At 32.1% G+C, this 101859-nt stretch overlaps 3 protein-coding genes across 3 annotated transcripts; all 3 read left to right on the top strand.

The window, feature by feature from the left end:
- The first annotated feature begins 8157 nt into the window (after window positions 1-8157).
- Window positions 8158-28121, top strand: LOC132757113 (plexin-A1-like). The gene is made up of 14 exons (XM_060748300.1): window positions 8158-9245; window positions 10529-10630; window positions 11699-11902; window positions 12940-13071; window positions 14943-15043; window positions 18244-18364; window positions 19090-19261; window positions 21210-21303; window positions 25501-25582; window positions 26238-26390; window positions 26700-26819; window positions 27121-27217; window positions 27525-27703; window positions 27959-28121. Exons 4-14 carry the CDS (start codon window positions 13021-13023, stop codon window positions 28112-28114), a joined length of 1326 nt encoding a protein of 441 aa, XP_060604283.1. The 5' UTR covers window positions 8158-9245; window positions 10529-10630; window positions 11699-11902; window positions 12940-13020; the 3' UTR covers window positions 28115-28121.
- Window positions 28122-33625: 5504 nt separating this feature from the next.
- LOC132757128 (plexin-A1-like) lies at window positions 33626-51405 on the top strand. The gene is made up of 16 exons (XM_060748325.1): window positions 33626-33712; window positions 33910-34174; window positions 35840-35929; window positions 36483-36621; window positions 38303-38362; window positions 38733-38807; window positions 39395-39617; window positions 44228-44393; window positions 44574-44756; window positions 45431-45516; window positions 47077-47151; window positions 47949-48109; window positions 48445-48592; window positions 48898-49041; window positions 50015-50089; window positions 50696-51405. The coding sequence occupies exons 1-16, from the start codon at window positions 33626-33628 to the stop codon at window positions 50792-50794; spliced, it is 2076 nt and encodes a 691-aa protein (XP_060604308.1). The 3' UTR covers window positions 50795-51405.
- Window positions 51406-64297: 12892 nt separating this feature from the next.
- On the top strand, window positions 64298-101269 carry LOC132757112 (plexin-B-like). The gene is made up of 24 exons (XM_060748299.1): window positions 64298-65682; window positions 67298-67400; window positions 67830-68033; window positions 69700-69831; window positions 70864-70964; window positions 74642-74762; window positions 75343-75514; window positions 75906-75999; window positions 76646-76727; window positions 78018-78170; window positions 78612-78731; window positions 79036-79132; window positions 79443-79612; window positions 79827-79978; window positions 80390-80495; window positions 81552-81712; window positions 83065-83244; window positions 84625-84721; window positions 91873-91988; window positions 98450-98591; window positions 98925-99089; window positions 99448-99691; window positions 100366-100517; window positions 101150-101269. The coding sequence occupies exons 1-24, from the start codon at window positions 64775-64777 to the stop codon at window positions 101267-101269; spliced, it is 4092 nt and encodes a 1363-aa protein (XP_060604282.1). The 5' UTR covers window positions 64298-64774.
- The last annotated feature ends 590 nt before the right edge of the window (window positions 101270-101859 follow it).

The following is a 101859-nucleotide window of genomic DNA, read 5'->3' as shown; positions in this document are numbered from 1 at the left end:
TGAACTGAACATGACAGAGACGAGTATTTCAGAACAGTCTGCTATGGACATTAAAGGAGGAGAGACTAAGTTTGCCTCAATCAAACTGACTTGCATAGGTGAATGTAGCAAATAGCACCTATTGCCTTTTGTCAGATACATTTGATATTGAAAAAAGAAATGAAAGAAAAAGTTCAAAAGATTTAGTGCGACATTTGTATGCTTTAGTAGAGATGTCCGATCAGTGAGAATAGCGTAACGCTCAACGAGGTTGCTGTCTTTGAACTTCTATCTAAACTTGAAAAATGGAAAAGAAGTAGTATGACAGCCTCATTATGGTTAATGTATATGGATATGCTGTCTATCCTGTACAGGTTCTTACAAACTGAACGCAAAGGCGATTGGTGTGAGCATTTAGATGCTGTCAAGAGCTTGCTGTATTACTTTACGGCATGGGGCCATAGTTTATATTTGAGATCTGCGTATATTTACCTTCGAAATATGGTACAGTTTGACAAAATTCATCCAGATTTTTACCAGGCTTTTAGTGGAAATCACGTGGTGAGGAGACGCGACCGGTTTTGGTCAGGATTATCAACTGATCAAGTTTTAATGCGCAGTGTGAAAGCAACAGGGGACTTACGAGAGGACGAGAGGACGTGGTATATCAGATATTCAACGGGCGCAATGGCTTCTTTCTATGCCGGCATATGCAGATACATACAGCTGCGAACAATAACCAAGACCGTCTCTCAAGCCAGCGAACAGCACAAAGAAATCGGCAAACACGACAACGTCGTGACACAAAAGACACACAAACATTCCTTTCATTTCTCATGGAGCGCACACTTTTTGATAAAGAGGAGGAGTCGCTCAGAAATATAGATACAGGGTTAACAGGTAAAGTGACTGTTAATGTAGATAATGCTGTTTCTATGGAAATGAACGCATTGAAAGAAATGGTAGGGAAACCCGTTGCTAGTTATTATTTTAAGAAATCAGAGGAAGTATCACAATGGACACAAAATCATGCATTAAAGTGAATGACCAAGTTATTCATGTTGACGCTCAACTTTTATTTCAGAGGCTAACAGCTGCTGCAAACAGACATACCCTGAACTAAGTGAAATATTCAGATATGAGTTATGCAGTACGTCGTCTTCCCTTTTTGATATAACTGGACTCCCAAGACAAGCGGCGAAATCTGGACAAGCACATGTAATTTTGCATTAAGCTTTGACCAAATTCCGAGCACAGTTAAATACGTATTAGATGGAGAGTCACTCTTGCAGCAAAAGAACAGTACATTCGCTGATATATTCAATCAATATTATGAGCACATTCAACAATGTTATAGAGCTACTGTTGTTTTCGGTGATTATTCTTCTGGCCAAAGTGTCAAAGATGCAACGCACATCAGACGGAGAAAGGGAAATACTATAGATTCCCACGATATATTTTTCAAATCAGATATAAGATGCAGTGTATCTCATATACCCAAGCTATGGTATATTCAGAAGACAAAACAAGTGTTGGGACATGAAGTATGTCATTCTCCCCTATTTATCCATGCTATCACAGGTTGCGATTCGACATCATACATGTATGGCATCAGTAAATCTACCTGTATCCGTTTTTTTTTTCAAAAGGATTCCAAATTTTAAGACTTTCTTTAAAGATTCTGTATATCTCTATTTCCAGGTATATTCAACATATATTCGTCGCGAGAAGAAGTTGTGACAAGTGGAGAAAATGCTATTGTTTTATTATATGGAGGCGTTGAATATAAAGGACTGGATGTGTTGAGGTTAAGAAAATTGTCTAATAAGGTTTTAAATACTTCCAACCACGGTTAAGTACATACCTTACCTCCAACTTCCGCTGCTGCGATGTATCATAGTTAACGAATGTACGTACAAACACAAATTTGGCTTAGAAACAAACACAAATTTGGCTTAGAAACAAACCAGTTTTGCCACTGGAGTGGGGATGAAAACTTAACAATGGAAGCTTTGAACCAATCAAAACTGATTTACCACCAGCATCGGAAACGTTGCTTAAGATTATTTAGTGCAACTGCAAACAAAATTGCGATTCAAAGCGGTGTACACGCTGTAAACACGGATTAGAATGCTGTTCAGGATGCGATGCATGCCAAATGAACAGTTGTTCAAATTTGCCATCTATTGATGATAACGATATTGATGAAGAGCAAGATGACGTGCTCGTTTTTCAAATTACTTACAGTCAACCTAGTAGCTATTATGTACAAACGCAATTTTATTTCGTAATATACCAACATTGTAATTAGTTTTGTTCATTGGATGTTCATTCAGAAAAGTCTTACTCTGAACCAAAGTGGGTGGGGGTAATGCCACCCCTAATCTTACTATTAATGTTTTGTTATCTAACATTATTTATATTTTTAACCTAGAATTGTTGGTAAAATGCAATTTAAACTCTTTATTTATCAATTTCACTTCAAATGTGGAAGGTGGAAATAAAGTATTTGTTTCGTTTTGTTTTTGGGTTTTACGTCACATCGACACAGTATAGGTCATATCGCGACGTTCTAGCTTTACTGGTGGAGGAAGACCTCAGGTGCCCTTCCGTGCATTATTTCAGTCACGAATGAGCACCTGAGTAGAACCACCGACGTTCCGTAAGCTAGCTGGATAGCCTCCTCAAATGAAAGAATCCAAAGTCTCTGTCGGGATTTGAGACCACAGCGGGAAATAAAGTATGATATTTCCAGCTGGTAAAAGTCGTGTTGAATTGACAGAAGAAAAACTGTATGTCTTATTGTGTGTATAAATCTAGTTTATTTACAGCTTATCTTTAAATGAATGAAGATATCTAGTCCCAATATTCAAGGGAGATTACTCTTTTGGTCTTGTTGCATTTGACGTGTGCTGTATATGACATCATAAACACCTACATGTAAAAGTTATTTTGTGCTTTTAATGTTAGCCCTATTCGCGATGGGTACATTTCTGCCAATGTTTGTATCTCCGAAAAAGTTACGTGAATATTTGCAGCTTCACCCACTTTGATTTATCATTATTATATACTATGATGTAGTATGTAACTTTTACCTATGCTGAAGTGATACATATTTCAAGGTAAAATTTTCATTTGTAAAACGGTCAAACGGTCGGGATAGTAACTTTTATGCATGGGAGTTGTTATTTATGTGAAAGACCTAAACCGACTGAGAAATGCGAAATCTTGAATAAGTTACCCATGGAAAAATCCTTGGTGTGAAGTAAAGACTTTTAAAAGAGAGAATTAATTGATGGTGGAATTTTTGGAAGTCCAAATAGTGACATTGAAGATACTGTTAGACTTATTTACAGTAACTCGTGATTCGATAAAGTCACATTAAAACTTCGTCATTGTTGTAGATATTAACTTCCCGGAAATACATAAAGAGTCAAAGGCAACAATATGTTATGAAAATCATATTTTGTATAAATTATTTTCCGTGTGCAGAAGTACTCGTTACAAAATTTGTTTGTTTGATTCGATTATGACTAATTCGGAGGGCATAGTAAGTAGCGTGAGATACGGTGGCAAATTAGGACCAAGTGACCATATTAACATAACATTTGACATTATATTTAACATTGATATCGAAGTTTCAACAAAACCTCGAATAATGAAACCGTCCTTTACAAACAGGCATTTATACCAGAATATCGCTTCCCTTGAAGTAAAACGAATTGTTGGTTTTTGATAGAAAAAGAATTGTTTGAAGTAATTTTAAACAAATAAACTCGGAATAATGGACTTAGGTTTTAATGGGAGAGATTCTTTACCAGTTTACAAGCCGACTATATGGACAACACCATGTTTAATCTCGAAATCGTAAAAATTATGTACTCAGTATTAGTGTTCCAGTGGTAAGAATTAGAAACTGAATCGCTTGCATAATAGTGAAAGCTCTCCGATGATTGACTGTTTCAAGGGTAACGAGAAGATGACCTCCTATTGCTGTCAGTCAGATCCTTATGGGTAGCGTTAACAAGGAGTTAATTTTAATCAGATTCGTCTGTTGTGCATACTTGAAGGGATAATTTATTGCCTTTAACTGGCAAAGATTTTGGAGCAATGCGGTATTTAGGGGACATCATTCTACTGGAACTCGTCCTCATATTAATAGCCTTCTTCACATGGTGGTCTTAATGCAAAAAAAAAGAATAATCAATTATTATGACAAAAATCAGTCTTGAGCAAATTCTAAATAAAAGATCAACACATGTAAAAAGCATACCTAATATAGTTCACTCGTATATATCTAATAGTTTGTGGCCACGAACATAAAACTCCCGTTGAATCATTGCAAATAGACAACATTTGTCATTGACATTTTGTTAATTGTAATAAGAAATACATTTTTTGTCTTGCGATGGGGTGCTTTATTAAACAAAATTACCTCTGAATTTGAGTGATTAGGATCTTTAAATTTTACTTAAATTTTAGTTTACAGTAATATTGTCTATCTTAAAGGAATCAAATTGAGCCTCTATAATTACTATTGTGAAGTCATTTCTAGTTTAGGATTACCTGGGTCATTTTTATCCCATGTGGTCATTTTATATTTCAACGGGGTCAAATTTATTGCAACACCGGCCGATTATAGCTCCGACATTCGTATATATTGTATCAAAATCGAAATATAACACATTATCTGAGATCAAATTCCGTGTAGTTTGCGCTTTCTGCAGAGAAATGATTTGGTAAAAATGTATGAATGCCAAAGATATTAAATTTGTCTGATTAATCCGCCACTTTTCTATTGGTTGTATTAGACTTGATATATGTGTAGCCTTGAAGTTTCCTTCCTTGAAGTGACATTATGCTCATATTGTCATCGTCAAGTTGTACTTAATTGACAACATATTTCAAAATATTGCCTGTTATAATTGTGATTTTCCAACAGTCCATATTGGAAAAAGTTTTGGTAGAATATATATCATGTCTGAAATATAAAAAGACTGCCGCACTCTTTTTATAAATTGACATTTTCAGGTAAATTCTGATAGATATTTAGAGACATTTCTTTGGGCCACGTGTGTATTTATAGCTCATGCGAAGTAAATTATGAAATTGAAAGGAATTCTTACAAAATGTAAACTTGTTCTGACTTTTACCTGCTCATTTACAATATACGCTTGTAGGGCATAATGCCACTTTAAAAGGTGACCGAATAATATTATTTGTTCAATCTTCGTATGACCTTAGAATATGTAGAATTATTTGAACCAAAAGTACGTGCAACAATTTTGGTGTCGAATTTTCTGCCCTTTAAAATGAAAATATGTGCCTATTTCCAGTGCAGATAATTCACAATCAATTTATGCATGCTCTTACTTTATTCATGTAGATAATAATTGATTTGAAATTTCAAGAATTGGTTCAGAATTTCTTCTTTATGTTTCGTTTAAACTAAATAATCCGTTTTTGTTATAAAATTTTATGTTAACCTTCACAAAATAGGAACAAAAGGTGAAAATGTTTCATTGTGTCCCATCAAATTGTGGCCAAGGCTAAAAAACAACACTTAAGACACACTGTTCAAGTAAGATTGATAGAGCTATGTTTCAGTTATCTGTTCTTAAACTGTCCTTAAAATAGCACAAAACATACATCAATAAATGCAAATAACTCGAAAATGAATCGATGACTTTAAAATGTCTTCGTTACTAAATATCAACCTTGTTCCTGTTATCATAAATTAAAATCAAATTAAGTTAAAAAGATTAATTATACAGTTTTTATTTTCTGTTTTGCTATGCATATTAATATGACAATTATAGAATACATAACATATTTACTGAAATAAACATTCTTAAGGAACATACAAAAAAACTAAATGTCACTCAAACAGTCTCGTTTTTTTTGTGATTTCAAGCAGGTTTGTAACTTCTTTGTCTTGGTTTGCTTGGATTATCATATATCATACATCATATGATAGGTTTACTTCCTTATAATATTACATTTTGATTGTGAAATGTGTATGTATATGATAATAATCATTCAAATATGGCTCGAGTGCACATAGTCATTTCACGGGAAACAAATTATCTTGGTACAGTAACTTGCATTATATGTATATAAAGAATCAAAACAATATTCCATCTGTTAACTTATAGAGTATAGAAATAGCAAGAGATAGAAATAAAAAAATAAATCAGTTAATATGTATAATGAGTGTGTTTGAGAAATGTCATTTAAATACATCTTATTTATTATAAACATTGAATGATAAGTGAATCAAATGAACAAAAGGGCAGAATGATAATTAAATTATTGTTTGAGTTCTAACTTAGTGTTTCCCATTTTCATTTTCACATTTTCTGAAATAAATGTCAGTAGTATTATTCCACATATGCCCCATCACTCCCGTTGTTTTTATTTGGCGGGAAAACCCTAGGGCATTTTAAAAATTTAAAATGAAAAAGTGTAGGCCCATGAGGGCTTTGACGTGAGGTTGATCTTGGTCTGCCGGCCGCACGTGTAAATTGTGTAGACGCTAGCGGGCTAAGAGCACATACCTGATAACTTTGTATTAACCTCTACTTGCGATTGTTCAATGCTTATGATTTTCTAAATATCTTACTTATCATATCAATTAAGAACGACCAGTGACGATTCCCAGATTAGTTTTCTTCGGTACAGAGCTACAGTTGACATACAAATAAAACTGTAGTTTGTTTCCGATTTACTAGATTGAAATATATTTTTTTCTGGTCCTCGGGATCATAAATTCCAGCATATTATAGTTGGAGATTCACAGAATACCGCTTAAGGCGGTGTTGGAGGCATGATATTTTGCACTTTTACATTATCTCTAATAAAAAGACACTAAACCGGGTCTGCAATATTTTCATATATTATTGTTGTTTCATTGTTTCCGAAGGATCATCCCTTAACCAGAATGATGATAACAAAAATTAATTTCACTGTTTACTGTTTTTATATCTGAATGTGAGAGAAGTGTTTATTTATCCTCTACAAGCGGAAACTTCAGCAGAAATTAAATAACATCGTATATAAATATATCTACATATTACACACGGTGATTGCGTTTATACAAAGTTCATTAACGTGAAACAGTGTACCTGTCTCCTTGGCGTCCGTGCATATATAAATATTACTATTGCATTGGCACTTATAGCATTGGCTGACATGAAATTATCTCATTTTTTCTAAACTTAGTGTAATATACATCTTGTTCGAACTCTGAAACAAACGGACATCTGTAAAATGTTTTCAATTTGTTGTAATAAGGAAAATAAATGAAGCTTAAAAGCTGTTAAAAAGTGCTCCCGGAAGAAAAGAATCAGGAAAAATTCACATCATAGAGTTGGCCGGACTGTTAAATCGATAAAACTTGTGATATATGTTTTGCATAAACCTTTCTGTCGGTTAGCAGTGGCACAATATTTATTTATTCATAATTATTATTTCACTGAAAATTATACCGAATTGCTATGCTTGTGGTGTGAACTTGAAATCGTGATTAAAATTGTATAACTTCTTCATCTGTTAACTTTCTTTATCATATTCAATATATACTTTTTAACATACATGTATATACATTATTCAAGTTGACTAAAGTTCAGATCTTGTTTTACATACATGTAGCATTGTAAAGAAGCTGATTTAAATCAACAAACAAACAAATGTTAATATGTTATTGCATTTTAAGTAATTTATAAAGAATGTAGTTTGATTGGCCAGATATGAGTACTTGACGTCAGCATACAATGGCGCCAGTCTGGAAAACCAACGGGATTAGAATAAATAAAATGCTGCAACTAACTCCAATACAAATAATTATATGTTTATGTTCTTCAATACATTCGTCTCTGTCCACCGTCATTAACGCATCATCAAAAGATATTCTAAATATTACTAACCTACGGTAAAGAAAACAGAAGAAACTTATACATCTATTGCTGTACAAGCGTGTGGTGTCATTTTTAGAACTACAACATATATTCACAAACTCATTAAATGAGTCGACTGAGAATTAAACATAGAAGGATTTAAGAGAAATATGACCGGTTTTGTGTAAAAGAAAATAAGCTGACAGTTGGACTAATATCCTAAATTCGGATTGGCTGATAGCAACTCGTATTAGATAAAAATGTGAAAACAATACACATGTAATACAAATTCTACGATCGACCAATAACTTATCCTTGAATAAAACATTCGATTACGTTGTTTAAGAAGCACATTTTTTGTTCTCAAAAATGAATTGCACATAAGTCAAATTAATTTTGTTTTTGCTAGAGTTGCTGAAGAGTGATTGTTTTAACTAAATAAAGTAATGATTGTTGCTCAAAATAAATGACAATGAAAATAAAAGAAGATTTAGTTCTCTGGATGTGTTGGTGTATATTTAACATTTGTTCAGCAGAATTATCGAATATGTCATGGCCTTCATCAGAGAAAAACATTAGTAGCATGACTTTGATAGGAAATGGACAGAAGTTGATAGCATGTGGATTAAACCATTTGTATAGTTTAAATACAACAAACTTGCAGCTTATAAATGATGTTGTAATTGGTCCAGTGGACGGCATTGATAACAATGTGAGACTTGTCATATACAACAAAACAGAACCTAACAATGACGCTTATATAACAACATGTGATACCTTGAATTTATATTGTGAAATCAGACGATTAAGTGACATTTCAGATGTCGTAGGGCGACTAGAGCCACCTATCGCGTCAGAGGGAGTACAAGCTTTAATGACATCGTATGAGAAGCCAAATTGGCGAAATCGATGGGACACTTTCCTATTTGTTGCCTGTCCGCATGCCAAAGTCCAAGAAAACAGATGTGTAAGTCCAGGAATTAATTGGTTCTTAAATAGCGGCTTCCCAAGGCCAAGGACATTATATCAATTCAAATCTATTACTGAAACGAACATTACAACCGAAAAATACGTTGATGCTTTCGTAGTTGATCAATATCGGTTATTTTTCAGTTTGCAAAAACATAAAACTTCACAAGAGAGAATAAGTAGAGTAGCCCATGTGTGTCAGTACTTTACCAAAGGATTCCATGAAAACCTGTATACTACACCAAGGACGTATGCTGATATGCCAATAGAATGTGGACATTTAAAGGAAATACGCGCAGTAAAGAAAATTGTGTTTGACACGGAGACAGTTTTTGTTGCTGTCTTTGATGGTTCAGTGAAATCGTCTGTTTGTGTTTACACGATGAGTGAAACAAAGCGAAAGTAATCATTTTCATTTACATTTTTGATAATATACTCGTTCGTAACTTATTATAAAGTAATAGTTTTCCCATATCACATGACTTTAACAGTCGTTTTGTATAGCGAAAACTGTTATTCCTAGCATACCAACTAAATTAGCCTATTCCATATTCAAATTTGTCTATCTAACTAAATGAAGTAATTTATATATCGTAAATATTTCAAAAAGATACAAGTAATATGAATGTTTTACAAAGACAACTCCGATACATATTACATAATATATAATACAACAGAACACGTAACATAAGATTATCATAACATAAGACAATGTTATAACGTTATGAAACTAATATACAGAATAATATATCACTTGTATTGACCGAGAGAAGAGAGAAAAGAAATACATAATTATACTTAGACTAGTCATTTGTATGGAATGTTACTTTTTAACACAAACAGTTTTTCTTCATTATAGGGAATGAGATGTCTTTGGTAGTTTTTAATAACGATTTTTTTAAATTCTCGATAAGCGGGCAAGACATTTTTGAAATCATCGCTTAACCTACCAAAAAAGTGGGAGCTGAATATCTTGTTTGGCAACGTTCATATTCTGTTTACTCTTATCATTTATATTACATAACGGGTACACATCTTCCTAAAACAATTTCTAAGTATGTCAAAAGGAATGTGAAAACATTATGGTTCGACAATAATTTTTAATTCATTTTATCAGTTTCTTCTCTACATTCCTAAATATTTTTTAAGAAACGGCAATAGATGAACCGAGTAAAGCGTAAAACGACATCGTCGAGTGATAAAGTGTCTTTATCCCATCGTGTTAGTGCAGAACACTTGAAAATATACTGTGTAAAATATATACTACATAACTTTATTTAACCGTATCCACTGACAATTTAAAATGATACTAATTCAAAGTACTTCAAACTTTATAATGTGAGTGACAGGAAACAGCTGCCCACCAAACAAAGAAACGCCATTTACTCATCTAGGCAAAGATATGATAAGATATTGTTTTTACATTTTATACTATCTGAAAATTATTAAGTTGTCAATAACTGGAAGTATTTCTCTGTCGTTTCTATTCCTTAGCTGTAGTGTAAGTGAATAAACACGTTTGTATCGTGTAAAAGAATTATTGGTCTTAATAATAAAACTCAGGTATCATTCTAGATGAGATATATAATGATAGAATAACTAAATCTTGAATAGTAGTTTCACTGAATTTCTGAGTGTTTCTATTTATTTATACATACCAAAGCTCATATTTATATCCATTGTAGGTTTGTTGAAAACATCAAAGACTGTTATAGTGGTAAACGTGTTCCTGAAGAAGAAGATTACATCAAATTTACAGAGGATTCCGTCCATGTGAAAATGCTGCCGTATGTTTTTGTGTTTAATTTTTTCTTGAATGTCCATTTAATAATTAAATTCTTACATTGATTCACTTCTTTTCGGATCTTGATAAATATTTCATACAGTAAATTCAAAAATTACAGTATTTATTTAATTTTACCTATGAAATATGGTGCTATATCAGTCAATATATTTCATATTTGTAAAAAATAAATATGAAATAAAAATATGAAAGTGGGCGGAGTCAAAACTCAAATTTATTTTAACGGACTTCTTTTGCCATTTTGTTTAAAAAATCTGATAAATAAAAAACAAATTTTGTTGAATTTTGTTTTGAAAACTATCTAGATTGATAGAAAATCGTAATCCAAACACTAATATCTTTAATTCAGTCAATAACGCTGTACAGACGTTTAAATAGTTATTTACGTCACGTCACAATGTAGCGCCAAGCCTCGCGTGCAAATCAAGACGCGTCTTTAAGATTTAATATATTACTGCGCGCTGTATAAGTGCAGTTGCGTAGCAAGCAAGGGGATTTGTAACCATTTTTCTTTGACAATGAAATTAAATAAAAAGGTTAAATAAAATCATGTTTCGTGAAAATATTCCATATTTCACTCAAACGAAAAAATATCCTCTTAATATTACCCTACGCCAAGAGTTTAAACATAACGTTATATTTTGTAAATAAACCAGCCTCTTATGTATTGTTTTGTAGAACTGTTAAAATGAAGAAAATCCTTCATCAAAATTAAAGAATGAGCCTATTAATAATAAACTTTATTTTAATTTTACATTTTCAATTTTGCTGATTTGGACGTTCTTTGCAGATCTTTATTTCTTTCTTTTTATTGCTGCTTATCATTGTGACTTTTGTTCAATTGCTTCTCTTCAGTTTCTGGGTTTTTCATTTGATTCTCTTACGTGTGGAGTTTCCTATAGCTTATTTTAGTGTAAAGTCTTTTTTGTTTTGTTTTTCTTTTTTTCTTTCACTTCAGGGTGAGTTTTTTTTATTGTTTTCCCTCAGCGTGAGGATATATTCTGTTGTTTGTTCTTCAGCATAAGTTTTTCTGATTTTTTTTTCTTTTCAGAGAGAAAATTTGAATTATAAAACGGATGAATACTTTTTGTGCAATACAGACACACTAGGAACTTATCACAGTGTGATTGGCACCCATGTTTTGTCTAAACAGCCGGCTGTGACGTATACTAAACAATTGACAGCTCTGACATTGTCTGTAGTGGATACAAAGATCATTGCATTCCTTGGTACTGAATCTGGTGACATTTTAAAGGTGATATTTAGTTAATTATGATGATTGTCAAGCTTGTACGTCTCAACAGATTTATACATGTCCGCGGTTGTTTTTTTAGCTATATATTTTTCAGCCGATCCGTTATTGTATAAAACGTAAATTATGGAAATCAATATCTATTATGATAAATACCTTTTGTATAACTAAAAATAAACTGATAAAAAACTAAGCAGCGCAGTCAAATTAGATATAAGATAAAAACGTGTAAACTGAGAACACTGTACAGAGATAAGTACCTTCAGAAGATGTTCCCATTGTGGACAAATCTAATTTTAACTCTTGCATAAGAAATGGTATAACTTATATTATACAGACGTTTGAAAATTACCGATTCATTTCTTGTTAATAACATAAAAACGTTAACTCATTAGGCGCAGAAATGAGAATGAATCCACTCATATTTGGACCACGCCCGTCCCGTGTGAACATGAAAACATTGTGAACTCTGAAAGGAAATATTCCTCATATCCTTATGTGTTATATAGTTTATTTTCCTGCATTTTGTTTAAAAAATGATATAACATGTACTGTGTCTATGAATGTCAACGATATTTCTGTGTAAGGTGTGATATTTCTGCCCTACGCAAATTGCGCAATATTTTTTCCAGTCTGCTTTGCGTAGTAATGGGCTGCGATTTTAAATGGTCTGGATATTGGAGAGTGTTGTTAAGTGTGAGATACATTACTGATATAACATACTTGTATATTCCAAATAATAAATTGTTCAAGGACAAAGTATTCAATTGTTCTTCATATAAGTTAAATGTTCATACAAAATCCTTTAGAACTTTTATCAATTGTACAAACATACAAACATTTGAAACACCTTTAAAGAATGTTTCCATTCTAGACAAATCCTGTTTTTGTATGCAGAGAATAGAATAGTTCATATATTTTCAGATTTCTTTATTGGTGCGAAATTATTTTGTTAATGTTGTTAACTTTGTATGTTCTGGGTTTTATTCTTCTTTTTTTGTCTTTGCCTATAGAAATGATGTGCATTTCCATTTATATAGGCTGTTGTTTACCCCAGCGATTCCGCTTATTATGTACAGCAATTTAGGACACCCAACATTGGAAGTAGGGTCAAAAAGGACATGTTCACATCATCCGATGAAAAACACATCTTCGCTCTGAGTAAAACAAAGGTAAAACTTATCATATTGAAAGTAGTAATATTTTAAGCATTATCATACAATACTTTTTTTCAAAAGTAAGATATGTTTTATGGTCAATATAAAAATGAGCGGCAAAGTATTGTTCACAACTTCCTATCAACATGTCCGTTAATTTATCAAGGAAAATAAAGGAAAATAAATGTGTGAATCTAAAAAGGGTATTAAGACTTCTGACTAATTGTAATGCACTGGGTGTTTTTTAACATAAAGTACAACATTCCCTGAAGCTTTCAGATTCATTTTTTTTAAGATCATCTATCAAGCGCATTTATGTCAAAGGTATAAGCAAATCAAGCTCGTTTAAGAGAGGTCGATGGTTCTTATTAGTAAATGTATATAGTTGTTCTTCTGCCTCAAAACCGACGTCAATAAGAATTTACACATACAATATACTTTAGATTATCATAATGTAACATTATTTCTAAACTGTCATTCTTCTTGTATATACGAGATCGTATGTATCTGTTTCTAAGTTAGTATCTATGTTAAATAAGGTGTGCAGTATGGTGTTGTAACAGTACGTGTCCTGATATACACGTGATATGCACGTGCCAGTTGTCGAGTAAATTTCTTCTTCTGTTATTCAATTTATCAGTCTATATTTATACCATATATAAATGCTTTGAACCTCTAAGAAAATTCATTTATTTTGGCTAATGTGACTCTTCCATGTCATGGAAATCATTTCATCAGTTAAATGTAAATGACTGCAACCGTACAAAAAGTAGACTTTCAAAGAAAATCCAAAATAAGAAATGGCGTCAATTTAAACATATTAATTCTATTGAAGGAAATTGTACATTGTTTAAAAAGACACGCTCAAATTAGTTGTTATCTAATAATAGAAAGATTACATTATTATGAGTTGCATGTTTTAACTCTTACATTGTCTTACACATCGATATATCATGAATAAAGTATCATGAATAAAGTATCGTGAATAAAGTATTGAATAAAGAATCATGAATAAAGTATCATGAATAAAGTATCGGGATTAAAGTATCATGAATTAAGAATCATGAATAAAGTATCATGAATATCCATCTCAATATCTTTCAAGTTATCAGGATCTGACTTTAATAATATTACAAATGTTCTCAAAGATGTTGAGGTCTGACAACTAACTTGTCAACTCCAAAACACTACATGCTTTTCATTCTACTATGTCACTTTTTTATTTCCTTCGGTTATATTTTACTGTTGATTCCTTGATATACTTATCTTCTTTTCGCATAACTTCTTCTTTATTAGTGTTACAGTCAGTTAATATACTTAACACATGTAATGAATATTCTTGACAAAGATTAACCCTTACACTGCCATAGGGACGGCATGTGCCGTCCTATGCCGTCCGTATTATTTTCGGCGTATTTGCCATTTGGACGGCTTTTGCCGTTTCTATAATAATAATAATAATAATAATAATAATAATTATAAAAATAATATTAATCATAATAGATATATAGATATTTATACTATCGACAGTAGTTATTATTATACTAGCAGATTTGGTAACATTTATATTATTATAATACTAATTACAAATAATAATAATAAAATTAATTAATAATATAGTAATTTCTTAGAAAACCTTCTGGCAAATAGATGATCAATAAATAAAAAAACCCTCTGGCAGCGAAAGGGTTTATACCGGTTCATTGTAAATTGACTGCAAAGCAATCTCCAAGAGGTAAAAACATTTTTTATTATTGGCACGTATCACTTTTGAATGATAACTTGTTTTTAATTGTGTTTATTTTTTGAAGTCGTTTTGATTGTTGTTTTTTTTTCTGCAGAATGAACATGACCTTATAAAACAATCAATCACATCAACATTTCAGGTTTTCAAGATTCCCGTGCAGTCATGTTCTGAGTTTGTGACCTGCGGTTGGTGTTTATTTACTAAAGATCCATATTGTGGCTGGTGTTTCTTAGAAGAAAGGTAAAACTGATTCATTTAAATGTTAAATGTCACTATTTCTAATTAATCTATAATATATGAAACAAAGCACCGATTGATGTGTTAACACAGTCTGTTTTTAGGACAACGAATATTATGTAAATGATTTTTTTTTGAAAATATTCTAAGTTAAAAAAGGACATAACTCCTAAAATAATTATTTCAGTATTATGCTCCTTATCATACAACTGAATCATGCAAATTAAGTACAACAAGTATCATGTTGATAGCGGTGATAGTTTTGAAGTCAGTTTCATAATAAAAATTCTTAGTAAAGATTGTCTTAACTTGTCACTTTTGTCAGTATAATGCTCCTCTCTTACAACTTTGTCTAATCGTGAAAATCACACAGTTCTATCTTGATACTTCTAATAGTTTTGAAATCACTCAAGTTAAATATTATTTTTAAACAACAATTATCTGAGTTTAAAAGGGCTTAATTCCAAAAAAAGAAGCTTTCAGAATCAACACGACGCCTTGTCATTCTGAATGTAGTTTAGATAGTTGTGACGTCATTTTTGTTGTATCTGTACATTAATGTGTTAAGTGTACAGACAAATGAAGAATTTGTGTATTGTTTGCTACATAAGTATCCATTATTTAAATATTATATATTTTCAATCTATTTATATCAAAATAATTGATGGCTATTTTTCCGACACACATGTGAATGTAATGTCTCAGTGCGGGACATTACAACAAATATGCACGGAGACTTTAAAATTACACACTGTCTACGAAAGTGTTAAACTTCTGTTATGCAATAGAAATATTTCTAAATCTTATTTGATATTAGGACTTTAATTTCTTAAATTCTTAGCAATACAGAATTATTCTTGATTTGCCAGCTGGAACGAAAGATCCGTAAGATTGAAAAAGAGAAAATGTCAACTTTAGTGTGTGTGATTTTACTCAGAATCATACTGGTTAAACTATCATGCCTTTCCTATCAACTTCAGTCTTTGGAAAAAAGAATATCATTCTCTATAATGTCAAATGCCTATGTATGCTTTTATCATTACATATGAAACATAAATATACATTACTGTTGATGTGTTAATCATCATTCTATTAAATAAGGAAGTTAAGTATTTGTCAGAATAATCGACAGTTTCACTGTAGATATTTTTTTTGCAACGAGTTAATTTTTCTCTACAGCTATACATTGATTGCGGTGTAGTATATCATCTTTAAACCAGTTGCTTAGCGTATACAATTTATCTACATTTTATGTCAAATCGTGAGGCTAGCAAAATATGTTAGTTTTGATCAGTTAGAGAAGCACACTTTTATTGTGTAGCGTTAATGTTTTTGAGAAGAGAATTTGTTGTTTTGAAGGGAATTTTGTTGAATTGTTGAAGTGGGTTGAATATAATTGCGGTGATCTTAATTTATCAGGAAGTTGTTTTGGTTGTTGCAGTTTATTTGGTTATTGAGTTATATCTCTTTGGTAAGATATACTTGGTTGATATTGGTTGAATGTTTGGAGTGATTTTGTTTTGTAAAGATTATATTGGTTGATGCTTTGTTTTTGAGGATATCTGTAAATATTGGGTGCTTTAGTTTGCTTTTCTGATGCTGATTAGATTTTGTGAAGTAAATATTGTTGGTTGAAGGTTTGTGGTTTATACTGCATCTTAGAGTTGTAAAAAATATTCATTTTCGTGTTCTTCATTTTGTGGTGATTTTATTGTTTTGTTCGATCATAAGTTGTTTTGAGCTTGGGCTCGCCAGGTGTCTAGTATTGTTTCGTATAAAAGACGTATACGTGAAAAGATATTTCGTATAACTGGTTGATGTGTGTTTGGTTTGGTCAGAGATTGTTGTTTAAATGAATATATCTTTTTTGAGATTTGAGAAAACATATAACAAACCCTGAAAAAATAGTGTTAACTAAACAATTACATGTTAGTTTTTTCCAACTGAGAATGTTTCAATTTTATGTCAGGCGGTGCTGTCCAGCCCCCAATATCTTTGAAATTGTTTCTTGTTTTTATTACTTAACCTTTCCTTAGATTAAATAACATTAAGGCAGTCATTCTCCCGACAGTATTATATAAACAATATCAAACATATTTTCTTCTAAATGTTTCCTATTAAAATGATCGTGTTTCACAATTGAGCACATACGTGTACATATTAATTCAGAAATTAATTCTTTGTTTCTGACACAATGTTATTCACAAAGACAAAGGACATAATAAAACAATGCAAATGACCATGTGCAACAATTGAAGATTTGTGGTAAATTGCTGTCATTTCATTTACGGTATTTACCTTGATTTAGTGTGAAATTGAGTTTTGGTTTCCTTGCTTATTTCCTCCGTCTTATTATTATTACTAAAAGAAAGGAAAACATCAATTTTGTTTAGTTAAATAATAAAAATTGTAAAACTGAAATCGTAATATTGATGAAAAGAACAACAAAATAATTATCACTGATAAAGAAAACATACATTATTTCACTTACATCATTTTAATAAGTATCAAAATCCCAAACGCATAACCAATACAGATGTTTTAATATTCCTGGACATGTAAAACAAATAAATCAGTAAACCTATATATATAAATATCATTTTCCCCCTAAACAATCAAGCTTTTTCAAGTGGTCAATAAGTAAACAATGGAGGCAATGTTTTTTCAATTTTTGTATGGAATGCTTGAATAGGTTTTAGTAATGGAAACTCATAGAACTGTCCATTTATATGATAGTATAGTGCCTCGGTCTAATCATTCTATCACATATTGGACATTTATTTGACTTTCTCCTTAACATTCTAATAACCATTCTACTTAATAGGTAATTTTACAAGTCTACGTTAAAACGGGCATGACTCCATAAATATAGTTTGTAGAATAATGTCCATTGTCTCACAACTTCCTGTTGTAATTCTAGTCACACTGTGTTAAAATAATTGAAATCGACGTCGCAGTCATAATTCAGTACCCTTTTCTTCGAACGTCGAGCTAAAAATAAATATTGTTTCACACTTTATAAAAATCAAGATGATTATGTTATTGGGAGTGTTGTATTTAAGTTTTATTCTCTGAATCTTAAAGTTCAAGATCAAAGAAAAACAATATTTTAGATATAAAAACATTTCGATGTGACTCATTTCTATATTTAGTATAAAATAATGAAAATGTCGTTGGTTATATCCATTTTCATATATCTCTAGATGTAGTACAAGAGATGCTTGCCCAGCAAATAAGGAGTGGATATCAGCTTCAAGTGGTGAACAATGTCCACATGTTGAAGATATTACTCCAACAGCAATGTCTGTTTGGGAAATAGAAACGGTATGATATGATGGCCTATCAATTATTATACACTGCGTTCTCACTTCCTTCATTATAATTGTATTTTCTGTTTATCGTTGCTAAAGTTACTTCCTTTTGTGATACTCCCTTTTTAGGAATTATTATATAATGCATTCATTCTGAAAATGTATATGACAAATTAAAAAAATACCTGGCCTTTTTCAATGTTTGTGATTCTTGCTTCAGAATTTTTTATTCTGAAGCATAAATACCGGTAATACTGATTTAGCCGGTGCAAGAAGGCATGAAAAATGTTTAACAATTCATTGTCTGTAACACAAAAATTCGTCAATGACCGAGATAAAATGTGTTCGCTTATTTAACTTAAGTATCTTTGCGTCCTTTACTATGATTTTGTACCTTTTCCAGGTTTTATATTGAAAGGTTGTGTTTGTTTAAAAACATTTATTATTTGATGCAGACACAATCATTGCGTCAAAAATGATTTTAGAACAATTTTAGATAATTAGTGATAAACAGACAAAGGACATACTTGTAAGTGTGGCCGAGCTGTTTATATAATGTACGTTGACCGATAGCAATGAACATAAGTATTGCAATTAAAATATTAACTATAATGTGACTTATATTTAACATATTTGATTGATTGAATTGTGTATAACGATGTATTTTGTACAAGTCTGAAATAAAGTTTCTGTTCTGTTCTATATAATTTGGAAACTTCATCATTGTTTTATTGGTAGCTCAATATAACAGTTTCAAACGTATTGCAAGGCGTCAAGGTGTCGTGTTTGTTCCATAGTAACGAGATCGAGGGTGACTTTAATCACACTGAAAAAGCTGAGGTATCCAGCGATGGCCTATCGGTAAAATGTAGGCCAACAAATATATCTGCTATAGAAAACAAAATTAAAGGTAAATACTTATTGTCATATGTACATTGATTAAGCGAAACAAATTTTGATTCTCAACCTTCTTGAGCCTTTGCCACCATCATAAGGTCAGGTCACCAGCCCGCTCATATGTGCAGTCTGACAAGGCTCTATACTGTTGGTAGCTCATCTTTTGTTGTTTTATATGTTTCTATATGTATAGATATATAGAATAGTATTTATTTTGATATTATCATAGCCAACAATCAAAATATTTTAATAATTAACATCAATTATTATGAAGAAATATTTATAGGTTTTACTTCCTGTTTGGTATAATTCTATGTTTAAAATAGGTGGTTCTACTGTTTGTTTCTCAAGATATGTAAATTGTGGTATTATATTGGTTAATGACTTCCTAAAAAAAGAGGTAATTTACTATCATCTTTTAACTTAAAATCTGGAAACAAAGTGATCCCTCGGAAGCATTAATCACAACAAAATTACAGGAGAATTGCAGACTCGGTTTGATTGAGTCTGTACATGAGGGATAATGAATACGTGCAACATCCCTCACGCTCCCTAGCACTGGCTTGAGCGGTACTCAATTCTCAACACTTAATAGTGCTGGTATCAATGATCCCGAAGGACCAGAAAATATAACAACACAGAAGTTTTATATAAATGCCAATTTTTTAGAGTATCAAAACATTACAAAGTCTATTAGGAGATTTTTAAATCAACTGTCTTTTAGACACCTACCTCGGAAGAGGAAATGCCTATTCAGCATTTAATGATCAAGATAATCAATAGTTAAAAAAGGGATGTAGACAAATCTATGATTATATTCTTAGAGCAAATATATTATCTATTGCTAAATGGGAAGATGAACTCAATTAAAATGATGATGTTAATTGGAATGGCATTTATGGGCTCCCTTTTAATAATACAAAGGATACAAATTTAAAATGGTTTCAGTATAAAGTTAATCGCAGGGTACTGGCAAGAAATTATCTTTTACATAAAATGAGAATTAAAGATATTAATACATGTTCTTTTTGCAACAACAATATTGAAACTATAAAACATTTATTTTGGGATTGCCAATTAATTCTTCTTTTTTGGAAGATATAAAATCATGGATAAATTCAAAATGTACAGATGTTAACACACAGTGGACCTTAACAGGTATTATTCTAAGCAATGAACACTTAGATAATGCAACATTGAATTTAATTCTGTTAGGAAAGTATTCTCTTTATCAATGCAAATTATAGACCACAGCTCCAAGCGTTCAACATTTTAAAAATTATGTCGCTATTTTTTTGAAAACACAATAATTATATAGTGCCAAAAAAATAGGGTTTCAAAGTTTGACAATTTATGGGGCAGACATCTTTCTTTGCTGCCTAATTGAGACTTATGTTTTAAGATCATTTATTTTACCTTGATCCACTCTGTTTTGCACCCAATGCCCGTTTTGTATCTTTCTTTCTTAAACACCTTGAATGACCTTTAAATCTTTCTTATGATATTAATGCATGAAGTATTCATGACAAGAGGTACAACTTTTAATAGGATATCACTTTTTGAATAGTAGGAGTTGTTTCCCTTGACTTAATGACATTTTTTCAATATAAGTTCTGTAAAATTGGAATTTTTCTTTTATGTTAAATAAGTGCTATAATATTGTAAAGTAATAAGTTCTGAAAAAAAATCTTTTTCCAATGTTATATTAAGATAAGTCTTGTATCTTTGGTAAGATACTTATGAATCATTATCTTTATTATATTTTTAAACTTTGAAGATTCTAAAAAGAAATCCTTTATTCCTCCTTATATGTATAACACATATAGTGTATGTATATGCATAAATGTTTTGTATTGTGTAAAAAATCTGAAAATTAAAAAAAAAATATTTATAAAAAAAGTTATTATTCTATACTGCATTTTTATTTTACTTTAGTATGAATTTTTTTCTTTTTATTTAAGGTTCTCTTGAAATGAAGATTGCAATATTGGCAAATAGTTCAACTACAACTATAGAAGGAAAATTTACGATATATAGATGTGAAACCTTTGTAAGGTATAACAAATGAATTTTATATTTAAAAAAAAAACCGATTACAATACTATACATTGTGCCACATTGTTGACAACTAGTCGGATTTTATTTCCGTTATTCGTACTCCTCAATTTCATCGGCCCATTTTCCATACAGTGATTTATTTTCAAGTTTTCATGTATGAACTGTAATCAATTATAAAAGATTTAAGTATTATTTCTTTTGATTATTCATATTTCAATGATGTTACAACTTACAAAGTTCATGCATTTATTTTGATTTAACGGTTTACGCTTGATCAACATCTGTTTGAACAATATTAACAATATTAACGGTATACAGACAAGAACTTCTCTGTATTATAATGCTTTTCTTTCTACAACTCTATGAGGCTGGAACGACCTCCCTGCTGAATTTCAAAATGTACATTCACTATCATCCTTTAAGCGTCTTCCGAATAGTGACCTAACAAAATGTCCAAAATATTTTTATACAGGTATCAGAAAATGGCAAATAAACCATGCACGTCTACGAAGTGAGTGTAGTCTTAACTATCACTTACTCAGAAAAAGATATAACAAACTCACCACTGTGTCAATGTGGTCTTCCAGAAACAAACTTCTATTTTTAGCCTAACTATACGAAGTATATGGACAGCTGTCCTACTCGCTCCGGCGTCGGCGTCCACATTTCAGATTAAAGTTTTGGTGCAGTAAAATGTTTTTTACTGTAACTTTATCATTTCTTAATGTATCAACTTCAAACTTCAAATTTATGTTCCTTATCATCAACCACATCTTATGGGACAAGGTTAATAAATGTAACACCAATATTTTTAGATTTATCTCCCCTTGAACTTAAAATTTTCCTTGAAAATATGTATGCCAGGGGGCGTGGACGGTAGTTTGCAATTGACAGTACCGTCCATGAACAGGCTCAATCAAACCGAGCCTGCAATATTTTCAATTTTGACGTGTTGGACTTTCTTTAGGGATTTTTACTTTCTCTATTTTACTATACCTTTTTTCATTTCAAAAGGTATCAACTTGAAACTTCAAACATATGTTCCTTATCATCAACCACATATTATGCGACAAGGTTTATAACTCTACCACCAATATTGTTAGATTTATTTTACCTTGAAGTTAAAATATTCCTTAAAAATATTATTTTTACTGTAACGTCTTTATTTCTTAAGCGATCAACTTCATACTTCAAATATATGTTGCTTATCATAAACACATCTTACGTGACAAGGTTTATATCACTAGCACCAATATTTTCAGATTTATCTCCCCTTGAACATTTTTAAGGACTTAAAATAATATCCTTATAAATATTACTTTTTACTGATACTACTTCAACTTAATACTTTAAATATATATTCCTTAACATAATCCACATCTTATGTGACACGGTTCATAACTCTAGCACCAATATTGCTAGAAAAAGCTCCCCGTTAACTTTTTTTACTTTTTTTACGATTTTTTTACTTGAAAAATGTTTTTTTTTACTATAACTTCTTTAGTTTTAAAGGTATGTACCTCAAACATCAAATACATATTCCTTATCATCAACCAGGTCTTACGTAACAACGTTCATATCTCTTGAAGCAATATTTTAAGATTTATCTCCCTTTGAACTTAGAATTTTCTTTAAGAAATATTTTAACTTCTTTACTTTTAAAGGTGTCTTCTTCAAACTTCAAATGTATATTTCTTATCATTAAACACATGTTGTGTGACATGGTCCATAACTCTAGTCATTTTCTAGTATGACTTTTTACAGAATTATTCCCACTTGAACTTTGAATTTAAGTTAACTATAAATTCTTATCATAAGAAGAAATATATTGATATTAAAACTCATTTTTCTTTCATAGTTTTCTCTTCAATTTAATTATTTGAGCTTCGCTGTCTCCTGTGACAGCTCTTGTTTCTTTAAATGTCAACAATACAATAATATCCGAAATAGCCTGTTTCACACTCTATCGGCTTTTTGTAAAGTTACCCTTCCCACACTACTAAGAAGTAACAGCATTTTAAATGACGACATTGACACCTGTATATATTACAGACAGTTCAAATATATATCCGAGATAGCAAGCGGTTTCCATACTCCTTTGCAAACTCTGCTTACTCCATTGACTTACTGAATAGATTCTATAATATCGTTTTTTTAATACAGTGTATTTGCACCATTTATACTCCAATATATTTGAATTTATAATAATATGAATCTATTTCGAAAAGGGACTAGAGGTCATGAAGCCTGCATATCACAGATAAGACGTCAAAAGACAAAGTTAAAAAAAGCAAGCTACATATCCTAAGGGTGATTCAACATTATTCAAGCAGGAATATTGGAACCACCCAAATGAAAAAACAAATAGATGAAATTAAAAATACCACAAACACAACAATAATGTCGTGTTGAACGATCTATAAGGATCGGAAATATAACATCGTTGATTGAAGGTATGAGACTTTTGTCATCAAGTCACTCCGGAAAGACAACTCTTGCATTTCACCACTTAAAGATAATGGACGACTTTTCAACCCTGCACGCGACAAGGCCAACATCTTAAACAAGCAATATTTGTCAGTACGTATTTACTCATGAAGCAGTCAATAACATCCCAACACCAGCAGGAACACCTTTCCTGGAAATCGACATCATGCAAAATAACGGCCGGTCTCCCTCACAAGCCTATGCTGCAAGCTGCACGAGCATGGCATTGCCATGAAACATCTGGAAAGACATAACATCCTACAAGGTTGCTTACAAAGTTTCAGAGCAATGAGGAGCTGTGAAACTCAACTCCACACCCTTGCGCATGAGCTGGCGGAATCATTTGACAAGAGGATCCAGACAGACATGATTATATTGGTCTTTAGCAAGGCGTTTAATCGGGCACCACATCAAAGACTCCTCAAGAAGGCTCATCACTGTGGTACCCGAGGCAGGACTCTCCAATGGATCTCTTCCTTCTTAAATTGCCGCACACAAAGAAGAAGAAGTCCCAGTCGTTAGTGGTGTCCCTCAAGGCTCAGTATTGGGGCCGCTTTTGTTCCTCATATTCATGAATGACCTTCCAGATGGACTACTTTCAAAAACTCGATTACTTGCAGACGACTGCATCCTGTATTGCCAGATCAAGTCCTTGACCAGCAGCTGCTTCAAGCTGACATGGATTCTCTAGCCAGGTGGCAACACTTGTTGGGCATGGACTTTCACCCTTAGAAATGCAACGTCCTGCGCGGAATCTCCTCTCCGAAACAACTATATCCTGAAAGGTATAACTCTGGCTGAAGAACAGGCATCAATATACTTAGGTGTGAACTTACAATCAGTCCTTGGCAAAATCACCAAAAAAGCTAACAACATGCTAGGCTTCCTTAAACCGTAAATTGAAAAACACACGCTGTAAAACTAAAACCAACGCGTACATATATTTTGTTATATCTAACTTACAATAATGCTGCACCGTTCGGAGACCCTATCACAAAATCCCTATATATAAAGTAGAAATGGTACAGCGAAGAGCAGCACGCTTCACTACAAACAGGAACAATAACACCAGCAGCGTTTCAGTTTAACAGATATAATATTTCGAACATGAAATTTACTGCCAATTTGGAGAAAAGACTTGGAAAAGACTTTTATAAGCATTGTATGGTTTCGGATCTGATCTTTTTTCAGCATTGTATATCATGTATCTAGTGATTGCATGTAAAATATATTTGTGTGAAAATGTTTGAAATGAAATATGTTTAAACTAACTAACCCTGTACAAAATGTTATTCCGGTCGATTAAATATCGATTATGTTGATGCTACGGGGGGAGGGTATGACAAACATTTCTTTTTCAAGACCGATTTATTCAAACTAAGTCTGCAAAAGTTATTTACTTTTGTTAGCGGTGCACAATAAGGACATTCCCTTTTGTTCATTTTCTATGCGCAATATAAGTGAGAAAATGTTTACAGATGTTTTTGTATAATTATAACGACTCTATATATCCATTTGAAAGTATTTAAACTGTAACAATGAATTTTAAATGGAGGTAAAAAAACCCACAGCAATCTTATAACAATTACATATATGACTGTAAGTTAAATATAGCCAATATTATCAATTTTAAATAAAAGTTTCTTTTTTTTTGTTATAAACTTCATTGTTTTATTTTTTATCTTTCTATAAACTTATATTTTGCAGATGCCTTGATTGCACAGCAAAGAATTGGAAATGTAAATGGTGCCCTTTTTCGAACCAATGTACAAATCGGACCTGTGATAATGTACAAACATTATTAGTTGATATCTTCTGCAAAAATCACTTGTACACCATAATCTTTAATGTTACACACTAATCATGAACCATCAAATTTAACTACTAAAAACTAATAACAATTATCATTTAATAACTTAATATACTAATATTACGTACACTTGGTTTATTTAAAGGTCAATGTAATAACTAATATTAGAGGATATGCGAAGTTTTATAAGGTTTCACTGAAGGTCTAGAAAGAATTTACGATCTTCCTAAAGGAAGTTTATAATTTTTTGCTGTATTACAATCAATATTATTCCAGCAGGAAGATTTGGACAAGGAAGCTTTCTGTTTCTATATGTTTAAATACATTATTGTCAAATGAAAAAAATATGTGATTTTTAAAAACTACAATTGCAAGACATCCAAAATTATATTCAAATGCACATTTGTTTCAAGTGCTTAGTATTTATAAGTAATGTTCTACTCTACTATATTCTAAAGGACTACTTAGTAATCGTTGTGTTTGTTAAAATGATGATATTTATTTAATGAGGGTTAGTTCTACCAAACACGTGATAACTATGTCAGAAAATTTCACTTGATATGCCTTGTGATTTTTATTGATATTTTATGTTTACAAATATTCATAGAATTTAAGTATTTAAAATATATTATAGAAAAGCATCAACACTACAGAAGACTGTCCACGCACCATTAATTACACTGTTGTTGCAAATGGTCAGGATGTCGTCCATGATTCGGATGGTTCCGTGTATTTCTCTAGTGGCAGAAGCTATACTATAAACATAACGGGAACCAATTTGTTAGAAGTATATATTATCATTATTTATGATAGTTTCAATACATTTAATCACATTTTCCCATTATATATTTGTGTGTATATGTACATGTTAGGACGTCCATTGTCAAGGATCTCTGCTGAGGTGTCTCCATATATATGTTTGTGATGAGCATATTACATCTTCATCAAAATGTTACAGTAACGCTGATACCTAAGCGTTGTATGACACAGTCTTTTGACATAAATGATTTGTATAAAACTATAATTGAAGGTAGGAACATTTAAGAACAATACAATTTTGGCAATATATTATCAGTATAGACTTTCATGATTTCAGCCTAAAACAACACTAAACTCATTGAAGTATAGTTGCAAGATAGTTGTATCAGGAACACATGACGTTTGGTTTAACAGGACTTACTTTAATCATGGAAGTCTGGTGTGTTTTTTAGGAAAGGTATGACTCGGTCTTTTTGTCTTCCTATTTTTTGTTAACGTATTAAATACTAATTTCGGAACAATAAGCACTCGCATTGATTTTGTTCAATTTAAATAAATTGAGACACATTATATTCAATGCAGCTAGCTACTGAGTGCAAGTAAATGTATCAATAATCAAACTGTCCGAAAGGAAAGTCATAATTATACTAGTATTAATACCATTTAACATTTTCGATTATTTTAGAATAATCAATCAGTACCTTAATGTAACTTATTGTAAACAAAACAACCTATTATCCTTTTTCTATATAACCCAGGAGGGCTTGTCTAAAATAACATCACAAAAAGATAAACTCGTTGCTACAGTCCAGCTTATGTGGGGAGGATCTCCAGTCTACGGGGTTGCAGAGCAAGGTAATTGACGATGATTTATTACATGAATTAGAAAAAAAACCACATCAGAGACCTGGAATAACTATAAATCCGAAATTTTACCATTCCGCGCATTCAGAATTCTTTAAGTTATATTAAATCATCTCTACATACAAAGATCGTTAAATACTGAAGCTTATATAATTTAAAGAAATTTAAAAGTGAGTTTTTTCTTTTTGGATTATTTTAGTATGTATAATATACTTGGTTTGATGATGATTCCATAATAATAACATAATATGTAAAGCAAATATCCTACATTTACTATGTTTTAACTGTTGATTCACAGGATTTTCAGTTATCATTTACACATGTGATGGACTTACGAAACCCGCTTATAACTGTGGACATTGCAAAAGTTTTGCATTGTATCAACCTCATTTTAACTGTCAATGGTGCGGCAAAGCGTGTGTTGACAGCAATGAAATATGTAACAACACAGCTTGTGACGATCCTATCATTACTAAGGTAAAATGAAAGCTTTGCGGAAGTGCAATAAATGAAAGCTTTGCGGAAGTGCAATTTTCGACTGATCTTTTCTAACAAAACATTGGTTTTGATGAATTGGTTGATTTGTCATATATTTTTTAAATAAACATACTATAAAGAAGGAATGCAATATTTCTTAACGTTCAGCACAAATATATCATTGTAACACACGCGTACTACTTGAATTACTGCAAATAGTTTTGAATATGATCACAGTGACTTTTGTGTGCATAGGTATATCCACTCAGCGCCCACATGAATGCAACGACATTGATAGAAATAACCGGTGTGAATCTTGGGTCTTCCTTCAATGATACTATCGATTCCGTGACAGTTGCTGGAAAAGCCTGTGACTCTATAGAAAGTGGCTACATTCCTGGCATAAAGTGAGATGATCTTCTTCTAGATTAACCTATAATGTTGATAATGACTTGCATATACCCATTAATAATGATTACTGTCACTGACCAGCAGAAAAAAAACCTTGCAATCTCACTAGCATTATAATACGTCTGTCTATAAGACTGGTGTTGAGTTATTCAAACTCGGCAAATAGTGATTTCAACAGGTTAAGGTGATTTAGTCGTGTCAGCCATGTTTGTTTTCACTAAATGGGTCCAAAGAAAAAGTAGGCCATATTTCATATTACAACAAAGTTTAAAGGTAAAAGGTGAACAATTTGCATTGACACTTCAAGTTCTATGTTTTAAGAACTATTAAAAATTAAAAAAAAACGATAACAATATGAAAATTTATCTTGAATATGCTAAATTTCTAAAAACCTGCAAAGTTTTATGCACATTTCATGAATTAAAGTCCGTTTTACTGCATAGGAATGCTATTTTTTGCAACAGACACAAAAACTTGCAAAACTAAATTCCAAATAAAGCAGTATCTCTTGTCATTCTAAGATCATGTCCTCCATTATTGTTTGTAAAAAAGGTAGTACAAGAAGGCAATTACCATTTATAGCTTTATGAACTACAATTAAAATAAAAACAGCATTCAAAATTTAAAATTTAACCTTTTTTGTGCAACAGTGAAGTGTGTCTGTTTGTCAGTCATGTATACAAGAAATAGTTAAACGATGTTTTTTTTTCTCTGGTGCTTCTTTTTTACACACAACATTGAGACCATGTTTTAAACAATGTCAGATCAACTACTTTCCTTACATTTTAGTTTTTGGAAGTTTTTTGTGTTTCTTGCAAAAATAGCAATTCCTTTGTACTACAACTGTCTTTACTTGGTCTTCAGACATTTAGCACATTCAAGGTAAATATTCTTATTGATATCGTTTATTTTCTGTTTATGATAGTCCTTAATACATAGACATAGAAATGTAATTGCAAACTGTTCATCATTTAACATTATGAGCTATGTTGTTATATGAATTTTGGCCTACTTTCACTTTGGACAAACGTAGTGAAAAAAACATGGCTGACAATGTGGAGTAACTTAAAATATGTAATTTCTTATTGTTGTATTTCATTTTGACAAATTATAGTGTAAATGATGAAAGACCCAAAATTGTAAATGAGACTCACAAACTATATTAATCTAGTAAATGTAGATCCACATTAGTGAATATCTTTTTTATTCATATCTGATAGTGTTAAAATAAAAGTTTAATATGCTGATTTTGACTGTAGTATCACTACAACAATTTTTGCTTTTTTTAAATGTAACAATAATTAAACGGTCTATTTCAATTAAAAGTAGGGTCGATGTAACTTTTGCCAAAAACAAAAGAAAACGGAATGGGGTTTTTAAAAAAAGAAACGCACTGGGAATTTTCGTCACCCTTTTAATTTTGGTAACATGTACTCTTTATTTAAATGAACTTTATTATACTTTTTGTAAAAAAATAAAAAAAACTTTGTTTGATAAATCTTCCAAAGAACTCTTCTTTTCCCGATTTTAATATTGTATTTTTCTTTAAATCGTTAAACCAGATAAACAAAAAAGGGGTTCAAAGGAAAACGGCAAACAGTTTCTTAAAAATAATTAATTTTCCCGTATTCATGCCTTAACAATACCAAATGGGGTACATATTTTTATAAGAAATGGGAAGGACTGTCATAATTATTTTGTCAAAAAGCTATTTTTAAGTTGAAGAATATGAATATGCAAACATAATTTTCAAACTAAATTTTTTTTAGGAATTGATAAATTTATTTTAAAAAATATTATTTTAGTTTATTTTTAAAGGTCTAACGCAGCACCTTAAAGGCATTTTTCCCCATTTTAAAAGGGGTTGCCCCGAAAAAATAACATGCTTTTTGGGGAAAAAATCTTTTTAGTATTTCTTTGAAAAAAGGACAAACAAAATCTTAAAAAATTTTAAAAACAATAATAATAAATTTAACAGGAACCCCCATTTTTTTTTTTTTTTTTTTTTTTTTTTTTTTTTTTTTTTTTTTTTTTTTTCAAAAAGGGTTATAATCTTAATTTCATAAAAAGTTTTACATTAATAAATTTTTTACAATTTTTTAAATTTTAGTACATAGGCTCCTTCGGGCAGTGATAAAGCCCCCTTTCCCCGGCCCAAAGTCAGTTACACATTAACTAAAGGAAACACTGGACCCGGGGAAAAAAAAGGTTTTTAAAAAGGGGAAAATCTGCAAATCTACAATTTTAAAAAATAAAAAATAACCGTATGTATATTCAGCATTATATGATTAAGCATCATTTCTGAATTTTAATGACGAAGCAAGAGAAATAGGAAGCTATCCAGCTAGCTTACGTAATACCAGTGGTTCTTACGTATGTCTTAAATGAACATTTGTAATGCTTTTACTATTTATAAATTCAATATACAGGAACTCGTCAAAAAAGCGTGTGTTTATAACAACAGTGGAAACATAATGATCAAAAAGGTTTTCCCACGTGAAAATGTACAATTTTTTTAAAAAAGTGAAAAACTGGTTAAATAAAGGGGAATATACATAAAAGTTCAGATCCCAAAAACACTATATCCCCAAGAAAGTTTCAAGGTAATCTGTTGACATAACAAGGGTTTATTAATTGAGTTTACCAAAGTAGCGTTAATGGCAATAATGTTAAAGCATGGCATAGGTATGCAATAAAGCCAGTCTGCAATGCTGTTCACTCGGAAAAACTTTACTCTATTTGTCATTCAATGTTAAATATCGTATGTTAATTGCCTCGATTAAACAATATCAGTGTAGAACATGCCCATTACACAAACAAATTTAAGTTAATCAATGCCCCCAAAAGGCAGCTTCTATATCCAGACGACCGAAAATAGCCATAAATAAATATAATGTTTGTATCAACAATACCTGCACTAAAATATAAACTTTATATAAGTTTCGGTAAACAATGTATATGCTAATTTAAGCATATACCTGATTTGTACCTTTACCTACAACAACTCAACCAGTTGGATTGTATAAAATTGTTTGGAGAAATTCAACACTAGTCTTGCATTTGAATTATAGGTGTATCATATTTTAACAAACTACTAATTCTTCTGAACTTTTCCATGATTTCGTCACCATAGGAAATACACAAAAAGGAAAGAAATAAATAGATTTGCGTCTGTTTATTAATAAAACAGTATTGATCTTGACACATGACTACATTATTGTACTGAATTAATTATCTCTATATAAATTATAAAATTGAACTAAATCAACAATATCAAAACAATATTTACAAATGTCATTTCTTCTTATTCAGTGGTGGCCGAACACTTACAATTGAAGGTAACAACTTACACGCAATACAACTACCAAAGATCTATGTAATGATTGGTGAAACAAAGCTATCGTCCGAGGTAATCCTTACATTATTATGATTATCTTTGTAAAATGAACTCAACCTGTTTAAATTTGTATCTGTCCATTTGATTTTGGAAAGATTTTATTAAAAAATACAAAAAAGAGTCTGGTTAAAGTGATCAAACGTGACTTATGACATTCGGTTAGGCGCTGTTTAATGTAAAACAACATCATGTCACCAATGGGTTTACGTATCATTAGTCCAGGTATAGCCAAAACAATGCATCGTTCTTAAATGTCTAAATATCGATCGATATAAGTTTTTTCCGTGTCACCTGCACGGGTTGGACTAATCGGCAGATAAAGGATTAAATGTGCTGTTTTAGTTCGTTAGTTCATGGTCATACAATATGTCATGTGTCTAATGGTCTTACTTAGCGTGATGCCTGGTATATTTTAAACGTTTCATTGCACTTTGATAACCAAATATTTATAGATATCAATTTATTTCGTGCCAATTGCCTCTAACATATTTGCAAAAAAAATTACAGATACCGTATCAGATCTTATTGTATTTGAAACTTTTAAAACAGAATTGCACAAACACTAAAGAAGATAATGATGGCGTTATTTATTGTCCTAGTCCTAGATACACTGGCGAGAAAAATAGAGGGCATGACAGATCGGATGGCAGCTCACTCAAAGCAAGGTATATTTCTTAGTTTTTTAAAAAAAAATTCTTTTATGTCATTAGGGTAAGCAGTTAAATGAATTTAAAGTTGATGTATCATATCGATCTAATTAAAGCAGAATATACACTTTTCATGTGATAAATGATAAAATAAAATTAAAGATCAACAACGCCGCAGATTCATACCGAATATATCGAAATTTTCATTCAAATATGCAATATATTAAATAGTCAACAGCAGTCACTAATAGAACTAATGACTTCATTCAAACGTTTATTACTTTTTGACATACGGAATAAGGGTGTTTCTTTATAACAGTTGTGTTAATCTTATGTTTTTCAGTTTCTTCATATTCCAGTAATGATTTAGTGTCAAACTGTCAATAACGTCATTATAGAACTATCTTAATTTTATTATAATTAAAAACGTTTTGTTCAATTCATTGTCGCTCTACGTTTATGAAATGTTCGCGAGTACCATAGCAACAGACCATGATATCACATAACCCAAATCTTGTTGATCGCGAATTGGTAAAACGTCTAGACATACTTTGGATGAATAACGACCATTGTGTGATCAACATCTAAGTCGGTTGGAATTCGCATAGAAATTTAATTTTTTCTACTTAAGAAATATAGCATATACATAGCATTTCATTGTACATTTTTGATTTGCATTGCATTCCTTTACATAAATTGTTTTGCTTTACGTTGCACGTACTGCCTTCATGAGCACTGCATTGAATTATATTGTATTTTATTTTACTCTATTATATTGTACCATACAGAATTCTTATTATTGTATCGTATCAAATATCATATCTTATTATTGTATCGTATCAAATATCATATCGTATCGTATTCTGTTATATTATATTGCAATATCATCAATTATTTTATTTTTATCTTTTAATTATTGTTATGAAGTATTGGTTTTGAAATGGATGACGTCTCATCGGTAAAAGCAGAAAATCTACCCAAAAGCATAGCTGTGCTTTCGTACTTCGAAGATCCGATCATAACAAACTTCACAGAGGATAAAAAATACACAGAATTTATCTCTATAAAGGTACAAACATTACATTGATTGACACCATACGCTCTTTTGTAATAAATATGATATTTATCAAGGCCGAAGGCACATAAATAAACCTTCAGACAAATGGCCATAGATTATATTGCTACCGTGGGAACACAAAAAAAATGTTTTTCATCATATACATGAATATCACATAGAGTTCTGGCAATGTCACTTTCTAATGACTGCTCATCGACCGCTACTCAACCATTCGCAGCATAGTATATTTTTATGTGATCAACTATAATTTGTTTAGCGAAAGAATTACAAACGCAATAACTAAATTTCGTATTTTTCTATCACAAATGTAGGGAGACCGTTTAAACGTTGCAGCAGAAGAGAGTGACGTTTTCATAAATATCGGCTGTGAGAGGTGCAACATAGTGAGTATGGCTCACGATTATATATTTTGTCGACCTCCAGTGGAAGAACCCACATGTATTCCGCGGGTGATAAACCAGAAATTCAATGTCAACGTAAGTAAACATCCATTTTCGCTGCTGTATGTGACAACATCTTTGAACATTGCATTTTAATTACATAGTACGACTTGCCATATAAATCATAGCAATGTTGGACAATATCATAGTAGCATTTGATTAATGGTTGATTGTTGATTTTCCCAATGGTTGCTCGAATGAAATGTTTAACGCAGCAATACTTTGCTTTTAAGGTGAGTATCGGATTTCTGACAAGAAATGTTGGTAATTTCACATACCATGATCCATCTGTTAAGTCGCTTGATGATCCAGGGAGGAAAACAGAAGATAACATCATAGCAGGAAGCGTTGTTGGGATTCTAATCTTTGGTCTGCTGGTATCTTTGGGCATTCTTTTTGTAATGATGAGAAAACGTAAGCTCATGAAGAAAGAGAAAGCCGGTCTGCTATATAAAATGGATAAAATAGAAGCAAAGTTTGAAACTCAATGCAGTGAAGGTGGGTATCTCCCCTTAATTACTCATAACAATGATTTCTTTAACATGGTTAATGTGTGTAATGGATTAATCAAACTTTTAAGTTGAAATAGTTCATTTATTGGGCACAGAAGTACCGGCTGATCTGCTTCTTTACTGGCGGCTAAAGCGCAATCACTTTCGGTTCACACACGATAAAAGTATAGGTTGTCAGTAAACTGACGAGTCTGTCAAATCTCAATACTGTTGGTTGCCTTTATTTTAGTGGTCTTGTATTGATATCCGTCCAAATTCAAAGCAATTTAAAATAAAAAATCTGCAAAAAGAAAAAAAATTAAAATTATCTCAGTTAAAAGTAGCTTATCTCAGACAATTTGAAATGTTTTGAAACATTTGTTAATTGAACCATTGCCTTCATTTTTTTAGAATATATATTTGTGACTCATGTATCTATATAGACTCATTGGGATATTCAGATTGGGATTAATTCTCGCTACGGGGCAAAACAACCGAATTTCAAAAAGAACATATAAATTTATAAGATTTTCTCTTATGCCAGGATAAAAAAGCTAGTAATTAAGTCAAATTTAATTATTTTATAAACACCCATACACACTGAAATTACTTAATATATATTTAAATGGTCATTTTCTAGTTTTCTCATTGAGAAAATTCCGACGTTTTTGTTGTTGTTTTTTGTATATGTTTTTTTTTTCTTTTTGATTCTTTTTTTTTTGTAATTGTTGTTTTTCTTTTCTTTCACTACATTAGTTTCACATCTGGTATACCCGTTCCTATGCATGAAAAAATATAATTGTAAAACCACTGTGGGATGTGCTGTGGGATGTGATTAGACCATGTAGACGCACAAATGGTTATATGACGAAGCGAAAAAATAGGGTTACCCCATGTGGGGCCTGAAAAAAAGTATCGAGTTGAAAATATAACACTTTACCAGCTTTAATATATTGGCGTGATGTACGATTTTTTGAGAGTGCTTTTTTGCCGACACAAATAGTATAAAGTCATGTACATTCATAAGATTTTTTTAAATTTTTTTATGCCAGAACTTATTTTTAAATTACATATATTTATATTATTTTTTGTCTTAGTAATGCTTAAATTAAAATAATTTTAATATATACGTAATAGTTAATATTACGCAGCCGTTTTTCGAAACTACAGAATACTTACATTTTTGAAACTCAAAATATCCTCTTAGGTATTGTATATTAGCAGAGACATATATATACTATCTACATCTCTGGTATTAGCAAGTAAGTACGATTTAACTGCCTGGTAAAACACGATGCGACAATTTTTTTATTATTTAGAATTAGACGAAAATGGTAACCATGATCAATTATCCAGTCAGTCTAGTATAAAAGCAAATCGTTAACCTTATCATAGTAAACATTTTCATTCATTTGACCATCCCTTTTATGTAATATTTCTTTCAATTACAATTTTGTTTGTTAATTTCAATCTGCCAATCTTACAAAAGAAAGGATTAAGATCTTTATATTCCTCTATTAATGTACTTAATCGTATCGGCAATGTCCACCGTATCCCCCAATGACGTCATCCAAGGGCGACAACCTGAACCCGGTCTTAAATGAAAGTGTCTATATCATGATCATGCAAAGATTAATCAGCTCTATAATAATCATGATATATTTTGTTTCAGAAATCTCTGCATTACAAACTGCCGTCTCTGATTTAACAAGCAATCTAAAAGGGGAGAACGCCTTGTTTCGAGAATATGATGTGTATGCTAGTAAAACACTTTTTTCATCACAAAAGTCAGACATATTGATGAACCAACAGTCAGTGTGTGTAAGTTTTCAAATATTGCAGGAGATATTCTTTTCTTCTCTCTTTTGGAGACAGGATCGTGTTTTATAATATACCTTTACTGTTAATGATTCGTTTACAGATTCACTAGTGAGTTTGACTTGATATGCCCTATCGTCCAGATTGAAATTATTATATTATTCACGAGTACGCTTTGTCAAATCAAAATCACAAACATTCCTGCAAAGACTTGGAGCAACAATGGAGCAACAGTGGCTATTGGACTGTAACCAAAACCTCATGACACCAGAGCACATCGGCACTATTTTAGTCATGTTCATGAATTCCGATTAAAATGCTTGAGCCAAAATGTTGACTAGTGCAGTAGGCAAATTAACAACTGTTCAAAGATGGAATAACACATTCCTATCTGCATCATAATCCCCTTTTTGATTACAAAGGTTTCCGTTGGCTTATATATTTAAAACCTGATACCGACTGTCTTAAAGTGTGCAGTAGTCTTGTGCGTTAATAAGTGTATAGCTACTTTTCATTTCAGGCTGAACAGGCTCAACAAGCTTTGGATTCCTTTAAAGGATTACTACGTAAAAGACAGTTCCTTCTCATATTGATTAAAACATTGGAAAAAGAGCAGTCTTTTACAAAAAATGACAAGTAAGATGTAATTATCATATTAATCATAAACAGTAACTTTGAATATGTAAGTTACCTAGTTACTATAATGTATAACATTACATGTATACCACTTGGCCCTCATCGCTGTGGGTTGGAATCCTGACAGGGACTTTAAATCCTTTCAAGTGAGGAAGATATACAGCTAGCTAAGGATTTGCCCTGCTTTGAATTTAAACGATCCATTCAGGATAAACGATGTCAATATAAAAATTTGAATAATGAGCTACCAACAGTATACAGGCTGATCAGACTGCATGAATATACTAGCTGTAATCACTTCCAGTCGTATCAGTAATATGGTTTATTTTGTAACGACCATGCTTCCTCGTATGGTATATTTACTGGTAGCTCAAGGAAGTGGACTAGAATGGTCAATATCAGTGACCAAGAACTTGTTTCACAATTGAGCTTAATGAAATATGTTGTTGTCAAACAAAAATGATTTTTAAATTTGTCTTTTGACGTCTTTTGACGTCTTATCTGTGATACGCAGGCTTCATAACCTCAGATCCCCTTTCAAAATTCCATTTTATTTAGTTCGGCCCATTGTTTTCTCGTTTAGGGCACACGCATTTTTTTACTTGGGGACCATATGCCGCTTTTCATGGAATGGCACTACCGTGTCACATTGAAGGTTCCATGATAACCGCCATATGAACACATCTGCGGATGTTTCAAAATTCTAAATTTTACCAGTTCATGTTAAATGTTGAATTCTGCTTAAGCCGGTGCTAGGGGGGCGTGGACGGTAACTTGCACTTTCCAGTACCGTCCATGAACAGGCTCAATCAAACCGAGCCTGCAACATTTTCAATTTTGCCGTGTTGGGCTTTCTTTAGGGATTCTGTATTTATCTATTTTATTAAATGCCTCAAATTTTGTTTTACATTTTGTATTAGCAATGACGGTTATATTTTGCTACATGTAACAATATTTAGTTTGTTCTTTCAACAGAATAAAGCTTTATCTACTGGGATATTTCAATAAATTTATTAACGGTTAAATAATTTTGTTTCCATATACGTATGGTCTGTTCTCAAGGGTGTAACATTGAATGTGTCTGTTATTTAACACACGTGGATATTTTACGTTAACTGAATGAAATGTTCCCGACGAATCATTTAAAGTGCTTTTTAAAGCAGGGATTTTACCCGTTTAGCAATGACTGGCTCTAAAACCGAGCGCAGATATTCCGTAAGTATAAAAAATGTGAGCAAATAAATTGTCAGTTTAATACATTTCAAAGACCAACTAGCATAACAGTCTTGTGCATTTCATGGTTTCGTTTATCAATGAATATGCTATGGTCAGGATCAAAGCTAAACACTGTGACAAAAAGAAAATGGAAAACAACATGCCAATATTTCATTTACATTTGTATTAACAAAATTTTTGAATTACATTTTGTGATAATAAATAGCTGATTCAATTAACGTTTCTATAATAAAAAAAACGTCAAAAATGAAAAGGAACAAAAGAAAATAAGTTTTTCGATGCTCTGTTTAAAGTAAACATTGAGAAAAATACTTACAGTAAAAATCTAGATATATGTCATGTAACGGGGCAAATGATACCGCTCTATTTTCTTTGTTCTTTTTGTTTAACGAAAAAACAAACACATTTTATTGATGTAAAAAATGAATATATACTTATATTACAGGTCAAGTGTTGCCACAATACTGATGATTCTGAATCACGACAACATGGAATATGTGACTAGGTAAGTCACGACAGTTTGCCGAAATCTTTTCCGCATCACAATGATTATCAACTTATATCTACTAAAATATGCATCACATGTATATATATGACACTAACATGTTATAATTCAATAATTTAAGACAGCTTATAAGTGAATTGTTAAAGAAATTTCAGAAGCAATGTTGAGCTTACAATATTAATAGACCCTTGTTTCAACTTCAACCTTTAACTTCCCGGGGTATTGTTCAATTATCACGTATTAATTCGCCGATGCTATCACACGACTCAATATTAAGCTTTGAAATAAAAAGTTGTCTTATTTTAGCAGTTGCTTAATATCGCTTATATATGCAACAAAATGGAAACCAAATTTTATTTAAATTCAACAGCATACTAACAACACTGCTAGATGACCTAATTGACCAGAACATTGCATCAGGTACCCCGAAACTTCTCCTCAGTAGGTAAATAATACTATTATATATATTTATCATTCTTATCTGTAGATACATATTTTCATTTTCATGGGAATCAGATTATTAAATTATTCAATTCAATGCAAATTTATTTATCAGAAACGTATTAAGCCAACCTTGATTAAGTACTAAACAAAGACAATGTTGGATGGTTAAAGGCGACTTAAGTCATTCATTGCTTAAATTCATTTTTGCTTTAAATATTATAAGGTCAGATACTATTATTGCGCAAAGGGTCAAAATCATAAGAATGCTAACAAAAGAATATGTAATAGCATATATCGTAAAAGTATGCTTAGCTGCAAAAGGCACCACACTGATCAAAGGTAGTTATCAAAATGAATGGTTTTTGGTAGTTTGTATTTGTACTTTCAAGCATGCAAAATGCCACTTGATAAAGAAAGCAAGCTATGAATGATTAGTAAGTGAACATTAGAAAGATACTTCAGCAGTTATATCTAGCTGTTTTTCTTTTATATTGTTGCATAAAATGTACACGCATTGTATAAAAGAATGATGTATGTTTTTCTTCAAATGTACATGAAGTAACAGTTATTTTTGGTTTCTATTTATAGATCAGAATGTGTAACCCAGAAACTATTCTCCCATTGGCTGTCAGTCTGCTTGTACCTTTTCCTTAAAGAGCGGTGTGGATCAGCATTGTATATGCTATACAAAGCAATCAAAATTCAGTCTGAGAAAGGACCGATAGACTACATAACAAACTGTGGAAAATATACGCTTTCGGAGGATAAACTGTTCACACCGGCCGATAACGAGATCAATCCAGTTACTCTGGTAACGTTTAAAACTTTAATCCAGTGGTCACTTCATTACTCCTTTAAGTTTAGTTATTCATATTCCAACATTAAAGCCCTTACCTAATCCTCAACATGTTGTAACTGAACAATGATTGCAACTAGTACAGAGTCAAAGTAGATAAATAGATATTTTTATTTCGATTTTAAAATTCATTTCATTTTGATTATTGATCAAAACTTAAGATTGACAAATCTATGACACAAATTCAGCTGTTGGATGTTGAGTATATAATGCTTAAACCCGTAATGTTGTAAGGAAATACTTTGATTTCATTCGATACGATGTGAATCAAACATTTGTAACCTTATACATGATGTAAATTTAGGAGCGCGATGCTATAATGTTTGCAGATCTATTACTGTGTTTGTTAAAGACAGTTTAAATAATAATATGTTGTCCTACTCAAAAATTGATAAGGGCCCCTTTTGTAGTCTGTAATTATTATTATTTGGGGTTAACAATTAAAACAGTTAATTATCCCTTTGAAATATTTTTGTGTTTTTTTAAATTAAATGTCTCCAAAAAGTTTGGGAGACTTTATTTTTTCCCTCCCGCCTGTCTGATTCCCCCTCTAACTGGCCCGTAACAATGGGGGCTGGGGGGGAAATAGGTAACTTTTTGAAAAATGTTTTAAATTTCGTAATGTTTTTCGGGGAAAAAAAAAAACCCCAATTAGAAAAAACCAATTTTAAGAAGAAAAAACCCGTTAGAATTTCTGTTCTTTTCCTCCGAAATTGACCCATTGGATTTAAACCCAAAAACCTTTTACAGGAGTGAACATTCCCATCCCAAAAGTTGTGACCATAAACCGGGGAACTTTCTCCCTTCATTGCAAAAAAGGGGCCGTCTTGGTAAAAATAGAAAATTTTTTTCCTTCATTGAAAGGAAAAAAATTTACGGGTTTGGGCCCTTAAACCCGGCCCTTTTACAAAATGATAAATACCATCCCTAGATGTGCACTTTTTTATCGGCACTTTCCCGCTTCACCCACAAAATGGCCGCCAGAGCAAAAATTAAAAAAATTGTCCCCCCAACAGATAAATTTACGGGGTGGGAAATTTAAACCCAAAAATTTTTAAAAGGAGTGGTTTAAAAAAAACCCATCCCTAGTTTCCCCTTTGGGGCCTGCAAAAAATTCCCCCAGACCTAAAAAAAAAATCTTTTTCCGGCCTTCACAGGTAAAACTAAATTGGGTTTGGGTTTTAACCCCCCAAATTTTAAGAAAATAAATCAATATAATCCCTGGGGGCAACCCCCCCAACGCTTCACAAAAAGGAAAAGTTTAAAAAAAAATAAGAAAGTTTTTTGCCCGGGCCCTTTAAACGGGAAAGTGTTTCAATACCATTCAGTTGTGCATATCGCCAGTACGTTCCATTTCGCTGCACAAAATGGCCACTAGAGCTAAAAAATAGAAAAGCATTGTTGGGCATTCAAACTATTGGTTGGATTTCAACAAAACTTAATCAACAAAACTAAATAGGAGTGATCAGTACCATCCGTAGTTGTGCACATCGCCGGCAAGTTTTGCTCCACTGCACAAAATGGCCACCAGAGCTTAAAATGGAAAATAAATCTTGTTCGGCTTTCAGAGGTCAAGCTACTGGTGGGATTTCAATGAAAATTCTCATGAGTGATCGTTACCATCCCTAGTTGTGCATATCACCGGCATGTTCCTCATACATTGTTTTTAAAGACATATGTTTTTGTGACAAAAACCCTTCTAGTTTGATAATAATTGCATTATTGAACTGAAACATGAGTATTATATTATTTAAGCGAAACGTGAATCACTGAAAATAGTAAAAGTGGTTATTTTTCTAAAGGCTGCATGGATCTTGTTAGGTGTCAACGGTCATTAATTACAGTCTGAAAGAGCCTGGAGATGCTGTAAATTGGGGAGCCGATTGATCTTCAATTGTGCAATTCTGTTCCACTCCTGTTGTTAAGAATGCAAGAATGACGACACAAATGGCTTTTTGGAGTATGTCCCACATATGTCCAATTGGATTAAGGTCCGGGGATCTGGCAGGCCGAGTTATGAGCTCAAAGCTCAATTTCACCACGTGAGAGGTAATAGGTTGTGTGGCGGGTAGTGTGTTGTGTATGGGCGAGCATTGACCTGCATTAGAAAAAAATCTAGACCCACTGCACCTGCATATGTTTGGGTCGTGTTTCAAGACGCCAGCAGGTGCAAATTGACATCTTCTCCAAACTCTCGCACGTCTATATGTGAAGTCTAGGAAGAATATAGAATATGCTATATGATAAACAAGATCAACAAGGAAAGGCGGCGTTCAATGAACGCAAGACTCACCAGTAAAAAAAAACAGTGGTCCAGTTTGGGGGATCCATTACATACAGTTATTGCCTAAACGTTGGGGTTCTCTGATGTTGTTATTCGTCAAAGATACGCAAATGAGAGGACGTCTGGTATTCATACCAGCATCATGCAACCCTTTTCTCATTGTGTGAGTAAATACCCGAACAGTTGTTCTATTCTGTAAACTGTTCCTTAACCACTTAGGTAGCAATCTGGAAAACGAATGCATCGGGTCTGAACAACAATATATCGTTTCCTGTATGTGTTGTACATTTAGAACTACCACCAATGTGTACATGTGCCACATTTACTTCAATTTGGAAAAGATTTTACGTTGAACAACAATGTGGGAAACATTCCAGGTGCAGGCAACCAGTCTCTAAAACATGCATGCGTGTCTGAAACATTCAAACCCCCTATTCATCTCGTCATGCGTTCGCCACCTTCTTGGAGTTTGATTCATTACATCGAATGCTTTCTCATACGATAAATTGCAAATATTATAAACAAGAGCTAAGAAATCAAGACACGTACGAGGAATATTGGGAAAATATGTAGACTTTTGATATAACTCTGTCGCTTTTGAAATTAAAAAAAGACTGTTTAATTTTTTAGTATTTTTTTATATCTAATTTATATCAAATATGTATGTTTTCGCATAAAAGCGGATAACAAAAATTACATGTAAATGAATAATTAAAATATACACCTATTATATGGCGGCGCACGTTGAACGTCACTTTAATGCGACGTCATAATAAAGTCAACGCTTTTCAAAATACTCGCCGTTGCACTCGATGCAGCGTTGATGGCGGTGGATAAAAACCTATACCAGTCCTCAGTGTACTGAGCGACAATGTTTTTGGTGCCAATTCAAAGTTTTGCAAGCGTCTGGAACCGATTTCTCTTCGGACGAATCTTTATTGTTTGGAACAGCGCGAAATCATCTGGAGCAAAGTAAGGCGAATGTGGAAGATGCGACAAGAGTCTAGGTACCCATCTAGCATTAACCTAAATAATTAACTAATTAACGTGAAGCTATCAGTTTGTCAATATTGATTTGACTCTGTAAAGTACATGTTAATCACGCTTTTCAACAATAAAGCTGTATATTATATGTTGAAATCGTATAACGGCATACCTAAAATAATCTGGATAATATTTATTATACAATTTTCGATACATATTTGACAAATTAATTATTAACTATGAGCAAATTAATTTTACGTACATTTTACGTAATGCATCTCTACCATTAATATCTTTAATGTGGATGTTATAATTCCGGGCACTGTGTCAACACCCAAGTTAAAGATCTTGCCAACTTCCGAACGGTCATCTTCCAAGACTTTCAGAAATGACGTTATTACAAACGTCGTGATTTTGACATTCCTCCTCCTCCACTGTCATCTTCTACTGTTTCTTTACCGATACCAAATCGTCTGTGCCATTTGAAAACCAGTGCATGACTAATGGTACTTGCATATTAAGACTTTTCCACCATTTTGGTTCTCTGAAAATATGTTCTCTCTGATGAGTTCGCCTTGACGTTGAATCTATAAATGACTTGTGACCGTCTGTGTGTTGTTTATATCATTTACCGACGTTGAAATGACGTAAAATATGACAATCACGTCATTAAAACGTCCATTCATAATTTGGTTGAATTTAATAAAAATCTATCGACGCAAACTATAATCAGTCGCATTTATTGTTGAATAGACATCTATAAATTTTGGGTTGCCCCAGGTAGCTGTTACCGTGGCAATTTAAACCATGTGACACGGCCATCTGCAATCCTATTAGTTTTTTTCATGTTACCTACCGATGAGGTATACACTATAATCACATCAGTGTATTTTTGGATTCTCCTATTTCGCGTTGTAATTTGATGAAGAAAGTCTCCGTATTTTCCATACATCCCTCGTAAACTTCGTATACATGTCGTCAAAATCTTGATTTGGTGGTTCAAGAATTCCTCATGCTTCATCTGTCGTCACACGTGAACAAATCAATCATTTCCTTGCATGGCTATATCACAAACGCTATGGACATTATTTGTGTTCAAATAAGTATCCCTGCTCATCCCATTGGCGAAGCTGGCATCGGAGGAAGAAATGGCCCAAATCACATTTTGAGTAGTATATTTTGAATATGGCAACCATCAATATAGTTTGCTATGAAACTAGTAATTTTTTAATTGATTGTAAAAAAATGAGTATTTATACGATTCAATTGCAAGTTACAACTTTTTATTTTTATTTAGACACTTGACGTTACCCATGTTGATGTTATTGACAACAAGGAAAAACAGATTTCTGTTCAAGTTCTTGACTGTGACACTGTCACTCAAGCAAAGGCTAAAATGCTGGAGATTTTTTATAAGAATGTGCCATACTCGCAGAGACCTTCAGTACATAGCACAGAACTAGGTATTTGTTTGTACTTTTGAAACGTGTATTAGAAATCTTGTGTAACAAATGTTTTCTTTGAAATGTCATATAAAGATATTATGCAAGCGCGACTTAGAAGAAAAGCAACATTTAATGATATATTATTACTGTACAATGTAAAGGCAAAGATAGGTTCAACTCTTTATGTATAAATTAAAGAGGTGAAAGAAGATGATAGGGATCCGAAAATATTGTTGAGTGATGATGATGACTCCAGTACAAAGGATGGTATATGGAAGAGAATAAATACACTTCAGCACTACAAGATTCACGATGGGGCTAAAGTTAACCTCTTCTTCAACATAGAATTAAAAGAATCCTTTACAGCAGTCGCACCGGAAGGTAGGATCATTTATGTGATGTTTAAAAAATGATATAACGAGACAAAACAAGTTAATTATCAGATTATGTAGGACAGTCAGTAAATGTTGCCTATTGAACTATTCAAATTGTAATTTGTAAATTAAGGTATTGTTATAACCTCACCTTGCATTCTTATAGTTATAATATGGGAAATAAATAATAATATTTTCAAATATTGAATGCTATGAAAGTATAAGTCTGTGAGCTAGTCTGGTGTATTTTTATGCCCTCACTATTTTAACCGTTGGTTAAATCCAAACTAACACTGGTTTGTGTATGAAAATACCACTTAAAGGTCAAAAAGAATGTCAGCTTGTGACAAAACGTATCTGGATATTTTGATGCCCCCTGGTTAAACAAATATCATATAAGGACATACCTGGCATGTAACTCCAAAGCCGCTAGAGCTACAGAACTTGCTATGAATATTTTCCATCATATGATGTTAGGCATAGTAGTAATTTGTTGCAAATTTGTTGAAGAGTTTGCAAAGTTATGGCCCCAGACTGAGCAAAAAAGCAATGAACTGCTTTGTTTATACACATTAATCATTGTTCAACATGTTTGTGACAATACAGGAGCATGTAGGGACATCCGTGTCCTATCGACACATGTCCAGTTTCCTCAATAACCTAATCTTCTCTGTTTTACAGAATCACCAGATTCATTCATTGTCGGTAATTTTAGAAGTTCGAAACCAATCGTGAGGTCCATCAGTGGGTCAAACTTTTGGCACCTGGTAATTCCGGAATGAAATATGCATTGCATGCACAATATATAATTTTTACAGATATTTGGTTTAGATCTCACTGTGCATTTGACATTGCATTAGTCCGCGGACTGTATTTAAACGATACATTTCATATGCAGAACTTCGTTAATCATTCTATGAATTTTAAACACATTTTACATTTCAAAAACCCGATATCTGGCTGTGGTTTGCTCTTATTTACCCTGCATGTACCACTCTTACTTCATCTTAAGATGCAAGACATAAAGTTTGCAAATTTTATTTTCAATTCGTTTCACTTGAAAAATATGAAAGAACATAATTAAAATATTTTATTCCTAATGTAGTTTAAAGCTTCCATGGTATATGTGTGCATTTACATAAATTTTCTCGAAATTTGCCATGATATTTTACTAATAAATAGCCACGCCATAGTAGTTTGCGTGCAATTTTAAAATAAGCATATTTTGAGCACACAGAGATGATAATATTATTATGTTACCTTTTTAAATTGTGTACACACTTTATAGGTATACATCACAAACACAATAAAGGTCAACACAGTATGAATACATAGTCCTTGAACAGCAGTTTTTTTGCAATTTATTTGTGAAAAAAGCAAGTTTTTGGGAATGCAGCTTCACAATTAGGCATTTTTTCAATTAGGCATATTCAGGAAGAATTTCAAAGATTTCAATAAATGTCTGCAATAAAAGTAATTACCCAAATTTAAGCAGTGTATTTTTAAATATAGTAACATTGAATAGTTCCGATTTCAAAGCAGAACTATTCCATTTTGTAGATGAAGGGGTATTTAATGGTTAAAAGTATGCATGCTATAACAGTGTTTTTATTATGATTATCTTATCTATCTTATCCTGCTTGCATTTGACTGATAGTCGCTTCATTCAGACATAATTTCCAGTTCGTAATGATATTATTTCGTACTAAATATGCATGTGATACCATTCTTACCTTGATTTTCCTTTTGGATCTGTACAAATAACAGTGTGTAACATTCTTCAATAAAATAAAATAAAAGAATGTTTGTTGGGATGCGACACATATTACAACAGCATAAAGAGGAATACGCTTTCTGGAAAAAAGTAATATAAATGCTACATTGTACATAATTGCCTATTTATGGGAGACACTATAAATCGTTCATATTAATTTTATAAACTTTGGCATAAACAGCAACTATTTTTACAACAAGTCTCGAAATCAATATCCCTGGAGGAAATAGTTTAACTCTTTGATTATTAAACTAAGTCTTCAATCATTTGGAATTAAATGTGGTTAGTGTTTGCCATGTCAGATTACATTTCCATATATTCTGACAAGGCTCTATACTCTTGACAATTGAATTTTCGTATTTTGTTATAGAAATCCCTTAACATTCAAAATGGACTAGTTAAGGGATAACTAGTTATTGTCAATATTAATATTTTTGAAAATACATGTATTCGTACTTTTTATCAAACTTATGTCATTTTAGCCTTACCGGTACATGTGTAAAAGAAATCAAAGTATGAAAAGAATAAGGCTTTTTCTGGATATGTATTTCAGACAAAACAGCATCAGACCGATGACGAAGTACAGTTAGCCAGTGACCTATTTCTTCCGGGATTGCTTAACACAAAGGTAGGAGGTGATCAATCTCATATTTATCATTGTTTTTTAAACCGAGTTTGCAGTTTTCGTTTTATCATTTTGTGTGTTCATTGCTGTATACAAAGGTATGTATTCCCAAGGACTAAATGAAGCACTTTCACCTTATATATTGATATTGTTTCACATATCATTTGTGTTTTTTTCTCAATACAATTGAATAATTAAAATAAGGAAGTTAAAGTCTGCTTGTATGAAAAGTAACTTAATTTCGCTAGTGCTTGCTAAGATTTAGTTCATGTATAATGTAAAGCAGTTTTTGATATCATAATTGTCCCTCTATTTGGTTGCGTTTAACGAATCAATTCTCAATAGTATTTTAAACGTAATTGCGACGTTTCATCAGAATGTAATTGTTCTGCAACAATGTTTACACCAAGTCATATATATATAAACCAAACTTAGTATAGCAACACACGCAGTAATTTATAAAAGCCGAAATCAGGAAAGCACTTTGAGCTTGACCACCCTGCACATAAGTGCAGTTCCAAAATTGAAAACTGGGAAAGTTAATTTAAATATGCAGCAGGTCAAAACATATGCAATTCGTAACAACTTATAATATTTCTAACAAACCTAAGCAATATATACATATTTATAAATTACTAGAATATTAAATGCTTCTAGAATAAATCTACAAATATCCTTATCTTCCCTAGTTGCGATGACATCATGTTTGTTCAAAAGAGACATGCGGCAAGACAAATTTGATTGAAATCAGAGCCTAAATAATGCCGCGTTCAATAAAAAACATACGACACATATTTCAGGGCACACTGCAGACGTACATAGATGACCTATTTCAGGCCGTCCTGAGTGTCGGAGAGAAGCCGCCAATTATTATTAAGTTTCTGTTTGACCACCTAGATAGTGCCGCTTCAAGGCGCGGTCTAAACGATCCGGATGTTCTACATGCCTGGAAGTGTAATAGGTACATCTGTTAATAAATGAAATTCTATTCGTTTTTACTGAATGTTTCAAAAAGGGAACTTTATAAACACGTAACTGATACTTGTAGAAATATTCCGTTGTATCTTTGATTTTTATGAAAAGGATTCTAATATCAAATACATTTAAACATTATCAACTAAAAGTATTTGTGCGATGATTTTACTGAACGAAAACATTAAAATTGCATAATGGCATGTATGAACATTATCTATCGAACAATGTTAACAAAATTGTTTTACAAAATTTGAAATAATTTCTTTCTCTTAATTAACACAGACTGACTAAAATCTTTGATACTTCATGTAAATGTTTCAGTTTGTTGCTATGCTTTTGGATGAACATCATCAAGAACCCAGAGTTTGTTTTCGATGTTCACAAACCTCCTATTGTCGACTCGTGTCTGTCTGTTGTTGCTCAAACCTTAATGAACAGTTGCTCTACTGTTGACCTTGTTTTTTGTCCGGTAAGAAAATAAATATTTTATGTAATTTAAAGTTGATATGATAACATTTTCTATTTTATGCAAATGACAGTCATTCAATGTACATAGTTCACTTTCTTTATAGTTTGCTTAAAGGTACGCCGAATATATAACAACGTTTGTATGTATAATATAAGCATATGTGTGTCTTACTTCAATATTATATATTAAATTGTTCACATTTTGTCATAGATCTTTAATGTTTCATTTGACTTTTTTGCGATTTTGAAGAAAATATTGTATGATAAATGTGAAGTTTTCGTTCAATCTCTGTCATTACATTATAGAGTTCACAAACAAAAAAGCTCCTGTTTGCCAAAGAAATACCCAGATACCAATCTTTGGTACGCCAGTATTTTGAGGACATAAAAATGTCGCCAGCAATCAGTGACCAAGAACTTAATTCGTACCTTAAACAAAAAGTATCACAGGTAAGAAACAGTCGTACATTGTGTCTTGTTCGGGAAAGTGCATACCCATTTCTATTTCATTTAAATAATGATAATGATATAATAGTTTATAACAATGTGCATCGCCGTATCGCCTGTCTAGCACATGCATTAAAGTGTATACGATTAATCATAAGATCATTTCTGTATGTTGTTAATTATGGATTTAACCCATTACTTCATATACACGCCTTTTAACGCCTTTTTCCCCCCCCCCCCCCTTTTTGTTGTCTCAAATGGTGAAAAAATGCATTATTTAGGCCCTTAACACTTGTTTTTGTTTGAGAAATGTTGTTAAAAAAAGTGACCACTTTTTCGGCGCGGCCCCCCAACCAAAAGATACATCAGGGGGTTGCCAGAAGGGGGATGTGCCCCCTTCTGTTTGGGGGTTTGAAATGGGCGGAGTCCCCCTTATCGCCAAGAAAATTTTGGACTTGTGAGAGGCTATAAATGACCTCAGATTGATCATAAGGTAACGTGTAACCAACGCTGAAAAGCATTTGACTCTATCTCAATCCATTGAGAAGTTGCAGCACTTTGAAATCAATTATAATGGAAAAAATCAACGCAAAATAGTGATTTTTGGCAATTTTGAGATGTCCCCTCGTTGCCATGGTAACAGAAAATTTAAGCCTGAGCATGTTGTTGCAAGGGCAATGGTCCAGTCAACATTTGTGCCAAGTTTGATTAGTGTTGAAGCAGTTTTTATAGTATTATAGCAATTTGAACTTGTAACGGGAGACTTTTCAATGAAAACAGCCATTTTTCACAAAATGCTCATGAAGTAATGGGTTAACGTAACGTAAATCTAAGCACAAAAGTACATTTTGCCATTAAGTAAATACCCTGACATGTCACAGTGCCCTTAAAAAGTTTATTAGAAAATAATTAAATCACAATGATTTTTTAACATATAATTTATTTTTTATTTTAACTTATCCTGATTCTTATTCAGAAATTTTATGGCAAATTCAACCAGTCGAGTGTTTTAACGCAAATGTATGAGTATGCAGCCAAATACAGGAATGAGGTACATCAACATTTCTTACTGTGTTTATATTAGACCTATACGTAACCGGCTGAAACAAAAAGTGATGAAACTTTTAAACAAATATACAGCATATCAATGCACATACATTCGATATGCAGTCTGACCAGGCTCAATATACTGTTGGCTGAATAGCCTGATATCTCTAAAGATTATAATGGATAGTTCCTATATAGGAAGCTTTGACTACATTCCATTAAACGTGTGCAATTATTTAGACAAAACTATATCAAATTAAACATCTGGAGATTAAGCAATTTGTGTCAGCTGCAGTTCAAAAGAGATCGCCATCCAAGAGTAAGAATTAATTTCATTAAAGATTATGTTATAAAAAGTCAATAGGACTATAATCCATCTGAAAAAAAGCAATAATGATCTTATTTAAGGTTATATAAAAAGAAAGAAATTAGAATCAATCCAAATACAGGCAATTGCCTATCTAAGTTTTTAAAAAGGATGGTTTTAATGTTATATGAAAAAGTGAGGTTTATAAATTGATCTAGCACTGACAAAAGCCATTTGTTTTCTTGTTGTTGTTGTTTTTTGTGCTTTTTTATTGTTTGTTTTGTTGTTTTTTGTCAAGTTCAGATCTACAAAGCAATGGACAATACAGAAACACCTACACCCGAAAGTATTTCATCTCTCTCATCAAAACTAGAGTCTGTTTTTAAAGCTATGGATTGCTAAATAAAACAAAAATGTGTAAATATATATTAAAAGAGCTGTAAGTGGTAATAAGGAACAGCAGTTTCTGATCAGGTTATTCATAATGGTTTTGAAAAAAAAAAATTTAAGAAATACACGGAATGAAATCGGATGCGTATTAAATTCAAACAAAATGACAAATTTAAGTAGGCCTACAAATAAGAAATCAATAAGCCAATCTGTTATAAACTTAATACCCATGTTTTATAAGCTTTATATTGATATTCATTCTCCTAACTGATAATATTTTGCCATCTAAATTTAATTTATAAAGTCTATATATGTGTGCATGAAATTTCATTTCTTGAAGATTTGTAGTGACTTTGTCGTATTTATTACTTTTTTTAATGTTGGCGCTTTCAGTATTAAATATCTTCGTATTTGTACCTCTTAATTCATTGAGCCAATATAAAACGCATTTGAATAGTAAGAGGCGGTTCAAAATTGTAACGAAACATCATAACATCAAATATAAACGAAAATATTTGTAAAGAAGTGAATGACAATAAAATTAAGTGTGTCGAAATTTCATGTTTGTGGATGTGTCAGGATTTTACTGTTGTTTTTTTTAATGCTTTATTGCATGTTTTTTGTGTCTTTTTTTTGTCTTTTTTTCACATTATTTTTCACGTATTTAGATGATGTTATTTAAAAATGCAAGTTTGGGATTGAAAAGAATCAATAGTAACTACCAAAGCTTAGAAATTTGGCAAGTAGTATCACCTTGAGGTCGTCTACAAAAGTTATATAACTCTTACACCTGGTGTCAAAATTTGCCCAATCCTGCTTGTCCCTTTTCCTATAATGTATGCTATAAATAAACGTTTTACTCTTCTTTGTTTCACTTTGTTTCTTTCACTTGTTTATTTACTTTATTATAATGTGTATGTGTGTGCGTGCGTGCACGCGCGTGCGTGCGTGCGTGCGTGCGTGTGTGCGTGTGTGTGTGTGTGTTGTTTTGTCACCGTAATACAACACATTTTGTTACGATACTGCAACACTTAACTGATAAATTTACGTCAGTTTAGAATTTTTAGCGTTTAATTGTTAGAAAAAAAGAGAGAAAATATTTTGTGTATAAACTGCTGGACAAAGCATAGTAAAAAAAAGTCCAAAGTTCACTTTTAACTTTTATTTGTTTATTTCATGTATTGCTTCGTTAAAAATTCTGAATTATGTCAAGATTATACATGTCATTTTAACATCGGATATGCTTTTAAAAGCATTATTTAAAATTTTATATTTTTATAGCAGTCGCAAGCATTTTATGTAAATCTTTGGTGTTGCGGAGAGTATAAACGTGATGACTGCATGCTAGAGTTTATGAGTATATTTCCTGAACAACGAATATAATATGCTGAGAGATTTGTATTATTTCATACATACGTTTCTCAAATAAAATATTCATCGGTTCCTATTAACCAATTCAAATAATCCGCAGATAGGAATTAACTAAATATAACATTGCTTTTTATAAACACATTCTATGTACATGTATTTGTTATATTTTGCCAAACATTTTAACTTAAATCGTATGCCTTGCTGTGCTGTGAAAAAAACTTGAAATTGTATCATTACAGGACTTTGAATGTACGATATATAGTATAATTGTGATACATTTGTACTATTTGATCAGGAGTTCAGTTTCTGCGATAAAAGTCACGTGGTCATTTGTCATTCACATTATTTCAATTCGCATCAGTACATGTATGGATGAAATACCACACAACTTTATAAAATATGCACCTGTAGAATTGATGCTGTCTTTGTTTTGTATAGTAATTGTATATTTATATGCACTTAGGTGTAAAGCAAACTCTCTCTTTAATTATAAAGACCTTAAATAAATCATTTCTCGTAGATTTATGAACATTTGGTCGTGTTTTGTAATACATGTAATAATAACAGGTGTGTTTTCTTTACTAAATCCCACGTGTGTTTTCTTAACTAAATCGTACTCTAACCTTTGAAATTATCAACGCTGGTTGGTAAAAATAATAGTCAGCCTTCTTTAGATGTAAGTTTAACGTTTTATTCAAATTCCACCAAACTTGTTTTGTACATTTGTATGATTGGTACATTATGTGTTATATGAACATGTACCAGAAGACACCATTACATTTTCCAGACCTCGTAACGCGCGAGTAACATCATTTTCGGTACTCATACTTAATCTTCATTCAAAGCCTTGCACTGCAAATTCAAAATTGTAATTTTCATGTTAAATGTGTAATACTGCTTAAGACCGTGTCGGTAACTTGCACTTTCAATTACCATCCATGAACAGGCTCAATAAAATCAAGCCTGTAAAATCTTTGTCGTTTTGTGCGTTTTTATGGATTCTTTCTTTCACTTTATTTCTTCTTATATACTTTGGCCTCATTATCACTTTTCATGGAATGAGTTTACAGTCAACTGATTCACTCTTGTAAATACGCCAAAGATTCTTCGAAATCAGTTATTAAATACCAGAGATGTAGCAGTGTCGTAAAGTTTGAAATAAAGCTAATGAATATTCCGCTCCATGATTCGAAACTTAAATAAAAGCTTTCGCTTATAAATTGTATTTATATACTTATATATTAAAAGTTAATAATTATTTTATTCAATAGAAATATGTTTCATCCTCATATCTTTGTCATTTAAGAAAAGATAATTAAAGACTTTTTCTGGAAAAACTCGATAATTTGCGATGTTTAAATGTTAATAAATAAATAAATTGATGATTAAACATTTTCATTGGCAAAACTTTATAATGCATTTATCAGAAAATTTCATGTTCATGAGAGATACTATAAAGGTGCAACATATCTGTCGCTCTCTAGCACCGGCTCAAGCGCTATGACATAGGATTTACGTTGAGTCTCCCTCTACATTCACAACAAGATGTTATGTTTCATTTCATGTTTTCAGCAACGGTTAATAGATACTTTTGTGCAAGACTGGAATAATAGTTGACTTACAATAGTGTTCTATTTATTTATCAGAGTGTTAAACAAGGTTTCGTGTATGAGTGTTAGATCAAAAAATGTAGACAAGGTTTAACAAAGTTTAGACTCTCTTCACAAAAACTTCGAAGTGAGTCCGGCAGATACGATGGAAAAGAATAGAGTTTGCGAAGTATGTGGATTAAATGACATTGAAGACGAATATCATTTTATTTTAACATGTGCAATGTATAAAAGTGAAAGGCAACCATATAGACAATTTTTATTAGGAACGTCCTAGTGTGTTTAAACTGACTCAGTTGTTTAAATCAAAGAATGTACAAAATTTGAAAAAGAATAATGTACTATAGTACATTGCTTTTGCCTCAATATCATATTGCTCTTAGTATCTCTTAATGATTACAAGTACATTTCTCTTGCTAGGATAACAATTGTTACAACCAACCTTTTGTTCGATATATGTAGAAAATAATGTATTGTAATCCGACTTTGTATAAATAGCCATTATGTCACTCTTATGATAAATAATTATGTACATATACTTATGTAAGAATGTTCATGTTTTGTAATGTTTATGTGATACCTTGATATACTGTATTTCTGTTAAGATGAGGAACGTATGCTTTAGGCTGAAAATAATAAAATAATAAATGATTTGATCTGTTCTGTTCTTTTATTGTATTATATAATAGCACTTTCTGATAGCTTGATGATCTTATTAATTTAAACGATTATTTTTTTCATCAAATGGTATTTTAAATCTATTCTTAAAAAGCTTTAACAGATTAAAACAAATTCCTGAAATTTACATCATTTTTGGATTTGCAGCCTTTTTTAAACAGGGCGACCTCTATCATAAAATACCGAAATATTTGTCTGAAATAATGCACAAAGGCGCACCTGAGGTCCTTGCCTTTAGTAAAACTAAAGTGTAGAATGCAAGTTTGAAATAAAACCACAAAACTATCAGTCATTACCTAGAACATGTGGACCTACAGTTTACCAAGAGCTTAGCTAGCAAAATTGAATTTTGTGACTAGAGTTCATAGACTTCTATTTTAATCCCAAAAAAATATAGCAATAACATTGAACATACAAGAAGATATAGGAAATTATTTCAGATATTATGATTAATGAACATGCTCATATTTATCTGATAAGTAGCTCACGCATTGTAAACTTTCAATTTAAGTGCTATATTGGAAATGAAACAACGTATTCTAAATATTTAAAAGCGACAGAACATTACCATAAACCATGAATGTTTTTTATCAAGCGCAAGTGATTATTCGGTAAAAATAGACTTATATTGGCAAATTTATCCCTGTTAAAAAGATTGCCAAAAAATACAACTACGTCGTATCATATTTTCCTTTAAACTACGTCGTATCATTTCGTAAAAATCTTTATCTTCTTTCAAAATAAACATCTCTTTTTTACAAAATTTAAGTACATGATGTAAATTTATATTTGGAAGTTTATGGTTAATTCTGAAACGACTATATAATTGATTTGAACGACAAAATATGGATAAAGCAATGTTAATTGCGTCGTATCAACATAACCACATATAAATTCTGGCCCGCTTCGAGTTGCAAGTACGCTATATCTTTTGTTTGACAAAATAGTTGTGCAAGCAACATAAACCGAAAGAAGCGGAAAATAGTGGAGCGTTTCTGGTTTTCGGTCATTTCCAACAAAAAGAGTAATAAACAAAAAAAAACCTTTTTCGTTCCGAGATGGCGGCGTTTGTTTACATTTTGTAGTTTTGATTCCCAGCCACGCCTGTACCAATGGCTTCATAATTAACAAAGATATATCCTTCCAACACGATACATTTACTTGGCATTAACTTTTGGTGAACATTTACTTTAAATATTGGCATAATTCACGATGTAGCCTGCCATCAATACCTCCACCTCCGCCTTTTCGTTTCTTCTTCTTTTAGACAGACGACTGTAAACATCCGGGAGTGCTATTCCACCTCCTATTGAAGAGTGACTTACGGTAATTTTCTTTGTCGTAAAATTACGCGTGAAACGCAACTAACGTAAAATTACATTTCGTGTACAATGCAGTAAGTCCGCCTGGGGAGCGTTTAACTAACATTCTGACGTTACTGTTACTCAAGTTTGAACGTAAGTTTTTGCGTAAGTTTTTGCGTTAGCAAAACTAACGTATTTATTTGCGGTTCAATAAACTTTCTTAACTACCCAGTTGAGTAAGTTTGAACGTTAAGTTACGCTCAGTTATTGCTGCCATAAATTCAACGCGCACTACGTAGATATGGTTGCCGTCTTATTGTTCACTTATTGGCAGTGAGAGACGCCGACCTCTGCCACGAATCTTTCGTAAGCGAATAGCCGTGCTAGACAATTTAAGGGACACAGAAGTCGTGGAACGTTATCTCCTCTCGCGGGAAGCATTTTTGATTAGCATAATCTAATAGAAGAAGACATAAGCCCATATTCAAATCGAAGTTTCCCTGTGCCGCCAAACAAAGATTCTGTATGGGAAACAACTAAAGGAAAACGCTGGAAAAATCAAGCTAGATTTGTCGCCCTATTGTATTTATTATGAATGAAATAGTTTGTTTACATTTTGTCAGATGACAACAACAACCCAAGTTCAAGGACGCTATAAATTCATTTAGATTTATTTACTAGCGGCTATTAAGCAAGCAAGACTTGAGGGATTATTAAGGAAAATTGATAAAATATGCTTTTATCGCCTATTTGATGATGATGCTGTCGGCGTTTATTCATTAATAATCCGGTAGAATTATCCGATCGAACTGAGTAACTAGTGACTGTATATCACTAAGTTCATTTCAAGCTGATTATAATTCCTTGTGATGTATGGGAAACTTTATTAGTCCCCTAACGGACTAACATTCCCCTCGAGTTTTCATTGTCGTCCGCTCCGGAATTGGTCTATTCAATAGATATTGTCTATTTTAAATCTTTTCCACTACCAGTGCTTATCTAATTTATATTTGAGCTCATTAACATTCTTTGGTAAAACTATTTCACCGGGAAGTAGGTTCCATTCGTTTACGACTCTATCAGTGAAGGAATTTTGTCTTATTGCCTTAAGTGGTCTTAACTTTTCTTATTTATAAATATGTCCTCGGATTTCATGATTTGTAACAGATAATTTGAATAACTTTTCATAGTCAAAATCGTCTATTTTGTGAATAAGTTTAAAAACTTGTATCATATCTCCACGTTGACGTCTGTGATCAAGAGTTGGTAAATTCAATGCCCTTAACCTTTGTTTATATGTGAGCCCTCTTAGTTCAGGGATGATTCTTGTGGCTCTTCTTTGGGTATTTCCCACTAATTGTTTATTTTTCTTTGTTACAGGGTAATAAATGATATTTCCATAATCGGTGATTGGTCATACAAGACCTTTATACAATAACAAAAACTGCTTCTTATCTATGTGCATAAAAATTCTTTTCAGCAATACTGTGCTTAATAAATTCTTACTCTACATTTCTGTCTAAACAAGTTATAACAAGTTGTCAATGGGGATGTAGTTTTCTTGCATATCAGACTGGCGTTTCCGTTACTTTAACCAATACCGGAATTTTCATCTGGCATGGGGGGTTCCAGATGAGTCGCGTGCTGTACAATGGCACGATAAAGATGACGTCATTTTACAGTTATGAATAATTTTGTAATTCATACGCTGCTGTAAGAAAGTAGTTACGGTTGTAATGATATAAATTTTCATTGAAAATAAAGATAAAGAATTTGAAATATAATGAAATATGGTTGAATATGCAAGAAAAAATATCTGACATATGTTTGCGGTTCGGATCGGAATATCCGTCCCTCGGTCACCCGCCCATGGGCGGGTCACCTTGGGACGGATATTCCGATCCGAACCGCAAAATATGACAGATATTATTATTCTCACTAACCAGATAGAATCAAAGCACTGAATGTACTGATGGAGAGGCTATGACATAATGTTTCAGACTTATAGTTTCTTTTCTTTTGCTTAAAATGTGCTGTTAAATAAGAAGATATGCACATTGCGCCATTTATCGTTCAGCCATTCATATAAATGGTTAATATGGTTGACTATTCATTTTGCTAATATTCCAGAACATTTCATTGAGGTCTACATTCGGATTGTTAATCATGCAAATTTTGAAAAACCTAAAAACCATTTATAAATGACATACCAGCAGGTATGACGACTGTTCATTATAAGATCATATCATACCATTTTACAACTGACAGTTCCTTATCAAAATATTCTAGGACTGTACATCATAAATACTTTATGTCATTTTAATATCATTGAATGATATATCTTTTTACTTCACAGGTTAGTGATACATTTTTGTTGTGCATTTCACTCTAGTAATAAGTATAAGTAATTTGTATTAAACTATGTTCTTAATAAGTATTTTAAAGCTCAACTTTGTAAAAGGAATCGTTCATGTTATCATTTCATATTTTGTATACATGTACTTTGTTATTATATTGATTCATTGCATTCACCATTAACAGTTTATTATATATAGACGTACATTGTAAACTTTTCAATAAATATTGTTATATATCTTTGATATATCTTTTTACTTCACAGTTTCCAACCCATTCCAAAGGACCCATGATTGTCCATCAAGTATTATAAATGTTGTTTTCGCGGACAGCTTATCAGCTGCGGCAGTAATATAAGCTCTACCGACTGAGTAACCCGTGACAATAACAACTGCAAGTTAAGCAACATTTTAATTGAACATAAAAATTATACATATTTACATGTACCATAATTGAGATCAATAAGACACTGTCTTGTGATGAGTATTAATATTCATGCTCTACGGACAGAAAGTTGTCTTCTCCCGAAGCAAATCTCGAATAAAATCACGTTTCAGAAAATTATTCCCATTTCATTACTCGTCGCTGACTTTGACGGCTTCGGATAATATTAAAGCTAAATATTTCTTGAAAAAATACATATCTGCAAAGCTTATTCAAAATTGAATCAACCTAAGTGAAAATTGATCAGGAAGTTATATCTTCTTTTTTTATCTTCTTTTTTTACCGCCAACACTCAACCAACTTATGGATTTGAAACCTCACTAGCTTGAAATATATACTGCGGAAAATCTGTTGTTAACAGAGTGTGCGGTTATTACGTTGGGTTTTCCTTGTCGACCATTTCCCGCAAATAGATGAGAACATCGAAGCGTCAGTGCTATGAATGGTGTTATAAATAGCGTGTTTTGGAGGTTTTTGTTGAAACTTCTCCAAATCCCTCCAGAGGTATGCACGTCGCGGAGAAGGCACACGGCAGGTCAAGGTCAAGTCATCTCAAGTACCAGAGGTGATTGGTTGACCTGTCGTAACTTACTCTGGAGGTTTGACGCTAATGAATGCCGTTTTTGTTGTCGTCAGTCAGGAAGTTGATGCCTTGACAGTACTGTCGTCTCCTTTACCACTAACGAACGAAGAATGGGCTACCAGGAAGATTCTGCTTGAAAAAGACGTCCCCGATGCTATAATCTCGGACATATGGTTATTCCGGTGCCGAGAATGAATGAACTTAAAACACACACTCTTGTTGAAAACAAAACAATAAAAACAACAACATATTTTCTGTAGTAATTTTTCAAGTGTTGTAAAATGAAAACGAAATTCGTCTTATGCCGCCTATTCCTTTTAGAACACAAACATATAAGTTCTTTTTATTTGATTTATTCAAATAAACATTAATCACTTCAGCGCGCGCAAATATCATTTTCAAATTAAAATTTCGTAAGGTATGTTGATCAATTTCCCATGCTCGACTGTAAGTCATTCGTATATATATGCGTTTTTATGTTTTGTTTTTTAAAGTTTCTTATTCTTTAATATGTATCTCATAATCTGTATTGAAAATTTTATCACACACGAACTATCAAATTATGATTCGTTGCCCTAGAATTGAATAAACTTTCTAATTACACAATACGGGGTCATTCATTTGATTGAAGACTGATCTTTGCGTCTTTCTCTGAAATAATTATTTCCTTGTTAAAACATATTTGACCACATGTTTCTGTCATTTAACTGTTCACTTTACTTCCGATTTTTGTTGTACCGAAACACATGTTTCTATTTGTGTTTTCTATTCGAATCTATAATCAGTTTAATGGGATCACCACCGGGTAAACGACTACTAGGTACTTTAGTAATGTTTTTACCCCAAATATTTGAATGTTTCTATTGGGATTAAAATGAGCGTAAATAACTAAACTGCTGGTTGTATAAATCCCTGACCTCTCTAATTCTAATTATGAGATTAGTGGATAACTACAAAAGAGCACATGTTTAAATTTATTCCTTTACAAATAAAAGGTCAGAGTAGGGATCTGTCAATTGCCAGACATATTTTTAAAAGATACTTTTATGTTAAAAGTTTGATTAATGAATTATGTAAGATGAAAATATAAGTATTGCTTTTTTTTTTTTTGCTAATATTAAATGTAATCTTGTGGTGAAATTTTGTCGGAGGGTCCTTACGGATTTTGTAGTTAAATAGTTTTTTTTTCGGCGATACATGGTTTAAGAATATAATGTTTTCAAACTATATGTTCATCACCATTAGTGAATTTTTAGTTAAATGTATGCAAAATATTTACTAACAGCTATATGATATAGCGGTTTATGAGCGTTTTCCGCGTACAGCCTCCTAAGGTGTACTAATAAGTTAGTTTTCCTTAGTTATCACGCAAGCATGATCCATGTCTCTGATGTAAGCGACAGTTTACCATTATTTGTCTTTTAAAAAATATTAAGGACTATTAATGGTTTATAACAACAAAAGAACATGCATGATATTGAGACTACGGTGTTGCAACGTTCTAGTTAATGACCCGTCATAAACAGTTGGTCGCTGCGTAGTAATTGGAAAATTGTTATCAAAAATAATAAAGAATGTTTGCCACCTAATTAAAGCATTTACCTATAAATTTTCATTTATGCTTTTTGTTTAAAAAATATTGATAAAGTTATTATATAGAAGGGTTTTCATACCAGAACTATTAATTACCAACGTACGTATGCCTAAACCTGATTACCGCGGCAGTATGACGTCACGGAGTAGTGATTTTGAAAAAATAACAAACAAAAATCAAGAATTTTTCAGAGAATTATTATCTTTACAAATTGCAGATATGAAATAAAAGAATGCAAATATTATCATATTGTAAATGTCTGTGATGAGTGATGAGTCAGCTTAGTACTATTTTTTGACCTGATTACCGCGGCAGTAAGATTTGACGGACGGTTATTAACATTGGGTCGGCATAGCCTCCCCAAAAATCCGTAAATGTTACTAAAAATAGCGGTGTAGGAAAATCTTATCTCACATGGGCTTATCTCACACTCAACGTGCAGCACTTCACTTCTACATACGCGTATCACTCCTATTTTGACAAAAATGAAACTTAAAAAGGTCAAAATGTATTAAAAATATGTGAGCTAATCTATTAAATTGTCCACGGAATCAAAATTGATTGATATTAATTTTCACAAAACTGCAATGAGTCCTACTTTCAATATCGATCTGTTACTAAAAATAGCACACTTTAAAATATCGTGAAATTCTTCGTAAAATCGGATATTATGACACGTTGCCTGAAGAACATCCATGTTTTCGGTTTTCGGTTATGATAACGATGCTTCTTGATGACGAATCTCATTATGATATATTTTAATAGATTATTCGGCCAAAATAACGGAATAAGTAGAAAAATCTTTGCAAACGGTAAACGCTTTTTGTCAACCATTTAAGTAACACTTATATTATGACACTTTCCGACTTAAATATTGATGTGTTTTATCATGATAACCTTGCTTTTGGATGAGGGATCTCATATGAATTTATTTTCATTGAATTTTTCACACATAAACTTGGTCAGTAGAATTGTTTGCGGACGAACGTCAGGCGCCTAAGCCCCGCTCCGCTTTTCAAAACTAGGTACGTTGTAATGCGCGTAGCAAGTAGTTTCACTGATATGTATTGTGTCCAGGTGAGTGAGAAAAATATTCAATCATCGGGTTAGATAGAGGATAGGGAAATCCCAACCCTCGGGCAATCGGTTCCATCGGTAACTCGCCAAGGCTCGTTCCCAATTGAACCGATCACCATCGGGTTGGGATTTCCCTATCCTCTATCTACCACAATGATAGACTTTTAATCCAACACCACATTGCATTTCCACGCTTGACTCCCCTATTCTTTACACAATTGACAAGTAGTCTAGTGAAAAATACCCTTTTGTTCTTCAAATGTCCTAAAATATAGCATAAAACATACAACAATAAAAGCAGATAACTTGAAAACGAACTCCATGACATAATGTTTTGCTTTAAACGTTTTTGTTATCATATATTAACCAATGTTTCTGTTATCATAAATTGAGATCAAGTTAAGGTTAAATAAAATCAATTAAAGTGAATACAGTTTTCGTACTGCCTATAAAGATTCTAAATTTCACTCAAACAGTCTCGCTTTTGGCGATTTCAAGCAGGCTTGCATTTAAATTATATAAATTACTTCTTTGTCTTGGTTTAATTGGATTAGATAAATAGTTCAAAAACCATTGGTTTGCTTATAATAAACCATATCTCATACATCATATGATTATGATTACTTCCTTATAATATTACATGTGATTATAAAATGTGTTTGTATATGATTGTAATCATTCAAAAATAGCACGAGTGGATATAATCATTTCAAATGAAACAAATTATCTGGGTTACAGTAACTTGCATTATATGTATAAATATGCTTATGAAATTTTAAATATTTTACATATCATATCAAAAAGACGATCAGAGGCGATTCATTAGATAAGTTTAGTTATTCTCAGCCTAACACTTTTGCTACAGTTGACATACAAATAAAAATAAAATCTGATTTACTAGATTGATGTATATTGTTTCTGGTACTTCGGATTCAATGACTCTAATATAATACACACAAGGCTTGCACTTTTACGTTAACTCTTATGAATAGATTCCATCAAACGGGTCTGAAATTTTCATATAATATTGTTGTTTTTTTGTTTTCGAAGGATCATCCCTTTTCCAGAATGATGACAACAAAAATTTATTTCACTGTTTCTATATTAGAATGTGGAAGAAGTGTTTATAATCCACAAATGGAAACTTCAGCAGAAATTTAATCACATCGTATTAAAAATATATCTACATATTGCACAGGATGATTGCATTAATACAAAAATCTGGAAACAAAGTGATCCCTCGGAAGCATTAATCACAACAAAATAACATGAAAATTGCAGGCTCGGTTTGATTGAGTCTGTACATGAGTGATAATATATAAGTGCAACAGCCCTCATGCCCCCTAGCACCGGCTTGAGCGGTACTCAATTCTCAACACTTAATAGTGTTGGCATCAATGATTCCGAAGGACCAGTAAAATATAACAACACTGAAGTAAAGTACCGGGCAACTTTTTACAGCTGCCACACAGAACTTGACACCTGCTGTTGTGAAGTATAAAAATCTGGTACTCGGAAGCATTTATCGCAACAAAATTACTTGAAAATTGCAGACTCGGTTTGATTGAGTCTGTACATGAGGGATAATGTATAAGTGCAACATCCCTCACGCCCCCTAGCACCGGCTTGAGCGGTACTCAATTCTCAACAATTAAAAGTGCTGGCATCAATGATCCCGATCCCGAAGGACCAGAAAAATATAACAACACTGAAGTTCATGAAAGTTAAATACTGTACCTGTCTCATAGCATATATAAATATTACTATTGCAACGGCATTCGTAGCATTGGCTGCATATTTAATAACCATAGTTCAATACATCTTGTTCACACGCTGAAACAAACGAATATCTTTTAATTGTTTTCAAATTGTTGTAATAAGGAAAATATATGAAGCTTAAAAACTGTTGAAAAGTGTTCCCGGAAGAAAAGAATCAGGAAAAAATCCCATCATATGGTTGACCGGACTGTTAAATCGATAAACTTTGTAATATATGTTTTACATAAACCTTTTTGTCGGTTAGCAGGGGCACAATATTTATTCATTATTATTATTTCACTGAAAATTATACCGCATTGCTATGCTTTTTGTGAATCGTTATGAACTGTAAATCGTGATTAAAATTGTATAACTTACTTCATCTATTAGTTTTATTAATCATATTGAATATATACTTTTTAACATACATGTATATAAATTATTCAATCTGACTAAAGTTCAGATTTTTTGTTTTACATAAGTGTAGCATTGTAAGAAGCTGATTTAAATCAAGCTGATATATTCTGATACTACAAAGGTTATGTAATTGCATTTTTAAGAAATTTATACAGACTTTGTCGTTTGATTCGTGATTTGACGTCAACATACAATGGCGACAGTCGGGGAGCCAGCGGGGTTAGAAAACAAAGGTGGTGCAACTTACTCCAATACAAATATATGTGTATATTCTTTAATACATTCGTCTCTTTCCACTGTCATTAACGCATCACTTTAAGGTATTCCAAATATTACTAACCTACGGTAAAGAAAACGAAGATTACAACTTCATAAGAATATAACACTTATACATGTACGTATGTACAAAATATATTCACAAACGTATTAAATGAGTTGAAGTTTAGCTCGACTGTATTAAACATAGAAGGATTGAAGTGAAATATGACTGGTGTTGTGTAAAAGACAATTAGCTGATAGTTGGACTAATAACCTAAATTCGGATTGGCTGATAGCAACTCGTATGAGTAGCAGATTTTGTGATAAAAAATATGAAAACGATACACATTTAATAAGATTTTTTACGATAGACCAATAATTTGTCCTGGAATAAAACATTTGATTATGTTGTTTAACAAGCGCAGTTTTTTACTCAAAAATGACTTGTCCATATGTTAAATAAATATTGCTTTTTAATAGACTTACTGAAGTTTGTTTGTTTCAACTAAGTAAAGTAACGATTGTTGATTAAAGTAAATAACAATGAAAATAAAAGAAGATTTAGTTATCTGGATGTGTTGGTGTATATTTAATATTTGTTCAGCGGAATTATCGAGTGTGTCATGGCCTTCAAGATCGTCATCAGAGAAAAACATCAGTAGCATGACTTTGATAAGCGATGGACAGAAGTTGATAGTAAGTGGATTAAACCATTTGTATAGTTTGAATACAACAAACTTGCAGCTTATAAATGATGTTGTAATTGGACCAGTGGATGACATTGATAACGATGTGAGACTTGTCATATACAACAAAACAGAACCTAACAATGACGCTTATATAACAACATGTGATACCTTGAATTCATATTGTGAAATCAGACGATTAAGTGACATTTCGGAGGTCGTAAATCGACTAGAGCCACCTATCAAGTCAGAGGGAGTACAAGCTTTAATGACATCGTTTGAGAAGCCAAATGGACAAAATCGATGGGACACTTTCCTATTTGTTGCCTGTCCGCATGCCGAAGTCCAGGAAAAGAGATGTTCAAGGCCAGGAATACATTGGTACATAAATAGCGGCCTCAAATGGCAAAGCCCATTTTATGGATTCAAATCTATTACTGAAACGGAAATTACAACTGAAAAATACGTTGATGCTTTCGTTGTAGATCAATATCGATTATTTTTCAGTTTGCAAAAACATAAATCTTCACAAGAGAGAATAGGCAGAATAGCCCAAGTGTGTCAGTACTTCACCAAAGGATTCCATGCAAACCAGTATACTACGCCATGGACGTATGCTGATATGCCAATAGAATGTGGACTGTTAAAGGAAATACAAGCAGTAAAGAAAATTGTGTTTGAAAAGGAGACAGTTTTTGTTGCTGTCTTTAATGATTCAGTGAAATCGTCTGTTTGTGTTTACACGATGACTGAAACAAAGCAAAAGTAAGCATTTCCATTTACATTGTTAAAAATATAACTTATTATAAAGTAACAATTTGTCCATATCACATGACTTTAACAGTCATTTTGTATTGGGGAAAACTGTCATTCCTGGCACATCAACTAAAGTAGCCTTTTCCGTATTCAAATAGTCCATCTAACTAAATAAAGTAATTTATATATCTTAAATTTTTTTTAAAAAGATACTAGTAATATGAATGTTTTACATAGACAACTCCGATATATATTACATATTATCACATAAACCGCGGCGCGGGAGTGTAATAAAGCCATTGAATAAAAACGATATTATACTAGTGTAATAACACTTTGACGTGACGTCATTTACGCTATGTAGAAACATAGCGTTAAAGCGCGCTAATGTAAGCGTCACACTATGGGTGCGTCATTGAAAAAATACTCATTTTAACAGTTCACCGTTCTAATTTTATAATTGTGATAAATAGAATATTATATTCGTGTAGATTCAATACTAAATTTATTGAACTCGCCAGAGGCTCGCATAATATGATTTTATTCAACTCGTTCAATAAATTTAGTATTAAACTACACTCATTCAATATCCTCTATATATTTATAATACAAATGAACACGTTACATAAGATTATCATAACATAACACAATGTTATAACGTTATGAAACTAATATACGGAATTATATATCACTTATATTGACCGAAGAAAAGAAATACATAATTATAATTATTCCAGTAATTTGTCTGGAATGTTTCTTTATAACACAAATGGTTTTCCTACATTATAGGGAATGTGATGTCTTTGAGAGTAATCAATTGGTGAAATATGTGCAAATATGAAAAGCGGACAAGACATTTTTGAAATCATCGCTTAACCTACCAAAAATAGAAGCTGAATATCTTGTTTGGCAACGTTCATATTCTGTTTTCTGTTATCATTTATATAATATAACGGTACACATCTTCCTAAACAATTTCTAAATATGTTAAAAAGGAATGTGAAAACAATATGGTTCGACAATAATTTTTAATTCATTTTGCCAGTTTCTTTTCTACATCTCCTAATATTCTAAAGTAACGTCAATAGATGAAAAAGAGTAAAGCGTAAAAGACATCGTCGAGTGATAAGATTTTTTATCGGATATTCTTTAATCCATCGTCTTAGTGCAAAACACTTGAAAATATACTGTTTAATATATACTACATAACTTTATTTAACCGTATCGTTAAACTAACAATTTCAGATGATATTAATTCAAAGTACTTCATACTTTATAATGAAAGTGAGAGCAAACAGCTGCCAACCAAACAAAGGAACGCCATTTACTCATCTAGGCAAAGATTTGATTAGATATTGTTTTTACATTTATAGTATCTGAAAATTATTAGGTTGTCAATAATTGGAAGTATTTCTCTGTCGTTTATATTCCTTATCTGTAATGTAAGTGAATAAACACATTTGTCTCGTGTAAAAGAATTATTTGTCTTAATTACAAAACTCAAGTATAATTCTAGATGAGATATTTAATGATAGAATAACTAAATCTTATAGTAGTTTCACTGAATTTCTGAGTGCTTCTATTTATTTATACATACCAAAGCCCATATTTATATCCATTGTAGGTTTGTGGAAAACATCAAAGACTGTTATAGTGGTAAACATGTTCCTGAAGAAGAAAATTACATCAAATTCAAAGGAAGTATCCGTCCATGTGAAAACGCTGCCGTATGTTTTTTGTGTTTTTTTTCTTGAGTGTCAATTTAATTCCTATCGAATCTTGATAAAATTACAGTACATATTGCATGCTAAGCCAAAAGTTTAAACATTAAATTATATTTTCTAAATAAACCAATTTATGTTTTTGCGTTATGTCTCATATGTACTGTTTTGTAGAAATGTAAATGAAGAAAACCTTCATCAAAATTAAAGAATAAGCCTATTAATACTTACCTTTAATTTTTTTACTTTGCTGATGTCGACGTTCTTTGCATATCTTTAATTCTCTCTTTTTATCAGGTTAAGGGGTTGTTTTTACTGTTTTCCGTTAATGTGAGGATATATTATGTTGTTCTTACGTTATTATGCGTAACGGATTATCTTCTTCTCTTTTCAGCTGTAGTGTATTTCTTTAGCTTTAGACTTTTTTCTTTTCAGAAAGAAAATTTGAATTCTCAAACGGATGAATATTTTTTATGCAATACAGACAACCTACAAAACTATCACAGTGTGATTGGCACCCATGTTTTGTCTAAACAGCCGGCTGTTACGTATGCTAAACCATTGACAGCCCTGACAGTGTCTGTAGTGGATTCAAAGATCATTGCATTCCTTGGTTCTGAATCTGGTGACATTTTAAAGGTGATATTTAGTTTATTATGAGGAGTGTCAAGCTTTTATGTGTCCAACATATTTACACATGTCCGATGTTGCTTTTACAGCTATATATCATTCAGCCGATCGGTTATTGTATAATAACGTAAATTATGAAAAAACTATATTTAAATACATACCTTGGAATAAAATGTGTGAAGTGATGAAAATAAGGCTGCATTATCTATATTTTTGTTGTTTTTTTTTTTGTTTTTTTTGGGGGGGGTTGTTAACTTAAAGATAAACTTGATTGAAGATGTGTTTTCGCAACCATCAAATATTCGTATCTTCTCAAGGTTTGTATCACTAAAAAATTGAACTGATAAAAAACTAAGCAGCACAGTCAAATCAGATAGGATAAAATCGGGTAAACTGAGGACTAAATAATGTGCATGCATCATCACACGAACTTTTCAGAATAATAATAATTAACTACTTGGCAAGTGTTTCCCCTTCATATTTTTGGCAAACTGTATACTTGTTCACGAAGCTAGATTTCAGATGTTAAATTAATCTCGATTTTTATTTATTATTATTTGAAGAAAACAAATTAAGTGAACCTTTTTCTTGATAATAAATAAATCCCGATCATTACAACGATTATCACAACGGTTTTCGCGTCCAATGTCACACGGTGCAGAGATGAATATCTACAGGAAATGTTCCCATTGAAAAAAAAAAAAATAATTCTTGCAAAAGTAATGGTATAAAACCGTATAACATATATTGTACTGACGTGTGAAGATTTTTTTTCTTGTTTGTAGAGGATATTGAATCAGTGTAAATTCAATACTGAATTTATTGAAAGAGTTGATAATATTATTTTTTTCAACGAGTTCAATAAATTCAGTATTGAAATTACACGAATATAATATTCTTTTAAAGAAAGAGTGTTTAAAGTGAAAAGAATCATGTTTTAATGACGCGCCTATAGTGTAACGCTAACATTTAGCGCGTCTTTACACTACGTTTGTATAACGCAAATGATGTCACGTCAAAATATATACACGGCCGTGTAATACCGTTTTTACAGAATCGCAAAATCGGCACGAGTATGTGATAAATAACGTTAATTAATCGTTTGCAGAAATGGGAATGAATCCACTCACGTTTTGACAACGTCTCTCCCGTGTGAACATGGACGCACTTGGGAACTCTGAAAGGAAATATTTCTCCTATCCATATATTTTCATATAACGGTTTATTTTTTTTTTTAATTATTTAAATTTTGAACTATTATTTGCCAACGTATTTTGGAAAAGTGATTTTCTGAACCCAAAGGGCGAATTTTTTGGTCGTTTGCAAAAAATCCGCGAAGAAAATGTCTGGATTTTGGATATAGTGTTGTTAAGTGTGAGATACGTGACCGATATAAAATATTTGTATATTAATTACAGACGATAAATTGTTCAACAACAAAGTATTAGTATTCTTCATATAATTCAAATGTTCATACAAAATCCTTTAGAACTTTATCAATTTTTTAAAGGCTTTTTTGGTAAAAACACCTTTAGAGATAGTTCCCATTCTAGACATATATTTTCAAATGTCTTTATTGGTGCGAATTGGTTTTGTTAATGTTGTTTGTTTGTTTTGTTTTTTCTGTTATGTTTCTTTGCCTATAGAAATGATGTGCATCATTCCATTTATATAGGCTGTTGTTCACCCCAGTGATTCCACTTATTATGTACAGCAATTGAGGATACCCAACATTGAAAGTAGGGTCAAAAAGGACATGTACACATCATCCGATGAAAAACACATCTTTGCTCTGACTCAAACAAAGGTAAAACGTATCATTTGAAAATAGTATTATTTAAAGCATTTTCATACAATTCTTTTTTCAAAAGTATGGCCTCTTTCATGGTCACTATAAAATGAGCGGGAAAATATTGTTCACACTTTCCTTATCATTATTAAAAATATACTGCTCTGTAAACCCTTCAACATGTCCGTTATTATATCAAGGAAAACCCCAGAAAATATATGTGAATCTAATTAGGACATTAAGACTTCTCACTAATTGAAATGCACTGGGTGTATTCTAACATTAAGTACAACATTTCCTGAAGCTTTCAGGTTCAATTGTTCTAAGATCATCCTTTAAGTGCATTTAGGTCAAAGAAATAACCAAATCAAGCTCGTTTATGAGAGGTTGATGATTTTTATTGGTTAATGCATACATCTATACTTCCTCCTGTCCCAAAACTCGACCTTAAGAAGAATATACGCATACGATCTACTTAAGATTATCATAAAGTACAATTTTTTTTTAACATCATTCATAAGTTGTAACTTTACTTTTATATATGAATAGTTTTCTAAGTTAGTAACTATATTGAATCAGATGTGTAGTATGTTATTGTGTCAGTGAGTGTCCTGAAATGTGATACACGTGATATGTACGTGCAAGTTTTTTGAGTAAACGTCTCCTTCTGCAATTTGATTGATCGGTCTTTATACATATGCCATACATAAATGCCTTGAACCTGTAAGAAAATTCATTTATTTGGGTTAACATGACCCTTCCGTGCTATAAAAAATCATTGCATTACTGAAGTTCAAATGACTGCAACCGTACAAAAAAGAAAACATTTAAAGAAAATCAAACATGAAAAAATATCAATTTATACATAGTCTATTCCAATTTAGGTAGTTGTACATAATTAAAAAATACGCACTTAGTAAAGATGTAATCTAATATTATATAAAGGTAACTTGTATTTAGTTGTGTTTATTCTTTAAAGTTGTTTTGCTTGCTATTTTTCTGCAGAATGAACATGATTTTCTAACACAATCAATAACATCAACTTTTCAGGTTTTCAAGATTCCTGTGCAGTCATGTTCTGAGTTTGTGACCTGTGATAGGTGTTTATTTAGTAAAGATCCATATTGTGGCTGGTGTTTCTTAGAAGAAAGGTAAAACTGGTTTATTCAAATGTTTAATGTCACTATGTCTTATTGATCTATGATATATGAAACAAAGCACCGATTGATGTGTTAACGCAGTCTGTTTTTAGGACAACGAATATTATATAAATGACCAATTTTTGTAAATGTTCTAAGTGAAAAATAGACATAACTCCTAATTCTTTCAGTATCATGCTTCTTATCTTTCAACTTAATCATGAAAATTCAGTACAACAAGTATCATGTTGATAGCGTTGATAGCTTTGAAGTCAGTTGCTTAATAAAAGTCTTAGTAAAAAGTTCTTAACTTGTCAGAATACTGCTCCTTCTCTTACAACTTTGTCTAATTATGAGAATCACACAGTTCTATCTTGATACCTCTCATAGTTTTGAAATCACTCAAGTTAAATATTATTTTAGACAGAAATTATCTGATTTTAAAAGGGTATTATTCCAAAAATATAGCTTTCAGAATCAACCCCTTGCCTTACAACGGTGACTTGGCATGATAAGCAAGTATTCTGATGTAATTTAATAGTTAAATTTTGTTGCGACGTCATTTTTTGTTGTATCTGTACATTAATGTGTTAAGTGTACGGACAAATGAAGAAACTGTCCAATGTTTGCTAAATAAGTATCCAGTATTTAGATATTAGATATTTTTCAATCCAACATTTATCAAAATAATTGAGAGTTAATTTTTCTGTTCTTACAGATGTGTGAATGTAATGTCTTAGTGCTGGACATTACAAAAATATGCACAGAGACATTAAATTTACACACTGGCTACAAAAGTGTGAACTTCGGCTTTAGCATATATAAACATTTTTTGATATTTTTTATACATGTACAATAGAAATATTTCTAAATCTTTTTTAATATTAAGACTTCAATTTCTTAAATTCTTAGCAAAACAAAATTATTCCTTATTTGCCAGCTGGAACGATTGTTTCATTACCGTAAGATTGAAAAAGAGAAAACGTCAACTTTAGTTCGTGTGTGATTTTACTCAGAATCATACTGACTAAACTATTGTGCTATTAAGCAAGCAAGCCTTTACTATCAACTTCAGTCTTTTACAAAAACGATATTATTTTCTATAATGCCAAATGCATATGCATGCTTTTATCATAATTTATGAAACGTACACATAGGTAAGTGTTGATGTGTTTATCAATTAAATAAGGAAGGTAAGTATTATTTAAACAATATCAAACATTGATAAATCAAATAAGGAAGCTAACTATGATGTAAATTATACCAAACATATTTTCTCTAATTTTTTTCCTATAGAAGTGATCGTGTTTCACAATTGAGTAAATAGTGTACATGTTATTCGGAAATTAATTCTTTGTTTCTGGCACAATTTTATTTTTAAGGACATACGACATGATAAAACAATGCAAAGGATTGTGTGCAACAATTAAAGATTTGTGGTAATTTGCTGTCATTTCATTTACAGTATACACCTTGTTAAACTGTGACCAGTGAAATTAAGTTTTGGTTTCATTGCTTATTTCTTCCTTATTATTATTATTATTATTATTATTATTATTATTATTATTATTATTATTATTAAAACAAAGGAAAACAGCAGTTTTGTTCAGTTAAATAATAAAAATTGTAAAGATGAAATTATAATATTGATGAAAAGAACAATAAAATAATTGTCACTGTTAACGGAAGCATGCATACCTTTACTTATATCATATCAATAAGTATTAAAATCCAATACTGACGTTTTAATTTTCTTGGACCTCTGAACAAATTAAATCAGTGAAGCATAGTAATCATGTTTTGAACCTATATATATTTCCTTTCCCCCTTAAACACCAAGCGTTTTCAAGTGACCAATAAATTAACAATGGAGGCAAGAAATTTTCAATTTTTGCTTGGAATTCATGAATAGATTAAACTGTTCACTATTGAGACAATAGAGAACATGTTTTAAGCAAGAGAAACTCTTGGGACTGTCCATTGATGTGAGAGAATAGTGCCTCGATCTGTACATTCTCTTATATATTGGACAGTTATTCGACTTTCTCCTTTACGTCGATATCTTTCATGTTTTCAAATCATTCTACTTAATACGCAATTTTATCAAGTCTACGTTAAAAGGGGACATCACTTCATCAACATTGTTTGAAGAGGAATGCCCATTGTCTTACAACTGCACTGTGTCATCATTTTGCTTCCTAGTACATCTATTCTGATTTGACTTGAATAATGTGTTACAAGGCAGTAATTCTAGTCAAACTGTGTTAAAATAATTGCAATCTAACTGCAATCACATATAATTGAAAGTATTTATTTGCACTGGATAAAGGCTTTCATGTCTTGCCAGCAAGTTAGGGGACAACAATGGAAATAAGAGCTTTTTTGTGTTATCCAGGTGTCGGTGTGCATGTCATTATTTATTTTAATGTTAATGTATGCTATGTATTTGTACCAAACATGCTGTTTTTTAAAAGGCCCATGTATATTATTTATTCCATACCGAAATAAATCTAAATCAAGTTAGTATTCAATGTTTTGTGTTAATACCGTATAAATTGTTCGAGAAATGGGCTACTATTACATACTGTAAAACACTTATTATTCGCAAGATTTATTTTCGCTAATATTCGCGAGTTTTCTAAGACGCGAATTCATATTTCTCGCGAATATTTCACTTTGTCTATACACTTGTCCGAAAATAAACACTATCCGAAAATGCGTACACATGGATATATATCTGCGGGAAAGTATCGAAACCAGTTCTAGTTACATCATGTAGCTATTCAAGTGTTGCAGCATATACATATCGTACAGATTACTAGTATGAACTATTTACCTGCTAACAATTTGGTATAATTGAGGAATTGGAAAAAAATTTTCTTCGCTGCATATTACCTGTGTCAAGGAAGGTAACTGTGACTTGCACTAAAAATTAAGTACAAACACATTAATGCGTCTCACAAAAAAATGTTAATGGTATTTTTACAGATTGTTCTAATTGGTACAAATACTTTAGCACCTGCGAAAGTTGTTTGTAACATTTCTATTTATTGTATCCTATTGTATTGTACTACAGTTTTAAGCCGGAGGTTAAACATAATCGTTTACTACAGGTTAGGCAATTACAGTAAACGTTTTAAAATTGATTTTTCGTCTGCTTGCCTTGAAATGGCTAATCAGTGAAACTTTAACACAGTGAACACATATCAAATAATTATCAAACTTTATTGTCATATTTTTAGACAGACGGTTTCACTTAACAAGAAGATTAGCAAGCTATCAGAAAAATCGATACAGATATAGATGCATTCGTCGCACAATAAACGACGCAAAGTTTAAATGAACGGACAGGACAGAAAATATTCGAATGACATCGGGTTTCCGATTTCACATTTTTCGGGAAGACGCGAATTCATGTTGACGCGAAATAATTATTTTGGACATTTTGCCTCAAAATCGCGAAATAAGGTTCTCGCGAAAAATAAGTGTTTTACAGTATTGCGACAGCCATCGCAGTCAAAATACCATTTTCTTTGAACGACGGACTAAATATGATTGTGTAATTTGGAGTGTTGTACATTAATTTTATTCTCTGACTCTACAAGTTACACAATAAAAGACTGATTTCTATATTTAGTATAAAATAATGAAAATGTCGTTCTTATATCCATTTTATTATATATCTCTAGATGTAGTACAAGAGATGCTTGCCCCGAAAATAAGGAGTGGATATCAGCTTCAAGTGGTGATATATGTCCACAGGTTGAAGATATTACTCCAACAGTAATGTCTGTTTGGGAAATAGAAACGGTATAATATGATGGCTTATCAGTTAATATATAATGCGTTCTTGTTTCATTATAGTTGTATTTCAGTTTATCATTTACTAAAGTGCCCTATGTGCTACACATTTTTTAGGAATTATAAGATACTGCAGTCATTCTGAAATTGTATTAGACAAATTCAAAATAAAATACCTGGCTTTTTTCAGTGTTTGTTATTCTGGCTTAAGAATGTAGAATAAATACTGATTTTGCCGGTGCAAGAGGACATGAATGATGTTAAACAAACCATTGTCTGTAGCATAAAAATTCATATATAACCGAGATAAAATTTGTTCGCTTACTTAACTTTAATGTCACTGATGAATCTCTACCTTTTAATGAAAGTTTGTGTTTATTTTAAAACATTTTTTTATTTGATGCGGACACAATCATTGCGTTCAAAATTATTTTTTAAACAATTTTAGTTGATTAGGTTTAAACAGACAAAGGACATACTTATATGTGGCCGAGTTGTTTATATAATGTAAATTAACAGATATCAATTTACATAAATGTTGCAATTAAAATGATAACTATAAATAGAAAACTTCATTTTTTATTGGTAGCTCAATATAACAGTTTCAAACGTATTGCAAGGCGTGAAAGTGTCGTGTTTGTTCCATAGTGACGAAATCGAGGCTGACTTTAATCATATTGATGAAGCAGAGGTATCCAGCGATGGTCTATCAGTAAAATGTAGGCCAACAAATATATCTGCTATACAAGACAAAATTAAAGGTAAATAATTATATCATATATATATTAAGAAAAACAATTTTAATGCTCAATCTTCTTGAATCGAGTACCACTAGCAAAAGGTCTCGAGCCTGCTCATCTGTGAAGTCTGACATGGCTGTATACTGTTGATAGCTCATTTTTGTTGTTTTATATGTATGTATGTATGTATGTATGTATGTATGTATGTATGTATGTATGTATGTATGTATGTATGTATGTATGTATGTATGTATGTAATTTTTTTTTTTAGAATTTCTCATAACCAGCAATCAAAATACTATAATAATAAATATCAATTAACATCAATTACTGTAAACAAATATTTATAGGATTTTAAATCAGGATTGTATGCTGCATATCTTTATTTTACTTTGGAATGGTTTTGTTTTAGGTTCTCTTGAAATGAAGGTTGCAATATTGGCAAATAGTTCAACTACAACTATAAATGGAACATTTACGATATATAGATGTGATACCTTTGAAAGGTATAACAAATCAATTTTAAGATTTTTTAAATAGCGATTACAATATTATACATTGTGCCACGTGGTATCGGATTTTAACTCCGTCGAACTCCCCAATGTCAACGGCCCAATTTACATACAGCGCATTAATTTAAGTACTCATATATAAACTGTACCAATTGTAAAAGATTAAAACATCATTTCTTTTGATTTCCATATTTCAATGATGTTACAACTTGCATTTATTTTGATTTAACGACTAATGCTTGATCAACAGCTGTTTGTACCCTGTACAAAATGTTCTTTTATGCTTGATCAAATAGCGATCATTTTGATGCTACTGGGAGAGGGGGTATGATAAACAGTGCACTCATTTTTCGTTGTTTTTTTTTTTTGTTTTTGTTTTTTTTAAACCAGATTTATTCAAACTGAGTCTGCAAACTTTATTTTATTTTGTTAGCGTTGCACAATAAGGATATTCCTTTTTGTTTATTTTCTATGCGTAAAATATCTATGAAAATGTTTACAAATGTTTACAGATGTTTTTGTATAATAAATTAATCAACTGTTAGTTAAATATAGCATTTATTCTCAATTTTAAACAAAAGTTTGCTTTTTTTGCTATAAACTTCATTTTTTTATCTTTCTATTAACTTATATTTTTCAGATGTTTTGATTGCTCAGCAAAGAATTGGTCATGCAAATGGTGCCCCTTCTTGAACCAATGTACAAATCACACCTGTGTTAATGTACAAACATTATTATTTTAATTATATAAAAACCATAAGTTGATATCTTCTGCAAAAATCACGTGCACTCCACAATTATTGATTTTACACACTAATCATGAACCAATCAAATTTAACTACTTAAAATTGATAACAATAATTATCATTTTCACTTAACAAACCACATGTAATATTATGTACGATTAGTTAATTTAAAGGTCAGTATAATAGCTAATAGGAGAAGATAACGGTAGTTCTATAAGATTTCACTTAAGGTCTTGAAAGAATTTATGATCTTCCTAAAGAAAGTTTATCAGTTTTGCTGTATTACAATTAATATTTTTCCTGCAGGAAGATTGGGATCAGAAAGCTTTCTTTTTCTATATGTTAAAAAAACATTATATAGAGGATATTTGTTTGTTTCAGTGTAAGATCGAAAAATATTTCACCGAGTGAACACCAGATGCAATATTTTCCACGAGTGGCGTAGCCACGAGTGAAAATATAATAGCTGGGGTTCACAAGTGAAATATTATTTGATCTCACATGTAAAACAAACAAATTTTTCTGTTTATTTCATGATTTTTTAACGATTTTTACACCATTTTACTAATTTTTGCCGCGTAACGTCATGCTCTTATCTTCATGACGTCATCAAATAATGACGTCACAATGTTGAAGCAAAATATAATTCCATGATTATTTTTAGATTTTAGATGTTTTTCAGCACAACGTTCGTAAATATTTACGAACTACAGTTATCACGTACATTTTTTATTATGATTGACTACATTTCCGCTGAAAAAACATTCATTAATGATAAATATTTTATTTTTACGCCAAATATAGTTCGGCTACTGTGAAATTATATTTGGTAATCATTACTGTGAAATTATCAGAATATAATTAACCGTTATAATTCAGTAATCTACTGCAAAACATGTAATAATGTACATTTCATTCCACTCTGTTTCAATGATATCTAAAGTTTCAATTGTTCAATGAAATAATTATGTGTTTTTTAAAACCTACAATCGTATGGCATCCAAATTATATTCAAATGCACAATTTGTTTTAAAGTACTTAACATTTATTACTAATGTTCTACTCTACTATATTAAAAAGACTACTAGTAATTATAGTGTTTTAAAGTGTCGATTAGCCAGCCTTTCGTTAAAATGATGATAATTATCAGGTTTAGTTCTACGAAACACGTGATGTCAGAAAATTTTACTTGATATGCCTTATGATTTTTAATTGACATTTTATGTCTACAAGTATTCACAGAATTTTAGTATTTATATATTATAGAAAAGCATCAACAATACAGAAGATTGTCCACGCACCATTAATTACACTGTTGTTACAAATGGTCAGGATATCGTACATGATTCGGATGGTTCCGTGTATTTCTCTAGAGGCAGAAACTATACTATAAACATAACGGGAACCAATTTGTTAGAAGTATATTTTATCATTCACATGATATTTATGATAGTTTCAATATATAATATTTAATCACATTTACCCATTATATATTGCGGTTAGTAATTATATAAATATTGTTAGGTTAGTAATAGCACGCCCATTTGCCAAGGATCTCTGCTGAGGCTTTGCCGTAGATGTGTTTTTGATGAGAAATTTTCACCTACATCAAACAATTACAGTAACGGTGATGAGTTGTATGACACAGTTATGGAACATTCTCATCATAAACCTACATCTTAAAATTAACCTTACTGCAAATCCTCTATTGCTATGGTCACATTTCTAGACATGTAACCTTTTCTTTACAAATGATGTGTATTAATCTTGAACTGAAGGTAGAAGTATTTTAGGACAATAAATTTCAGAACAACACATTTTAAGACAATATATTATCAGTATAAACTTTCGTGATTTCAGCCTAAAACAACACTAGACTCATTGAAGTATAGTTGCAAGATAGTTGTATCAGGATCACAAGAACTTTTGTTTAACAGGACAACCTTTAATCATGGAAGTCTGGTGTGTTATTTAGAAAAGGTATGACTCGGTCCTTTTTTTCATTTTTTTTTTCGTCAACGTATTAAATACTAATATCGGTATAAGTAACGCTAACATTAATTTTTTTCAATATTAATAAATTGACACACAAAATTAAAAGCACCTAGCTGCTGAGTGCAAGTAAAGGTATCACTTATCAAACTGTCCGAAAAGAAAAGTCATAATTATAATAGTATTAATACCATTTAACTTTTTCGATTATTACTTTTTAGAATAATCAGTCAGTACCTTAATTTAACTTATTATAAACAAATAACCTATTATCCTTTTCAATAACACCCAGGAGGGATTGTCTAAAATAACATCACAAGAAGGTAAACTCGATGCTACAGTCCAACTTATGTGGGGAGGATCTCCAGTCTACGGGAGTGCAGAGCAAGGTAATTGGTTATGATATATTAGAAAATAAGAAAAAATAACATCTATTTTCCGGCTTTAGAGGCCTAGAATAACTAAAATTCGGGAATTTTACCATTCTGCACATTCAGAATTCGTAAAGTTATATTAAAATCATCTTTTTATAATCAGATCGTATAATTCTGAGGTATATAATGTAAAAAGGAGTTCCGCTGTTTGGATTATTATAGGTACACTTGGTTTGACGATGACTCCAAATAAATCTTATATGAGAATTATAGCATTATAAGTAAAGCAAATATCCTACATACACTATGTTTTAACTGTTTTCAGTTATCATTTACACATGCGCAGGACTTACGAAACCCGCTAATAACTGTGGACATTGCAAAAGTTTTGAATTGTATCAACCTCATTTTAACTGTCAATGGTGCGGCAAAGCGTGTGTTGACAGCAGTGAAATATGTAACAACACAGCTTGTGACGATCCTATCATTACTAAGGTAAAAAGGAAGCTTTGTGAAATTAAAACCGATATTTCCTAACAAACATTGGTGTTAATAAATTGGTTTGTCATACAGTTTCTACACTAAACTACATAGAAGGAATGCAATATTTCTTAAAGTTCAGCACAAATATATCATTGTAACACACGTGTTATACTTGAATTACTGCAAATAGTTTAAAATATGATCACAATAACTTTTCTGTGCATAGGTATATCCACTCAGCGCTCATATGAATGCAACGACATTGATAGAAATTACAGGTGTGAATCTTGGGTCTTCCTTCAATGAAACAATCGATTCCGTGACAGTTGCCGGAACAGTCTGTGATTCAATTGAAAGTGGCTACATTCCTGGCATAAAGTGAGATGCAGTTTTTCTAGACTGACCTTTAATTGACCTTTTATGTTGATAATCACTTGTATATGTCCTATAACAATTATCACTGTCTCTGGCCACCTTGGAAAAAAATGCAATCTCAATAGCATTATAATATGTTTGTCCCTAAGATTTGTGTTGAGTTATTAAAACTCATTAAAAAGTGATTAAAAGAGATTTTGAATCTTAAATATGTAAATTCTGTTTGTTGTATTTTATTTTGACCAGATAGACAAGATAAGCATTTGTGAATTGATTCAATATATTTTTATTCATATATGATAGTGTTAAAACAAAAGTTTACTTTTCTCATTCTACTTATAGTATCATTAACAACAATTCATTCTTATATAATAAAATGTTAACATTTCATCGGTTGATATTCAATAAATTTAGGATCGAGTGTGAACTTCCACCGAGTAACAAAGTGATGAAGGGAATTGTGGTTGTGACAAGAAAAGATAACGCTAGTGGGGAGTACTCGTCACCGTTCCAATTTCGGGTATGATATGCACTTCTTTTATTGTATAATTCGACTTCATTTAATATTTCTTGTCAACATACTAGATTGATTATGTTGTGATTGATGCTTCCGAGGGATCATTCTTTTTTCCATACTTTTTGTGATTGTATTATCTTAAGTCGTAAAACAAAGACTAAGGGAGAAGTTTATTTCAAAGTAATTGCCCACAGATTCTTAAGTACGCCATATTGCATCACTTTAATAGATGCAAAGAAGTGGTGGTACATATACTTCAAACAATGGGAAGGGCTGTCATAATTATTGTCATTATGCTATTGTGTTTTAAAATGCAAACAAAAATTTCAAACTTACAATACTCTTCTCCGTAAGTGACTAAATGATTTTTTTAAAGGTGTTATTTTATATCATAGCATAATTAGGTCAAACGCAAGCATTCTAAAACCACTAATGCTTGCATGTCTATGAGGTTGTCAAAGTAAAGTGAACATGTTAAGAAATCTAGTTATAGTATTCCGTTGTATAACCAGTACATATATCATTGTGTCGTGTAATGGACGAAATTCACAAAATATCATTTATTAAAACAATAGCCATAATGTTAACAAGGATGACCGCTATTTCACAATATTTATTGCATACGTTTGTATATATTTATCATCTAAGAAAAATGTAAATTGGTTATTATAGTGACATTTATGAATATATGTATACCAAATAAATATACATGACAGGAGTGTATCCAACAACACTCGATCAATTTGGACTATAAGTCATCTTATAAATGTACATATATATAAACTGTGAACAATACATAGCAGTGCATACGGAACTCTTAAATGAGATCAAAGTTTCTGTTTATGTGTATACTACGTACGGTTCGGCGAGAAGTAATCAATTTGTTGTTTTTATGAGAATGACTTCCACGTTTTAAGCACTTAAGTATAAGCACTTAGAATAAAAAACAGGACAAAATGGACAAACATAAAGTGCATAAAATCTAACATTTAAATACATTAAACTGTTTTACTCATTGATATGCTTATACATACACTTATTTAATGCTTATGTAAATAGGTTCCTACAGTCAGTGATATAGAGCCCTCCCTCGGACCAATGTCAGGTGGCACACTTGTTACGCTATATGGACAGCTACTGGACACCGGTAGAGAAATGAGTGTTTCTATTGGCGGCAAAGCCTGCAAAGTCTATAATTTTAAAGATGGAACTATTAACAAGTATGTATATTCAGCATTATATGATTTAGCATCTTTTTTATTTTTAAGGACGGGGCAAAAATATAGACCTACAATTTATTAACCACATGTATGTTCTTAATGTTCTGTATGTGTTTAAATATATTAGTTAGAAATATGGAATATCATTACCAAAAAATAAGAAAGATGTCTATTAAACATTCAAATAAAACGGGAGATGGTCATGAAGATTTATTTGAAATTTTAAAATTTGTTGTTTAACGTTTTAAAACTGCGTAATCTTCCCCCATTTTTACATGTTGTGTACTTGATTGTTTCGTGTACCTTCATATATTTGTTAATAGCATAAAATATCATCATATATAAATTTGTATATATATATATATATATATATATATATATATATATATATATATATATTATATATATATATATATATATATATATATATATATATATATATATATATTCGCCATATAATCCCCTTATATTTTGTATTAATAACTATTTCCGTGGCCGTCAAATCCCGACAAGGATTTCGGATTCTTTCATGTGTGAAAGAGCACCTGAGCTCTTATGAATGGTAATCATGCTTCGATTATATGCATTTATACATTCTTTCATGCTTACATAAGATACGCATTTCTTGTTTGGCAGGCAAATAACTGACAGATGAGAAATGAAAAAGACTTAACCAATATTTGGGGAGTTTGTCTCGCCTTTCTCCCTGTCTGTAAGGCGTAAAGTAGATATACTGTTTGTTTTACTGCTATTACCATTGTGCTTCCTCTGGTCATAGTACATATTTAATTTCCATTAAACATCTTATTTCTCTTATAGCTCTATGTTTGGCGAAATTATTGGCGTAAATCCCCCATAAAGCATATAGCTATAGATCTGTATCCTCAATTTTTCTAGGCAACACAGTTTCTGTTAAAGCACAAATCATTGAGAAGCACAAATTACTTATCAGCACTCATTATTTATCTTTTTATCAGCACAAATTCTTTACCCATTGCGTTCAAATCAGCACAAATGTTATATAAAATATGTTCTGCAAAATTAAGTAGCAATAACTTGTTTAAAATAGCACAGAAAACAGCAAATCTTTCAAGCAGCAAATCCATACGTCCTACTCATACATATTCAGTAGCACTTAGTTGGCGCCGCAAAATTGTGATATGGCACCTTTTATAGCAAAACCGCAGCAAAAGCGGATATTTAAAAAGGAACATGGTGACACCTCTCTCATAAATTAAGCTTGGCCAGTTCTATTCTAAATAATAGCCCTCCTTATATGAACATTTGTAATGGATACGGGAGAAAACATCATGACTTTGTAATGCTTGACTATTTATAAATTCAATATACAGGAACTCGTCAAAAAAGCGTGTGTGCATAACAACAGCTGGAAACATTAATGATCAAGATAAGGTTCTCGACGTGAATGTACAATTTGACGGTGCGAATGCTGTGTTAAGCGAAGACGTGACATATACATATATTGCAGATCCAAGTATAACATCTATATCGCCGAAAAAAAGTTTTAACAGGTAATGTTTCGACTTTATGAATTATTGATTTTCTAACGAAAATAACGTTAATGGCATTAATGTTAAAGTGGGGCATACAATAAAGCCAGTCTGTCCTGCTGTTCACTTTACTCTATTTGTCATCCAATGTTACATTTTATAAATAAAATTGCCTTTATTAAATAATCTGAGTACACACCATGCCAATTGCAGAAACAAATTAAAATTAATCAATGTCCCCAAAAAGAAGCTCCGATATCCAGATGACCGAAAATAGCCATAATTAACCTTTTACTCCATGAGCATATTGTGAAAAAAGGCCGTTTTCATTGAAAAGCCTCCTGTTACAAGTTCAAACTTCTATGAAACTATGAAAAATGCTCTAATACTGATGAAACTTGGCACAAATGTTGACTAGACCATAGCCTCTGTAACAGCATGTAAATTTTCTGTTACCATGGCAACGGGGGGACGTCTTAAAATTGCCAAAAATCACTATTTTTGCATTGTTTTTTCCATCAAAACTGATTTCAAAGGGCTGAAACTTCTTAATGAATTGAGATAGAGTAAAAGGTTTTTCATTATCGGTTACTAGTTACCCTTAGATCGACCTGAGGCCATTTTTAGCCTGTCATATGTCCAAAATTTTCTTGGCGATGAGGGGAACTGCCGCCCCCCTTCAACCCCCCCAAAAAAACAGAAGGGGGGTATATCCACCTTCTGGGAACCCCCTAATGTACCATTTTGATGGGGGCGGCGCCGAAAAAGTGGTCACATTTTTAACAACATTTCTTAAACAAAAAAGAGTGTTTGTTGCCTAAATATGGCATTTTTTCACTGTTTGAGGCCTCAAGAAGGGAGGGGGCGAAAAGCTATATGAAGGAAAAGGTTAAACGACAAACGTGTTCTTTGAATAAATTGTAATTTTCGTATTTAAAATATCTGTTTCAAAGTAAAATGTATATACATATACCTGATTTGTACCTTATTTATTGTGATTGTTTGGAGCAATTAGTTTAAACAATTTTTTTTTCACAATTATACATAAATACATTAATGTAAATATACAAAAGTTTATCCTGTCCTCCACTGAAATTAGAGAAATTCAACACAAGTCTTGCATTTGAATGATGTTTGATGTATGGTGTAACATATATTGCCAAACTACTTATTCTTCTTAACTTTTCCATGATTTCGTCACCATAAGAAATACACAAGAAAGAAAGATTTCAATTAAATTTGAGTCTGTTTATTACTCAAAACAGTATTATCTGGACGCATGACTGCATTATTGTCTTGAATTTATTATCTGTATGTATTTTTTTGAAATTAAACTAAGCAAAATATTTAAGATGAAACATATCAAAACAATATTTACAAATGTCATTTCTTCTTATTAAGTGGTGGACGAACTCTTACAATTGAAGGTAACAACTTACACGCAATACAACTACCAAAGATCTATGCAATGATTGGTGAAACAAGACTTACGTCCGAGGTAATTTACCAAATTAACTCTGATATTTTTATGTTTATCTTTGTGTATAGGATATCGACCGAGTACGAGGTCTTTCTGATTAAGAAAGACCTGGTCACGAATTTCATGTGACGCGCTCTCGGTGTTTCATGAAATTCGTGACCAGGTCTTTCCTAATCAGAAAGATCGATGTACGAGGCCGATATCCAACTTACACACCGTTAAAACTATATTGGCTTGAAATTTGATGAAACGCACAATATTATTTTTAACACAACGCATAAACAGGTAAGCTTTTATTATCGTTCTGCTTAAATACAATATATACTTTGCTTTGCCCTTTAAAATCATAAAAATAAAAAAAAGCTAAATGTGCAATTTGTCAATAATAAAGTGAATAGATCTGTTATAAAAAGTATGTTAAAGAATGAATAATAATGTTGATAGTATTTCGTATCCGACAATTCAGATTCTAGGACATTTGCCCCCGGACATTTGCCTCCCCCCCCCCGGAAATATGCCCCCTTTTTGCCGTTGTGACTTGTGACTTGTCATCTCGTGTATAGATTTCATGTTTGCCAATGGAAAAAATTTAGTTTTATTTATTTATGGATGCTATTTTGACTTTCACAAATTTGCGCGAGAGTTTTTGTGTACTTAAGCACAATGAAACTTCGACAATAGGCGATGAATTATGGTAGCAAACAATTCAACAATAAAATATTTTTAAAACAGGGACGGGGGACAGATGTCCGCCCCTTCCAAAGATATGAGGGGCAGTTGACCGCCATTGCAGAAAGGGGGCAAACTAGCGAGGGGGCAACTGTTCGAAGGGCAATGTGTGGATACCCAGCAGACCACGAAAGACTTACATATGTATATTGTTGGCAAGTGTAAGATACATGAACCGAAACTATATTTTATAGATTATAAAGTGTTCTAGAATAAAACATGATCGTTCATCATAAAATATTTTAAGCTAAATCACTTATAACTTTATTAACATTTTAAAATGGTCATGAGTATGATGTGATTTCTGCTATATAGTTTCATGCATATGAACTTGAAGCGTTCATTTTATTATATTATGAACTTAATGACAGAATTACTTACTTAAAATATCACGCGATTAAATAAATGTTAAATGTGTCCTAACTCTGATATGCTATCCATTATTTTTATTGAAAAGATTTAATATAGGGGTGCTGGAATAATTGCTAAGTTAAAAGGGTTTTAATTTTTGATTGCATTTCATGTTTTCTTTGTCTGCGCATAGGCAGTTCTATTTTTTTTCACGTGTATTTCATGACCGGGTCTGTCTGTATAGAACTGACCTGTGCACGTGCAAAAGATAGACCTCATAACGGACTTTCTTTTGTTTAAACAGGTCTATCCGAAAAATATGGACCTGTCACAAACAATAGAGGAGGTGTGTAAGTATAGGATATCGACCGAGTACGAGGTCTTTCTGTTTAGGAAAGACCTGGTCACGAATTTCATGTGACACCGAGAGCGCGTAGCGCACGAGGTATTTCATGAAATTCGTGACCAGGTCTTTCCTAAACAGAAAGATCGATGTACGAGGCCGATATCCAACTTACACACCGTTAAAACTATATTGGCTTGAGCAATGCCTGATCCGAAGCATTTGATGAAATGCACAAATATTATTTTTAACACAACGCATATACAGGTAAGCTTTTATCAACGTTCTGCTTAAATACAATATAGTTTTTGCATTTAAATAAATTTTGCTTTCCCCTTTAAAATCAAAAAAGCTAAATGTGCAATTTGTAAATAATAAAGTGAACAGACTGTAATAGAAGGTATGTTAAAGAATGAATGTTGATAGTATTTCGTATCAGACAATGCAGATTCTAGGACATTTGCCCCGGACAGTTGCCCTCCGGATGTTTGCCCCCTCTTTTCCGTTGTGATTTGTCACTTGTCATCTCGTGTATAGATTTTTTAGTTTTATTATGCCCCCGCCATGTAATGGCCGGGGCATATAGTGTTACCCTGTTCCGTCATTCCGTCCTTCCGTCCTTCCGTCCTTCCATCCTTCCGTCCTTCCGTCCTTCTGTCCTTCCGTCATTCTGTCATTCCGTCATCATCAGTTTCCGTTCATTATCTTAAGAACGGTTGCACACATTCAACTCAAATTTGACATATGGATATGTCATGACAAAATACAGGTCAAGTTTGAATTTGGTCATGGTTCGATGATTTTTGACAGAGTTATGCCCCTTTTACTTTGAAAATAATATGAAATTTCAGTTTCCGTTCATTACCTCCCCAACGGTACAACACATTCAACTCAAACTTGACATATGGATATTTCATGAGAAAATACAGGTCAAGTTCGAATTTGGTCATGGTTCGATGATTTTTGGCAGAGTTATGCCCCTTTTACTTTGAAAATAATATGAAATTTTCAGTTTCCGTTCATTATCTCCCCAACGGTACAACACATTCAACTCAAACTTGACATATGGATATGTCATGAGAAAATACAGGTCAAGTTTGAATTTGGTCATGGTTTGATGATTTTTGATAGAGTTATGCCCCTTTTACTTTGAAAATAATATGAAATTTTCAGTTTCCGTTCATTATCTCCCCAACAGTACAACACATTCAACTCAAACTTGACATATGGATATGGATATGTCATTAAAAAATACAGGTCAAGTTCGAATTTGGTTTGATGATTTTTGATAGAGTTATGCCCCTTTTACTTTGAAAATAATATGAAATTTTCAATTTCCGTTCATTATCTCCCCAACGGTACAACACATTCAACTCAAACTTGACATATGGATGCGTCAAAAGAATGCGCAGGTCAAGTTCAAATTTGGTCATGGTTCAATGATTTTTGGCAGAGTTATGCCCCTTTCACTTTGAAAGTAATATGAAATTTTCAGTTTCCGTTTATTATCTCCCCAACAGTACAACACATTCAACTCAAATTTGACATATGGATATGTTTTTGGAATGCCCAGGCCAAGTTCGAATTTGGTCATGGTTCAATGATTTTTGGCAGAGTTATGCCCCTTTCACTTTGAAAATAATATGAAATTTACAGTTTCTGTTCATTATCTACCCAACAGTGTTACATATTCAATATAAATTTGACATTTGGATATGTCAAAGGAATGGGCAGGTCAAGTTGGAATTTGGTCATGGTTTGATGATTTTTTTGCAGAGTTATGTCCCTTTCACTTTGAAAATAATATAGATACATCTTAGGAATAAGCAGTTTAAGTTTGAATTTGGTTGTGGTTCAATGATTTTAGACAAACATATCTTTCCTGAATGTTGGAAAAAATTTGAACTTTCAGTTTCAGCACTCATACTTTTAGCCATTATTTTGGCTACAAATATGCAATATGCTATTTTCAAAAGGTTAAGACTGAATAATTTCAGTGTCTTGAACATTGTATGAAAGTGGTTTGTGTTAACATTGAAAAGTTTTAAGGGCTTTGAACTTAAAATGAAAAAAATAATTAATGCACCATCTGAAATTTTGGCTGCATGCGGGGGCATCCGTGGCATGATGACACATTTCTAGTTTGTTTTTGGATGCTATTTTGACTTTCACAAATTTGCGCGAGTTTTTGTGTATTTAAGCACCATGAAATTTCCACAATAGGCGATGAATTATGGTAGCAAACAATTCAACAATAAAATATTTTTTTAAACAGGGAGGGGGGCAAATGTCCGCCCCTTCCAAAGATAAGAGGGGGCAATGACCGCCACTGCAAAAAGGGGGCAAACTTTCGAGGGGGCAACTGTCCGAAGGACAATGTGTGGATACCCAGCAGACCACGAAAGACTTACATATGTATATTGTTGGCAAGTGTAAGATACATGAACCGAAACTATATTTTATGTAGCAGATTATAAAGTGTTCTGGAATAAAATATGATCGTTTATCATAAAATGTTTTAAACAAAATCAATTATAACTTTATTAACATTTTAAAATCGTAATGAGTATGCTGTGATTTCTGCTATATAGTTGTATAGGATATCGACCGAGTACGAGGTCTTTCTTTTTAGGAAAGACCTGGTCACGAATTTCATGTGACACCGAATATCGTTTCGGATCATGTATAACAATATATACATGTACATGTATATGTAAGTCTTTTGTGGTCTGCTTGACATTTGCCCCTGAAACAGTTGCCCCCTCGAAAGTCCCCCCCCCTTTTTGCAGTGGCGGACATTTGCCTCCTCCTGTTTAAAAATGTTAAAATATTTAATAGTTAAATTGTTTGTTACCGAAATTCATCGCCTACTGTCAAATAGTCGAACTTTCATTGTGCTTAAATACACAAAAACTCACACGCAAATTTGTGAAAACAAAAAAGCATCCATAAATAAATATATCGTTTGCATTGTTAAATAACATATATAAAATTTATACACGAGATGACCTCTGACAAGTCAAAAACAAGGGGACAAACGTCCGAGGAGGGCAACTGTCCGGGAGGCAACTTTCCTACAATGTGCTATGTCTGATACGAAATACTATCAACATAATTATTCATTATTTAACATACATTACACACCAATTCACTTTATTTTTGACAAATTGCACATTAAGCTTTTTATATTATTATTTTAAAGAGAAAAGCAGAGTTAAATGCAAAATATATATTATATTTTAGCAGAACGTTGATAAAAGCTTACCTATATATGCGCTGTGTGAAATATAATTTTCGTGCATTAGCCATTGGTCAAGCCAACAGTTTTACGGTGTGTAAGTTGGATATCGGCCTCGTACATCGATCTTTCTGTTTAGAAAAGACCTGGTCACGAATTTCATGAAACACCTCGAGCGCTACGCGCTCTCGGTGTCACATGAAATTCGTGACCAGGTCTTTCCTAAACAGAAAGACCTCGTACTCGGTCGATATCCTATACAACTATATAACAGAAATCACAGCATACTCATTACGATTTTAAAATGTTAATAAAGTTATAATTAATTTAGTTTAAAACATTTTATGATGAACGATCATGTTTTATTCCAGAACACTTTATAATCTGCTACATAAAATGTAGTTTCGGTTCATGTATCTTACAATTGCCAACTATATACATATGTAAGTCTTTCGTGGTCTGCTGGGTATCCACACATTGTCCTTCGGACAGTTGCCCCCTCGAAAGTTTGCCCCCTTTTTGCAGTGGCGGTCATTTTCCCCCTCTTATCTTTGGAAGGGGCGGACATTTGCCCCCCCCCTCCCTGTTTAAAAAAATATTTTATTGTTGAATTGTTTGCTACCATAATTCATCGCCTACTGTGGAAATTTCATGGTGCTTAAATACACAAAAACTCGCGCAAATTTGTGAAAGTCAAAATAGCATCCAAAAACAAATAAAACTAAAAAATCTATACACGAGATGACAAGTGACAAATAACAACGGAAAAGAGGGGGCAAACATCCGGAGGGCAACTGTCCGGGGCAAATGTCCTAGAATCTGCATTGTCTGATACGAAATACTATCAACATTCATTCTTTAACATACCTTCTTTTACAGTCTGCTCACTTTATTATTTACAAATTGCACATTTAGCTTTTTTGATTTTAAAGGGGAAAGCAAAATTTATTTAAATGCAAAAACTATATTGTATTTAAGTAGAACGTTGATAAAAGCTTACCTGTATATGCGTTGTGTTAAAAATAATATTTGTGCATTTCATCAAATGCTTCGGATCAGGCATTGCTCAAGCCAATATAGTTTTAACGGTGTGTAAGTTGGATATCGGCCTCGTACATCGATCTTTCTGTTTAGGAAAGACCTGGTCACGAATTTCATGAAATACCTTGTGCGCTACGCGCTCTCGGTGTCACATGAAATTCGTGACCAGGTCTTTCCTAAACAGAAAGACCTCGTACTCGGTCGATATCCTATACTTACACACCTCCTCTATTGTTTGTGACAGGTCTATATTTTTCGGATAGACCTGTTTAAACAAAAGAAAGTCCGTTATGAGGTCTATCTTTTGCACGTGCACAAGTCTGTTCTAGTCAGACAGACCCGGTCATGAAATACACGTGAAAAAATAGACCTGCCTATGCGCAGACAAAGAAAACATGAAATGCAATCAAATATTAAAACCCTTTTAACTAAGAAATTATTCCAGCATCCCTATATTCAATCTTTGAATAAGAATAATGGGTAGCATAATAATAATAATGATTTTATTGAACAAAAGGCAAATGCCTGTGAGTACATATATACATACATATAATACAAGTTTTTTTGTTTTTTTTACAAAATAATCAGTGGCGGTCCAATTCTATATAAATCAGCATAAATGTATATGATCGTAAAAAATATCAATCATCACTGCATGCAATCATTATCAGTTTGCAAACTATAAGAGGCGATTGGTGAAACAACAGTATCATAAATGCTTTTATGTAAATCTTCTCAAATTTTCAAACAGTTATACACCTATTATAGTCAACGTCAATAAGATTTTGAAAAATACAATGAATATTAAACATGAGAATTAAAAAACTTCGCACACGCACGCACCCATACATACATACACACACACACACACGCACGCACACACACACACATGCACACGTATACAAAAATATTATTAATACATCAAAATAGAGTCTTCCACAAGAGAAAAATGTAAAAATATATTTTGTGGAGAAAAGTGACTCACATTTAATATAAAACTATGCTACGGCGTTCCATGGCTTTAAATAAGTATATGGCAAGATTTGTATTTATTTGTTTTTGGTCGCTGGAAAGAAGTTCAACAAACTTTGGAATATTCGGTCTTTTTCGAAAATATTGTTTTATATATCTAATTCTTAAAGTTAGGACAAATTTAACATTTATTTAATCGCGTCATTTTTAGAGAAATAGTTATTCTGTCATTAAGTTCATAATATAACAAAATGGACGCTTCAAGTTCATATCTATGAATATCAGTTTGTTTTGTGTGTCTCACCTGCATGGTTGGGACTGACTAATCGGCAGATTAAGAATTAACAGTGCTGTTTCAGTTCATGGTCATACAAAATGTCATGTGTCTAATGGTCTTACGTAGCGTAATCCCAGATATAGTTGAAACGTTTCATTGCACTTTGATGACCCAATATCTAACAATATAAAATTATTTCGTGTCAACTTTTAAAACAGAATTGCACAAACACCAAAGAAGATAATGATGGCGTTATTTATTGTCCTAGTCCTAGATATACTAGCGAAAGAAATAGAGGGTATGACAGATCGGATGGCAGTTCATTCAAAGCAAGGTATATTTCTTAGGTTGTTTTTTTAGCTCACCTGAGCATATGCTCAGGGTGAGCTATTAGGATCACTCTCCGTCCGTCGTCTGTCGTCCGTCGTACGTCGTCCGTCGTACGTCGTCCGTTGTCCGTTCACGCTTTTAAAACGACATCTCCTCTGAAACCATAAGGCAGATCATAATGAAACTTCACAGGGATGTTCCTTGTGTGAAGCCTTAACAAAGTTGTTCAAAGAATTCCATTCATTGCAGAACTCTGGTTGCCATGGCAACCAAAAGAAAAAACTTTAAATATCTTCTTCTAAAAAACCCAAAGAGCTAGAGCTTAGATATTTGGCATGAAAAATCTTCTAGTGAGTGTCTACCAAGTTTGTTCAAATAAAAGCCCTGGGGTCAAAATTGGCTCCGCCCTAGGGGGTCATTGATTTTCCCAAAATGCATATAGTAAAACCTTAAAAAATCTTCTTTTAAAGAACCCAAAGAGCTAGAGCTAAGATATTTAGCATGAAACATCTTCTAATGAGTGTCTACCAAGTTTGTTCTTCAAATAAAAGCCCTGGGGTCAAAATTGGCCCCGCCCCAGGGGGTCATTGATTTTCCCTATATGCATATAGTAAAAACTTTAAAAAAAAATCTTTTAAAGAATGCAAAGAGCTAGAGCTAAGATATTTAGCATGAAACATGTTCTAATGGATGTCTACCAAGTTCGTTCAAATAAGAACCCTGGGGTCAAAATTGGCCCCGCCCCGGGGGTCATTCATTTTCCTTATATGTTTATAACAACAACTTAAAAGATCTTTTTTGAGAAAAAAAAAACAAATAGCTAGAGTTTAGATACTAAGCATGAAACATTTTCTAGTGAGTGTCTACCAAGTTAAATCAAATAAAAGCCCTGGGGTCAAAATTGGCCCCGCCCTGGGTGTCATTCATTTTCCTTATATGTTTATGACAAAAACTTACAAAATCTTATTTGAAAAAACTCAAATAGCTAGAGTTAGGATATTAAGCACGAAGCATCTTCTAGTGAGTGTCTACAAAGTTTGTTCAAATAAAGGCCCTGGGGTCAAAATTGACCCCGTCCCAGGGGACATCGATTTTCCTTATATGTGTATAGCAAAAGCTTAAAAATCTTCTTTGAAAAAAAAACCTGATTAGCTAGAGTTCAGATATTAAGCATGAAACATTGTCTAGTAAGTGTCTACAAAGATTGTTCAAATAAAAGCCCTTGGGTCAAAACTGGCCCTGTCCCAGGTGTATCATTGTTTTTAACTATATGTGTTAAGAAAAATACTTCTTTTAAAAAACCCAACAAGCTAGACCTTAGATGTTTAGCATGAAACATCTTCTAATGGGTGTCTACCAAGTTTGTTCAAATAAAAGCCCTGGGGTTTAAACTGGCCCCGCTCCGGGGGCCTATATACAGGTGAGCGACTTTAGGGCCATCATGGCCCTCTTGTTTCTTTTATGTCTGCCATTGGGTGAGCAGTTAATATTGTATTGCTTTGAAGAAAATATGTATAAAGACAATGTAAAATTGATGATCCAGTGTGTTTTGATTAATTTAATGAACCAAAAAAAAGAAATGTGTAATTGAAATTACTTAGAATCATAAATGCATTTACAACTTTCAATAGTCAGATTTATACATTTCTTATAGTTTGCCATACTTTTTTTATTAAATGAAAAGTTTTGGATTAGTTTAAACAATGGCATCTGTCACATTAAAATATTTTGACTTATGATTTTTTTCTAAACTTGGAAAAGAAAAAAAGCATATTTGGCATTATTTGCCACTGGGAATGGGTCTGTTAATCTGACCCGTGGTGACACTGGTAAAAATGCATGTTTTCATTAATTTTTTTTGGAAAACAGTTTGGTTTGTGAAATATACATTAAATATTATATAAGTACCTGTTGTTTGTAATAATCTTCTAGTCTTTCTTTAATCTTATACTGTACTTTTTTCTAGCTACATGTACCAGCCTTTCCAAGTGAATATTAAAGTAAATAATCTTTTATTTCCCTGAAAATATCAATTTAGAGATTTCATTTCAAAATCATCCAATACTACTCTCTTAGTGTGTGTATATACAGAGACATATAAATACATTTTATTTATTTTATGCTTTTCAGTGGATTACTGATTTATCCGTGAAAATTATATTTGATAATTTCACAGTGAAAATTATCAAAATATAATTTCACTTTTTTCAATGACGAAACTACTTTTTTAAGATTTTCCCCATGTGGTACCTCAATTTTATTTTTACGGACAATTCTGACAATGTCAGGCTGTAAAAAGAAATAGCAAAGCTGAAATAGATAAATAACTTAAATGTCAAAAGTAACACAGAGAGAAAACTTACTTCTATTCCTCAAATTCCAATCACCAAATTTCGTCTCTAAATTTTTTTTTGTTTCGTTTTTACAGTCTGAAAAATACATTCCTTCCCCATTCAAAACTGCTCTTGATGACATTTGGGCATATTAAAGTATCCTACGAGCAATAACTGCCGTATGCTTTATGAAAAATTGAAAAGCATTGACAGCCATCACTCGTAAAATAAGTAAATTAACCCAGCGTTCCTTCAGCAAGCTTCCAAGTTTTCCATTTTCCTAGCTCCTTTCTGAATGTTTTCACTACTGTCAACCCTTATTTTTTGTCTGTTACAATCCTCAAATAAGTTTTCTTTCTTTTAAAAAGGTGTATGACTAACAAATCCAAATTATATCCTTCTGAATCTTACACAATTATTTTCCTCCCATGAAATACACAACTTTAAAAAATGGCTGCCGTTTTACATTAAGAAAGCCAGGTCTAATATAAATTCGCAGTAAGTAACAGAAATATGGATGGATGGTTGGAATTTTCTCCTGCAAGAATTGTTTGTTTTTATTATTAAAACAAGCGATCATTCATATTTTTTTAATAAAATGAATAAATATCACCGTCATTTAACCTTGATTGGCGGACTTATTTTTTAGCTCAAGACTTCTTGTTTTAAATGAGAAATTCCGTCTAAATGGGCTCTCAATGGGGGAAACAGATTTTAATATTAACGTAAAAATTATGGAAATTTCGTTTTAACTTGTTTTTAAGCATAAAATAAAAAGAAAATTTGTCTGTTTGTTGTGTAAGATGTAATTTTATTTCATCTCGTGAACTTTAAAAACAGTATTCTCACTCGTGGCTACGCCACTCGTGAGAATACTGTTTTTAAAGCTCACTCGATGAAATAAAATTTCATCTTACACACAAACAAACAAATATCCTCTATGTATTTTAACGTCTCTGGTATATACAATGTATATATGTGTCTACACAATGTATATATATGTTTACACTATAATATGATTGTGTACAGCATGTAATGACATAATTAAAATTTGAAAAATTTATGATAATAAAATATTAATAATATTACTCCACAGTATTACCACTAAAATAGAAAATGTTCTATCATTTTATTATGATATCTATTTTTTACATGTAGATTTGTGAAAAAAATGTGAATATCAGTAGTGTCAAAAATTGTTAAATCATAATTATAAAATGTCTAATTAACACTGATAAATTACTTCAACCATGTATTGAGAACAGGTATAGATCATTTCCAACAGTCTTGCTGTTGTGTTGACATTTTCGCGACATGGTTGTGTGTCTGCCTTGTAATCAAGAGGTCTGGGGTTCAAATCCCTTTAAGTGCCTGAAGATTTTTCAGGTTAACAATTATCAAGGTGGCAGTGATTTTTTTTCAACTTTCAAAACAACCTGTGGCTTTATAAATGGGAAACTATAGCTTGATTAATCAGAAAAGAGGAAAAATTTCAACCACTGAAAATGGAATTTACCCATACATTTAAAAAAAGTGTAATTCAATTTAAAGGGGTTCCATTGAGGTATTTTGTCATGATGGGACTGAAATATTTTTTCCAGATAAATGTACCATTTGATGAATGTTTAGAACACTAATCTTTGTACAAACCTTTAGATCATTTGCGCACTTCGTTTTTCCAGAATAGTTATTCAAATTGTAAAAAGATGACCCAAAATGAAATGACTAGACTTTAAATAGATATAATAATTTATAAAGGTCAAAATAAAATTATTCTGAAATATTCAAGAATGTGCCCCATTTGGTAGAGACGTAACGGCCGTGACAAGACCAAAAAATTGTAGGCGTATATGCCGGTTTTCCTGTAAAGGCAGACATCTGTGTAATATCAATTTGTAAAATCTGTCGGTTTTGCAGTCTAAGTATGATCGAAAGAATCCGGGTCAGCTCGGCCCTAAAACGTACTCGGCCCCCGAGTCAGCTCGGCCCTATTCCAACTCGGCACGGGTCAACTCGGCCCACTTTTCAATTAATAATATTTAGGTTTGTGTTATCACTATTTATTGTAATTATTGTATTTATTTATAATCCATGGATTGACAGTTTCCGAACTAGCAGCAGACAGGCTTTCTTATCAGTAGAATAGTGAGTAAAGATAACTGATTGCGTATCTCACTGTATTTCTGACGCGTGGTAGGTTTAACCGTAAATTTAAATACCTTCAGTGTCCACTTAACTCATTCATTCAAATTTGATTAGTGGCCACCTGCAATTAATTAGAAGCTTATGATATTAAGTGAACACGTTTTTGTTTCTTATTTTTTGAATAGTACTTTTAATACAAACAAAATGCATCTAAGGAAACACATTTTCATTAGATCTATATTAATTTTATCGAATCTGCAAGACAAATAAATAACTTTTTTTTTCTAAATATACTTTATTTCCGTAGAAGTAGATCTACAATGTAAAATTATATAATAATAAGATATTTCTCATTATTCATTTACCTTAACAACATGCAAAGCAACGTTAATACGTTATATATATTTTTGTAAAGTGGGCCGAGTTGACCCGTGCCGAGTTGGTATAGGGCCGAGTTGACTCTTTTCCTGATCGAAATGTCTTGGGTACGAAAGACTCGAGATCTCCAAATTACTTCGAAATTATTTACGAAAGTTTTAGTCCTAGGAAACAAATTGGCATCAATAAATAAACTTAATATTATTTGTCATCAAATTCATAACATATTTTGCTTTATAACATACCTTATGAGCTTAACAGGCTGATAATTATGCTCGTGAAGTAGGTCGAAAAATATACCGGAAGTTGTCGGAATCATTTAACCTAATTATCGGCTAATTCAGAGACGAATAGATTATCTACATCTCTGGCTAATTCTATTTCAATATCCACTTTGCAATTATAAACTACAAAATTTATCCGATAAATAATGTCTTTTTCAAAAATTCTGGAATATAATACAAAAAAATGTGATGATAAGGCGGATGAGTAAGTTAAATATTGCAAGCCGTCAAGCACTATGACCCAATTAATTTACTATCCCATTCATAGAATTATGTGACCTTTCAAATTATATCCGCTACGTTTCTAATACCGTAATTCAAGCTCAATTGCACATTATTTTCAAAAAATAAATTTCTTGTCTCCACTTCTGTTCGCAATAAATCGAAGTTTTCAGAAATTCAGAGCACTATTTTTCACTCGCGGCGGTTATGCGTCGGTCATGGTCGGGTGATCACTATGAATTCAGCTTAGCTTGATATGTTAGAATACAATATAGCATTTAGAGTGGCGATGAAACGTCACAGCAGTGGGCGTTACCCTGTATGGTTGGAAATTTCGGGTTTGTAAGTGCACTAGTTGGGACTACGTCCCAACTAAAAAGTACATAAAAATCTTCCATTTCGCACATGCGCTTTAATCAGGCAACAGTTTCTACATTTTTAAATGAAAAGAATTTGCTCATAATGTAGGAACTGTTGCGTTTTCATATAATTTAACATGCCATACTATGCGACTGCAAGAAAGAAAAATTTCACCATCACAAACACATTTTATGTTTGTATTGCATAATGTAAACTAATAATCCTATTACAAGTGCGAGCCAAATTTCGAATACTATTAAAATATTTGTACTTTTTGCAGTAATCCGTGGTTTTGCAAGTCTTGTGTAATCAATTTCCTGATATTCAAAAAATGATTGCAAGTTGCAACATACCATGATATTATATTAACCAAAATCTTGTTGATCGCGAATTGGTAATGTTTAAACAGACATTGGAAGAATAACGACCTTTTGTAGGATCAACTACTAGGCCGGTTAGAACTTTTCTACCTATACATAGCATTTCATTGTACATTTTTGCATTGCATTGCGTTCCTTTACTTATACTTTTTTGCTTTCCGTTGCAAGTATTGCATTGCTTTGCATTGTATTGAGTTATATCGTATTTTATTTTACTGTTTTATTGTACCATATTGAACTCTCATTGTTGTATCGTATCAAATTATATCATATCGTATCGTATTCTATCATATCATATCCTGACTTATTGTATTGTAATGAAATCTATTATTTCATTTTTATCTTTAAATTATTGTTATGAAGTCTTGGTTTTGAAATGGATGGCGTCTCATCGGTAAAAGCAAAAAATCTATCCAAAAGCATAGCTGTGCTTTCGTACTTCGAAGATCCTTCAATTAAAAACTTCACGGAGGATAAAAAATACACAGAATTGATCTCTATACAGGTACAAGCATAACATTTATGTACACTATACGTTCTTTTGTAATAAATATAATATTTATGTAGGCCTAAGGCACATAATTAAGCCTTCAATAAGCAGACAGATGGTCATGGATTATATTGCAGCCGTTGGAACACACAGCGGTCGCTTTTTATCACGTATATGAATATCACATAGAATTTTGGCAATGTCACTTTCTTTAGACTGTTAATCGACCGCTACTCAACCATTTGCAGCATAGTATAATTATTTTGTTTATGTGATTGATAAGAATTTGTTAACCAAAAAAATACAAACGCAATAATTTAATTTCTTATTTTTCTCTCACAAATATAGGGAGACCGTTTAAACGTTGCAGCAAACGATGGAGACGTTGTCATAATGATCGGCTGTGAGAGGTGCAACATAACGAGTATGGCTCACGATAATATTATTTGTCGACCTCCAGTAGAAAAACCAACATGTATTAATTTGGTGAAAAAACAGAAATTCAGCGTCATTGTAAGTAGACATTCATTTTCGCTGCTGGATGTGACAAAATATTTGAACATTGCATTTCAATTACATACGACTTGTAATATAAATCCTGACAATGTTGCACAATTTCATAGTAGCACTTGATTAATGGTTGATTGTCCATAACACTCGCCCGGTTTACCCTTGACATTTATGCCCTATTCTTGTGCGGTGCCTTACTGGATACAATTCTACGGAGACTATATAAGGAAGGAGTGCTTTTAGTGGACTTTCACGTTTAAATCTAAATGGTTAATGTTGTAAATTAATCTAAGATAAAATGCTAATAAATACCCATGTGCTCGAATAAAAAGGTTTAACGCAACAATACTTTGCTTTTAAGGTGAATATCGGATTTCTGTCAAGAATTGTTGGTAATTTCACATACAATGATCCATCTGTTAAGCCGCTTGATGATACAGGGCGACAAATAATAACAAGAAGCGTTGTAGGGATTCTGATCTTTGGTCTTCTGTGTATTGTCTTTGTAATGTGTAGAAAACGAAGGCTTATGAAGAAAGAGAAAGCCGGTCTACAGTATAAAATGAATAAAATAGAAGCAAAGTTTAGAACTCAATGCAGAGAAGGTTGGTATCTCCTCTTTATTACCTTATAACAATGATTGCTTTAAGTAATTGATTAACCCAGCTGTAAATTTCAAATAGTTAATTTATTGGACATGAAGGTATTTTAGTACAGAGTACAATAAATATGGTATTAACATTATAAAGATTGCACGAAAGTACCGCCTGGTCTGCTTCTTTACTGGTGGCTACTTAAGCATAATTACTTTCGGTTCACACACGATAAAAGGATAGGTTATCAGTAAATTGACGAGTCTGTGAGATCTCAATACTGTTCGTTGCCTAAATTTAGTGTTGATATTGATATCCGTCCAAATTTAACGCAATTTAAAATTGAAAATTTACAAAAAGAAAACAAATAATTAAAGTATCTTAGATAAAAGTAGCATATCTCAGACTAGTTCAAATGTTTGCAGACATTTGTTAATTGAGCCATTGACTTTTGAGATTATTATAATTTGTTTTTGAAGAATATATAAAGAGTTCTTTTTTTCACTTAATGAATCGTGTATCTATACATTATCTCATTGGGATATCTGATGATTTTCAAGCAATGTGTTTGTTCTCTTATACGAATGATTGAAACTTATTATATATCTAGCTCCAAACTTACTCCTATATCATGATCATACAAAGATTAATCAGCTCAATAATAATCATAACAAGTTTTGTTTCAGAATTCGCTGCATTACAAACTGCCGTCTCTGATTTAACAAGCGATTTGAGAGGAGGGAAAAACGCCTTGTTTCGAGAATATGATGTGTATGCGAGTAAAACACTTTTTTCATCACAAAAGTCAGACATGTTGATGAACCAACAATCAAAGCCTGTAAATTTTCAAATATTGCATGAAATAATATCATTTTCTTCTCTCTTTTGGAGACAAGATCGTGTTTTATACAATACATTTTCTGTTAATGCTTCGTTTACAGGTTCACTGGTGAGTTATAGTTGATATTCTCCATCGTCCATCTGTATGTGATTAAGGCAAGAGCGGCCATATTGACATTATTATATTTTTCACAAGTATGCTTCGTCAAAACAAAATTACCAACATTCCTCCAAAGATTTGGAACAACACTGGCTTATAGACTGTACCAAAACCTTATGACAACAGAGCACATCGGCACTATCTTAGTCATTTTCATAGATTTAGATTAGAACTGGGTGAATCTGATAGCTGACGCGAAGGAACGGATTTGTAATTGAAGACCATATAGATCTAAATGCTTGAGCCAAAATACTAAATAGTGCAGTAGTCAAGTTAACAACAGTTCAAAGATGGAATACCACATTCTTATCTGCATCATTATCCTTTTTTTTATTTCAAAGTTTTCCGATGGCTTTTTGGACGCTCATATTTTGAAAAAAACGACATATATTAAGAACGTTATATCCGGCTGTCTAAAAGTGTGCAGTAGTCATGTGCGTTAAAAAGAATATTGCTACTTTTCATTTCAGACTGAACAGGCTCAACAAGCTTTGGATTCGTTTAAAGGATTATTACGTAATAGACAGTTTCTTCTCATGTTGATTAAAACATTGGAGAAAGAGCAATCCTTTACAATAAATGACAAGTAAGATATGATTATCATAATTATCACAAAGAGTAATTTAGAATGTTTAAGTAGCCTATTAACTATGGTGTATATCATTAAATTATAGACTGCTTATTCGACCCATTACCTGCCTGCTGAACCTGTGTCGTGGATTTGCCCTGCTTTGATTTGTTTGGAACGATCAATTCAGTTAAAGAGATTTCATTATCTTAATATAATAAATGAGCTACCAACAGTATAGAGGCTGATCAGACTGCATGGGTGTATATGGGTGTATATGCTTTCCTGACTCAATATTAATTGGTAGCAAAGAGTAATTACTTTCAGTTCCTTGTGGCATAATGGTTAATCTTGTAACGGTCATGCTTCCTCGTATTGTATACAAACTGGGTAGTTCACGAAAGCGGTCTAGAATGATCAATAAATAAGTTAAATAATGTTGTTTCCATAAACATATGGTCCATATGATCCATTATATAGAATTGAGAAAATATATAGCTTTATCACTTTTAAACATTATAAAGAGCATCTAGCGTGACCGTTTTGTACATTTTTATGGTTCTGTTTATCAAATGAATATGTTATGGCCAGGATCGAAATCGAAAAAAAAAA

The sequence above is a fragment of the Ruditapes philippinarum genome, unplaced genomic scaffold, assembly GCF_026571515.1.
Source record: "Ruditapes philippinarum isolate M1 unplaced genomic scaffold, ASM2657151v2 ctg207_1_1_1_1, whole genome shotgun sequence".
NCBI lineage: Eukaryota > Metazoa > Mollusca > Bivalvia > Venerida > Veneridae > Ruditapes > Ruditapes philippinarum.
Note: the sequence above shows the minus strand (reverse complement) of the source record. Positions and strands in the feature narration are given on the sequence as shown.

What these genes read in the sequence shown, in the direction of transcription:
- LOC132757113 (XM_060748300.1), top strand. Translation starts at nt 13,021, where the DNA reads ATGTTCACATCATCCGATGAAAAACACATCTTCGCTCTGAGTAAAACA. An exon ending in TCGCTCTGAGTAAAACAAAG is followed by an intron (nt 13,072 to 14,942) that starts GTAAAACTTATC and finishes TCAACATTTCAG; the next exon opens with GTTTTCAAGATTCCCGTGCA. An exon ending in AGATGTGAAACCTTTGTAAG is followed by an intron (nt 21,304 to 25,500) that starts GTATAACAAATG and finishes TATATTTTGCAG; the next exon opens with ATGCCTTGATTGCACAGCAA.
- LOC132757128 (XM_060748325.1), top strand. Translation starts at nt 33,626, where the DNA reads ATGGCTCACGATTATATATTTTGTCGACCTCCAGTGGAAGAACCCACA. An exon ending in AGATCAATCCAGTTACTCTG is followed by an intron (nt 39,618 to 44,227) that starts GTAACGTTTAAA and finishes ATTTTTATTTAG; the next exon opens with ACACTTGACGTTACCCATGT. An exon ending in TTAAACAAAAAGTATCACAG is followed by an intron (nt 49,042 to 50,014) that starts GTAAGAAACAGT and finishes ATTCTTATTCAG; the next exon opens with AAATTTTATGGCAAATTCAA.
- LOC132757112 (XM_060748299.1), top strand. Translation starts at nt 64,775, where the DNA reads ATGAAAATAAAAGAAGATTTAGTTATCTGGATGTGTTGGTGTATATTT. An exon ending in CTGTTTGGGAAATAGAAACG is followed by an intron (nt 74,763 to 75,342) that starts GTATAATATGAT and finishes TTTTATTGGTAG; the next exon opens with CTCAATATAACAGTTTCAAA. An exon ending in GGCTACATTCCTGGCATAAA is followed by an intron (nt 79,979 to 80,389) that starts GTGAGATGCAGT and finishes CAATAAATTTAG; the next exon opens with GATCGAGTGTGAACTTCCAC.